Raw genomic sequence first — 144179 nt, 5'->3', positions numbered from 1 at the left:
GTGGGGGGAGGGGGAGAAGAGAGGGGGGAGGGGGAGAAGATTGGGGGGAGGGGGAGGGAAATGGGAGGCTGGGAGGAGGCGGAAACTTTTTTTTCTTATTCTCAATAAAAAAAAAAGAAAAAGGAAAAAGAAAAAAAAAAGTTGCCATGGTCATGGTGTCTCTTCACAGCAATAGAAACCCTAACTAAGACGGAAGTTGGTACCAGGGACTGGGGTATTGTGATAGGCCTGACCATGTTTTTGTTTAAAGAAATAAGGACTTCTGGTTTTTGGATTAGGAAAGTTGAATGCTTTAAGTGGGACTTAATGGGCCATCCCAGTAGAAGCATAGAAGACATTGGTGCTGAGGATGAATTGAACTGTGGGGGCTTAGGTCAAGAGGTTTCAGAGAATTTTTGTATATGACCTCTAGATCATTCTTGTGAAATTTTGATGAAGAATGTGGTTGTTTTCTACCCTTGTCTGAAAAGTCTGCCTGAAACTAAACTGAAAAGATTTGAATTAATTCTGATGGCAGAGAAAATCTCAAAGCAGGCTAGTATAGACTCTGTGGTATGGTTATTATAATGAAAAGGAGCAAGCTGAGAAAGTAAGAATGTAAAATGTATAATTTGAAGAGAAAAACAGCACCAGGAAGTAGAATGGAGCTAAATCCTGTGTTCAAGGAGATAAATAGATTAAGAACCGGAATAAAGGGAGGGGTGACCTCAGGGCAAAATCCCACCCAGCTAAGGTTCCAACTTGTGAAAAACAATGAAAAGCTTAGGGCCATATTTAGTGGCACACACCTTTGATCCCAGCACTGGGACGGCAGAGGCTGGTAGATCTCTGAGTTTGAAGCCAGCCTGGTCTACAGATCCAGTTTCAAGACAGGCAAGCTTAATCAGTGAAGGAAACCGTTGAAAACAGAAAGTTGATGAAGACGTAATTGAACAAGGGGACCTTGTTCCAGCCCCGGTAAGCAGCGGAACTTGGCAGCTTTGGCCATGTGGTTCTGGCTTTAGAGTCAAGGATAGAAGAAGGGGTTATGGAATCTTCCTCTGTGACTCAGGAAAGTCACTGGTCATGCATGTGTCAGGGGTGTCCCTGAATAGAGGCCCAGGGAGGCCTTTGTATGAAGCTATGAAGTTGTATAGAGGCCCAAAAATGCAAGCCTGTTTCCACTTTGACCAAAAGTCAGAGAGTTGGAAATTGTTTCTTGTTCTCTCAAGGTTATTGTGCTTCTACCTCAAACAAAGGCCCCACCTAGGTGTTGAGCAGAGAGTTCTGCTCTCTCAAGGTTATTGTCAACAGGTGTGGCTAATAGCCAGACCTTGTACTCCAGGAATAGAGAAGCAGATCTGTTCCTACCTCAAACAAAAGTCTAAAGATCCGGCTAAGTTCCAGTTCCCCTAAGGAGAAAACTTTGGATTCCACCCAGGGAGTGGTTTGACTACAGAATATTTGGTGTAGGGTGGGGGCGTGACTTGGTGGTTTGTTTTCTGGCAACAGAATGTTTAACTAGGAATGTAGCTTGTAGCATGTTAACGCAGTCTTTTGTCTTACTCCTACCTTTGGGGGTCAGAAATATTTTGACCAGTTGGAAATTGAACGCGGGCAAATTTTCAGTACTCACTGGAATTCCCTCCCGATATTATCCTATATATTTCTCCATTTTATTATTTTCATTCACATCTTCATATTCTTTACTATATTTCTAAATCCCCACGCCTTTACCCTGGCGAGAGGTATTTTTGTCGAGGCTGGCCCAGGACAAAGTTGAAGCCTAGATGGCCTGGAGACCTGAACATGTTAGAGTTGCCAGAGTCACGGGATGCCTGCCAAGGAAATCTACTAACAGAGTGGAACCAGCCCAAGAGAAAGAAGTGTGTTGCAATCAATAACAATAAAAGAAGTTGGACATCTGAAGAGTGTTTTGATATCAGACATGGAGACGCAGAGTGTGGAGTTTGCCCAGCTGGTTTTCAGTCTTGGCTTTGGTCCACTATTTCCTCACTATGCTCCCTTCCCTGCGTTTTCGAATGGTGATGAGTATCTTGTGCCATTATATGTTGGAAGTAAATGTTATGGTTTTGGTCCCTTTAAGAGACAAGCCACGCCCACTCCCTCCCCATCCGCTGAGGCAGGCTGATCTTCAGCTTCCGGCCTGAGCGCTCTAGGGCGCGTTCTGCCTCTCTCCCCACTTCTCTGCTTACCCCCCCTTCTCTGTCTCTTTCTCCTCTTCTTTCTCCTCTTCTGTTCTCTTCTGTTCTGTTCTCTTCTCCTCTCCTCTCCTCTCCTCTCCTCTCCTCTCCTCTCTCTCTCCCCCTCTCTCTCTGCCCCCCCCTCACCCTTCCTCCTCCATAACCCCCTGAATAAACTTCAACCTCACCCTGCATGTCGTGTCTATCCATGTCTCTGTCTTCTGCCCGCCTGCCAGTGTCTCGCTGCCTGGGACCAGCCACTGCTCAGTGACCAGTAGCCATCTCTGCCTGGGGCCCACTGCCTGCCACCACATGGCCCGCTACCACTGCTCTGAGACCAGCAGCCGTCTCTGCCTGGGACTGGCTGCTCCCAGGGCCCGCTGCCTGCCACCACATGGCCGCCACCACCGCTCAGGCCACCGCTCTGGGACTGGCAGCCATTTCTGCTTGGGACTGGCTGCACCTAGAGCCCGCTGCCTGCCACCACATGGCCCGCCACCACCATTTGGGACCTACAGCATTTCTGCTGCCTACTGCCGCGGGGATCTTGCAGCATTTTTTAAAAAAAGAACAACAGTAAGTGATCTGCTTTTTGACTTTGATTTTGTAGGGTATTACAGTTAGGAGACTTTGAATTTTGGATGTTTAAACATTGTGGAGACTGTGACCTATTATTGGGACAATTGAAGTTGAACTAAATGCACTTTGCATTATGTTCTGGGTACAAGCCTATGGGAGCCAGGGAGTGGAATGTGGTGGTTTGAATAGGTATGGCCCCCATAGATACAGGTGTTTCAGTGCTTGGCCTGTAGGGAATGGCACTATTAGGTGTGACCTTGTTGGAGTAGGTGTGACCTTGTCAGAGGAAGTGTGTCACTGGGGAGGTGGGTTTTGAGATTTCATATGCTCAAGCTATGCCCAGTGTGACACACAGTCTCCTTCTGTTGCCTGCAGATCAAGATGTAGAACTTGTAGCTCCGTCTCCAGCACCATGTCTACCTGCACACCGCCATGTATCTCACCAATGGACTAAACTTCTGAAACTGTAAGCCAGCCCTGATTAAATGTTTTCCTTTATAAGAGTGACTGTGATCACGGTGTTTCTTTACAGCAAACAGAAACCTTATCTAACCCAACTCTTCTCCCCCAAGCTCTGAGGTATTTTATATAAAATTACATGTAGTTCCTTTTGGTGTTGGTGTGTGTGTGTGCACGCGCGCGTGTGTGTGTGTGTGTGTGTGTGTGTGTGTGTGCATGCCTGTGACTGTTGGATATTGAGACTGGAGACAGTCTCTCTCACTGAACTGTAACTCAGCACTTTTAGGTGGTCTGGCCTCAGGTGAGCCTGGGATGTCCATGTTGTGTCCACCCACTGCAGGGTTACAGGTGCACACTGCTGCACCTGCCCAGCTGTGCCCCTCAGAGTTGAAAACTGAGCTCCACTACTCCTGTATGGGAAACAGGCACTTTACCCTGAGCTGTCACCCTAGATCCAGAGGTAGACTCTCGCTCACTCGCAGGTCATGTGACCCCCAACCCCAACCTTCATTTAAGTATTTTATCAATCATTATTTTTTTATGTGAGGCAACAGGTATCATTTGATCATTTATCATTTAGTAAGTAGAACTTTCTGGTGTTTACCTGCCCTGCAACCTTCTGATGCTGTTTCTGGCCCTGCCTTAATTTATAGAAAATTCTTACCCACTAGAGCCTAAAGTATTGTGCTCAGTGCCTCAAATATGCTCATTCCCCACCCCACCTCTTTCTGGCATTCTACTACACATATAATGGGTGTTTTCTAGTTTCCTGACTCTTTGCTATTTTATTTTGTTTTTTTTCCTGCTAATTCTAATACCAGAAATTTCATGTAACTTCTTCATTCTCAAAGAGTTTGTCCAGACCCTGTGTTATCTGCTCATTGGCTCATGAAAAGTTCCTTTCATTTCTTATATGATGGTTGGTCTCCAGCCATACCACCCTGAATGTGCCGGAACTCATCTCGTCTTATATGATGGTTGGAAGCTGCCAGTGATTGTTTGTATTGTCGAGTTGACAGGATCTAGAATCCCGAATGATGTGAAGCCTCCCGGGGCATGTAGGAGGCACTGTCTAGATTGGGTTAACCTCTTGCTCATGCTTGTGAGGGAATATTTAGGTTAGTTTAGCCTCTGCGCACACCTGAACATGTTTGGTAAGTGCACTAACAACAAGTTACATCCTGAATTCCAAGAATTGATTTAATATATGTACATTGATGCAGTGTCTCGTGTATTTATTCCTTATTGTGTCTTTTCAGAATTAGCTTGTTTTTATATCTAATATATGTTAGCTTAGAGGGAGGCAAACTATTTACTTTTAATATCCCTTGTTTTTCTCATGTTTTCTTAGATTAGCTAGAAACTTGACATGATTGATCTTTTCACATAACTGGCCTGTGTATAATGTTCTATTTTTTCTAAGATTTCATTGGCTACCACTATATTTTTTCCTCGTGTTTACTTTCAATTTATTTCATTTTTAGTGTCTGAATTTTAATATAAAAGCATAATTCTTTTCCTTTTGCCTATTTTACATGTTAATTTTCTTCTCTTATAAAATTCTTCACACAGATTCACAAAACTTTGTTTTAAAGCCCTTTATTTAAAAATAATTTTAAATTCCTAAGTTATTCATCATTCCTTTATATAAAAATATATAATTTTATCACTGTACCTAGGAAATTTGGATTTATATCTTGGTGATGATTTCTATTTTAACTTCCTATGGCTTGAGAGCTGAAACTTTGATTTCTATTCTTCTCGGGTGTTACAACTTGGCTTGACCTTGACTTGGTCTGTCATGACCTTGAGAAGGCTGTTTGACCTGTTGATGCAGGAAGTCAATTTTCCAGTAGAGCTGCATCCTTGCTGGTTTTCATTCTTTCCTTCAGTCCACTTTTGATAAGGGGAAATTGAAATGCCCAATAAAAATAGTAATTTCTCCTTATTTCCACGTTTATTTTTTCATATTTTCCCTAAAAAAATGACACATTATATTCTTTTAATACAGGTAAAAGCTATCTTTAGTACTGAGCCATTATCAGTATAAAATAACACTTTCTCCCTCTTAACTTGCTTATAAATCTGTAGTTAAAATTGATTCGATACTTAATAATTTATTTGTAAATGAAACATTTATTTCTCTGAACCATGTCCACTTTATTTTGCACATGTAATGGCTACATGGGAAGCATGCAACTTCTGAGGACCATCATGTCCCAGATGTTATATGTTAGCCTTGTAGACAGTCATCTTTGGGTCCTGGAGTTACTTGGGAATCTGAGGTCCTGTCCATTGCAGGTTTCCCTGGAGAGAAGAAAACAGGATCAGATGTAAGCTCATGGGAAGCAGGGACGGTCTGGATTGGAATGATCTGGACCTGGTTTAACCCGTGCCTCCGAATTTGCTTTCCACAGTGGAGCTAGCACACGACGTCAGAAGGAGAATGAGGTTGAAGGAGAATGTGCTTGCCTGTTTGAGTCTCGCTGCCTTCCCCATAGAGAGCTAGCTAGCTTCAAGAGAGAGGATAGTTAGAGAACTCCTGGGGATAAGTTGTTTTGAGGGGTGGCTGGTGCATAAGTCTTGTTAGGATTCTAGTATTGCTGGTGATCAGTGTCCAGGGTTGGATGATTCCGTGTTCTCAACCAGTTATTCAAGAGTTGAAATGAATATGCCTTATACATTGCAAAAGTAACAGAGAGACATCGTAAGCAAAACCACTGAACGGGCCGGAAAACACTGCAAGTGAGCCAATGGCCAAGGAGGAAAGTTACTCGGGGGCCCGGACTGTGGCTTGGCACTACTTGCTTTTAATGTGGTTTGAGGGGAGGTGGGATGTGGTTACTTCTTTTTACAATTGGTAATGGTTGGTGCAGACCCTCATAACTGGTCAAAGCGCCACGTGAGTAACTGAGAGCTCGTCAGGGGTCATCTATGATAGATTTTCCTCTATCCAAGGAACAAGGAACATCCTGGAAGAGGGTACAGAAAGAATGTCAGAGCCATTGGATGGGGACGAGAGCTGTGAAATGCCAGCTTCTGAACATGACTTGGTTATTATACATTACCTAAGCTACTATAATTCCTACACAGACCTTACAGGATCAAGCCAGTCAAAATCTGGCCTGGGTGTGTGAGTGGAGGAGTTACTGGCTGTTGGTGACTGCTGAGGGAGGGAGAGAGAGTCACTTAGATTCCCATGCCACAGTGAAAGGTCTCCCTTCTCTTTGACTACGGATATGATTGACTAGCTTGCTCCAGATTCCCATCTTGACTTCCCCACAATAATGTGACTTGTAAGATGACTTGTGAGTCACACAAACCCTGTTTGGCTCAGCTGCTTTTTCTCGGGGTATTTTTATCACAGCAACAGAATGGAACTAGGGCAGCAATAGGAGTGAACGGCCAGGGCTGGTACAAACCTGCTCACGTGGTTCTTCCCTAGTACCATGGAAGAGACTGAAACTGTCCATTCCTATGCTTGCCTGCCTTACTAGATCCTGGGCAAGTACCCCACTTATGGGAGAGATGCCATCAAAATGGATATTTAATAAAAGGATGAATCTGTTGAGGTCTTACCAAGAAATGAATGAAAGAACAAACCTCATAGATGAGTTTTAGAGAATCTGTATTAGGCAATTAATGTAAAGGACAAATATTCAGAAAATGTTAGAAGACCAAGTTTTCCAGTGGGTGTGGCTTTTCTCTTTCCCTATACTGAGGAATGTAAGACCCTCCAGAGCAACGAATACCACAGGGAGGATGGTCAAGTCTTTTCCGGCCACAGTTCAGAAAGATCTGAGCTCCTGGATCTAATGTTTCTAAGGTACCGTGTTTGCCAATCGTGCTGGCGAGGGCTGCTGTCCTAGTTTCATGAGGATGAACAAGCACGTGCAACTCGTTCACGCCTGAACACGTGCAGCCTCTGATCTGAAATGTGTGGAAGGGGTTGGGCTGTATTCCTGACAAGACAGCCACACCTGGGCTGCTTTGGTTTATTGTTTTGTTTTGTTTTCGAGACAGGGTTTCTCTGTGTAGCCCTGGCTGTCCTGGAACTCTCTCTGCAGTCCAGGCTGACCTCAAACTCACAGAGATTTTACCTGCCCCCGCCTCCCGAGTGCCGGGATTAAAGGCTTGTGTGTGCCACCACTGCCCAGCACCTAGCTGGGCTTCTTTTTTTTTTTTTTTTTTTAAAGATTTATTTATTATGTACACAGTGTTCAGCTTCCATGTATGCCTACAGGCCAGAAGAGGGCACTAGACCTCATTACAGATGGTTGTAAGCCACCATGTGGTTGCTGGGAATTGAACTCAGGACCTTTGGAAGAGCAGGCAATGTTCTTAACCTCTGAGCCATCTCTCCAGCCCCCCCAGCTGGGCTTCTTATCTTGATGAAGGGGCTGTGAAATGTCCTGGCAGATTCAAGTTGCAACCCTTGCACACGCCAGTGTCTACCCCTGCAGATGTCATCTGCGGAAGGGGAAGCAGTGAGAGGGACTGACTTTCCTGACTTGCTAATGGGTGCAGTGATAATTCGTGTTTTAACAAAGCTTATCTGAAGATCAGAGTACAGAGCTAAGTCAAAAGAGCCTGAAAGTGGTGGCATACACCTTTAATGTCAGGACTCAGGGGACAGATGGATCTCTGTTAGTTCACAGCCACACTGGGCTACACGAAACTGATTCAGTCTAAAAGAGAAAAAGAATTCACACAAAGGTGATCCCAGCATTTGGGATCACATGACTTTAATCCCAGCTCTAGGGAGGTGCAGACAGAAATGATATAGCTGAATAGAAAAAGGAATATAAGGAGGGAGGAGACAGGAGCTCAGTACAGTGTGAGAAGCAGTGCAGTCTGAGGCAGTCGGTCTGAGGACAGGATGGTCCCTTTGGTCTGAGCATTGGTAGAGGTAAGAACTCTCTAGTGGCTGGCGCTATGCTTCTCTGATCTTCAGACAAACTTTATTTGTTAAAACACAAACAAAATATCACTATAAATGGGGTAAGCTTTTTATCCTACCCTCTCCTTTCTCATCCCAAAATGGTTATTTGATAAAAATTGTTTTCTTGATCAAAGGCGACTCGGACTATCCTGAGGTATTTTTCAAGCCCAACCTGATTATTTTAGACTTCCAACTTCATCTTCATATAAGCCCAATTCCACAAGTGCACGCTTACATTTCTTGAGGTCTTTCAGTGTGTCAGGCACCACTGAGAGAAATCACCAAGGCTACTTATTTACCCCTCCTAACCAGTTCCAGACTTCAGTCAAGTCTCCAGTGATGAAGTGATTGCTACGTCAACACACTGGCTCCCAGCTACACCAAGGTCACCACGTGGTAACCTGAGTCCAGATTTAAACCCCAGCGGGACTGGATCTCTGCCCTGGCTTTTTAGGTGTTACTTCCAGTGCTGAGGTACTTGCCAGTGCTTACTGAGTGAAGGTGCCAAACTTAACCAGGGCTTGACTCTCTTCCGCTTCCTGGTTTCCAGTCTGTGTCTCTGGGGGCTGCTTCCCTTGTACCTGAGGAAACAGTAAATGGGATTCGTGAGCAGTTCTGGGTCCCTCAATTTATCTGGAAAAGCTAGGCCATTATCCTAACAATTTGCAGCAAAATCTTTAGGGCACTGGTTTCACTCTTTCCTGAAAAATACCTGGGATAGTTTTCAGGTGTGGCCAGGTAAAGAAAAAGGTCAGCGAGGCAATGGATAAAGTGATACTCTGGGCAGCATGCTGGCTATGGCTCTCCTTTGGCATGTACACAGGCTGGAAGGCATAGCCCTGACTGCTAAACTTCAGGTATGGTGGGGAAACCCTCTATGGAGGAAGACTTGCCTCACCCAGTCTGGTGGAGGGTGGCTGGCTTGTGCTGGGGATAAGAGAAGAGGGAGCTACTGAACTGCCGAGCGTCTGTTGTTCCCGTGATGCGTTGTTCTCCTGTCAGCACAAGTCGTTCCCCGGATTTACATGAGTGTCTTTATGTGAAGCATTTGTTTCCCCCGTCAGTTATGCGGCATTTGTAAACTTCTTGCTGGTTGCCCTAGGCTTCCAGTCCAGATACGCTCTCAAAAACACAATACACCCTCCCTACAACACGCTCGTTCTACTTGAAAGTTGTTGCATTATTATCTCATTTGACAGCGGTGCTTCTCTCTGTAACGTGTGCCCGTGTGTGTTTGAAGTCCTCTAATTGAATACCTTTCTCCTGCCTTGCCTGTCCGTTGCGAGCACTCATCACTCCATCACTAACCGCTGTGAAAAGGACTTACTCCACAGGATCTCCATTTCATGGCAAGGAAACCGAGTCATGAAATGGCTTAAGGTTATATTCCCAATAGAGCCTGCCTCAGGCCAGGCTGGCTCCTGCTCCTCTCGGCTGTCCCCTGCAGCACACTGCTGAACTTCCTCGTGCTCACTAAGCCTTGCTTACCACCTGTGTGGGGTCCCATGTTTCCTCCAATTCCAGACTCAGTGTCTGGAGAATGCTTCCTCAACTCCTGAATAATATGCTGAAAGACGTTCAGAAACACTGTGTGGATCTCTCCCAAGAAGGCTTTTCTGATGATTGTGGAAACCCCTTCTTAGGCTGTTTCTTGTTACAGCCAGATTCAGTGAGAGGAGGCGGTCAGAAATGGGGAGAAATGAGATCCAGGCTATCAGCTGACTGCGTCCCCCGCTTTCCCCTTTTCACAATGATGGGTGGCCTGGAAAACAACCATGGCATTTCTGAAGTGAGCCGACCGCAAGGATTCCTTGTTGTAGACTTACCCAGTCTGGCTGAGGGCAGTCAGCTTCCGGTTGGGAAAGAGAGACTAGGCTACTATCCAGCGGTGCTCTCCCAGGAGAGGTAGTCGTGAGGGTAGACAAAGAGGAAGAGGGTTGGAAGACAGCGGGGTGATTGGCGGCAAGTTTTTCTACACAGGAGGAGCTGGGCATGGTGATCATGAGGATGGGGAAGTAGGAAGTGTTCTTTAGGGGAGGGAAAGAGGTCGGGTAGAAAACAGACAGGGGGGTTGCATTAAAGGCAGGCAGACAGGTGGATGGCTGAGACGGGAAGAGGCGAATGCTGGTTGGATGGGCAGAGGACTGAGAAGTCTGAGCCGGAAGAGGATTGCGTAGACTTCCCAAAATTCTTGGATGCTTTCTCCTCATCATCCTAGAAGCCTGCGAAGCCTTTACTTTCTTAATAGCAGTAAATGGCTGAGCTTGGCTAGAGCCGCTGTGGCAGTTATGACACAGGTGAGCCCTCACCTCATTCCGTGACAGAATGCCCATTGTGAAGTGCACACACCCTCCCTCTGCTCCAGGAGGACAGCAGCCTCCCCTCCCAGAGAAATGGGCTCAGAGTCTAGGTGTGAGCAAATAGCACTGAGCAGAGGCTGTCGCATATGTCTTTGCCATTGCTTAATGCTTTCCTTTCATTGGTGAAGACTAGTCACATGTGCCCGGATCCTGGGACAGCAGCCCCGCAACAGGAACTGAGGAAATGTGTGGACATCGATTTAAGGGCCTTTTTAAAGGGTTTTCATGTTACACAATAGGAGAAATAGAAATGATTGCAGATCTTTTTGTGGGGGTGTGTCCCTTTTAAAAATCCTTCTTCTCTCTCTGCCTCCTGCCTTTGGATCAGATGTCAACTCCTAGCTACTGCCGCAGCATCACGTAGGCCTGCCTGCTGCCATGCTACCCAGCATGATGGTCACGGACTTGACCTCTGCAACTGTAAGCCCATTAAAATCTTTCTGCTGTAAGTCGCCTTGGTCATGGTGTCTCTTCCCAGCAACTAGAACAGATGGAGTACCAGAGAGTGCTGGTCTTGTCTGTGACAGACCTGATCATGCAGCTTTGGAGCAATGAGAAGACTTTGGGGCTTTAGACTAGGGAAGAAGTTAAACATGGTCATTAGGACTTAATGGTGCCTTCTAGTAGGATCGTGGAAAACAATATTGCCAAGAGCAGTGTGGACCATGGAGTCCCAGCTCAAGGGGTTTTAGAGGGAAGCAATGTTTGCAACTGGGCTAGAGACCACTTTTGTGATAGTGTGGCAAGGAATGTGGCTGCTCTCTGCCTTCGCCCTAAAAATCTGCCTGAAGCTCAACCGAAAAGGTTTGAACTCATTTCTTTGGTAGAGGAGATCCTAAGACACTCTAGTATTGACCATGATATATATTCGTGCTCACTTTTATGTAGGTCTACAGCGAAAAAGAACAAGTGAGGCAGAAACAAATAAAAAAAATGTATAGTTTGAAGAGAAAAAGGGCACCAGGAAATTTAATGTTAGAGCTAAGGCTTGTGCTAAAAGAGATAAGAAGAAATGAAAAGAGCATTACCCTCAGGGTCGGTCCCTGTCCATTTAATCCTAAGGAATTGTCTGTCCCTAGAAAGTAACAGCAAATCAAAGCTTATGCAATTTAATTAAAGGAAGGGGGGCCAGGTTCCATCCCAGGCGGGCAGCAGAATTGGAAAGCATTGGCAACCTGGTTCTGGCTTTACAGACATGAAGGATAAACAAATAAAGGGCTTGTGGAATCTTCATCCATGTTTAAGGATCGCTGCTGAACCGTAGCATGTGGATGAGGACTCCTCTCTGCATTGAGGTCCTGAGTGGTCATTTCGTGAAACCATGAAAGTGGACCTTGGGTTGTGTTGGAGACTCCAAGGTGTTAGAGATGCCAGAGCTGAGGGAGGGCTGCCAACGGGTGCTGCACACCGGGAGCACCACCTGCACGAGGGGGATGTTGCAGTCATGAGATCTGGGGGCATAGACCATCGAAGCCCTTTCACAGCAGGATCTGGAATTTACCCTGCTGCTTTGGAGCCTTGCTTTAGTCCAGCGTTTCCTCACGGTGCTCCTTTTCCTCCCTTCTAAATGGTAACATATATTCTGTAACATTGTGAGGTAGAAGTATGTAACTGGTCTTTGATTTTATATAGGGGTACAGTTAAGAGACGGCCTTGAGTCCCAGAACACACTTCTAAACTGATGGTCTTAGGAATGAACACCCAACCATAAATTTATTTTTGTTGCTATTTCAAAACTAGTTTTGCTCCCGAGTAGTATCTCAGTTCCTAAGACCACTAGAAATATGTGTTTTCTGATGATTGTGACCCACAGGTTGAGACCTACTTCTTTAGAGGAAACTGAAAGAGGCCTCTTCACCACACTGTATCTTGTCTACTGGAGCTACAGCTCTGACTCCACAAGACATTCCCATGGGCTAAGGCCTACCTACTGCAAGAACAGCCTCACCACTGTCTTCCTTTAAAACAGAGTGCAAATTTCAAGCAAGGAGGAGAAAGAAATCAGGCCAATCGTTCTAGTTTTTAATCACATATTAAATCAGCAACAATATTCTCTGTCATCATGCATACAAAGCTTTCAGCCCTATACCTGCAAAGGGGCCTGGCCCTTAACCATCTGAATACTCCTTGTGCCAGATAGTGTCCTCAGTCACTGGAGACAAATGCCCATGGGAGGGAGGGCTCCACCTTGTAACACAGCTCCTCTGTCCTTCCTGTCACTTTCTGAGAAGTGGATGAGGTGTTCTGACCTATTTAAGTTTCCATTGGCAAGACTCATGGGCACGTAGTGAAATTAAATTATATTCTCTGCCTAAGATAAAATTTAATGATAGGTTCTGCCTCAACCATTGCAGGCCCCTTTTGCTTTACACCTGAACAGGTATAAGACCCTGGGTTCAAATCAAAACAGAGTCTTAGCAGCATTAACTGGCTTTAACACTGCCCTAATACCACCCAACAAGAGCAAATACTATACAAAGGAAGCTTCCAGGTCTGTGAACCATAAATAAGAAACAACTAAGTCTCTTTGAACTAAATTATAATTTTGTCTGTTGACAATGTCAAATTATGGCTATGTATCATTCTGGGTTAGTGAGACCATGGGTCTTAGAGGAGGACCTACTACTACCACATTAGTAGACAAATATAATCCCTAACTACATTCTAAATACTTAGCCTAATGCCCCCAAATAAGGATAAGCATTTATTGTCTCATCCCCACATCAAAGGAGCCCCTCTCAGAAGATAACAGAGAACATTACAGACAGCCACACCTGCTCAAAATGCAGAGGTGCATTTATGGTGCAGTTGATACATGTATAGCACAGCTCCCATACCTAAAACTCAGGGAGCATCTTGGAAGAGAGGGCAGAAAAGTTGTGTAAGAGTCAGAGGACCAGGAAGTCTGCCATGAGAGTCTGTGTCCTAGAAATGCCAGGGAAGTTTATGGCTGCCTAAAGGAGATGTGAACAGCGACATCACTGGACATGCTGACATGGAAGGGGAAAATCTCATGGAGCTCCACCCCTAGAAAAAGAACATTGGTTGACTAATGACTACTGAGAGAGGGAGAATAAGTCTTCCTCAAGGATGAGCCCCCATTGGTCAACTCTGAAATCACATACATACAAGAAAAACCAAACAAACTCAGCACGTTACACTTACGTATTTATCTTATATATTGTCTTAGCTAGGGTTACTATTGCTGTGAAGAGACACCATGACCTTGGCAACTCTTATAAAGAAAAACATTTAATTGGGGCTCACTTACAGTTTCAGAGGTTTAGTCCATTGTCATCATGGCAGGACATGGCAGCATACAGACAGACATGGTGCCAGAGAAGGAGCTGGGAGTTCTACATCTTGACCCTCAGGTAGCAGAAGGAGACTGTGAGTTACACTGGGCATAGCTTGAGCTTGTAAAACCCGCCTCCCCAGTGACTCATTTCCTCCAGTAAAGCCACATCTACTCCAACAAGGCCATGCCTGATAATAGTGCCACTCGCTTTAGGCCAAGCAGTCAAACACATGAACCTATGGGGGCCATTCCTATTCTAGCCACCACATGTATGTAGCAATAAAAGAGGAAAAGAACCCATTAATTTGAGAAGAAAAGGTGTTGGAGGAGATGGAGAGAGAGGAGAGGGAGAAATGACATATTTTAATTTTAAAATAGAAAAAAATATAAAAATAATTTGAAAAATATATAACTCATCACTATATTGGTCCTCCCATGTACAATCATGCTAAGGATGTTATTACTCATTTCAGAGGTAAATTTCTAGACTGATTCTTAAAATTCCATAAGGAACAGTATATAATTCTTGCAAAAAATTTTTACTCAAAAAAATTTATTACAGCCTTTTAAGCAAATCAAAGCAATGTTAAATCAGCTATTTTTAATTATTTTTGGATTTTAATTTAAAAATTATATTTATTTCATACTTATGAAATTTTTATAAGCTAAAAATGCCTTTACTGCTATGGGGACCAAAGAGTGTGATGAGGTGGTTTGAATAAGAAGGCCCTCCATAGGCTCATGTCAATTTGGTTTCCAGTTGGGTGGAACTGTTTGGGAAGGATAAGGATTAGGAGGTGTGTCTTTATTAGAGGACGTGTGTCACTATGTACACACATTGTGATTTCAAATGACTTGAGCAAGTCCCAGTGCTCTGTCTCTCTGCCTTTTTGTGTTTTTTTTTTCAAAGATTTATTATTTATTATGTATACAACATTCCTTCCATGTATGTTTGTATGCTAGAAGAGGGCACCAGATCTCATTACAGATGGTTGTGAGCCACCATATGGTTGCTGGGAATTGAACTCAGGACCTTTGGAGGAGCAGGCAATGCTCTTAACCACTGAGCCATTTCTCCAGCCCCTGCCTTTTTGTCTTTTTATCTCGTGCTTGTGTATCAAAATGTGAGCTCTCAGCTGCCATACCTTTGCTCTGCCATCATGGACTCTTAACTCCAAGTCAAGACAGAAGGATTCCCAGATTGTAGTGGCCAGCCAGTATAGATAAGTTCCAGGTTTAATGAAATATTTTGTCTAAAAAAAAATTAAAAATAAAAAAGAATTGCACAAGATACCAGCTATCACCACTTGGCCTTTACACACATGCACACATGTGTAGGCATGTGTACATGCAAACTCATGCATACCCACAGAAACACATACATACACCAAAGGTGAGCACCCACACATAAAATTGAAAAGATTATCCAAATAAATCAAAACAGTACTCACAGAACCGCTGTATGGCTTCTAGAGAAATAAAAGAATTTACTTACTTTACTTGAAAACATTACAGGAAATGGGGATGGTTATTTGGAAATGAAGTTGACATTTTGAGTTTTCAGTACAACAAGGCCCTGGATTTTAACCCCATGGCTATATAAATGCCTTTGTCAGTTTTTAGTTAAGTGGTGGCTTCATTCTCATGGTAGCATGGGGTTGGAAAAACAACAGTGTCTGACTCCTTAACAATTGTTGTGATTCTTGTCATCAATCCACAACTTTAAAACAGATATTGGTGCATTATAAAATTATCCTGACAATTGCTGGTGTATCAATTAACCTAACAGATTTTAATACACTGCAACATGATGTTAGACGTTTGTATGGTAAAAGGCTTTCTTTTATTCTTTCTGGGAACTGGGTAGTGTAGCGTTTTTCCTTGTCTATTAGAACACTCGGTGGTGCTGTCTGAAAAATTTGGAACTTTCTGGAAGGTGGATCCTGGATAGAAGAAGGGAGTCCAGAGGTGGCCCCTGAAACTCTACAGTCCTAGCCCTCCAGCTCTTTCCTCTCTGCTTCCCTGGGGCCATATAGAGAGGCTGCAAGCCTCAGATCTTCCTAACACTCCATCTCAGCCAGCTGTGAGTCTTCACCTACTATCAGGTCTTCGTACAAAGGTGGATGATTCCCTGGGAGGCACAGAGAATAAATGTTTCCTTCCTTAAATTACTGAAGGTGCCAAGGACTAGGAGGGGGAATCATGGATGAGGGAGTAGGTAGGGTACCCAGATCACAGCAAGGCAGAGCCTCTAGTCAGGTTCCTAGGTTAGGGAAGATGTTGGTTTCCAGGAGTGAGGTGGATGCAGATGTCAGCTGTCAGGGAAGAAATTATGGGGAAGTATTGTCAGGGATTGAGTGGGGGAAAGTGTTAGATGCTAAGAACTCAGTGTGGAAAAATACTGGTGGCCAGACAGTAGGCAGGTTGAAGTGAATAAGATTATTTTATTCATGTTAACATAGTATGCATTTCCCATTTGTTTATTTGAAATGAACTACTGTTCTCCTGGACCATATATCTTTGGGGTATTCCATAGAAGGTCACTGCCCCAATGCTGCTTAAGATGGCCATCTTCCATCTCCATATTTTAACTTCTTAGTCAGGGTTTCATGGAACAGTTTACCTAGAGATGGTGCTAAATGGAGTGGAAGAAAGAGCCCTTGGGGTTGGCCAGCTGGCTGATCGGATTAAGGAAGAATGGTGAAGCCCGTGGCCTGAGTTCAATCCAGGGAACCAACATGATGAGGAGAGAAAATGGAGAATCACAGGTTATCCTCTGACCTCACACACACACGTGCGTGTTTGCCTACATGGAAAGACACATGCATGTACACTTGCACACATACAAAGAAAATTGAAATAATTTGTAAAAAGAAAGAAAGAAAGAAATGATTTATGAAAGAGAGATAGTAGCTTGTGGGAAATATTTCATTGAAGTTGCTTACAATTTCAGAGGTTGAGCCCATTGTCGTCATGACTGGGAGGTGACCTGCAGGCAGATGTGGTGCTGGAGCTGAGAGTGCTGCTTCTTGATCAGAAAGCAACAGGATCCTAGTCACTGGACTGTCACACTGATGAAAGTGCAAGCAAAAGGGACCTCAAAGCCCCCCCCCCCCCAGGGACACACTTCCTCCAACAGGGCCACACCTCCTAATAGTGCCACTCCCTTCAGGGGCCGTTTTCTTTCATACCACCATGCCTGGGTTTGAATAGTTTGGACTTGGGCTTAAATCAGGCCACAGCAGTTGTTTTTTTCCTTGGTATGCCTTGCTGGAGATGTGGACGTGCCAGGATCAAGTGACATCTGAAGTGTGAGGAAGCTGAAGGAGCAAATCACATGCGAGTCTACATCAGTCCATCACTCTAGCAGAAATGTAATTCCAAGAAGGGAACATGGCAGGATCCCACACAATGGGAGGGGAATCCTCAGTCCAATCGGAGCCCTAGACAAAGACTGTCCAGTTCATACTGCATCTCCCCCTAAGCCCATAGCCTTTGAACACTTTCTGGGTAATACAAATAATTTTCAAAATTTTTATTGAAATTTTATATTTTTTATTGAAAAATAAATTTCAAGAAATGGTGCTAACTAAACCAGATGTCTGCATGTAGAAAAATCAAAGTAGATCCATACTTATCACCCTGCATAAAACTCAATTACAAATGGATCAAAGACCTCAATATAAATCCAGATATATACACTAAACTGGATAAAAGAGAAAGTGAAGAATAGACCTGAACTCATTGGCACAGAAAAAAACTTTCTGAACAGAGCATTGTTAGCACAAGCACTAAGATCAACAATTAATAAATGGGACCTCATGAAACTGAGATGCTTCTGCCAGGCAAAGTATGCAATCATTCAGAAAAAAAATGAGAAAAGATTTTTTCCAATAGAGGGCAACTGTACAAAATCTATAAAGAAGCTAGATATCCAAAAAATAAAACAGGTGGGATATAGCAAACAAAAATGGCATACAGATCTAAATAGAAAAAGAAACTCAGATGATTGAGAAATAATTAAAGAAATGTTCCATTAGCCATCAGGGCAAAGCAAATCAAAGCTACTTTGAGATTTCATTTTACACCTGTCAGAATGACTAAGATCAATAACACAAGTGACAGCTCTTGCTGTTAAGAATATGAAGCATGGGGAACATTCCCCCATTGCTGGTGGAAGTGCAAACTTGTACAGCCACTATGGAAATCCTTGTGGTGGCTCCTCAAGAAGATCAGCATCGATCTACCTCAAGATACAGCTCTACCACTTGGGCGTGTACACAAAGGATGCTTCAACCTGCCACACAAACACTGGTTCAACCATGTTCATTATGCTGGTATATTGTTTGTGTTTTAAATAAATAAAGTTTGCCTGAAGATCAGAGGGCCAAGTAGCCATAGTAGTCTACCATACAGGCCAGGGACTGGTGGTACACACTTTTAATCCCAGGACTCGAGAGACAGAGACAAAGGAACTCTATGAGTTCAAGGCCATCTTGGGCTACACCAGATTGATTCTGTCTAAAAGAGAAACAGAGCTCACAGAAAGGTGATGATAAAATGACTCCTAATGACATTCTCTTATACTCATAGATCTCAGTTATCAGATAAGCTTCCCTCCTGCTGTAGATTAAAACAAGTACAGAGACCCATAGCCAGACATTATACAGAGTGAGAGATCTTGGAACATAGACCTAAATGGAATGCCTCCATTAAATCCCTTCCCCCAGCACTGAGGGAACCCCATTGAAGAGCAGGCAGAAAGAATGTAAGAGACAAAGGGGATGAAGGACACCAAGCAAACAAATCCCTCCCAATCAACAAGATCCAAGCTCATATGAACTCACAGAAACTGGGGCAGCATGCACAGGATCTGATTGGGTCTGTACCAGTTGGGGCCCTAGAACTGAGAGGAGATGTGGGAAAATGTCCACATCACTAATCCAGAATCTCCACTGATAATCACTTGCAAATGAAGCTTTCCTTTCCTCCAAGGGATCCTAATGGAAGAAACAAACTATTCATGACCGCAGGGTGCGTGCCCAGCCATAGTCAGCCAACAGAAACTGAGCTCCAGGGCATCTTTGGAGGTTCATTGTCTCATAATATCAGTCAGGCATTTGTTGTCTCTTCCTCATGGGAGGGCATCTGAGTCACAAATGGTTTGCTAACTAAGGTAACCCAACTGGTAGCTTGTATCCAGCTTTAAACCCAGCAAGTTGAAATACCTATCTTGTACTCCGCTTCTAAGCCCGTGTCCCTTACTACTGGGGACTAACCATATTTTCTAAGTGAGTGAGCCACATTTACCAAGGGTCCTGGTTAAATCCACTGGAACCCAAAACAAAACAAAAGCCCATGAATGTTGGAAATGGGCTCTGTAGGAAGGAAAGAGATAACAGAAGTAGAAAGGAGTGAAGATTGCTCACAGAGTAATCCGAGTGCATTATGTTCATGTCTAAATTGTCCCAAAACAAATTGAATCATTTTTTAAGCATGAGAAGACTCAATCATTAAGAAAAAGTGTATGCAATTGGGTTTGTAAAAAACAGTACTTTTTCATAATGATAATGGACAATTAAGAGCCATGAGATTCGTATGTGGTGGGGTAGAACATGATGTTCTCTGCCATGGTGCTTCAAGCAGCAAACAGAAGGCAAATCTTTTGGTCTGGAGCCCCCTGTCACAATGCGCATGCTCTTGAATAGGTGGCACTGCTAGCCTTGGGTCCAGTACCCATGAAGAGAACGTGAGAAAGGCGGGCAAGGGAGAAACTCAGGGTTGGTGCATCATCCAGCTTTGCTACAAGATGAACCCCACCTTTCTGCTTCCCCTGACAGTCAGTCCCTGTAGAAGGGAACCAGCCCGTGGCCAGCCTGGAATGCATCTGCTCCAGATCTCTGGACTTTCTCCACCAAAGCAGGTTCCTTAGACCCTAAGATTGAAGAGTCTGATGGATAATCTGTGTCGTTTCAGATGTTGAAGGCCTAATCCAAAAAAAGAAAAGAAAAGAAAAAAGAAAAAGCCACTGTCAACTTTATTTAAAAAAAAAAAAAAAAAAAAAAAAAAGATTACTGTATGAAAATTCCAGAACCTCACTGGCTACTTTCTTGTGGTCTATCAGCCTGGGGGACTCTCACAGTCTCACAATTTGACAAAGGGTATTTCTACTGCTATTATTTCTAAGCACAAACTAGATGCCACAGTTTTGCTGAAAGTAATGTGGCTTTGGTTGCAGGGTGTGAAGAAATGAAGCTGAGAGTAACATGAAGCCTTCTGTCTGCTGGCCGCCATTCATAACCCCAGAAGGGGCCATGCGGGCCACTAGGGGAGAATTGTTGCCAACGTCCCTGTCCAGCTGTATACCCTTCTGGTACAGTGCCAACATGCCAGACAAGAGTATCCAACATTACGAATGCAAAAACTAGCTTCCAGTTGTGTTTTAAGGCCCATACCACCCACAGGAAGGAATTCATGTCTGGTGCTGTGTCTCAGGACAAAAAACTTGTGACTGGGGAAGACACAGGCCTCTCAGGGAAGCAACTGGTATCGTCTGCTGAATGGATGTGATGCTCTGTATCAAACTGCTTTCTTCAACTCCTGTGCCAAAGCTAGTACATCACCGGTGCTGCCGGCTACAGCGTGTCTTGGAAGGGAGGCTCCTTTTGTAGAGGATGGGGTATCACAGAGGCTTGTAACCTGTCAGTCCCCTAAAAAAGGTGACTCCGGTAGAGTGGCCCAGTGTTTAGTCATAGATGGAGGAAAATAATTGCCTCTATCACCTCCAAGGCTCAGGGGTCATCTGGAAAGAGGGGGAAGAATGTGAAAGCAGAAGAAGGGGGCGGAGTACTGTATGAGAGAGCCTTAGGAGACTAGGGAAGCCAATAACCTCAAGTCCAGGAAAGAGAAACTTGCAAGACTCACAAGGCCCCTCCCCAAAGTTAGAAGTAGTGAGAACACTGGTGAAGAGAGATGATGCCACGGCGCGTGGAGCTTCCTGCAAGTCATGCTGAGAGTACAAACAACACAATGTTCATGTTTCGTCATCTGTGTTGGGGCTTTTCAGTGAAGCAGCATCCTTTGAGTGGTCCATGCCCATTTAAGTAATGCTAAAGAATACATTGGTTAGCTTGCTAAGCTGAGCTCTCTCTGATGGATTTGTTACTTAATTATCCTTGGTTCCCTATCTGATGTAACCTGTGGACTCGGATCCTCGGGGAGGGGCTACGGCATGCAGGCGGGGGGGGGGGGGGGGGACAAGCGGAAGGGAGCTCCATCTGTGCAACCACGCGGAAGCCATCATGCATTCTGTGGGAAGCTGCTTTGGTGTCACACGCAGACCTGTGAGGAACCTCACGGTGCTCTGGAAGCCAGCCCAATAAACTCATTGGTTCTCCACGACTGACTGTGACAGACTCGTGCTTGGACTTATTCTTAGGACCTAGAATGAAAGGGTAGGCATTGTTCGCATCTCCCTGAGGGAAGTAATTTAGCAACACTTGGTAGAGTGGGTAAGATAAGAAAAAGAAGCGAGGATTCATTTGGGAGGAGCCATGTCATGATCCCTGCTATGAGTGGCTGGAAACTCTGCTGTCTGAGGGTTGACGTTCGGCAGAGGAAAATCTGACATAGCTGTCCCTCCCTCCATGGATTAGGGTTTGTTTGACACCCTGGTCACTTGGCAAGATAGGACTGTGTTAACTGGAGTTCAGAGAAAGGGATTGGTTCAGCAAGGCCTGGTGACGGGGCCATGGTTTAGTGGATTTGATGAGCTGAACGGTACCAGCTGCCATGGAGGAAGGCAATGCTGAGGAATGAGAACCCAATAACCACTCCCCCCCTGTACTCAGCGGTGCCAACGGTGAGGACCATGCAGGATGACTGGACATCTGATATTGAGTTGCTAAATGATCGATTCCCGAGTTAGGATATGGTAGAAACTGGGACACGGTGTGTGTTAGTCACCAGTGTCCCCCAAAACATGACAGACGGTAATTGTCAGCTGACAGACATGAAGCTAGAGCAGGGCAGTTGAAAATTTTTGAACTTGATCTAGGGATCGTCACCTCTGAGTAATCTGTATGCCTTTCTCCGCTGGGCACAGAGATTGTGCCCAGCCGGAGGCTTTCAGTAGCAAGGTATGGCCAATGGAGGCATCAGCTTGCTGCCGCTGTGGGGTTATGCTAGCCATGGGTTCACCAGCCCTGTTTGCTGGCAGCAGGCAGCAACCCAGATGGTCAATCCTGATTACCAGGCAGGCATTCGCTCAGACTGACAAGCAGCTGTAGCCAAGGGGGTGGGTGCAGGCATAACCAAAGAGATGGGCAACTCTTCCTCCTTTGTCCCTGACTAACTCAGCAGCTAAAGCCTCCTCCACAGAGTATAGGGATGGGAAGCATGCCTGGAGACCCTGTGAGAGCGTTGCAGGGTGAGGCAGTCGGAGAATTGAGGATTTTATGCTGTGCTTTAGTAACATAAACCAATGGCAGTGGCCTGTCAGAGTGCTTCAAGGGGCATGAGCGGGAGTGGGGGGTGGGGTCAGGACTTTGCATCATTGTCTTGTTTATCCTCTGTGACAAGGTTTTGTTTGTAGATAACATTAAGTTTTGGGTATTTTTGAAGATATGGAAATCCCTTTGCAAATCACAGGAGTGAGTGCACTGGAAAGAGCAGATGTAGGAAATTGGTTCACAAAGGGCTCGAGGCCAGGCACAGCTGTGAGCTTCTTGGAAACTTTATGGCTGGCTAAGGCACAGACGATACAACCAAGGTGACTGAGGAATATTTGCAATAGCCTGGGCCCTGCAAATGCTAAGTAATGACCAGAGTATCCCATGACAGTGGAAACATCTGCCAGAAGCCATAGTCTGTTGACTGGGAATCGTGTGTGTGTGTGTGTGTGTGTGTGTGTGTGTGTGTGTGGTGTGGTTGTCTTAGGAGTTGCTTGTCACAGAGGCCCTAGCACCCCCTAAAACAATAAAGACTTTTTTTTTTTGCCATTGCTCTTGCTTGCATTCCATAACTAGAAGGTATTAATTCAAAGTACATGAATCCCTTAAAGGGAAACTGAAAGTTTGTTCTGGAGCCGTATTCTAGTGGCCATGGCTCAGGAACACAGATTAGTTTACCCCAAACCCCGTGTTCCTATGTAGAAGCAGCTTCATGAAGGTTTGTGGTGTGGGAGGTGATGTGTGCGGTGTATGTTTTATTGCCATTGGTTAATAAAGAAGCTGCTTTCGGCCAATGGTTTAACAGAGTAAAGCCAGACTGGGAAAGATATAGAGAGAGAGTAGAAAGAGTTAGAGAGAAGCCATGTAGCCGCTGCTGGAGCCTGCCAAAATTTTGCTGGGAGGCCACAACCTCCTGGTGATGCACAGATTAATGAAGATGGGTTAGTTTGGGATATGAGAGCTAGCTAGAAATACGCTTAAGCTATTGACCAAACAGTATTGCACATAATATAGTTTCTGTGTGATTATTTCGAGTCAGGGTGGTCAGGAAATAAACAAGCAGCCTTCCTCAACAGGTTTTTTTTTTAAAAGTTTGTTTTATATATATAAAGATTTTGTTTATATTTATTTTTGTGCACCACATGTGTTCCTGGTGCCTGGGAGGGGGGCAACAGAAGAGGCACTGGATCTCCTGAAACTGGAGTTACAGATGGTTGTGAGCCACCATGAGAGTGCTGGAAACTGAACCTGGGTCCTCTGGAAGAGCAGCTAGTGCTCTTAACCACTGAACCATCTCTCCAGCCCTTCGTGAAGTTTTTTTTTTTTTTTTAGAAAGAAAGTCATAAATCAAATTTAAAACACATTGGTGGGTACATGGGAGAGCTGGGGACAGAGAGATGGGGGAGGCTCTTCTGTAGGCCTCAGATGCTTTCTAATGTCGTTAGCACTGGGGTTGGTGGAAGCTAGTGATTTGCCACATAAATAGATTGCACACACTTTTTAATCTGTTAATCCTAAAATGTCATAGACATGGCAAGGAATGGCTATTTAAGGGGCTAAAGTTAGCCCGAGGTAAGCTAATTAGCCTCAGGACATGTAACACTGCAGCCTCTCCTCATCACTGCGGTCCCAGTCGGCCAGTCTTTGCAGACATGGCTTCTTTCTGGACTTCTCATTGGCAAAGGTAAGACTGCATTGCTGAAGACGTGGCGTGATTTGGTTGTAGGATTTGCAGAGAGGAAGTGACCACTCAGCTAAAGGTGTCCTTTCCCTGAGCATAGCCCTTGCCGTGTTAAATGTTGCTCCTAAGGTTGTCAGGGAGAGCTATGGCTCAAAGCCCCACTCAGGTGTGGATCCTGCATGCTTCACAGCGGAAGAGCCATGCAAGAGGTGACAAGGCAATAGTGGCACCAGTGGGTAAGGACAGAACCCTGCTTTCTGATTCGACTTAAGGCCCACCCACTGGGGGAAATTCATTATTAGGAACTTAGACAAAAAAAGTCCATGGCCAGTGAAGCCAAAAGCCCCAGTGAAGACCTTAGGCTTACACTCTGGCCCTGATCCAGTAATGAGCTGTGTCCAGCACAGTCCCAGGCATTGGGGTCCACACCATGGCCAAAGCCATGTCAACAATACACATTCACTCAGGAGTCACCTGCTCCCCATATGAGCTGCTCTACCATGGCTGAACTGGGGATGGAACTCAGGTTGTCAGGCGTGGCAGCAAGGACCGTTACCCACTGAGCCACCTTGCCTGAAAGACTTCAGACTTGTCCATCATCACCTGACTGTATCCTCAGTGTCACAGCATCTGAAAAAGTTAACTTCCAGAGAGGATGTGGGTTCACAGTTCATGGTCCTAGAGATTTTAGTTCAAGATCAGGCTTTGGGGCTCTGGTGAGGGGCCAGAGACAGGCCTGAGGAGCTCATGGCGGAGCCTACTGCTCACACCGTATTCCAGCAAACAGAGCAAGCCATGTCAAATACCAGTAGCAATACATTCTTTCAAAAACATTTTATAAGACTTCTTTTGCTGCCAAGTGGTCGCTTAAGTTTGCCAGTATGTCTTGTTTATGATAAAAATGCCTACAAAAATATGAAGGCAATAGAGACCAAAGCGACCACAAATGTGACCCACGAGATGTAGACATAAGGAGAGGCCATACTCAGGATGAACTGTGAGGAGGACAGTGTCACCGCTATTGGTCACACCTGTAGAAAGGCAGGTGGGGTGTTTCTGAGCTTCACAGGGACATAAGGAAAGCATCAATAATGGAGCCTACAGCAAGGTCCCTTTAGGCAAGCCACTTAGTAAGTAAATCTCAGCACAAGATGACTTGTGTTTCTCGAAATCTAAAATACTTAAAATGTCAAGGTTGTTTTCTGTGACATTTCACATAAAATTTAGGATTTAACTTTTAAGGTTATCCTCACCTTTTATTAGTTTATAATCCAGTTTATTAGGTTGTAATACATTTATTAGATTGTAATACAGTTTACTAGACTGTAACAGTTTCAAGTGGGGAAGTCCATCCATTTCCAGTGCTAGGAAAGTTGGGTTAGTCTTAGTTCCTGCTGGTGGTACCTGAGAGTTATCTCCATGGAGACAAGAACCTACCTACCTCATGAGATGTGAGAGAAAACCATTCGTTTCCAGATGAATGTATACACACAAACACATGTATGTAACATCTAAGCTTATTCATATTTATTATCAGCAGGAACTGCATAGAAGGTTCTGTATAACCCAATGCATTGTAAGTACCTTTTCTCCACACCCGGGTTAGCGCTGCTAACAGGGATGCACTTGTAGCCTTTGCTTCATTTTACTCTTTCCTTCACAATCAGTCTCATCCTGGAGATTTGAAGATCTCACTTGGATTATATATCTTCTCTTGTATCATCCTGTCCATCACTGGTCATCGGTCTCCTGGTAAGACACTGTTAGCTGTCAGAGGACTTCTGTTTTAGCCTGGCAGTGTGGTTTTGTATCTTTTTTTGATTTTAAAGTACAGATTTGGGGGTACAGGATTCTAAGTTGGTGGGGTTTGTTCCTCTGACTGCTAAATATTGTACTCTTATTTTTTTACTTGCTTGGAGGTCTCTTTGGAGCAGTGGTATTCAGTGCCTACAGCTGCTTCCCAGTGCTTGAGTTCTTCTGGATACTTGCAATTCTTTTCTTAGTCTGCTTTGAAGTAGCTCCAAGTCCACTGTTGAACTATAGTTTTTCAAGGGTTTTCCCATTCACTGCTCTGTAACCTGTCTGAAACTATGCTTAGAGGACGTTCTCTTGTTAAATAGTGTTGTGTTTCTCTCTTCTTTGTCCCATGGCAGACGAGTGGCACCCTTTTGTACTTGTCCCATGGTTTTGGGCTCTTCTGTCATTTGGTTTGGTTTGTTTGACCTACTCTTGCTATTTTGTTTTGTTTTCTGGGTTTTGCTGGTGGGAATGCAAACTTGGACAACCACTCTGGAAATCAGTATAGCAGTTTCTCAGAAAATTGGGAATCAACATACCTCAAGACCCAGCAATACCACTTTTGGGTATATACCCAAAGGATGCTCAACTATACTACAAGGATATTTGTTCATCTATGTTCATAGCAGCATTATTTATAATAGCCAGAACCTGGAAACAATCTAGATGCCCCTCAGCCAAAGAATGGATAAAGAAAATGTGGTACATTACACAGTGGAGTACTACTCAGCAGTAAAAAATAATGACATCTTGAAATTCACACACAAATGGATGGAACTAGAAAAACCCATCCTGAGTGAGGTAACCCAGACCCAGAAAGATGAGCATGGTATGTACCCACTCATAAATGGATACTAACTAAAAAGCAAAGGATAGTGAGCCTATAGTCCACAACCCCAGAGAAGCTAAGTAACAAGGAGACCCCTCAGAGAAGCATACATATATCCCCCTGAGAAGGGGGAATAGATAACATCTCCTGACAAAATTAAAATCATGGGAGTGGGAGAAGGGAAAGCAGAATAGGAAGAGGAGAGGAGAAGGGAAAGGGGGTGTTGAAATAGGAGTGGCGGGGCTGCGTCCCCAGCACCCCAGCCGCCTGCTAGCTTATGCCTGAAATAATAACACACAAATTGTATTCTTTTAAACACTGCTTGCCCATTATATCTATCCTCTTCTCGGCTAACTCTCGCACCTGGACTAGCCCATTTCTAATAATTGTTTGTAGCACCCCAAGGTGCGCTTACCGGGAAGATTCTAGCCTACGTCCATCCTGGGTTGGAGCTGAGAGGAGCTATTGCGTCTACCCGGGAGAGCTGAGCATGGCGTCTCTGCTCCAGAGCAGAGCTGTCGAGTCTGTCTGAGGAGTCTTACCTCACTTCCTCTTCCTCCTGTTTACTCCTCCCATCTATGTTTTAACCTATCAGGGCAAGCAGTTTCTTTATTTAATTAACCAATGAAATCAACAGATTGATATATGACACTCCCACATCAAAGGGGAGGAGAACTTGAGGGAACAGGATGGTCAAGATAGGGGAAGGACAAAGATGGAGAACCAGGAAAGAAATATCTTGATTGAAGGAGTCACTATGAGGCTATCAAGAAACTTGACACTAGAGAAATTCCCAGGAGTCCACAAGGATGACCCCAGCTAAAACCCTAAGCAATAGTGGAGAGGGTGCCTGACTTGCCTTGCCCTCTTATCAGATTGATGACTACCTTAAATGTCATCATAGACCCTTCATCCAGCAACTGATGGACGCAAAGGCAGAGACCCACATCAGAGCACTGGACTGAGCTCCCAAAATCCAGGTGAAGAGTTGGAGAATATGAACAAAGAGGTCAAGACCATGAAGGGGACACCCACTGAAACAGCTTACCTGAGCTAATGAGAGCCTACCATCTCTGTCCTGACAGCAAGAAAACCAGCATAGGATCAAACTAGGCCCTCTGAATGTGGGTGATGGTTGTGTGGCTGGAGCAGACTGTGGGGCCACTGGCAATGAGACCAGGATTTATCCGTACTCCTTGTTCTGGCTTTTTAGAAGACATTCTCTCTGGAGGGATACCTTGTACAGCCTAGATATAGAAGGGAGGGCCTTGGTGCTGCCTCAGAACAATATGTTAAACTTTGCTGACTCCCCATGGGAAGCCTTACCCTCTCTGAGGAGTGAAGGGGGTGACTGGAGGTGAGATGGGAAGGTGGAGGGAGCAGGAGGAGGGGAGGGAGTGGGAACTGGATTTGGCATGTAAAATGAGAAAAGATAGTTTTTAAAATAAATTTTAAATAGAAGTTTAAAAAGTTTTTTTAAAAAAAGGCAACCATTCTCTCTGGATTTTCTGTCACTTTTTTTCAGTACACCAAAGACACTGGGGATAACAGGTCATTGTATGTTTATTGTTCGTAACTGTTGCCCCACTGTGCTACCAAATGTTTGTTGAGAGATTCAGCGGGGCTTCATGAAAACACTATTCTTCTCAGACGTGCTGGAAACTGCAAAGTGTATGGGAAATAACATTTAGTAATTGAGAAATCTTAATGCTTTCGTTCACTGTCTGGATGCAAAGTCCACGCCGCTTGTTAGGTCTTGCTGGTTCTGTTTTCATAACTGTGACCGAATATCTGACAAGGGCATCCTAAGGGAGGAAGGGCTCAGCTGGTTCTTGGGGTTCTGGATACGTGCCATTGTGGAGAGAAAGACAGTGGAATGAGGAACTGTGGCTATGGAAGCCGCAGGGTAGGATCTGTATGTGACATGGTGCTGGCCAGGAGACAGAGAGTACAACAAGATACAAGACCCTGTATCTAGTGCTCTATCACTAAAACACACCCTGGGTTTGTAGATGGACCACAAAAGGTTCCGGGGCCCCTACAAACAACGCCAGTAGCTGTAACGCCTGAGCCTGTAGAAAAGTTATTTGTTTAAACTATGCTGATGCCTTTTCAGATTAAAAAGAAGAAAAAAGCGTGGCAGGGGGTTGGGACATAACCTAGACTTTTTTGAATTTAAAATGTTTGCTGGGTGAAAAAAACAGTCCACAGGATAAAAAGACAAACCTCAGACTGAGGTAAAATGTTTGCAAAGGAATCTGGAGAGACTGGATCAGAAGTTAAGGGCACTGGATCTTTTCCAAAGGACTTGAGTTCAGTCCCCAGTACTCACATGGTGGCCATAGGCATACAAGTAAAGTACTAATACACATAATCTTAAAAAGTAATGTTTTAAAAATATTGTTTAAGACAGTTGAAAAAGGAATTACCTTAAACACAAAATGAATTCCCAATCTTCGAATTAAGAAATTGTTAGCTCCGTGTAACATTTGAGAGATGAGGCAAGAGTTCAAGGATAGTCTTAATGATACTGTGAGAAACATATCAAGAATAACCCTGATTAGAAATGAGGAAAAGTCAGCAGTGCGGTGGTGGCACATGTCTATAATCCCAGCACTCAGGAGGCAGAGGCTGGCAGATCTCTGTGAGTTCAAAACCAGCCTGGTCTACAAGAGCTAGTTCCAGGACAGGTTGCAAAAAGTTAGAGAAACCCTGTCTCAAAAAACAAAAACAAAAAATTACCTAGGTTTTTTTTTTTTTCAGGAATTGTCTTATTTTAATTTTAACATCCAGACAAACTTACACAATTTTTGTTTTAAAGATATCTTACATATACATATGTGTATGTGAGTGTACGTATGTGAACTGTTTGATGCCCAGGAGGCCAGAAGAGCACATTAGATCCCTTGGAACTGACTTAGCAGGTAGCTGTGGGTATAGAGAACCAAACCCGTGTCCTCTGCAAGAGCTGAGTCATCTTTTCAGCCTACAGTCCTGGCTCTAAACGTCATTTGTTTACAATTTTGTTAATTAAATTCCTCTTGAGAATTCTTTCTTCTCCCTTGTCCTGCACAGACTAACTCTCCTCGAAGTGCCCGGTAAAATTTATGTCTTAGTGCTGGTTTCTAGTTTAGTGATTTGAGAGGGGAAAGTTTGACTTCTATTCTGGGCAGTTTTTTTTAAGATGTGCTTTGACCTTGACTCTGGCCTGTGGTGAGCTTGCAGTGAATGTACGACCTGCTGTTACTACAGGGAACAAACCATCAAGTAAAGCTGTGTCCTGGCTGATTTTCGCTGTCTCCTTCATTCCACTTCTGAAAAGGGGAGGTTGAAATGTCCACTGAAGATAGACTCACCTGCTTCCACTTTCATTTTTAGGATAATTTCCCATGAAGCAACTTGTCGCTTTTTTTCCATACAGATACACGTACTCGATTCTTTTTCCTCATTGAGTACTAACTCCTTTGTCAGTATAAAATAGCTCCCTCTTTGGAATCAGTTCTGTCTAAAGTCAATAAATCCTTAGTCATTGATTTATTTGCAAATGAAACATTTATTTCTGTGAACGGTGTCCACTCTGTTTATTTCATGCCCAGAGGTATTCTGCTTCACTCATGATCTTGTCCCCTACATAGTGATGTCACTTTGGGTCTTGGAGTCACGTGGGGATCTTGTCATTTTGGAATTTCACGTTTCTCTGGTGAGGGAGGGAAAAAAAAGGTCAGACAGATGAGTATCAGGGACTGTAACAGTCTGGATTTGAATTATTTGGACTAGGATTTAAAGATTGCTCTGGCCTTTTCTTTCCTTGCTAAATGTTGTTTCTGCAGTGACGATAATGTCATTTGACATCAAAAGTGTGATGAAGCAGAAGGAGAATCTGCAATGAGAGTCAGCAGAGAGCTCACTCCAATGGGAGCTCAGCAAAACCCTCAAGGGGAACATGGTGTTTGGAGGCAGCTGCTTCCGGTGCTGCATTTGTCTTACTGGAGTCCTGGTGCTGCTGTTGGCTGGGACTAGGCCAGGCATTTCTAGTATTTGAAGTAGGGCTCCTACAGTTTGCAAAAGTATTTAAAACACATCTATAGGATCAGACAGAATACAATGTAAGACAGCCAAGGGCCACAGAGTGAGTGTACTCAAGAGCCTTGGTATCTGTATGAGAGCTATGGGCCACAAAGTGAATATACACACAAGAGTCTTGGTATCTGTAAGAGGGCTAAGGGCCACAGATTGGATTTATACAAGAGCCTTGGTATCTGTATGAGGCTTCTCTTTATGGGGTTCAAGAGAAACAGGTTTTTGGTTACTCCTGGGTGTGGTGAGTGTGTTATTAACCATATACACACCCAATTATGTATAGGCATGAGACGGTGAATAGGCAATTTGACCTAAAGTTTATAAGGGGACAGTTTTACCTTACCATACATGTACCTAAAACCAGTTCTGGACAAATTGTTTCTCCTATCCTTGGATCAGGAAGTCTTGATAATCCATTTGAATAGAAACTCTCCAAGTCTGATGGTCTTTAAGGCAGGAAGAAGGCTACTTATCAGAGTGCTGTCTGTCTGCATAATGCAGACGGCTCTCAGGCTGCCAGGTGCATTATTAGAAAGTAGTACATGTGTAGCCCGAACCAAGTAGGGTCCCAGAATGCCAAACTACGGCTTATGTTTGTCTGCCTAGATCCTAGAAAATGGTGCTTATGGTGGGGATTCCATTTTAAGACATATTTAATAAAAGAATGTGTCTGTTGAAGTTTCACCGAACTGAATAAAAAGCAGTATTTTCACTTAACACTTAGAGAATCTAAATTGTGCAATTAATGATAGAAAAGATATTGGTCCAGGCTGGGCTTTGCCAACTTGATAAGCTAGAGTCACATGGGAGCAGGGAGCCTCAGATGAGAAAATGCCCCCATATTCTTGTCCTATAGGTCATTTTCTGGATTGATGATTGATATGGGAGGGCCAAACTGGACGTGGAGGGTGCCACCCCGGTCTGGTGGTCCTGGTTGGTATAAGAAAGCAAGCCATGGGGAGCATAGTAAAGAGCAGTCCTCCAAAGCCCAGGCTTCAGTTCCTTCTTGGAGCTCCTACCCCGACTTCCCTTTATAATGCGCTATAAGCTGTAAGGTAAGATAAACCCTGTTCCTCCCCAAGTTATTTTAGTCATGGTGTTCAATACAACAACAGAAAGCAAATGGAAGGACCGACATGCATTCATCACAAGTTACAAGTTGACACAAGGCAAGCTTTCCCATCAAGTGTGACCTCCTGTTTCCCTATATTGAAGACGGTAACAGGCAGTGAAGCCCACATGGGGCCAATCAAGTCTCAGGTAGCCACAACACATATTTCTGAAACTCCATATTAATTCTTGAGTCCGGGACTCTTAGGTCTAATGTTTATGGAACTATTGTGTTTGCTAGAAGCACCAAGTGGCCTTGTCCCCAGTTTTGTAATGATGGACAAGCAGGTGCAATTAGTTGACACTTGGCGGCTTTAACCAGTGCGGCCTCTGATCTGAAATTTCCAGAAGGATGCTGAACCACTACATGGCTTCCCAGCCACACCAAAGTCACCACGTAGTAACCTGAGACCAGATTTAAACCAGGGAGACTGGATGTCTGCCCTGGCTTTTTAGGTGTTACTTCCAGTGCTGCGGTACTTGCCAGTGCTTACTGAGTGAAGGTGCCAAACTTAACCAGGGCTTGACTCTCTTCCGCTTCCTGGTTTCCAGTCTGTGTCTCTGGGGGCTGCTTCCCTTGTACCTAAGGAAACAGTAAATGGGATTCGTGAGCAGTTCTGGGTCGCTCAATTTATCTGGAAAAGCTAGGCTGTTATCCTGACAGTTTGCAGCAAAATCTTTAGGGCACTGGTTTCACTCTTTCCTGAAAAATACCTGGGATATTTTTCAAGTGTGGCCAGGTAAAGAAAAAGGTCAGTGAGGCAAAGGATAAAGTGATACTCTGGGCAGCATGCTGGCTATGGCTCTCCTTTGGCATGTACACCAGGTTGGAAGGCATAGCCCTGACTGTTAAACTTCAGGTATGGTGGGGAAACCCTCCATGGAGGAAGACTGCCTCACCCAGTCTGGTGGAGGGTGGCTGGCTTGTGCTGGGGATAAGAGAAGAGGGAGCTACTGAACTGAAGTGTTAGGGGAGGTCGGGCCCAATAGTGATGGTGACAGTATGAACAGATGCTCGGAGAAAGGTCTGGAAAAGAGGGAGAGCCAGGCATAGAGATAAGGTGGGATAATGGTGGGGAGTGTGGCTCAGAGGGGGAAGGGGGGACAGAAGACAGAAAGGATGGATTGGGCTGGGGAACAAGCTGAAGGCTACAGAGCTGACAGGACAGGACGGGGTAAAGACAACTGGAACAAGAACGGCGGGGGGGGGGGGGGGGGGGGGGGGGTGTGTGTGTGTGTGTGTGTGTGTGTGTGTGTGTGTGTGTGTGTGGGGGAGGGGGGGGGGGGGGGGGGGGGGGGGGGGGGGGGAGTCGGAGTGGAAATTAGGTTTAATATATAAAATGCTAGAGAGTCATTTTGTCATCTTTCCAGAAGACTCTCCAGACCTCTCTCTTCAGTAAAAGCAGAGAGGGACTTTGCATGAGCCAGACCTGCTGTGGAATAATACTTCTGTACACTGTGAATATGTGTTACTCGGATTGATTAATAAAGAAGCTGACTGGCCTATAGTAAGGCAGGATAAAGGTAAATGAGACAATCAAACTGATGATGCTGGGATAAAGAAGGATGGAGTCACAAGAGATGCCAGGCAACCTCTGAGGATGCAGGACGTGTAGAAAATAAGGTAACAAGCCATGAGCCACGTGGCAGAGCATAAATAGGAAATATGGGTTAATTTAAGTGGGCTATTGGCCAAGCATTTGTAATTAAAATTAAGCCTCTGAGTGGTTATTTGGCAACTAGTGGGTGAGAAAGAAACATCCAACTAAAACTAAGTGGAGAAATTCTAGAAGAAAATGATGGATCAAATGAACCTAACAGATATTTATGGATCATTTCACCCCAACAAAAAAGAATATGCCTTCTTAGCCAGGCAGTGGTGGTACACACCTTTAATCTCAGCACTTGGGAGGCAGAGGCAGGTGGATCTCTGTGAGTTCCAGGCCAGCCTGGTCTATAAGAGCTAGTTCCAGGACAGGCTCCAAAGCTACAGAGAAACGCTATCTCAAAAAACAAAAACAAACAAAAAAAGAAAAAGAAAAAAATTCTGAGTAATATATTTGCACACTGAATTTAAGAGCACATCAAAAAGATCACCCATCATGATCAAGTAGGTGTCATCCCAGGCATGCATAGAGTTCAACATACATAGATAAATTTAATCCACCGTATAAGCACACCAAACATAAAAAGAAAAAAACACATGATTGTCTTATTAGATGCGGAAAAGGCCTTTAACAAAAATCCACCCCCTCTTCATGATAAAAGTCCTGGAGAGATTAGCGATTCAAGGAACATACAACAAAGGGGGTTGGGTTGAGTAGTTGGCCAGAGGGGTTCATGGGAACCCTCAAATAGCCCAGGCTATCGTCAAGACTCTAGGATGCTCTGTACTAACTGACAGTAAGGCTCCGTTGCTCATGGCAACACCTACACAACTCACTGAGCATGGAGAAGTCAAGCTGTTCCCCAACCAGAGCCTTCCAGAGGAAGGGAAAAGAGTCTAAGAGCCAGAGGAGTTGGACGACATCAAGAAAACCCATTCTCCTCGATCAAGATGACCATGCTCATATGACCTCAGAGAGACTGAGCGAGTCTGCATGCAATGGGACTTTAGAGAAGAAATAAGTGGACACAGGCCCCCATCCCTAACACAGAAGCCATCTCCAGTTGACAGCCACTTGCAAAGAAAAATTTCTTCCAGGGGTGTCACTGGGGAAACAAACTACTTTTAAAGATAGGGCAGACACCCAGCAGTAGGTCAACAGAAAAAGAATTCAAAGGCTTCTTTGGAGGTTCCTTGCCTCACAATGCCATGTCAGGGCTCTTCCGTTTTAAAATTTTATCTTATTATTTTATGTCTATTTGTTTTTTTTAACTCTACAGTATATATCTTTTGACTTCCAGTTTAGCATTTTTCTGGCATTTCTGAGTGTGTAAACAAGTGGGTCTTTGATTCTTGTGCCTTCTTTTAGACTCTTTTCTTTCTGTTTCTTTTGTCCAATTCCAAATGAACAAAAACTGTTCATTTTTGTTTTCTCTTATTACCACATAGAAGCCTGTTTGTTTTCTATTGAGAAGAAGAAAGGTTGTGGGTCTGCATGGGAGGAGAGGTGAGGAGGAGCCAGGAGTAGAGGGAGGGGAAACTATAATTAGGATATTATGTGGGGAAAAAACCCATTTCCAATAAAAGGAAAATAATTTCCCCACAATTTAACCTATTGCTAAACAGAACCCAGAACCCAGACTCAGGCCAGGCTGGCTCCTCTCAGATGTCACCGGCAGCACTGCTGAACCTCCTTACACTCACCAAGCCCTACTTACCAGGGATGTGGGAGCCAATTCGTTTCCTTCAATTCCAGGCTCCATGTCTGGAGAATTCTTCCTCAACTCCTGAAGAATATGTGGAAAGACATTAAAAAACCACGTGTGGTTCCCTCCCAAGAAGGCTTTCTGATGATTGTAAAAGGCCCTTGTTAGGTTTCTGGTTTCTTTAAAAACTATTTTTTCTTGGGTAGAGCTGGTATCCATCAGAGACAAGATCAATGCACAAATCATGGGAGATGTGAACCATTTGTAAGGATCCCTTGTTTGAGGCTTTAGACTTACCCAGTCTAGTTGAGGGCAGTCAACTTCCGGATGGGAAAGAGAGACTAGGTCTCTCTCCAGTGGCGCTCTTCTAGGAGGGGTGGTCATGAGGGTGGACAAATAGGAAGAGGGCTGGAAGACAGTGGGGCGATTGGCAGAAAGTTTGGCCAGACAGGAGGAGCTGGGCATGGCCACCATTAAGGTGGGGAAGTAGAAAGTGTTTTCCAGAGTAGGGAAAGACGTAGGGTAGAAAACAGACAGGGGATGGACATAGATGGCAGGATGAAGGCTGGATGGCTGAAAAGGGATGAGGTGGATGCCGGCTGGAAAAAAATACAGGGGAGGAGTCTGAAGAGGAAGAGGAAGAGGATTGCGTAGACTTCCCAAAATTCTTGGATGCTGTCTCCTCATCTTCCCAGAACCCTGCAGAGCCATACTTTACTAATGACAGTTAGTGACTGAGCTTGGCTAGAGCCGCTGTGGCAGTTATGACACAGGTCAGCCCTCACCTCATTCCGTGACAGAATGCCCATTGTGAAGTGCGCACACCCTCCCTCTGCTCCAGGAGGACAGCAGCCTCCCCACTCAGAGAAATGGGCTCAGGGTCTAGGCGTGGGTGTGACCATGGCAAATAGCACTGAGCAGAGGCTGTTGCATCTGTCTTTGCCATTGGTTAATGCGTTCTTTTCATTGGTGGAGACTAGTCAGACATATGGGCTAGGTCCATGTGCCTGGGTTTTAGGGCAGCAGCCCTACAAGAAGAACTGGGAAAATGTGTGGATGCCAGTTTAAGTGCCTTTTTAAAAGGTTTTCATGTTGCACAATATGATAAATAGAAATGATTAAAGATCTTTAGTTCAATTGTTTGTCTACATATATGTGTGTGTAGCATGTGCATGTCTAATGCCTGCAGACACTAAAAGAGGTCATCAGATCTCCTGGAACTAGAGTTACAGGTGGTTGTGGGCCACTCAGTGTAGGTGCTGGTAACTGAACACAGGTCCTATGCAAGAGCAGCCAGCATTCTGAACCACTGAGCCATTATCCCAGGTCTACCTTTCCTCAGTTTATATTTTATTTATACTTACATGTTCTATTTGATCTCTATGGTGTTCATATTTTCCTAGGGATTTTTTATTTTGAGACAGGATTTCTCAGGTGTAGACCAGTCTGGCCTGGAACACACAGAGCTCTTCCTGCTTCTCCATCTTAAGTACTAGAATTTAAGGCAAGAGCCACTATGCCTGGTTCCTTGGGAATTTTTAATCACAAAAGATACACGTTGAAAATAATCCCTGTAAGCAGTAAAGAGAGTTTTATGCTTCTTGTGGAGTTACAATTTCTATTCTGCATGGCTACTCTATGTAGAAGTTCACATATAGTCTTTGGGTCTAGTTAACTTAGGTATGTAATTGTGTGTGTGTGTGTGTGTGTGTGTGTGTGTGTGTGTGTGGTCTCAGCCACAATGGAATGATCCCCTAGAAAGATAAGCCAGAATAAATGCTATTTTTCTATAAGTTAGCTATTTTATCACAACAAAGAGAAAAGTAATTTACTTTTCAACTAAGTACTTCCAAATCTATTGAACTTGCTTTAATAAAAAAAAAAATATATTACCTCGACAGGAAACAATTGATAATGTCCTAGAAGAGGAAAATTGGGGGAGCTATTTTCATCTAATCTAGAGTCACACTGGCTAAACTGATTTAAAAAACCTACACTTTACATTCAGTAGACTTGTGGTGTTGGCAGTAGCTGAGCAGAGAGAAGCAAGTGATTACACACGTCTGGTCAGTTACCTACTCTGTGATTTTTTTGCTGAGGTGAGTGATCCATTTGCAAGACACACGCTCTCACTTTTATATCCATTTCCAATTCTTTCTGGGGAAATGTAGTTGATGCTAGCTGTGACAGAAAGCACCTAGAACTTATTTCCATGAAGAGAAAACTTACCTAGGAGGTGTGACATGACGGGACGCTTTAGACTTCCGTGATAGTTTTGTGATGGACCTGTGATCGTTTCCCAAGGTGGCTTCGGAGGTTGAGCTGTGCTTGAACATCCCATTTAAACCACTCAGTTCTCTACAGAAGCATTAAAGGTAGGCAAATTGTATCCAGATCCATCCATCAGTTCATAGTGTGTTTCTTTGACAAACTGTAACAGATGACAGCTCTGTGGTGGTTGCGATGAGTGTCTGATAGTTCAGTGTATTTGATAAAATGAAGAATTTAGAAATTCATTGTCTTGGTTATTTTTCTGTAACTGCAAAAAGACACCATGACCAAGGTAATTTACCAAGGAAAGCATTTGATTGGGGACTTGTTTATAATATCAGAGGGTCAGTCAATGACGATCATGGCCAGAAACATGGCAAGTAGCTAGGCAGGCATAATGCCGGAACTGTAGCCCAGAGGTCACATCTTGGGGCAACATCCATGAGGCAGAGAGAGACAACTGGAATGACATTGACTTCTGAAACCTCAAAGTCCACCCCCTGTCCCCGCCCACTGGTGACATACCTCCAATAGATCATACCTCAAATCCTTCCCAAATATTCTACCAACTGAAGACCAAACTTTCAAATATTTGATCCTACTGGGGTACACTCTCTTTTAGCCACCACACCCGTGACTGTTCCTGAGCTTTGATACAGAAGGAAACAGTGCACTCCCAGGTATCAGATGAACAAAAGGGAAATTACAGGAGAATAAGAAAATACTCCGAAGATGTGTAGAATGGAGACACCTCTAGATGTATCAGCTGCAGATGTAGTGTGGTAAGGAGGAAGGTTATAGTTTAATGGGCACACTTTTTATGAATTAAATTTATTGATCTATTTTAATCTGGCCGCAGCTTCTCCTCCTTCCTCTTCTCCTATTCTCTTCCCCGCTCTCCCCTCAGCCACAATGGGCTACATCTGAAAAGAAGCAAGGCCTCATACATACCAGTAACTTCGCCCTGCACATTCCCATTCTGAAGAAGGAGAATTAAACAGAAAGTGAGCAGAATGAAGAGCTAAATACAGTTCAGATGAAAAACTAATTCACTGGGTAAGAAAACAGAATAAGTAGGGTGAAGAGTGATTCCTTAGCAAAGATCAATAAGATTGCCAAACTTTTAATTAGAAAAATCGAGAAGAAAGCAAACTCAAATTGTTAAAATCACTTATTGTAGACATTAATACAGATTTTATAGGAACATAAGAGATCATTAAGAACTTGATGAATGAATGCAAGCTAATGAGTTAAATGATTTAGATGAATGAGAATAATTTTTTATTTTTGAGACCAAGTCTCACTATGTAGCTCTGGCTGCTCCAGAACTCAGTTTCTGTGTAGAACAGGCTGGCCCTGAACTGTTAGAGATCCACCTACCTCTGTCTCCTAAGTGCTGAGATTCTTGCCCTGTGTGAACAGTTTCTTTAAAAACATAGACTACCTTGACAGATGTCTTACAAAGAGACTTGTCATTTTAAAACTTCCTACAGTAAGGTCTCATCCACAGACAGCTTTGTCATTGAGCTCAACCAACATTTAAAGAATAATTGGTACCAAGTTTTCATAAGAAGTAGCGAGGAGTAAACATTTTCCAATGCAGTATACAAAGCCAGAAATATCCTGATGCTAAAGCCAAACATAGCTCTCATAGGATAATGAAAATACAAAACAATATATTTTCTCTTCTGAATGTACATGAAAAAATGCCTTAAGAAAAGCCTCCAGATGAAGCATCATGTAAAAAGGATTATATTCCACATAGAATTAATTAACAAGATTTAATTAACATCAGGACACAATAGAATACTGAATCGAATCCATAAAGCACAAATCCACATTATAGAATTCAGGGAAAATGACAAATCTTAGTACTTCAATGACAGAAAGAAATTGCAGCAAACTGGGGCTAGAAGGGAATGATCTCACTGTGACAAAATACATCACCAAAACCCCATAGCAGACATCGTGCTGAATGGTGAGACTCTGACGCTTTCTCTTTGTGATGGTCAGGTTGTTTGTTTTCTTCAATTTACACAATCTAGGTCATCTGGAACAAGAGAACCTTAAAAAGGAAAATCCCTTTATCAGGTTGACAGGTAAGCATGTCTATGTGACATTTACTTGATTAAAGATTGGGACAGGAGGATCCAGACCACTGTGGGTGCTGCTGCCCCTGAGCAGTTGAGCCTAAGAGGTATAAGAAGGAGAGTTCAACGTGAGCCTGAGATCAGGGCATTAAGCAGTGTTCCTTTATGGTATCTGATTCAGATCCCGCTTCCAGGTTCCCGCCTCTAGTTCCTGTCCCGATTCCCTTCTATGTGGGGCTGTTATATAGACCTGTAATTGGAAATAAGACTCTCTCTACGTTGCTTTTGGTCATGATGTTCTATCACAGCAACAGAAAGCAAACTAAGACACTCCTTAAGATCAGGAACAAGACAAGAATGCTCACTTTTAGCTCTATACGTATTTCCTGGGATGTTCTAGGCAGGGCACACAGGATACACGTGAAAGAAAATTCAATAGAGGAAGCAAAACTGTTTCTCTAGCTCACACGGGGATCATGTAGACAATTCTAAGGCAACTTCCTAAGCATGTTGTTAGTAAAACCTTCCAGTAAGACCAAAAGGTGCAATAAACTGAACAGTGCTCAAAGACAGCTATGCTTCAGACGGACGTATCATGTCAGGTGACAAAAACTACTACACGTGATTAAAGATCTTACGCTGGACAATTATCTTGGTTTATCAATTAGGTCTACCAAAACCAACATGGACTTCAACCAGGTATGATAACACATAAGGGCCTTTAACCCCAGCACTTGTAAAATGGCAGAGGCAGAAGTAGGTGTGTCTCCATGAGTTTCAGGCCAGCGAGGGATAGATGGTAAGATTTATTTATCTCATTCTGTGGACGTCACAAAAAATTATGAACTTTATGAAAAAGTCGCTGTCAGAAGATACGAAGGCGCGTATGCTACAGTTTGGACCCTGAGCCTCCGTCAAGTGGCCCTGTATTAAATAACATCTCAGTCATCAAGTGCTGGAGATAGGGCTTAATGGTTAAGACCTTTTGCTGCTCTCACAGAGAACTTGGGTTTGACCCATATGGCAGTCACCAACCATTCCAAGTCCCAGGCATGCAATGCCCTTTTCTGACCTCTGAGGGTACCAGCATTATGAAATCTCCTAGAATAAGCATTCTGACACCAATGAGAGGGGAAGAGAGTGGTTGTCACTGGCGGACTAAAGCTCCTAAAAAGGGTCAATGTGAAGTCTAATTTGTATTCTTGTTTTATACTCTAAAACCACAAGGTCAGGCGAGCAAGCTAGATTTTACAGATTTACACATGGCATTCCACAGTTTGTTAAAGTCTATGACCTTTTCAGCTATTTCTCCAAATCATTCTGTTCCAGGTAGCATCATGCTTGGCAAACAGGCAGTATAAGCAGTGCCATAGTAAATCACTAAATAAATTAGTAAATCAATATCCAATAATGGGTCTTTTCTACCTAGTTCTATTTCAGAAGGAGAAAGCAAACTCCTAAAAGTTGTCCTCTGACTTCTACACCCATACTATGACATGTGTGTCTGCACACACACACACACACACACACACATGAACACACTCAAGAAGTCATGCAATCAACACTGGGTAAACAGGAAAGAAACAATATTGGGAGTCAATCAGTGGGCATTCACTGCCCAGAAGAGGCTTTCCTTTGAGTGAGGCAGCTCTCCTCAGCTGAAGCGATCCAAAGATGCCTGTCTGTCAACAGCTGTAACTGAGGCAGGGCAATGCATCATCCAGAATGGTTTACAGGCAGCAGGGCCTCAGAACTCAGCTGAGTTCTGGAGCAGCTCCTTTAGGAAGCTAGAGGCCATCTTTCCCCGGTAACAACAGACAGAGAAGGTTAATGTAACGAGTAGTGTACCCCTACTGCCACAGCCGCCAACAACCCTCTCCGTTCTGTGCTCTGTCTTCCAGACCCTTGATGGGGATGAGCACCTGTGAAAGTTAGAGTGATTTATTGTAGCACGAACAATAAAAGCCCAGAGATAGATACTGGGGCTCAATCTGAAGATCAGAAAAGCAGAACAGTCAGACCACTAGAGAGCTCTTAGCTCTATGAAATCTTCAGACTGCAAAGAGAGTGAGCTCCTGTCTTATCCCACTTTATATTCCTCTCTAGTGCTTAAAGGCATGCACCACCACTGCCTGGTTGGTCTCTATGGTTAACTAGTGTGGTTGCTGGGATTAAAGATGTGTGCCACCACTGCCTGGTCTGCATGGCTGACTAGTGTGACTGTTTTGCATTCTGGTCTTCAGGCAAGCTTTATTTATTAAAATACAAATGAAATATCTCTACAAGAGAGGTTGAATAGCAACTAGGTAGCCTTCTGTCCTTGCTTGTGTCTCCCCAAGAAAGTACCCTTCAGCTCTGCCAAAACAAAATAGAAAAAGTCGGCACCACTCCAAATCCCTCCCCACTATTTCCAGTGTGCCTCTCTATCTCTTCCAGGTGCCCTCTGATATTCTAGGATTACTTTCTGTCAATTAGTTGCTGACTCAGCCTTCTGGTCCAAAGTTAATTTTACTTAATCAATGCAGAAGCAAACTTCGGAATCACAGTGTGATTGAATACCCCCAACACCTGCCTATCCTATTAAAATAAATGGCTGTCCTGCTTTTCTTCAAGGAAGGTGGTGATGATTCTGGACATTGCAGATTGAAGAAAAAGAGTGAACAAATCCAGAGAGGCCTACAGCAAGTTAAGGGAAAATGTAATCCACCGAAAGTTTAAATACTCAAGAGAAACAAGAATTCTCGAAAGGCAGAAGGCAGTGTTGTAGTCAAGGAAGTCCCAGCAGAGAGTAAGGTTTTTGTAAGAACACATCCATTTACTAGGGCTCGTTCTCAACCTAGGGGTCTAAGATTTCCAGAACCAGTCTTAACTAGCAAAATTACAGCTCTGAAGTAGCAATAAATAATTTTATGGTGTGCGTGGGGGGGGGGGCGGTCACCACATAGGGAACTGTATTGAAGTGTCACAGCGCTAGGTGGAGAACCACTGGCTTCCAGGCGCACAGAAAAAGAGGGAGATTTGTATTTACTTCTGGGAGCTCCAAGGGGAAAGGTGAGCCTGAACAAGATTGCTTGGATGCTGTGCCAAGAAGTTTGGACTTTATTCTCTAATGCCAAACGGGCGCTCTGAGAGCAGTAGGGGACTTTACAGCTGATAGCGTTCCTTCACGTTGGCTAGTGTTGCACACGCACCCACGCCCTTTCCGGCCTCCGTTTACCCGCTTAGCACTAGGGCAGCTTTCAGGATCCTGGCCTCTTTGTCCGCTTGGCCTAGGTGTCCGGGCTTTACCTCCCGTGCTTTCAATCCGGGCCAGGGCGGGACGGACAAACACGTGTTCAGATAAACAGCCGCCAGGAATAGGCGGGGCGCGCGGCGGGAAGAAGGCGGCGAGGCGCCGCCACGCTGGGTAGCCTTCGTGTTCCGGTTCTCCCTAGAAAGTAAGTCCTCGTTCCCTCGTAACCCAGCGCCGCCCCTCAGGCCGGGCCTGCCACTAAACCCGAGCCAGGAGGCTTCTGGAGCCGGAGGGCGCGCGCCGCCGGGGCGTCACGTGACGCGGACCGCCCACGTGACCGGCGGCCCCGGCGCTCGCACCGGGGCTGCGGGCGGAGCCGGCGGCGGCGGCGGCGGCGCTGAGGAGCAGGGGGAGCCGGGGCCCGGCGGAGCGGCCTGGCAGGTAGAGCGGTGCGCGGCGGAGGGGCGGGCTGGCGGGGCCCTTGCCAGGCAGCTGCGGAGGCCGCGCACCGGCGCCTTCCGGGGGCCGGGGGTTAGCAGACGCGCTCGCGACTCCGGCGCCGCGCACCCCGCACGCCGGGATAGCCCGTGTGTCGTGCGGGAAGCTGCCCCCAGGAGTGCGGCGAGCCGAGGAGAGGTCGCCCGCGGCCTGCCGGCGACGAGACGCGGCCCCCGCCCCGCCGGAGAGGACCGTCGAGGCGGGCCGGTTAGCGGTGGGAAGCTGTCCGCTGTGGACTCGGGCCGTTTCAGACGATAGTCGACCTCGCTTTTTAAAAAGAACCCGCAGGGTCTCCCTTGCCTCTGCCCTGTTGTTGACGAGGTCCGTGGCTAGTAGGAGACGCACCCTGGGTTTCTGAGGCTGGTGTGTGCTGTAGCGGGCATAGCATCAAAAGCAAGGGATGCTGGTAGGCATGAGAAGCCGCTTGGACCCTGACAGGAGATTAGAGTATGCTGTGAATTCTAACTTCAACTTAAATCACAACTCTGTTTAGCTTCTCTTCGTCTGTGGGCTGGCTTTTAACCTATTGTGTGAACACCAGTGAATTTATTAGTACTTCTGAGCGGGTCTTTTTCTTTCCTCTCTGAACTTGTGCCTATTGAAGAAGTGATGCCTTCATCTTTGAAGTGTTTCTTCCGCAAGCGACTTTTATGGCTTGTGATCCAAAGCGTTGAGTAACATGAATCCCAGAAAATATATAGAAAACCAAAGCTATGGCGCTTGTAGCTTCAAGTTTGTTAAGATTTTCAGTTGAGTGCCCGTGTGTTCCAGGAGCTGCAAAATATGCGATCTTTATCTGCCAGTGATGAAACTGAAGGGCTGCTTTGTATCCGGTACTTTAAAGAAGCATAAGGAAACAGGAGTCTAGAGGCCAGACAAGACCGCGAGACACATTTTTCTTCCCTGCTAGGTCCTATGGGTAAATTTTAAAAATGTTACATTACCTTGTATGTATGTATTGAGGGATGTGATGAGAATTTCTTGACTTTAGCGCAAATGGATTTCCTGAGATATCAGTTAATAATTTTCTGTTATGTATTTGACTCACAATATGAACTCAGTTTTCGGGTACACCTAGGCCACAGTGTACTGTTTGTAAAATGTTTACAAGCAGAGAGAGGAGGAGACTTTAGGAAATGTTAATAGGAAGAAGAGTGTACATCCTCTGCAGTTTTACTACCTAGAGAAAACAGTTCCTAGTTTAGGGTGTGAATTCTGTTGACTTTGGAAATTTGCGGAGCTGGCACTTAGATATCAGTTTGTAAACTAGCTAGTGTTTGGGGATTCAAGCTGCCAAAGTCTACTTGACTCTAGAATTGTGATAGTTTGAATAGCAGTTCGAGTAACTAGGCTTACTTACGGGGGCTTTGAGATAGCGAATACACTCTAAAATATGGTCATACTCATGCCCCCATACTCGCTGATGGCAAGGTGTGAAGTGGCTCCAGGAAGCACTGCAGTTCATTCAGGGAGGCCTTTTCTGGAACCTTCTCTGAAGTCTTAGGGAGTCCGTGGTTTGCAGAGGTGAGCGTTCCAAGTGTCCAGCTGTTCACTGGACTGGCTTTGTGATGCACTGGAGAAAGTTGTGGCTGAGGAGATGAAATGTGCTTTCTCAGATGGTCCTTTGCTTACAGCTGTGGGAATTTCCTGAGACACCTAGAGCAGCCTCACTGCCTGCGTCTCTCCTCAGCAGGTGGAGATGGTGTTCTCTGCTGCATTTGAACCTAGGCTTTTGAAGGGTGTTCACCTGTTCCGTGAATGGCCATTAAGAGGCGTGGCAGCGGGGCTGGAGAGATGACTCAGAGGTTAAGAGCATTGCCTGCTCTTCCAAAGGTCATGAGTTCAATTCCCAGCAACCACATGGTGGTTCACAACCATCTATAATGGGGTCTGGTGCCCTCTTCTTGCCTGCAGGCATACACACAGACAGAATATTGTATACATAATAAATAAATATTTTTTTTAAAAAAAGAGGCGTGGCAGCCTTAGCTTTTGCTCTGGTGAAGGAAGTCAGTGGGCCAGCTCCAGGCTGCTAAATTATGTACCAAGAGATAACCGAATCTCAGCACTTTGGAGGTTGAGAGAAAGAACCTTGAGTTCAAGGCTGCCTTGAGCTGTGAAGAGACATTGTTTAAAAACTAGGTAGTTGGAACAGCATACTCTCCTGTACCTTGAAACCCTTGGTATCAATCTAGGCGACATATAACTGAGTCCCAAGATTGAACCCTGAGGACAAAATTGTTGTCAACAAGTCTGGCACCAGGCTTTGGTGATAAATCTTTATATCTTATTTTGTAACACACAGAAATATACTGAATTAAAGGGAAGACTGTGACTGGCTAAATATAAAAGCCAATTCCCTTCCGTGTCATTGGCTATTACTGATGTGATTATCACCACTGGTTTTACTTGAAGCTTTGTGATGTTATCCGAATGATGAATGTGTGATGTTCCCTCTGTAGTTTGTTATTTCATGAAACTTAGCATGTAGTTTAAATCCTTGTTTTCAAAAGATGTTAGATCTTTCGTGAACACACATGTTCACATATATAACACATACAAGCAAACTGTCATTTCTAATGTGTTTGCCATCAGACCTTGAGCAGACAGATGTTTTCCTAGGAGTACTTTTGTCTCTGCCTTTGAGAAAGATCCTCTGAGCAGCTTCCTGTTCCGTTTTAGGCTAGAGCTTAAAAAAGAACAACAGAAAGAGAAACCTTTTTCTTGGAGAAGAAAATTCTGAGATCATACTGTACCTCTAGACTGTAGAATCCAGAGACTTTGGTGTCCAGTTTTGGGGCTCCGCCTCACCTGGTTTATTGTTTGTTTCTTTGGTTTTAGGACATGGTCTTACTCTGTAGTCTTGAGTGGCCTGGAACTGACTGTGTAGTTAAGACTGGCCTTGAATTCATAGAGATCTTCCTGCCTCTGCCTCCCGAGTGCTGGGATTAAAGAAAAGTATCCTTTATCATAGCCTGCCTTACAAGATCTGGTTTCTCCGGCTAACCCTGTAAGCACTTGGGTCGTTTGTTTTCTAACCAGAGCATATGGGTTCAGTATTATTTCTTCACTTATCAATGAACTGTCAGAATCTCTGTCCTAGAATTGCCAGAAACTTCCGGGCAGTGAAATGAAAGAAGCCCCTTGGGTGACAGGGGCCATTACTGCAGATTATGCTTCAAGTCAGATAATTTCTGCCTCTTAGGGAAGGACAGCTATAGGACCTTCCATTCTCATCTTAAGTCATGAATTATACAAAATGTGGACACTGTCAGTGTTGGGAAATTCTAGGACTGTAGTCATGCTTCTTTTAAACGAAGGTGGGAGGTGATCCTCAGTGACCTCTGTACCGGTGGCCTTAGCTGTGGCTGATGAGGAGCGGATGCTGCGTTCACAGGTGTCAAGTCTTAACCAGACTCAGGGCATGCTTTCCCTTTGATTCTTCTAGTTCGGTCAGCAATCCTTGCAGCTGAGGCAGTGATAGAATTAGTGTCTCAGAAAAATTTTGAAGTTGCATTTTATTTGTATCCCTTACAACTTGAAGGAGAGAAGTTTTAAGGTGCATTTCTGTTTTAAAAGATTTGAGGTTGGTCTATCTTAGAGGCTGGACCTGAACACACTATGAGTGTTTGATCAGGAGGGATAGCGTCTTGGTATCCCAAAGCCCACCAGAATAGGTATGTAAGAAGTTCCTATAGGTAGCATTTGGCTCTAAAGTAAGTCAAAGGATTTCTTGATCTTATGCTGTAACATAGACGGATGATAATTGCAAGGTTGTACTCCAAAAAGTTTGCCCCAAACCCTGGAACCCTTTTATTAGAAAGTTTTCCTAGAATACGGATACATTTAGCTTAGAAATGGAGACAACAACCATATTGTTAAATCTTTATGCACAGGTGGGTACTTAGAGTTGGGCAGGGCGGCACATTCGTGTCATCCCAGTACCTACAAGACTGATCGGAAAGGAAGAAAGTCAAGGAGGCTTGCTCTGGAGAGAATACGTTGTTTTTTTTCCTAAGGAAATGCTTATAATTTATCATTATTTATCCCTGAGAATTTGACCTCTAGGATTTCATATGCCAACATTTCTGTGATAATTTTCGTATAATTGTCACTATTTTGCAGATTTAGCACATGCTTGTGTCACATGGATTGTGTGCTTGCTGTCTCCCATCATTTGCTTAGTCCAGTATGTTTTTTACATTCAGGGTTTCCACATGGAATCAGAATCTCTATCAGGGCTTTTGACCTTCAGAGGGCATGGGCCATGATTATATTGCTCTCTCTTTACAGTGTCCTTAGTTTGGTATCTAGAGTGATTGCAGAGGAATTAGTTAGCTCTACTATTAATTTGGTTCACATTATTACTTTGTGTTGGAGTTTTTTTGTGAGGCCCCTTAGAGTCTATCAGTAGCCCATGAGCTACAAAAACAGCTGAGTTGTGAGGCAGCTTAACTTCTTAAACTGATGGCACAAATCACAACTCATTCAGTCTATAAAATAGAAACACTGTGGTAGGAATCTTCGTCATGTATCTTAAGTGCTTAATTAAACACAGCTGGAATTTAGAGGCCTGGTGTATTTGGCATTGAGGTTCTAATAGCATAAGTCTGGCCTTAGAGGAGATGCTGGGAATATGTAGCCCATGGGGTCCTTTGCTTTCACTGCCCAGTGTTTCCATGCTGGAGAAGGTGGAGACTCCTTCCTGCTCCGCAGATCACACCCAATTGCTTAGAATTCTGGTGCTGGCTGTCTTTGAAGAGTTGCTTTCTTTACTCTCTTTTCCTTAGTAGCTTTCAGGTCAGCAGAAAAGCTGTTCAGAGGGAGAAAGTCCTGTTGGTGACATCATTCCCTTTGTTCCAAATACGTTCTGGTTGGTCTGGGAGAGGAGCCCTGAGGTCTAGGAAAGACTTACACTTATAGGTCAGCCGTACATTCTTAGTATTTTTTTTAATATTGAGACAGTTACATCAAAAAACAAACTTTCTTGTACTATTGATCTCAACTTTCTGTTTTTCAAACTCTAAACAAATTCAATTTTTTTTTGCCAGGTCAGCAAAATAAAAAATTTCCCCGTCTTGGCCTTAATACTTGATTCCTAGGGGAAAGTAAAATAAATGGGCTCTTAAGAGGGCACCGGGGATTGATTCACTGCTTCTTCGGCCAGCTAGCTCTAAATGATGTAGGGTTCTAAATTTGGAAGGTTTGTGTTTGTATTTCCTGAATTTACTTTTGAGAATAGGAAATAAAATAATCTTTCCTCAGTATGCCACAGGCTCTCTGAAAAAGCCATGGTTGGGAGTGGGTTATTGATCAGCAATGCTAATGGACAGAGAGGAGGCAGGCTCTGTTTTCAGTGCCAAAGAACCAACTGGGTGAAAGGTGTTCAAAGTCTTCTTCTGCTTCTGCTTGTCATTTCTCTGTTCTTTCCGTTATTTATTATCACCAGAGTAAAAAAAGAAACAATATGTTAATGCTGTTGATGAGAAAGCATTTCCTAGAAAAAATACAGGTTTGGAAAAATAGCAAAAATGACTATCTTAGTTAAGCATACAGGAATAGCTATTGAGTGTGCTAATTACCCCTCCTGGTTGTGGTTATCGACTCATCGCCTTTGCAATTTTATTGGGTCTGTTATATTGCTGTATGTGCTGGAAAAGCCTTTTTTTCTGAAAAATTCTAAGAAATTATTTCTTTTAGAAATATTCTTTTGAATACATCTCTAACCTGTGTTTAATATTCAAAAGAGAATTAATGAAATATAATTATACTTTAGCAGGTGCATCTTTTTAGGATTGAAACTCTTTTCTGCTTAATTTTAATAATGTATACTTCAATTTACTGAAGAATTAATGTAAACCTGTTATTGCTTGGATTTTTCTTGAGGCAGGGATTCAAATCTCCCAGGCTAGTGTCAGACTCACTTTGTAGCCAGAGGAGAACCTTGAACTTGTGATCTTCCTGCCTCCACTTCCAGAGTAGCTGGTGCTGAGATTACATGTGTGTTTACCACATCCTGTTTTATGTGGCATGTGGTACTGCTATTGAACCCAGGCTTCTGTGCATGCCAGACAAGCATTCTAGCAAGTGGACTGTATCTCAGCCCATTAGCCTATTAAATCACTGGAGTTTTTAAGATTATGCTGAAATATATGTAACATTAAGTTTACTGGTTTTTTTTTTTTTTTTTTTTGGTTTTTCGAGACATGGTTTTTCTCTTTAAAAGCCCTAGCTGTCCTGGAACTAGCTGTTGTAGACAAGGCTGGCCTCAAACTCACAGAGATCCGTCTGCCTCTGCCTTCTCGGTGCTGGGATTAAAGGTGTTTGCCACTACCACCTAACTAAACATTTTTATTATTTTTAAGAATTTATGTATATGAGTATTTTTCTACACTGTGTGTATGTGTGTGCCTGATGCTTGCACTCTAGATCCTCTGGACCTAGAGTTACAAAAGTTCTGAGCCACCGTGTGGGTGCTGGGAACCAAACCCTGTCCTCTGCAAAAGCAGCTAGTGCTCTTAATTGTTGAGCCATCACTCCAGTCCTGTATCGTTTTTAACATTCATAAATGTCTAATGTCATTAACTACATTGATAATTTTGTTCAGTTACCCTACCATTCATCTCTAGAACATTTATCATCTCAAATTAAAACTGTACCCACGGAGCAGTAACCATCCCTCCTATTTCCTCTGATGCTCAGTTCTTGACAACCACTGTTCTTTCATTCTTTGTTTTTTGAAACAGGGTCTCACTGCATAGCCCTGACTGGCCTGGAACTTACTGTGTAGACCAGCCTGGCCTTGAACTCACAGAGTTCCTCCTGCCTCTGCCTCCTGTGTGCTTCTGGTCTGACTGTTCTAGATACCCCACAGTGGAACTGTGTATTTGTCCTGTGTGATTGGCCTGTCTCATAGTAATACAGGAACTTCAAAGTTTATCCTTGCTGCAGCATGTTCAGGATTTCTTCCCAACGTGATGTTTATGGGTAGGTCACATTTTACTTAACTATTCATCTGTCAAATAATATTGCTTGTCCACTGCTGCATAACTGAGTTTGTGCTTTTAATTCTTTTGACTATACTAAAAGTGAATTTGATAGATCATATCTCATTCATTTGAAGAACTGTGTCATCATCTTACATTCCAACTTTTTTTTTGAGACAAGGTCCTGTTTTGTAGCCCAGGTTAGCTTTGAACTTTGAATCCTCATCTCTAGGTTCCTGAGTGCTAAGGTTATAAGCATGTGCTGCCATGCCCAGCTTGATACTCCTACGTTTTAATTTTTTGTTAATAATTTTAGAGATTTAAGCATCAGTGCAATGACTCTGGGTAAAAGCACTTTTGTGCGAGCCTGGTGACCAAGATTCAGTCCTTGAACTCAAGAAAGAATGAGAGACGCAATCCCATAAAGTTCTCTAACTTCCACATGTGCACACACACCATGCAAACTACAGATGATAATATTAGCAATACATGATTTTAACTATAGATTTGTGGTGTGTGTGTGTGTGTGTGTGTGTGTGTGTGTGTGTACAGAGATCAATTTTGGGACCCTTTCCTCTATTCCTCTGGGCTGAAGTCTGTCACTGAGCCGTCATAACAATCACTTTACCACTGAACCTTGCCCCCAACTCCCAACTTTAGAGATTGTTGTCTAAACAGTCTACTGTTCTAAGTTAAAAACCTAAGACAGGAATAAATCTTAAAATTCTTGAAGAATTAGAGACTAAAACATAATTGAAACAGATGTGATGTGAGGACAGTCTGGCTGGGGCCTCTGTCACCCCACTGACCATCATGGATGAGTGGGCTGATTGGCCACCTAGGCAGGTGTTTCCTCCCTCCCTCATGGCTCCATGTGCTTCCTCCTGAAACTACATGCTTGGCCCTGCGTGGTGGGTGACGACCTCCCCATGAATAAAGGAAGATGGGTTCTCCTGTGCTAGAACCTTCAAACAATTCCCAAATAGTTAAACTTATATTTTTATTTATTTAAATATGCATATTTAAAGGCTGTAAATCTTTATTTTTTTATTTCGTGAGTATATGTGATATATTGGGGGGGAGCACATGCCACAGCACCATGGAGATCAGAGGACAACTTCATGGAGTTGATTCTCATCTACCTTTATGTGGATTCCAGGAATTGAACTCAGTTTACCAGGCTTGCATGGCAAACGCCTTTGCCTTCTCAGCCATTTTTGCTGACCCTAAAATACTTACTTGTATTGGTCAGAAAGTATTGGAGAAATCTGAGGATATATTTTTAAAATATAAAGAAATGTCTCATGTAATTTCTAGATATGTGTTAGCCTTTTCTTTGTATTTCAAAACAGTAACTATACAGTATATAGTACTTGGTGACATAGCTGTTAAATCTCATAGGTGTTTTTTGTGTTTTTGTGTTGATTTTATTTTTAACTTGACTAAGCATATGGTTTGGCTATGTAAGATTTTCCTTAGTGTCTTTCTCTGTGATGTTTCCTTAGAAGTAGCTTGGTTTGTAGGTCGCAGATTGCATAAGAAAGGACAGCGTGGGGTTATGTGTCTGAGGACACATGGCTGAATATTTTTCAACACATTACACAGCCCATGCCTGTTGGAGGCTGGGCTAAGTGGGTCGGTTAAAGCTGCTTTCTGTTAGCAGTGACTCTTGAGCATTCAGTAGAATCACTTCATGTCTTACCCTGTGAAGCACCAACATTACTCTACAGCCTTTGAGATGATATAAGCGAAGTTTAATTGAACTGTATTTACATTCTTTTAAAATGAGTCTAGGGCCGGGCGGTGGTGGCGCACGCCTTTAATCCAGCACTCGGGAGGCAGAGGCAGGCGGATCTCTGTGAGTTCTAGACCAGCCTGGTCTACAGAGCTAGTTCCAGGACAGGCTCCAAAACCACAGAGAAACCCTGTCTCGAAAAACCAAAAAAAAAAAAAAAAAAAAAAAAATGAGTCTAGGAAGGGCTGGAGTATTGAGCCAGTGGTTAGGAGCATGTACTACTGATCTTGAGAGGACACAGGCTCATTTCCCAGCAGCCACATCAGGTTCCTACAATTTCCTGTCACTGGAACTCCAGGGGGATCCTACACCTCTTGCCTCTATGGGTACTTGGATTCACATGCACATACATACATACATAATTTTAAAAATAATAAATCTTTAAAGTGGGACTTGGGATGGTTCGGTAGGTAACGTGCTTTGCTGTGCACACATGAGTTCATGTCACATAAAGAGCCGATTGTGGCAGTGTTGGCCTGTGATCCTAGTGCAGGGGTCTGTGGGGGGAACAGGTGGATCCTGGAGACTTGCTCCAGACAGTCTAGCCTGTCAGTGAATTCCAGGTTCAGAGAAGAGAGGGAGACACCTGGCCTCAACCTCTGGCCTCCACATGCACATGCATAGATGTATGCACCTGCATATATGTGCCTACTTACCACATACCCCAATAAGTAAATTAATATGTTTATAATTATATGATTGCATAATTAATCACCCATGCTAGTAGCAAATCTGTCAATAATTGTGTTTCCTATTTGGGTCAGCCTAACTAATATTGTTCTTTATATAATAGACAATGGTCTTGTTAGCCAGGCTCGTCTTAAAGACAGAGTCCTACTTGACCAGTATTAGCACTGACTTTCATGCACTCAAGAAATCCATAGATATTCTTTATATGTTGAATATGAATTATATAGTTTTAGAACAGGAATTACATAGTTTTAGAACAGTTTTGAGAAAGATAAAAGTGTATCACACTGACCAGAGATGTCAATGTGAGCCTAAAGCACAGACCTTGCTTAGGGCTTTGTCCCTGCTCTACATGAAGGTCTCTGGTGATACTCTTCCTTGTGTAGTGGGATGGTGTGCCTGCGGAGATGTCTGAGCAGTTTCTTTTATTGACTCTTAAAAAATACCAGCCTTTGGAGAAATGCCTTGTAAAATAAAGCTTCACCTAATTTAGCCACATGCAAACTCAGCTCATAAAATTAACCCTCATTTAGAAGGTAAATTTGATCTTGAAGGAAATTGCCAGGCCCTGAAGGCAGAGTTGCCAGTCTCAGAGTAATTGTACCATTGGAATTCGTGTGGTTTCAAGTGGTGATGCCCCTGTGTTGTGGTCTCTGAGGAGCAGAGTGAGTCAGTCTCTCACTGACCCCCTGGCATGCCTGATTTGTGTTTGTATGCGTGTGTGTGTGAGAGAGACAAACAGACAGACAGGAAGACATCCCAGGCTGCTCTCAGAATCGTTGTGTAGGTGAGGATGCCTTTAAATTTGTGATTCTGCCTCCATTCTATCATGTTGGGACTAAAAGGACTGAACCTAGGGCTTTGTGCTTTTAGGAAAGGACTATATCAATTTAGCTATAGTCCACAGCCTGTGTATCATGAATGTAACAATTTTTAAATTACATTTTTTAAAAAATTTTTGTGGGAAGATGTGAATGTGCCATGGTGTGCATATGGAGGACATAGGACAGCTTCGGAAGTTGGTCTGTCCTATGGGAATTGTGGATTAAACTCAGGTCCTCAGGCTTGACAAGAGGTGACCAGTTTTCACCAATCATTGAACAGTCATATGACCCTGAATCATATGTTTTCAATAAATTGTATATCATAAAATTCTGAATGGTTAAAAAGAATTCTGTGTGGTTTGCATTATAAAAGGAAAAGATGCTTCTGAATTTTCTTGACAACAACCTGCTTGGAGGCATTTACATCACACATGGCTTCTGCCCCATTTGTTCTGTAAGAGGCAGAAACCTGACATTTTGGGGACATTTCTTCCTGCTCACTCCTCCTCTCTTCTCTTTCCTTCCTTCTTTATCTTCCATGTCCCCCCTCTATGTCTCTGTCTTGACAATAATCTAACCCTGCTTACAGATCAAGGGTAACAGATGCCGATCTACATTTATGGTGAGTCATAAAGGATACTTTGAAATAGTTGTCAAGGGTAAAGAAATTATTAAACCTGAGACCCAGAAGTTTCGTTTTTACGAATTTACTTTAGAAATTTATGTATCAAATGCGATATTTTCTCAGTACTGTATGCGAACAGTACTTTCAGTGTTCTAGAATAAAACTGCCAAGTACTTAACTGTGTATTAGTAAGAGGTAAGCAAATTGCTACATCAGTATAATGGAATACCTTCTAAGGTTGAAGTGATGTAGCTCTCCTATTGCTAAGCAGGAGCAATTTCCATTAGTAAGATGGGGATAAGGAGGATATTTGTGTTTTGTTCTAAAACACATACATGCCATGTACACACGCAGATCGTGTACTCGCACTCACTATACTCACGAGTATTCACTACCCCTGGAAGGAATTACAAACCACTGATAATAGTGATTGCTTTCACACAGAAGGAGAATTCTCTTTCTAATATTCTTTTGTACCATATGGAACAGTTTTCTTGTGCTTATGTGTTTTGCCTTCCCCTAATATCCTTAAAAATGCTTAAGTTTCATGCCTGGCTGCAGTGACAAACACCCCTAGTGATGTTCTGTGGTGTTCGCCCCTCCTTGACTGTGTGATATGTTCAGATCAGTGCTGTTAGAAGTGTGGATGCCAGGGGCTGAGGCATTGGCTGGTGTGCTGAAGCTCCAGAGCACTCTCAGAGAATGTCTTAAGTAGGGAGGTGATAGCTGCGTTTCAGGGTGTAGACAGTTTCATTCAGTTCCTCTTGCAGCTTTACCTCCTCTCGGCTTTCTGAGGAGGGTTACCACATTCTAGTCGTGAAGCAGTGGCTCTGAATGCCAGGCGGTTTCTGCAAGAAATGAGTTTTTTAGGCACCCTGGGTTTGGGCATGTGTGAATGTGGAGGTAGAGATAATACTTCTGACTTTTCTGATTCCCTCCCTCTCCTGGTTAAGAACTGACATAGACAATTTATGATGGTAATTTTTTTTGAGACAGTCTTTGTTATATAGTATAGCTCTGGCTGTATTGGAACTTTGCTCTATATCCCAGGCTGACCTCAAACTCACAAAGATCCACCTGTCCCTACCTCCAGAGTGCTGGGATTAAAGGCGTGCACCACCATGCCTGGTTTAGTATTGTAATATTTATCTGAATCCCTGAGTGAAATATCCCTAGGAGAGTCCAGATCCATGTAGGTAGCCAGCTTTCTCTTTGTTAGATACTAATATGTGCATGTGTGTAACAGTAAGTCTGCTGGAATTTGGCAAGAGAAACTCCTTATAGTATGCTGTGCTCTCATTTCAGGAGCCTGGTTTTGAAGGCTAGAGGATTGGACAGACTGAGGAAGTGATTGTTCCATTTCCATAAAGGTGGGTCTGGGATTATCTTTTGGTAGCTTTTATTAATAATTAGTGAAACTCTTATTAAAGTTTGCTTAGTGGTTATTACTTTTTTTCTTGAAATCCTTCTTTAATTCTTACAGCAGAGATGTCAGCTTATTTATAGGAATCACCCAAAGCCAGAGTCATGGTGGATGTAGGAAAGTGGCCAATCTTCACTCTGCTCTCACCCCAGGAAACTGCATCGATCAGGAAAGCATGTGTCTTTGGTGGTTCTGCCAACGAGGCGATCTATGTCACTGACAAAGATGAGGTAAGACTGGAGTTTAGTTTGGGGCCTGTTTTGGGGTTGGACTTTGGGGTAGGTTTGGGATAAAGAGAACTTGAACTTCAGGGCGGTAACTCTGATTGATGCATTCCAGTTTCCTGTTTAAATGTCTTCTGTTCTATAGTATGGACTAATACTGCAAAGCCTGAGTGTTCTCAGCAGAGGCTGGACATTTCCTGCTATATTAGTCTCTTCTTGCTGCCTGGGCTCAAACTAGACTTGAATGTATCTTATTTTCTGAGCAGGGAAAGGAGCTTTACATGTGATTAGACAAAGGTATTTGTTTTCTAGGTCTTCGTGTTTGGACTAAACTATAGTAACTGTCTAGGAACTGGAGACAACCAGAGCACTCTGGTGCCCAAAAGACTAGAAGCCTTGTGTGGAAAAAAAATCAAAAGCCTTAGTTATGGGAGTGGCCCCCATGTCCTCCTCAGCACTGAAGGTAAAGAGGGAAAACTCTGTGTTGGGTTTTGTGAGTAATTGAACAGTTCATTCTGAGCCAAGGAAAAGTGCTGTATCAAGTAACTAACTTTGAATTGTTCTTTGTTTGCGGGAGAGTATATAATTAAGATAAAATTTAGAACACTCGAGGACAGTTGGGATAGCAGCAGTGTGTCTTGTATACAGACAGTCTCTAAGATTCTTAGACTTTCAGTGTAAATTGCAGAATGCTGAAAGGTCAAAGGATGTGGTTCCTCCAGTCTAATTTTTCAGTGAATGTGTGGTTACAGGGTAACTTTGAGAAGGTTTCTTTTATATATTTTTTAAATTTATTTTTATTATTATTTGAACTATATATATATAAGCAGTGTGGGGGATGTACATGCTAGCACAGGGCCTGCAGAGGCCGGAGGTGTTAGATCCCCATGGAGCTGGAGTTATAGGTGATTATGAGCCATATGATTTGGGTGCTGGGAATTGAACTTAGGAAGAGCAATACATGCTGTTAATTACTGAACCATCACTCCAGCCCTCTTTGGTATATTTCTATAAACACACATAATCTGGGTTTTCTCCATTATGTAGTTACTGAATCTTGAATCAGGATATCTTAGTTTATTCTGAAGAGCATCCGTATGGCTAACATATTGAAGGGCTAGAAGAGATGGACAGATTCTTGTCCTTTAGACTGCCTCTCACCGAGGTCACCAAAGAAGCGTTGCTATTCTCCTTTGGTAATTGTCTGTACTGTGGGCAAGCAGCACTCTGAAAGTTTGTCACGTGTAACTGCTTCCCTTTGAGGTTTAGGCCTTTTATCCCTTACAGAGGCCCTCAGGTTTTGTTAGGTGGTCCTGTAGGGCAGCCTGTGGGAGACAGTGCATCTCTGCTTGTGTCTGCACTAGGGAAGCCTCAGCTCCCACAGATGCTGCCTCAGCCTCTGTGGCCGCCTGACTTCCAGTGGCTCCAATCTGAATCCACTCCGTGTTCTCTCCATCTCTCTCAGGCTGTGAGAGCCAGTGCCCACACAGCAGTCTGACAGGATTTGGGCATAGTATGGCAGCTCTGTCACACCTGCTCTGAGTCATCATGTGGCTGCCAACACTCAGCCCTGTCAGCTGATATTCTACCAGCTGGTTCACTCTCAACCGTCATGGCCTAAGGATTTGAAGTTTTCAAACACAGCAATCATAACCAGTGCTTGATATCTGATTCTAAATACTAAAGAACATTTTTAATATTGCAAACACATTAAAAGACATATTTTCAAATTACTGCCTTTCTTTAAAGTTGTGACCTTTGGATTATGTCATGATTCTTTTGAAATTATGCTATAGTCTAGACAATATGTTTTAAGTATCTTGAGTATTAAATTTAGTATACAAATAATTAGGGCTTGATGAGGAATATTTTCTTATGTTTAATCTTTATGTTTATAGTATATTTTATGCAATATATATTAAACATACTATATATTGTGTGCCATATCTATGATTGATTACAGTATCTATATTATGTGGTTATAGCCAATCAAATCATTTTAAAAACTTTGTGTGTACGTGTATTCATGTTTGAGTTCAGGTAGGTATAGGGTGTGTGTATGTGGGGTTGCTGGAGACTCAACTACTGTTTAGAAGGAACCACTTTAAGTCTTCAGATGTCTCTTCAGGAATTTGATCTCTAATTATTGTTGTGTATGTGTATGAGGGTGGGCATGTGTGCCACAGCGTGCATAGGAATTGAGAGGATAACTTTTGGGGTTTTTTCTCTTGGGCTTGCACTTTTGGGTAACAAGTACCTTTGTACACTGAGCCATCTTGCTGGCCCATCATTCTACCTTATTGAGGCAGTCTCTTGTTTCTGCTGTGCTTCCACTGGCTTCTGGGAGATTCTCCTGTCTCTGCTTCCATCCTCCTGTAGTGCTGATTACCCATTGTGCCATCACATCCAGCTTTTCTTGTCGTTTTTATGTGGGTTTTCAAGGTTGTGTAGCATGAGCTTTTGCCCACTGAGCTATTTTGCAAGCCTGTTTTCTTTCTGATTTTTAAAGTAAGGTGCTTATATGTCTACTTCTGAGTTTCCAATCTTGGGTATTGCTTTCAACTTTATATTGGGGCAGATAGAATGTAGCTCTTTATCCTCTGTCTTTCTTGCCTTTATCCTTTAAACACATGGATACTAGTATTTTGGTTACATTAATGTTGATGTTTTCATTATTGGGGACTGTGTAAGTATTATTTATAGCGAAGCCTTTCCCTTCTTGTATGACCCCCCACCTCCACTTTCTGAGGTTGATAATTGCTTTGAGCATTTTCACTTACTGACACCTATACACATCTATCCTTAACATGTGTCCACCTCTTACAGAGTAGCATGTATCAGATGCTCTCTGGAGCTTCAGTTTCCTCCAGAACTGCTAATCTTGACTGGTGACACTCCAAGACTGCCTGCACAGGTGCCAGCACTATCATCTTCAAAAGTCTCTTCCTTTTTCCTCTCGAGCCCTTTTTGTATATGTGTGCCTCGTGTCATTCTCCTCGAATTCCACCCTTATCTGGGAAACACATTCTCTAGAACTTTTCAAGAAAAGGATCTGAGAGAAATTCGTGAGTCTCTGTCTTAAGGTCTTTCCCTCTCACAGATGTGACTCAGTGGCTTGGCTGACATCAGAATTATAAGGTGGGAGTCTGTTTTCTCATCATTTTCAAATCCTGGTGCTTAAGATTTATCACGGACACTACCTCCTTTCAGACCTCCACTCTCTCCTTGTGTGTGAGTGCACACCTGCGTGAGCACATGTGAGGGCAGGAGGTCAATATTCTTTCCACCTGTATCTTTGAGACAGGGTCTCTCACTGAACCTGGAGTTCATCCATTGACTGGACTGGTTGTCCCATGAACCCCTGGGCTCCTCTTGTTCTGCCTCCCAGCCCTGAGATCACTGTGTATGCTGCTGGACCCTGATTTTTACACATGTGCTGAAATTTGGGCTCAGTTTCTCATGCTTGTGTTGCGAGCACTATCCAGAGAGCCATCTGCTCAGTCCCACTTGTGCTCCTTTGTGTGTGACTGTTTCCTCCTTTTTTTGAACATTAGAGACATCTTTTTCTTTATTCCAAATATTTTTAAGAGTCATGATTGCTCTGTAGTGGGAACATTTAGCTTATTAGTAATCTGTAGGTCCTGCCTTCATCTCTAGAAAACATTTTTATAACTTTTCATAGATAATTTTTTTCCTGTTCCATTCTTTTTGGATTTTTTTTTATATAAAAGAGATTATGATCTAATTTTCTTGATTTTCTTTTCTATGTGTTCTGGAAAATTAACTTACTAAAACCATATATAAATAAATTTTACTTAGACCCATGTTTGTACAATGTCTGTGTGTGTGTACCCCAAGTCCTCACCCAGTTCTTGCAGCACCACACAACCCAGTCCCAACTGGTGATAACAGAACCACGACATATTCTTGCTATGAATTTCTCATAACTGATGGCACATCTTTTTGGAGTTTTCAGCTGGAGTTGGCTCTGCACCCTCTTCCCCTTTTGTAGCTGCTGGTTGATGCCTTTTCTGGTTTGCTTTGTTAGCTACAATATCTGTCTGCTTTCCATCTACAAAGTTTTGTCTCACATAGCCCAGGCTGTTATGTAACAAGAGTGACGTGAACTCAAGATCCTCTTGTCCTACTGCAAGAGGCCAATATAGAGAAGCCTATTTTTATACATAAATTTTGACTTTGACCACCAAACTGATCTTGTATATAGGTGCCAAGTCCTCTGATGAAAGGTTTGCTTCTGTCCTCTATTCTGTAATCCTTCACTCCCTGACTCCCTACTAGTGGTTATCTTACAGAGAGGAGGGCACAAACGCTAGAGCAATGGAAGTTAAGGGGTTGCCAGTTCTGTCGGAGCTAGTGCTTCATGTGCTTGTGTGTTTAGATGGAGTTGTCTACGCCTGGGGCCATAATGGATACAGCCAGCTGGGGAATGGGACCACCAATCAAGGCATTGCTCCTGTCCAAGTCTGTACTAACCTCTTGATCAAGCAGGTGGTTGAGGTAGCCTGTGGTTCACATCATTCGATGGCCTTAGCAGCTGATGGAGAGGTAAGTGTGCACTTTGATTCCTTTTAAAGAATTGTGATAAACTGCACAATGCAAAGCTTCTTATCATAAGCATGTTGAATGCACGGCTTGATAGCATTAAGTACATTCACACTGTTGGCTCTGTCTATTCACAGACCTCTTTCATCTAAAAAAGCTGAAGTTCTAAACCTGTTAAATATCATTTCTCCTTGACACTACAACAGTGACCACTGTAGGTACTGCCTGTGCATAGAACCAGATAATATCTGTCATTTCGTGACTGATTTCACTTAGCATAGTGTCCTCAAGTTCATTCATTTCTCTGGTGTGGGACAATTTTGTACATAGGTGTACAACGTATCTTGATCCTCTCTACCTCACTCTTCCATTCTTCTAGGCCCCTCCAGCATGCTACCCCTACCTTTATGTCTTCTTTTTCGGTTAGTGCTCCTGGACTATTGACTGATCTTGTTGCCTTAGTCCTGTGCAGGCAGCCATAACTGCAATGAGTTCATTAGTGCAGCCTCTGTGTCATGTCCACAAGACATTTCACAGTATTCTTCCAAGTATTTCTTTTTCAAGATTTAATAACATTGCATTATTCCATTGTAAATATGTTACATTTTGTCCATGTGTGTGTGAAAGGGGTATTGGGAATTGAACCCATGGTCTCACATATATATACTTGGCAAGTGCTCTACCCTAAGCCTATTTCATTCACCTTGATGTATATATGGGACATGTCCACTATACAGCCATTGTGAAAACCCCTGGTTTTACTTACTAGACTTTGTAGTTAAAAACAAACAATAAAACACATGTGAATACGTTCTTTCTCCAGTAATACTTGTGTAGTCTCTTCAGAATCACCCTTAGCTTAAAATAAACTAACAAAAACCTTTAAATATGCCATTCTAAACTTTAAATTGTTCCCCAAGATTTTGTACCTCAAAGCCATTAACAAACAACATAACCCTGAGTCATTATGTAAAGCTTTGTTTCAGCTGTGATGCACACTGAAACCCGTGGACACATCTCCCAACATTAATACTGAAAGAACTTGAGGTAGCCCAGCTGGAACGGAGTGGTTTTCCTTGATTATTAACCTAAGGCACGTCTGTACTGCTTATCCAGAGATATCATAAGTCCCAGCTCTGTGAGATTTCCTCGTTCTATTTTCTATCTTCTACAACCCCTGCCTCACCAGGGGTGGCGGCAACATTATATCCTACCTATACCTATATTGATTTTTCCCACTAAACCAGCCTCTATTGTAATCCTTTACTCTATTAAAAAGCCTCAATCATCAAAATTTTATTTAAACTAAGACTATTATTGTATAAAGTCATTGCTTCAGTTAAACAGTACATATTAAGAGGAAATCATCTTCATAATAATCCACAGGTAAAAATGTCAGTAGAGTGGAATATTTCCATGAAATAATCACACTATATTAAAGGCAGTGGGGATACCCCATGCCCATTCACACTGTGTCAGATACCAGAGAAGAACAGTATTGGAAATACATACAAAGGCACAGCAGTAGCAAGAGACATTCTGGAGTTGAAACCCAGGGGTCTTGCCTATCTGAGATTCATCCACCAGTGTCTTTCATTCTGGTGGGCCAAACTCCCAAATTCAAGTGCCACCTGCTGCTCCTCTGACATGGTCACTGACACCTTTTGATGTGAGAACTCAGTATTCACATTCATGCTCTTTGCCATGATCTCAGATAGGTGTGCTATGTAAGCTTCTAAGGACCCCCAGTCTTCAGGTAGATTTTGTTTTTCAGTGTATGTAATAATTTTGGAGAAGAGTAACTTGCTCAGCCCCATGTCTCTGCTTATGTTGAGGTTCCTTGCCCTGTTCGTTCTCCCTCTGACCTCTGTAACTCTGTTGCTCCACCTTATGCTTTTGCTCAAGCCTTGCCTCCTGCCTGCACTATTGACATTGGTCTTTGTTAATAACTTTGAGTTTCACCTTTCCAGTCTTCCTTGGCCCTCTGTGATTTCTTTTTTTTTTCTTTTTTTTTTTTTTTTTTTGGTTTTTCGAGACAGGGTTTCTCTGTAGCTTTGGAGGCCCTCTGTGATTTCTAAAGCACAAATTAGGTCAGTCACTTTGTTCCCTGTTTAAAGTTCTCCAATGGTGTTAATTAGTTATACCAGTTGGGAACAAGGTAAAGAAGAAAATACCACAAAGCTGATGGTGACCCAGGTTCTATTGTTGGGATATACCAGAGGTAGGCATAGCACACAGGCTGTGTCCAAACCTGCTGTCTCCTTGCCCATTGCTTGTTGAGTGGAAACATGGTCCCCCCCCCCCCCCATTTAAAGTGAAAGACAGTGGTGTTTATAAGGAACTTGGAATGCTCCAGAAATACCTGAGGAATGATCGTTGAAGTTAGACAAATCTTGCTCATTTCTGAAGCCTGGATTCTTGCTTTGTTTTAATTGTTAGCATGTGTTAATTTTAATAATGGTGCAGAATCCAGAATCCCTGCCTTATTAAACTAGATGTTTCTGTGACTGTCCCTTGGTGAAGTGTATGTTACTTTTCTTCTACCTGAAATGTGTATTTCATCTGGGTTTTCATAGTCAAGACATCAGCAGTATGTTGGACTGTTGTCAGCATGTGAAATTAGAAAGTATTGACAGGGAAGAAAGATGTAGAAGCCAGACTGAGGGTGTGTGAAGACGGCTTGTCTAGGCCAAGGAATGGGTGGATGTAGGGTCTTAGAAATCCTGTTAGTATTAGAAGAGGTTCTTTCTTCTTCTGCCCTTAAGCCTCTCCAGTCCCTATTTCCCCCTCCAAGTGCCCTGTCTCCTTCCCAGACACATCTCCATCGTATGCAGAAACTCAACAACAGCTGTGCTTACCCACATGAGACCAAGTCAGCCTGGATTCCCACAAGAGATGGGGAGACATCTCCAGACTCCACTTCTTATTGAGAGCTGTTGGTAGTTGGTAGCTGCTGTGGGAGAGGCAGGGGGAATCACTGTTTCTTTTTTAAGGGTGTGGCCATTGGCAAATTTTTTTTTTCATTTCTTATATTTGTTTCTGGTTTTTGACAAGCATAGAAACCTGCCTGTGTGTCTCCAATAAAAATCTAGTGTTCAGATTGTGGTGGATAATAGCAAAAGTAGGTTGTGCAAAGTTGACAGGTAGCAAGAGAGAACTCATGTACTTAGAAGAACGATCTAATAATCAATGCTGTTTCTGTAGGAACAGACACATCCTTAGTACTTTTGACTATTATTACTGTGTTATGGTGAGAAATTACAATGGAAGGTTACAAGCTTGGTGGTTTTTGTACTGTCAGAAATAGGCTAACATGTCTGTGTCTCCATCATGTCAGATTTTATTGAGTAACAATAAATTCACAAGGTACAGCAACTTTTGTAGCAATTTGTCAAGTAGCCCTGCTTTCCTTGGTAGCCCTGACTGAAGGCTGTTACAAATTATTTATTCCAGTCTTTTAACATTCCAGTCTTAATTATTTATATTAGCTCAAAGAGCACACATTATATTGCTCTGTGTGTGTGTGTGTCTGTGTAAAACATAAATATTACAAAGGAATTAAAGAGGCCATAGCATTGCAAAGAGACCCGAGAGGCAAAAGCTGATACAAGTCAGAGAGTCTCTGGCAGTTAAGATGAACTTGGGCTGAGCTCTCTGGGAGAGGTGAGAGCTGCTGCTGCTGCTGCCAGAGTCAAGGCTTGGGGTCAGAATTCAGAAGTGAAGCAAAGTAGAGGCTCTAGAGGCCAGGGGTAGGATTGGTTCCAGAGGGATGAATAGCAGGTGGATGGACAGTAGGTCCATACAGGTGCATAGCAATTTGAATAGAACTTGTAGGGCAGTTGGGAGCTCTCTGCTTCCTGTCCACACTGGTCAGATGACAAACCTGTAGAGTCATTATTACCACTGCCAAGTGAGTGTTGCACTTTTTTCTTAGTCTGGTGTGTCTGATAAGTTCTTGTGCCTGGCTTTTCTGATAGAATTCTAATGGGCGGTTCTGGTCCCAGTTTATGTTTATGAATTTATACAGTAGCACTCTTATTTATCATTCTGTGTCATGTGGATGATGCCAGACAGATGGTGCTGTTTAGGTGTCCACCAAGTGCAGAGTCATCATCCTTAGTAGAGTAAAAAGCTGCTTATAAGATGGACCCTCTCAGGGCAAGGCACAGTCTGAAAACCATTTTACACAATCTGTAGTTACTTAGGGCAGGGCACAGCCTGACCTCAACAGTCATCCTGAGGCATCAGTTGTGGATTAGTGAGACAGGGAAAAGAACAATATGGTTTGGAAAGCTTTCCATGAGAAACAAAAGAATTTCTGCCCAAAGAGCTAGGCATGCTTTTTACATCATCAACGCTTTGCCTTACTAGTTCCAAAATTAACAAATGTACATGTCTATCTTGTTGCCAAACTCAGAGGGTACCATAGTAAGTTGTTGAAAACATAGTACAGTACTTGGGCTCTATATATCCATTGCCCAGCTAATGGGAATACTGACCCCAGAGCCGCTGTATGGGATTACTGTGAAGATCAGTGGGTAAGTGCACGTAAAGCATTCAAAACCATGCTGAAGGTCTAACGACTGGTTTCCTTGTTCCTTCTCTTGTAGGTATTTGCATGGGGCTATAACAACTGTGGTCAGGTGGGGTCAGGATCTACAGCAAACCAGCCAACTCCTCGGAAAGTTACAAATTGTTTACATACTAAGAGAGTGGTCAGCATTGCCTGTGGTCAGACCTCATCCATGGCTGTTCTGGATAGTGGTGAGGTTCGTCCTCTTCATTTCCCTGTCCCCTCCACCTGCATGCAATGGTGCCAGCATGCAGAGGAGGAGGACCAGCTAGTGAGTGCTTGCTCAGTCCTCAGAATGACTCAAATCTGAAGATGTCAAGTAAAAAATCTAATGTGTCTTAATTTTAGTTTTTGCAAGATCCCTGTAGCCTCATAGTAAAGGCAGGGTGGGGTCAACGTTAGAGCATGCAGTCTAATCAGTGTGGGTGTTTGGATTTAATGTTGGCACTGAGAAAGAACAGCCTTCCTTCCAGTGGAAGAGTTGTACAGTTTTAAAGTCAGCTAATGAATTCTTCATAAAACCATCCACGACATCTCACATTGTATTGGAGGAGGCATCTTGTTTTATTGGAAGATTATCGTTAGCTACTTGTTATAAACCTACCCTCTGCCCTGTAACCATGACCCTTTTTGAGCTGATGGTTATGTCTATGAAATTACTGATGCCACTTAAATGGGCCATGTACCACCTATGCTTTCCTTGGTGCGTGGGGACTATACAGTCTTTCGTATGGCATCATGCAGTGATGGGTTTGGGGTGCTGTACATGTTACTGAGACCTCACATAAGTTGACTTTTTCCTTTTTTATTCAATCCTGCTATCATCCATGAATACTTCAGAATCTATGGGCTATCAATCATCTAATATCCTCTGTTCAGTATTCTTCATGCTTTTATTTTTTTCAAGATTTATTTTTATCATTTTTGAATTATATGTGTATATGAGTGTCTATGTGTGCACACAAGTGCAGTGTGCCCCTAGAGTTTAAAAGAGGCCATCAGGTTTTCAACACATGGAATTACAGGCTGTTGGGAGCCCTGTAATGGGAACTAAGCTAGGTTGTCTTTGAGAGCAGTACCCTGGTTTAACTGCTGAATCTCACTGATTTTTTACTTTAAAATGATTATTATGTGGTTACTTTTACAAAGGGGAATGCAATGAAGCCTACAAAGTAAGCATTAAAAAGCTTTTTTCCTAATCTTGTTAGTAGTTTCATATGTGTCCTTGTGGACTTTTCTTTATAAGCAATTGTTGTAGGAGGCTGCTTGTTTGTTCCCCAGCCACCCAGACTCCTGAAATAACCACACAGAAACTCTTTTAATTAAATTACAGCTTGGCCAATCACTATAGCATATTCCTAGCAAGTTCTTACATATTAAAATTAGCCCATTTTTATTTTATATTTTACCATGAGGCTCATGGCCTACCAGTAAGGTTCCAGCTGGCAGCTCGGGTCTTTCCCCTCTGGTGGCTACATGACGTCTCACTGACTCCGCCTTCTTCCAGCATTCAGTTTAGTTTTCCCCATCTAGCTCTGTTCTGCCCTGCTAAGCCACTGGCCAAAACAGATTCTTTATTCATTAACCAATAAAAGCAACACAGAAGGACTTCCCACACCAAGCAGTTATCTACAGATGAGTTTAATTACCTTATTCAATCACCTATACATTGCTGCCTCTCTCTGTCATTCTGTTCCCTGCCGCACTTCACAGCATTGTGTTGTCTGTGCACTGTCTGAGACTATCTCTGTAGCACTTCTCAGAATGCTGCTTAGTTTGCTTCTATGGGTGACGGACACCTGGACCTCTCTGGAGGACTTTCGGTGTTTTTGCTGTTGTGAATTATGATGGACTGATTTCTGTTGCTGTATGTTTATCTTGGTACATCACATAAGCATTTCTATAGAATAAATTCTCAGCATAGAATTTTTAGGTCAAGAAGTATGCCATTAAGAATATGGATAGCTGCTGCCAAATTTCTTTCCAGAAGGCCAGTACTTGTTACACTAAATTGCACATAGCCACCTCTCACCCTCTGACCTTTCTGCTTTACTTTGTCCTGGAAGCCCCGCTGTGCATTTGCCTGAATCTATGTGGGTCTTGGTGCCACCAGAAGTTGTAGGCGTTTAATTTGAACTTGACCTTTTAAAATCTGTTCTTGGTTAGAATTTATTACTATGGCCCACTCTGAATATTACAAACCATTAGCCCTCCTGACTAGCCTGTGCCAGCTGCTGCCTCCTGACTTTTATTTATTTTATGGGTTATTTTTTTTTGTCTCTGTGATCTTTTAAAAATGAAAATTCAATCTGCTTTTGAATAGTATAGTAAAATTCTTAACTATACTTCACTTTCTGTTTTGTTTGTTTGTTTGCCCCTTGGTTTTGTTTTTTGAGGTGGTGTCTTGCTGTATAGCCCTTGCAGGTCTGGTACTTGATATGTAGCCCAGGCTTGCCTTTAATTTGTGGCAGTCTCCTGCTTCAGCATCCTTAAAGCTGGGATTACAGGCATGTACTGCCTCGCTCTAGGGGGTTTGTTTTTATCTGCTCATCTGGCTCGCTCTTCTTCTCTTCCACCACTCTTCTTCCTACTTCTCTCTGTCTGTGCCGCGACACTGTGCCTTCTGCCTGGAGTGCCGTCGTCTGTCCCGCTCAGGTCTCAGAACACTTTCTAACAGATCTTCCTCCTCACACTGCTTCTTGGGAGGAAACCTCACTGTTCCTGCAGTACGTTGATCTCTGTGGTGGCTCTTACTACCTGCTCACCAAGTGTGCACATGTTCCTTGCCTTTGGCAGGCTTGGGCTAAAGATTCCTTCCTTGTGCCTCTCATTGTGTAGGACATGTGGTAGGTGCTTGCTAATCATTAATGACCCTCAGTTTTTCATTTGTGAAGTCATGGAATGGGAACATCATGCATTTGTAGGACCCTGTAGCCCACAATGTAGGTTTGGAGTATCTGATCTGTGTAGGACAGGACTTCTCTTCCCGTTGGCAGTTTCTACAACTTGTCCTCTCTCTTTCTCTTGCAGGTGTATGGCTGGGGCTATAATGGCAATGGACAGCTGGGCTTGGGAAACAATGGCAACCAGTTGACCCCAGTGAGGGTGGCAGCCCTGCACAACGTGTGTGTGAACCAGGTATACATTGCATTTCTTGCCATACATTTTATAGCAGATGTATTGGAGGTTAATTCTTTTGTCATTCATATCTGGCAATTCTTTATGCCTCCACTTTTCACATTTAATATTTTAGCCTTCCTCTTTTTCTGTTAGAAAAGGGGAGCCCATGGTATTGGCCATGGTCTTCTTCACAGGGTAAAAAAATTCATGAAGTCGACCAGTGGGTAAAGAATTAGACTTCCCCCTGATGCTTCCGAGTGCTCCAGCAGATGCCAGTCCACATATGCTGCTGGCCTGGCATTCTGCAGAGGCCAACTGTGGCCTAAGCAGGTGGTTGCTCTGCCTTGACTGCTAGGATGGTAACCATGTGTGTTTACTTTCAGATTGCCTGCGGGTACGCACATACTCTAGCACTAACAGATGAGGGCTTGCTCTATGCCTGGGGAGCTAACACATATGGGCAGCTGGGAAATGGCAATAAAATTAATGTGCTGAGCCCAACACACATCATGGTGGAAAATGAAAGGTAAATTTGCGGTGCCGTGTCTTGGACACTATGTGTGTGTGTGGCCGTGGGACTGTGTGGTAGGGCTGTGGTATTCAGCTTGTGACTCATACTTGTTAACATTCTTGTTTTGATCCAAATGGTTTATAAGTCAGAGTGAACATGTGTGAACTTGCCTGTATTCCGAAGCACCCACCTGTGATTGGTGGGAACTAAGGTGTCTTAGCTCTGAAAGGCTTGGAGCTGTCTGTTCTGTAGGGACGTTATTTAGGGTCTGTGATCACACTGAAATTCAAAGCACTAACTTTGTACCACTTAAATTCACTTTTAAATAAGAAAAATTCTTCTTTAAAGGACATTATTTAAATACTAATTTGGTTTATTGTATGCTACTGGGATAGGTGTGTAGTGTTTGTTCATCAGATTGTGAGGTTTTATGCAGGGTACCCTGCCTTAGTCCTGTGAGAAATGAAGCTGATCTGGCTTGATGACCTTTTGGTTTGCAGTGTTCAGAGCCCAGGACCCTCAGCCCAGGGGTAGTCATCCTAATGAAGATGTTGAGATTTGGGTGAAGATAAGGGAAAAATATATGTATAAGAAAATGTTTATTGAAGATAATGTTTACGGGGGGGATGGTGGAGATGAGAGGGATATTCAAATCAGGAAAGCGCTTGTAAGTACCTGAGTTAGATCACCAGAACCTACATTTAAAAAGCTACATGTGCTGGTGTGCACTTGTAACCGCTGGCTAGCTTAGCCTATTTAGTGAGTGCCAGGCCAGTTAAGAGAGCCTATCTTAATAAAAAGTTTTACAGTGTCTGAGGAATTACACCTGAGGTTGTCTTCTGGCCTTGACACAGATGTGCACACTACTGTTACACACCCCCATGAACACACACACAATAGATTTTTTTATTTAAAAAGATTTATATGTATGAGTGTTTTGCCTGTATGTATGTATGTGCACCATGTATGTGCCTGTTGTCTGTGGAGTCAGAAGACTGTGTTGGACCGTCTAGAACTGGAGTTACAGATAGTTGTGAACTACCATGTGGATGCTGTGACACAAACCCAGGTCCAGTACAAGAACAAGAAGTGTTCTTAACCTTTGAGCCATCTCTCCAGCCCCAGTATCTTTTGTTTATTTATGGCTTATCTTCCCAGAGCAGTGAAGACATTTTGTCATTGTCCACTGTCCTCATTGATTTTAACTTCCAGTCTCTTTCCACATTTGTCTCAACAGTATGTATTATTTATGTATTCCTACCTCAAGATGAACTAAGGTGAGAAGTGGGCCCTCAGAGAGAGAGAGAGAGGAGGGAGGGAGATTAGGGGAGCTCTTTCCTGACCTTTGGTTTTGTAGGCAAGGTTTGTGGCTTACATCACTGACCTTGGGCTGACTTGTGAGGTGTTGAAGCATGAATTTCTAAATTACTCTGTAGGGTGTACTGCAGGCACGTCTGATAAAGAAGTAACGAGTGTTTCTTCAATGTTCCCAGGGTTGTAGAGATTGCAGCCTGTCACACCACCCACACATCTGCCGCTAAGACCCAGGGTGGGCACGTGTACATGTGGGGCCAGTGCCGGGGCCAGTCAGTGACCCTTCCCCACCTCACCCACCTCTCCTGCACCGACCATGTGTTCGCCTGCTTTGCCTCTCCTGCTGTCTCGTGGCACCTCCTGTCTGTGGGTAAGCCACTCAAGCTGTTTCTGCCTGGGGTAACCAAATACTGTTCCTTGCATATTTGATACCTGTGAGCTGCTTAGGTTCTGTAAGCTAGTTTTAATGTTCTTCCTGAATAATAATCAGATTTATTCATTGGTCATGAAACATTCTCAGAGACTCTTTTTTTCTTCCCTAAGTTCTTCTATTTTAGTTGAATTCATATTAAATAACAAAATTAACCAGTACAATCAAGTGGAATGTAGTGCATTCATAATGCTTTGCACTCACTGTTTGTATTAAGCTCCGAATGCTCTTATTACTTTTAAGGCAACCACAACTCACTAAGCAGCCACACTTCATCCACATCCCCTTTTCTTGGGGGAAAGAGGATGTTCAGGAAAAATCCTCTTCCTACTAAATCTGCTACTAAACTTCAGGAGAAACAAAGAATATTTTTTAAAAATACTTTACTATACTCAGTGTAATACAATATATATTTGCAATAAATACAATGACTAAGAAACATTTGGTTCAGTGAATGGGACTATTTGATTGAAATCACATTTATGTTTAGCATACACAGCCAAATAGGCCAATACACCACAGCCTGGGATTTCCATGTCCTGCTCAAGCTGGCCACTAAGTAAGAGGGTTTTCTCCTCTATATGGGAGTTCTCCTGCTAGAGAGAAGTAGTTCTCTAAAAGCAGGGTACACTGGTCCTCACAGACAAAGAGGTGAGATGCTGAGACACCCATCACCCGAATCCTGGACACCTTAGTCGTCTCCTTTTCTCTTCAGCACTTAGGCTATGGGGTCAGGGGAGGCTGGTCTTTTTCTAAAGCCACCACACTCCAGGCTCAGTCTTTGTTCTTAGCCCAGGGGTTTGTTTTTTTAAGACAGGGTTTCTCTGTGTAGCCCTGCCCATTGTGGAACTTGCTTTGTAGACCACACTGGCCTCCGACACACACAGACCCACCAACCTCTGCCTTCTGAGTGCTGTGATTAAAGGTGTACACCACCACTGCCTGGCATGAGATTTATTTTTAGTGCATATTTTCATGTTTAATTATACTTGAAGGCTGTTATTTGGCTTTCCCAGATACTCATCTTGTTTCATTTGTAGTTTATAGATCAATTACCTTAATACTGTGAGTTTGCTTTGTTAAATGACTCATGAGCTTTATTGACCGGAAATAGAGTGGAATTAGGTACCGTAATTATCTTTTGAAAGCCTCTCATGCCTGATTCTGTCTCCTGAGCTTTGTATTAATGGTATGTCTGTTGCCTTCAGAGCATGAAGACTTTTCAACAGTTGCAGATTCACTGAAGAAAGAATTTGATAGTCCAGAAACTGCTGATCTGAAGTTTCGAATTGATGGGAAATATATTCATGTCCATAAAGCTGTTTTAAAAATCAGGTATTTTTTGCATGAGTTTAGAGCCATCAGTAACTTTACCTCCCTTTTGTTATTTCTGTTTGTTATTACACCGCAGAATAGACACTAAAAAAAAATTTGTTATCACAGTACAAAGAAGTTTGACAATTTAGTATTTTGGGCAGATAGTTATCAGTTCTACTTGTTATCAAAGACTGTCTTTTGCTTGTATTCATGCAACTTTTTTGGGACATATATAACTATGCTTTTTTCTGTCATTTAGTTTTCTGTAGTACTAGAAATTTTAGCCAGTACTTGCGCATACTAGGCAAATACCCCTGATTGGTAAGTGGAAACTGCTTGTTCATTTCCTGGCCACCCAGACCCAAATAATCACACAGAAATTATATTAATTACAGCACGGCTTGGCCAATGACTCAGGCGTATTTCTAGCTAGCTCTTACATTGTGAATTAATTAATCTGTGTATTGCCATGAGGCTGTGTCTTACCAGAAAGGTTCCAGGCATCCTTCCACTTTGGCAGCTACATGGCCTCTCTGTGATTTTGCCTACTTTCTCTATTTATCTCTGTTCGGATTTCCTGCCTGGCTTGGCTTTGCTAAGCCATTGGCAGAAACAGCTTTACTTATCAACCAATAAAAGCAACACATATTCAGAAGGACATCCCACATCACTAATTCTTAAGTTGTTTTTCAGGTTACAGATTTGGCTGGGGCTATAGCTCAATAGTAGAGTACTTGTCTAGCATGGGTTTGATTCCCCAACATTCAGAATAAATGAACTAATAAATTAATTGCAGCTCTAGTAGATACTTAGTTTTATTTGCATATTTGTGAGTAAATCTCAGTATATATTCTCTTCTACTATTAAAGATTAAATTTTTCCAAACAGAAAAAAAGGCATGTTTTCACCTATGACTCTGTGGTTAATGTGGCTGTGTATGTCTTTCTCATAGCTTTTCTAACCTGTTACATCCATTCTGCATTGCTTAGAAATATTTTTTAACCCTTCAAAGTAACTGTCACTGAATATGGTTTTTTTTTTTAGAACTCTGAGTAAATATTGTGTATTTCTGTACCATACCTCACTCTGCCACTAAGCTACATCCCCAGTCCTCATTGTATTGTTTAAAATGCATTTCTGTATACATAAAACCTAAAGCAAATGATTCAAACACTTAATTAGGATGGGGCCTGGTGGAGACAGTGCTGTTGTACTCTTGGGCTCTCTGTCTAATCGATACTTTTAAATGGTAATATGAAGATGAGAGTGATTTTAGCAACATTGCACATAAAAGTTCTTGCATAGCAAATACTTTTGGTGCTAATAGTGAATGATCCCACCTTGTTGTGCCAGCCCAGTGGAAAAGGATACCTGTAATACCTTTTACTTGCTTTCAACCCTTTCATTGGTGTGGTTTGCTTTTGTTGTAGGTGTGAGCACTTCCGATCCATGTTCCAGTCCTATTGGAATGAGGACATGAAGGAGGTGATAGAGATAGACCAGTTTTCTTACCCTGTGTACCGTGCCTTTCTCCAGTACCTCTACACAGACACAGTTGATCTGCCACCTGAGGATGCCATAGGTACTGCATAGGGACCAACCAGGCCATGGGCCCGTGACTTTGTCCTAGTCTTAGAGCAGTGATATATAGTTAATTACAGGTATATTGACTTTTGTATACTTAAAAATAATATTTGCCAGGTGGTGGTGAAACATGCCTTTAATCCCAGCACTTGGGAGGCAGAGGCAGGTGAATCTCCGTGAGTTCGAGACCAGCCTGGCCTACAAGAACTGGTTTCAGGACAGGCCCCAAAGCTACAGAGAACCCCCGTCTCGAAAAACAAAAATAATGTCTAAAGTAAACATCTCTAAACTGCTGCTCTTGTTTAAAGTTATAGACATACTTTGTAACTGTAGACTTATTTAAAATATGAAAGTGTTAAGTTTCTACTGCATTTAACTTTTTGTAAACAAAATAAGGAAGAGACTCCCTTTTTTATTCTGTGTACTATGGAAGAAATTGTATACAGTAATTAATTACAGGACAAGTAGATTTTGGGAGATATGAGGAATGAAATAAAAAGATAAAAAGATATTTACCCACCTTCAGAATAGCGTTTGCTAAGAAATCGCTCTCACGGACTGAACATGGCATGTTACCAGCTGCCGTGGGTGCTGTGAGCTGGCGTGACCTAGTGCTTCTGCCTTTTAGGTCTTCTGGACCTGGCAACGTCATACTGTGAAAACAGACTGAAGAGACTCTGTCAGCACATCATCAAGCAAGGCATCACTGTGGAGAACGCATTTTCCTTATTCTCTGCTGCAGTCAGATATGACGCAGAGGTAACATAGAAGTGCCCCAGCTCCCTCCCTACCAGCCCGCCTCCCTTTCTCCTCTGACAAGGAGCGTGGCTAGCTTCACCTCTCTTAGTGACTTGGCGACAAGGCCTCAGATGAACTCGGCCTTGCTTCTTTACATCTCTGTTCACTGTTTCAGCATCAGCTGTGTTTCTGCTTTTAATTGATTGCCTGAAGGCTGCACAGTGGGAGCGTAGAGTGCTGGACTCCCTGGACTGGCAGACAGCATGCTTTAGTTCCATCCTCTGATGTCAGTGCGTCTGTGTTTCTCAAGGCCACTTTGCTAAGTTCACCTGTCAGAAGCCCAGGATACTGTTTGCTTTACATCTGTGTGCCTGCAATTCCGTCACTGTCGTGTAGCTCAATCGTTCTTGTGTAAAGAGCTTACTGTGTATTCCCTGTTTTTGTGTGTGTACATGTCTGGAGACTAAAGGACAACTTTCAGGAGTCACTGCTCCTCTTCCACTCGTGCATACACTCCAAGTCAGTTCTTAGGCTTTCGCAGAAAGTGTCTTTACCCACTGAGCCATTATACTAGTTGAATGTCAAATCTGGGTTTCTCAGATTTCTAGAGTCTGATGAGTGCTGTTCTGTAGTATGTATGACGCTGAACTTTCATAAAGTTGAACAGAGCCACAAATCCTGAGCAGACACTGCACCTGATTCACCATGCTGCAGCTCCTGGCACAAGCAGGGAGGCGTGGCAGATGCTCTGAATTGGGAAGAAAGTGCCACAAAGGGGTGCAGCAGAGATAGTTAATGAACTCATAGCTGACCTGTTTAGTTTTATACAGATCCATAAAAAATAGCAGGTCCAAAATGGCTAGCTTTGCTAAGTACACCATGAGCCTCTCTTTTGGAGGTGTTTTGTCATTTGACAAGACAGTCAGTCTCTGCTAGCTGGAAATTTATTAAAGATACATATTGTGGCTTTTGAGGTATAACAGAAGATAAACTTCCTATCTGTCACACTTAAGGATTGAGTTGACCATTATGCCTTTTATTTTCAAAGCATATCCTATTTTTGCTTGAGGTTCTTTTATGATAATAAATATTTCACAAGGTCAATTGTAGCTGACTCTGGAGCCTGAGGACAAATGGGAAGATGGTCAGAGTTAACTGTATCGAATGGAACATGGAGGTGTGCTTTGTTTTCTTCCCTTCCTGTCATACCTTGAGCCTGTCTGTTACTAGTGCTGTCTCTAATTTAGCCTTCATTGCCACATAACAACGTAACTTTAAATTGGGTGGATGGTGTTTCTGTCCATTGGGGATTGACTCCAGACTGCTTGTGTGTCTCCACACTTCTCCATGCTCCGTGCGCAGTCTGTTGATGACAACGGTCACAACAACCTGACGAGAGGCTCGCAGCTTAGATCCTCTTACTGAAAATGTGTTCCCCACTTTGACCTAAAATCTACCCTTAAAAGTTTACAGGATAGGGCCAGGCACACACCTTTAGTCCCAGAATTTAAAAGATAAACAGGAGGATCTCTGAGAGCTTAAGGCAGCCTGTTCTGTGTAGCGAAATTGCAGTTCAGCCAGGCCACAGAGAGAAACCCTATCTCAAAAAAACAAACAAAACAACAAAAAAAAATGGGACTTGTTTCTACTCATGTACTGGCTTTTTGGGAGCTTTCTAGGCCTGGATGGTGGGGGAGGGGGGGCTTGGACTTCCCACAGGGCAGGATTCCCTGCCCCCTCTTAAGGAAGGAGGGGGAGTGGGGGAGCAGGAGGGGAATGGGAAGAGGGGAGGAAGTGTAAATTTTTTTTTAATTTTTTTTTTTTTTTTTTGGTTTTTCGAGACAGGGTTTCTCTGTGGCTTTGGAACCTGTCCTGGAACTAGCTCTTGTAGACCAGGCTGGGCTCAAACTCACAGAGATCCGCCTGCCTCTGCCTCCCGAGTGCTGGGATTAAAGGCGTGCGCCACCACCGCCCAGCCGGGGGTGTAAATTATTGAATGAAAAAAAAAAAAAACTCTTCCTTTAGAGAGACTACAAATAAATGTGTTTACTTGGAGTTTATCACCAAGTAGGCAGAGTCAGCCCTCAAAGGGATATGTTGAATCAAATTGGACATGTTTGAAATACCAAAAATAAATATTGAGTGAACAAATGTTTAAAGCACTTCAGTACAAAGGGGCACTTTTGTAAACAAGTGTTCATGATAGCAGACACACCTTAAGTTCCACAGACATAACATACTGAGTGTGGAAATAGAGTAGAACATTACGGTACACTAGGACTTCGATACTGAGCTATCTGATGAATGGGTATACTTGTACATTTTATTTCCTTAGTACCATGTAGTGTAGTCAGTGACCATAATGTTGGGTGTTCAGATCAAACCCATTACATACCTTGTAGAATGTGTGGGAGGTCGCTTCCCACCTCCCGGCTAGCTTTACCCAAAATAATTACACGGAAACTGTATTCTTTTAAATACTGCCTGGCCAGCTATCTGTAGCCTCTTATTGGCTGATTCTCACATCTTGATTAACCCATTTCTAATAATCTGTGTAGCACCACGAGGTGGTGGCTTACCGGGAAGGATTCTAGCCTTTTTCAGTCTAGGGTTGGAGAATTATGGTGACTGCCTCACTGCCTTCTTCCCAGCATTCTGTTCTGTTTACTCTGCCTACCTAATTTTCTGTCCTATTAAAGGGCCAAGGCAGTTTCTTTATTAACCAATGAAAGTAACACATAGACAGATGACCCTCCTCCATCATTTCCCCTTTTTCTGTTTAAACAAAAAAGAAAGGCTTTCATTTTAACGTAGTAAAATTACATATAACAAAACAGTTATCAAGCAAGAATTACAGTTACAATATTTATATCTATTTTATCTTTTATTATAACTAAGGAAAACTATAACTGACCATTCTTCAACTCCATCAAAGACTCCAGAAGGATATAATATTACCTAAGGAAACAAGAAATAATCAACTTCCAAACTCTAGAAATGATAGAGACATCTCGCTGCCTGGACAGTCACCCAAAGTTCTTCTGTATCGTTGGGGCATCCATCTTTGGCCTTCAGGCCCATAGTATCCAGCAGACATTTCCATGAAGCAGGAAAATTCAAAGACAGTTCAGTCATTTTCTGCTGTGTCCTGCAGAATGTCTCGCAGACTCTTTCATGAATCAGGAACCCTTAAAGACCATCTCACCTTTAGTCAAGTTCAGCATTCCTCTCTCTGTTGGTTCTTTGTGTCCAGTTTATGCAACAGTCCAGGCAAGAGCAGTTTCTTGCCCAAATGGCTATCAAACTCCATAAGGAGCCTCTTCAATGCCCATCCTCCTCTTGAAGTAGATTGGTGCTGCCAGGAGCAGACGTGTCTCATTGTCATGAAAAGCCCTAATTTATTAAAACATTAAATGTCATATTCTGTAGTCTTTGAAAGATGTGAAGAATGCTTATCTAACTGAAATATATCTCTAGATATCTAGAAAATCTAACATGACTACAAGCTTGACTATTATTGATGATTATCCATTAACAACCTATATTTCCTAATTACATATTACATTTTTAAATGAACTACACAATCACAATACCTTAATCAATATCAGAAATACATACACATATAACAAAATTGACCTTAAAATTTATACCAATGCAAATTATTCATATCTATATCATATTCCCCTTTAAATGTAAAAGATCATTTATAAACAATATTTGGGAATATGGGCACAGTTATTTCTCTCCAAACTGCTTCGAGCTGAATGGGGCGCTGTTAATCAGATCGTTTAGGTTGTAACCTGTGTGCCAGGTTTATCTCAGTTGGCAGTTGAGTGAAGTAATTTTTTGAGGGTGTTCACAGCAACCTTTCAGGAGGGCGTGGTCTATCATACCATATTGGGATAGAAGCAATCCACAGGGTCTCATCCTCTGTGAAAACAAAAGAAACTCTGCCAAAGCATGATATCCTTAGATCCAAATTCTGAAGTCAAGATACCTTTAGAACATATGCAGGTTCATCAGCTTAGCAGCCCATACAATGAAATGTCTCTTTGTATTTAGCTCCTTCAGTCAAAAATTTTAAAGAAAACACAATAATACTCAGAATCCAGGCTCTCTGTGGATTTTCCATTTTTACGTGGCTTATTTTTACTCTATCACTTTATTCTGTCTCTTTAAAGACTATACCCCCCTTTTTTAAGGCATTAACTTTATTCTCTATATTCTTTTACTTCTCTCTCCCAAGCCTACATACACTCATCCAACATTGTGACCCATATATAGGTCTTCTATGTCTGAATCTGTAATTTTTTACTATCCAGGAGCATTTCTTAAAATGTTAAGCACTTCTTAAAAACTTAAGTTGTGCCATGTAGAGGTAATATGATACTGCCTATTTCCTGCCCAGTCTAAACCTTAACTGCGCTGTTATTATGGTAATTATGACAGTTCCTGCCTGAGATCAGCACAGTTCAGTGTGGAGCAGCCGCTCCTGCCTCAGATCCATTTGGTGCCCCTGAGCTGCTCACAGTTTCAGGCACACAGCAAGTCCACACTGGAGCCGCACTGAACAGTTTAATTCTGAGACTGAGTGTGCAGCACAGAACCTCTTTTCATCCAAGTTAACAGCCAAATCTGACACGCAGAGCACTGCGCAGCCTGCAAACATCTCTCTGTATGGCGGCAGAAATCCACCATGCTCTCCTGCCTGACCAAGTCTGATTCCACTGTCTACTCAGGCGGGGAGTGCAGGCATGATCTCAGAGTACTTTCTTTCCAATCCCAGGCAGGAACACAAACATCCAGTCCCGTAAAAGCCATTGAAATACTTTAAGGCCCGAGTTCCCACTGGTGGCACAGCCCCAGGTTTTAAAATGACCTGCTTTTTTTTTTTCTGCCGCTATTGCTGAAACAGGAAATCTCTCTTACGGCATGTCCTAGCATACAGCAAAAAGCTGTGTTAAACTCTCTCTCCCTTTTTTTTAAAGCCCTCTCAGGTTTTTAAGTGGATTTAGTCCATCACTCAACTGCCAACTGAGATAAACCTGGCACACAGGTTACAACCTAAACGATCTGATTAACAGCGCCCCATTCAGCTCGAAGCAGTTTGGAGAGAAATAACTGTGCCCATATTCCCAAATACGTAGAATGTGCGGCGGGTTGCTTCCCGCCATCCAGCTAGCTTTACCCAAAATAATTACACGGAAACTGTATTCTTTTAAACACTGCCTGGCCCATTAGTTTCAGCCTCTTATTGGCTAATTCTCACATCTTGCTTTAACCCATATTTAGTAATCTGTGTAGCACCATGAGGTGGTGGCTTACCAGGAAAGATCCTAACCTGCGTCTGTCTCGGAGAGGAGACTCATGGCGCCTGCCTCAGGCGTCTGCCTCACTGCTTTCTACCCAGCATCCTGTTCTGTCTTCCCCACCTACCTATGTTCTGACCTATCAGACCAAGCAGTTTTCTTCATTAATTAACCAATGAAACAACAGATAGATATAAGACCCAGCTACACCAATACCTTAGGTGATAGGAAGTGACTGAGACTGGTAATCAACGGTGAAGACTGATTTTAGAAGCCTAACTTTGGGGTAGCAGCTGCCTTTGGGTCATGGCTGGTGCTCAGGAGATGAAGGCTACCTGCTGCTCAGTTACAGTGACTGACTCCTCCATGTGCTCTTGAATGAAACGTGAAGTTAATGTACAAAAGAAGTGCAGGCTTAATAATTGTACCTAGAAAAGCAAGGCCATGTGGAAGTCTTAGGGTGTGCACTGTCTGACTTGACGTGTTCTACAGTGCACTGGGAGGAGTCACGGTCCTCCAGCAGGGAGCCATGAGGAGCTGAAGCACTGCCTCCACCTAGCAGTTAAGTGCTGCAGGAGGACACCTGTTTAAACACTGAGGGAAACGCCAGCTGAGGGGCCTTTCAAGGAAGGGGCAGAGTTTGACTTACACTGTGGAAGTCTTGGGCTGCAAGAATTCTGCTAATTGCTGTTTTAGCATCTTAAACAGAATGTTAGGGCTCCAGCCCAATATTTTAAGAAATTGGTAGAAAGGAAAAGCAATTTGGTTTTCAGATTGTGTAATGATTGGAATGATTTCAGCATAAAAGATTTGAACCAAGAGCCTGTAAGATGGCTTAGTGAGTAAAGGTACCTGCCACCATCCCCAGCAGGGATCCAACTCAGCTGGAGCCACACATGTAGAAGGAGAGAGCCAACTCCTAAAGTCCTCTGAGTTCCCTGCCTGTGCCCCTCCCCCAGGTACAAAATATTTTGGAATATTTTTTCAAAGTAGTCATTGTTGTTGCTCCCTGCTAACTACAGTAAGTGTGGTGCTGAACCTGCCTGGAGCCACTTTGTAATTTCTCCACAGATTTATACATCTTAGTTCCTGGTACAAAGACTCTCAGTTTTGTATTCTCTCCTCTTCCCTGTCCATGAAGCTTAAGAGTCCTTAGTTTATGATGTATGATTTTTTTTTCACCTGCTGATTAAATGCCTCTTCATCTACTTTGATTTTTGTTATGAACACCTTCTTTAATCTGCTGGTAAAAAGGGCCCCCTTTTTTAAAAAATATGTTTTATATTTGAAGCATAGCAGTTCCTGATGGTTGGTTTCTAGTTGTGCAAAGGCTGTGGTCTTGTATCTAGTTGTATTTTCAATGTCCAGGTCCTTGAAGAGAAGGTGAGGATGACCTCGTCACATCAGAAGCAAACTGACTTATGTATCCAGGGTTAATGAGATGGCTCAGTGGGTTAGGGTGTCAAGCCTGACAACATAAGTTCAATCCCCAGGACACAAGTGGTAGAAAAGGAAAACCAACTCCTGCAAATTAGTCTCTGACTTCCGCTTGCTCGCCTTGGCTTGCCTGTGCCACTCTCCACCACAAATAGACACTAAATCCAAGGAAGGAGAAACATAAATCTAGGCAGGAGAATTGTGAGTTTTTGTCAGCGTCAGCCTGGTCTACATAGTGAGACCTTGTCTTTAAAATTATTTATAAACCACACAAAAACAAACAAAAAATAAAAACAAAACCTGGATCCAGAGATATGCTAGTGTTGTAAAGGCCCTTTGAGTTGTCTGGAAAGTAAATCTTGGGCAGCAGCTGGCTAAGACAAATTAGTTGTGGTTTCTTTCTTGATGGTTATTCATCTGGGTGAGTTTTCTTGCAGCAGGACGTTTTCAGTCTGGGACAGAGAATCCTGGTAAGGAGGAGCCTGCCTGAGTGCAGAGTGGAGAGCTCTGGGGTCTTCTCTGCACTGTCTAGAATTCTCACCTCAGGGCAACTAGGAGCAGGAAGTCATGACCCTTCAGTTTAAATGGAGAGTTCCTCACAGCTTGCCAGCTGGCCCAATACAAAAAGAAAAATCGAGCCATTTTGATTTAAAAAAAAAAAAACTTTTTAGTGCTGTTTGCTTTAATATATTGAAGTACTCTTTATATCCATACCAATTTCTATAATGAGTGTGTTTGGACTTCCTGCTTACTCGGGGCTTTCAGGGATGAGTGAGTGTGACACCATATCTATATGATGCTTTACTGATTAATGTTGGCTATTGGTGACTTGATTCATCTGTCTGAGAACTCTAGTCTGTGTAAATACACTTGTCTGGGCTTGACTGGGAGCTTATTAATAGCATGCTGGAAGACATATTAGTGGGGGCTATAAAGATAAATTCATTTTTATTAGACCATGAAAATAAAGTTTTGGAGATTTTTTTTCTAAATATAATTTTAGGTAGACCATAAATTTTCATCTGTTTCCTAAAACCTTCTGTTCTTTAAACTAGCCCATATTTTAATTTGTTTTCTTAAATGTAACAAAACATGTATGGACTAAAGTGGCATTGGGCTTTGTACAGTGTCTTGAGATACTTGTGCCAGGTGACAGGCATGGAAGGCCGCCGATGATTTTGCGTGTGTGTCACACTTGGGTTACGGGAACCATGCTTTCCCTCTGGTGAGCAGATGGCAGGCGGTTTTCTGATGAGATGCAGTCCTCCTGCTTGCCTCGTGGGAGCTATCTGGTCTCAAGTATCTCTTCTGGGATGGGTGAGAGAATTGGGATGGGGGGATTTTCAGAGAAACAGTTCACGGTTAATAAACAAAGGCCTCTTCCTGTTCTTATTTTTGTTGTGTATGTCCAGGATTTAGAAGAATTCTGCTTTAAGTTTTGCGTCAATCATTTGACAGACGTTACACAGACTGCGGCATTTTGGCAAATGGATGGCCCCCTGCTAAAGGAGTTCATTGCTAAAGCCAGTAAATGTGGAGCCTTTAAGAACTGAAACCCGAGGCTGCTGGGCTGGGTGTGAGTGAGTGATGTGAGACTGCAGGTAAAACCCGCCAGGTCGCTTTTGTCACATCAGAGACAGTAGGAGTATATGAAGGATGCTTTTCATGAGCCTGTTTTTCACAGCTCTTCTTTATGGATATGTGTACTTGAAATGGGATTTCCTTACATTTGGCTGAATGCTCTGAAAGGATGAAAGCTTAGTTGCTTTTGATTTTTTAATTTTCATGAGAGGATCTTTTGAACTGGGACTAAGGATGCTGGTGAGATGTTCCTGGACCTTTGCGACACGCCTATTCACACTGCATGTGGAGGACAAGCCCTGCCATTGCTCCTGAGTGCTGCTCGCTGTCACCACCTTCCTGTGGGGCACCAGACTGTGGGAGGCTCTCAAGAAATACTGTCGAATATGCATCAGACCCACATAAACAGTCAAGAAGTGTTGAGGTTTGCCGATATTCTCTTAAGATGTGGGCACCTCAGGCTGGAAAGATGGCTCAGCAGGTAAAAACTGCTATGACTAAGCCTGATGACTTAAGTCCCCAGGACCCTCATGCCGGAGAGAGCAAACTTTAAAAGTTGTCCTCTGATCACTATACATGCACCGTGACTACACACATGCACACAATAAAAAAGTGTAATAAAAATTAAAAGATTAGGTACCGAAAGAGTAATGGCTAGAACTACTTGTGAGACGATAAAAGAAGCTTTGTTTGGTAAAGGAGAATGGTTTAGAACTCCTAATTCTGAACTTAGCCTGACACGCTCACTCTCAGCAGTGTTTCATTAGGTTGCATTTGAGAGTGCAGTACACACTACCCCTCAGCCTCACCCTGTAAACACACACACTCTCTGTATCTGATCTTTTGTGACTTGACATGACTGTTAAAACCACCTTTCTTACAGGACTCAGAATGGTCACTTTGTGCCGGGGAGTCTGGGCCACATTCCATCACAAATTTATTTGAAACTTCACCTTCCCGTTTTGTGTTTGTCTTGCTTTACTTGTGTTAGGAATACTTTTTGGCTTATCTTAGCCTTGAAATAGGGTTCCCAAAGTCATAGTTTTCCTAAAAAGACCATTTAAAAAGACTGTTTGTCTTTCAGTCTGGCTATGAATGTTACTGGGGTGTAGAATGTTGTTATCCCAGCTTTGCCCATTGAGCCATTGTCTGTTTGCTCTCTGCTCCATGAACTCCTTTACGTGTGTGTTCCCTTAGTGTGTTCGGTTTCCTGCTTACAGAGGACCTTCTGGCCTTAGGCTGTGTTCAGAGCCAGTTAACAGGGAGGGAATGCTGCAGGCGCTGTGCAGCAGTGCTTTAAGTCGGATGTGTCGGGTGGAGTGCTGAGGGAGGCACCAAAGGCAGGAGTTGTTGACAGGCCAGACATGTGCCAACCCAGAGCCCAACGTCCCCTTTTCTTGATCGTGTCACACGTGACTGTTGCCTGGTGTATTGGTAAGTCAGAATTGCTCTTCAGTGACAGTTTCCGTCCTGGGATGACGAGTGCACATTGATACAATTTGCTGGAATAGGCCATCTGAATAACCACAGTTCTCTAGACTTGGAGTCCCAAGGTGGTAACGTTAATATGTTTACTATTGTTTTTACTTGAAAACCTCTCCACAGAAAAGCACAAACTACAGCTATAAATCCATATCCATATATAATTCACCTGGCAAGAACCTACTGAGTTCTGACAGCTGTAGACACACTTCTCAGCTTACTGGGGGCTTGAGTGTATGGCAGTGAAAGAGCAAGTCCTTTCAGAAGGGTTGGAGGATTTTTTTTAATGCAATCTTTTTATTTTTCTATTTGGTTTTGTTTTTAATCATAGAAAACAAAAATTCTTGAAACTAATGTACTCTTCTGATGCAATAATGGAAGCCAGAGAAGTCACAGTTTCTTAAAATAGTCTAAACTGTATCCTTGAACTTACTGGAACAATGTTTGATACTCAAGTATTTAGGATGCATTTGTGTAATTTCTTGAATGACATAATAAATAATCTCTTAAGGCAGGCCGTGTACAGTTGTGGTTGTTTTCTCCCTTTAAAGTAGAGTAGTATATACATCCTGGAAAAGGGAGGAACTTGTTATTTTGGTACAACATGGATTAATTTGTGGACTTAAGTGAAAAAAAAAGTCAAGTCATAAAAAGACAATTATGTGTTCCTAGAGTTGGAAAGAGTGTTTGTCGGGCTGGGAGAGGGAGCTCTTACATTGACACTTTCCGTTCTACAAGAGGAAGATGTTTTGGATGAATGATAATTTTTGACTATATTTGATGTTACTGAACTATATTTTTTCTCACATACATTATTTGCGTCTCACAGCTGTATGAATTAAGCACAGATTATTTTTACAGTTAGCAAAGCTTCATAGACAAAGAAGTTGATAATCTTAAAAGGGTTGAAGTGGTAAATTTTGTTACATATATCACAATTTTAGAAAACCATGTTAGAATAAAAATAAGATACCACTATGAATGTGTCGACTACTTCTCCTACCCCCAACCCAAAGATTTTATTTTTGTTAAAAGAGTATAGTTGAATTATCAGAGTGGGAAATGCATTTGAATTGGAAGTACTTAAAGATGAAAAGTAGTAGCCACTGTCCCTGTGATACGTGGCAGTTATTAGGGCAAAGTGGAGATTGGGTTAACAATCAATGATATAATAGAATATTTGTAAAGCTTTTTTTTTTTTTTTTTTTTTTTTTTTGGTTTTTCAAGACAGGGTTTCTCTGTGGCGTTGGAGCCTATCCTGGAATTCGCTCTGTAGACCAGGCTGGTCTCGAACTCACAGAGATCCACCTGCCTCTGCCTCCTGAGTGCTGGGATTAAAGGCGTGCGCCACCATCACCCAGCTTGTAAAGTTTTTAAAGTTAATTTTGTACACAGGGAGCATGCATGTCATAGCACTCTTGTGGAGGTCAGAGGGCATCTTGTGGAAGTCAGTTCTGCTGTGTAGGCTCCTGGAATTAAACTCGGGTCATCGAGCTTGGAGGCAAGTGCTGAGCCATCTCACCGTATTTTTTTTTTTTTTTTTTTAATAATGGAACCAAATGGAGTTGACCCAACCAACAGTTGTTCAGAAGTTGGTTTGTGTAGAATGGGGGTTGTTTTTAGCTCATCTATAAAACAGTATGTTTATGTGCCTCCCACTAGGTTTACAAAATTCATCATTGAATAAAAGGGAATGTCTGTGCAGTCCCTAATGTTACTTCCCACAGTGCCATCTTCTGTACCCTGGGCTTCCATACATTTTCTTATATAGAAATAATGGCTGGGATTATTTGGCTCATTTTCCAGTAGTAACAGAGCAGGTTTATTTGATCAGTTTGCCCAATATGTGCAAACAATATGAACCCAAACAAGTGGTGCTTCCTTGTGCCATACAATTTACTGTGACTAACAAATTAAAGTTGAATTGTAAGAAGCCAGCTCATCCTGACGTTTGGTCATATTGCAGTCATTCCAGTTCACCCTTCATGAAGTGACATTGGAAACCACAGTATTGCACCAGGAATGACTCCAGACTCGACACCATGCTGGAGACACGGCTCAGTCCCGTATTGGTTGGTAGCATTAATGTGGACCTGAGAGGATCATGGTAGGAAATGAGAAATGTGAATGAGAAGGAGTCGAGGGTCAAGAGTGATGTGGGCATACAGACCTAAATTGCTTATTGTTAGGGGGGAAAAGTCTTCATTTTTCCCATTCCATATTCCTAATGGTGTTCTTATTCAGAGAGCCAAGTTTCAAATGTTGGTGCTTGTCTTGAAGACAACACATGCCCTTGTAATAATAACTGTGACCAAAAAGACACTTCTAAAAAGACTGATGAAGACCCATAAAATCATTAAAACAGCAGTGCATTCTATACTGTTACCGCTGAGGCTGCTGTGAACTGTATTAAATAAACCATCCACTCTGTACAGTGTATTTTACAAATATTTATTGAGTGCGCTAAGTCTTGGAAATGTAGTGAGCAGGAACCCAGGTTAACAGTAAGCAAACCATGGGAATGAGTTTCTGCCCTGTTGTAATGGAGTTACTAATACTGAGAGGAGACTACTGTGAGACCTGGAGGGCAAGCAGAGGCAAGGAAAAGTTCTAAGATTTCACAGCAGGAAGTGCAAAGGCTCTGGTATTGCTGCAGTTGACTGGGGTGAGTAGGTAAGGCATCAACCAATACATAAGACTTCCTTGTTCCTTGGCGAATACATGGGAAGATCTGTTCTCAGCTGATCCAGTTGACCTGAGGAACAGTTTTTACTAACAAGGAGAAAGGAGGACAAGTGAGATGACGAGAGGTGACAAGTAACACCCAGTCAGGTATAAAATAGCCATGAGCAGTAGCAGGTGACGGGGAGGGAAACTTATGCATCTGTCACAGCCTGTCTTCTGAGCCTACTTGCATTTCAGTCAGGAGTCCTCGGATTCGAACACGGAAGAAGGCGAGACTCTTGAAGTAGAACTTGAGTGGCTCAGGTCTCCATTTTCTTGAAATGAGCAGAAGATTTGTTCTAAGTTCCCAAGTGCCTTCATCTGCTGCTTCAGCTGCCTCTGCATTTCTTCCTGTTCACAAGCTTTACTCTTTATTGCTTTGAAAGGAAATAAAATGGCTTTAGTTTACGCACTAGTTTGATTAGAAATAATGTACTGTCTCTAGTCTGTCTGGGTCAGTTCAAATATACACCCCATGGTAGTTAGTTGTGCCTCAAAGGAGAAGACCGTGATAGGAGCAGAAACAGCTCCTCCCAGGTCTTTGCCTCCTTTTGTGACTCAGGATGGAACCCCAGCGTGTATCACGTGAGTGTGCATTCCTTTACGTAGAACACAGTTACACGCATCATTCATCAGAGACTAGAGGATGTAGCTAAACTGCCAAGGAAACTTATTCGTGAGCACATCTCTGGCTCTAAGGACATTGTTACGTCACAGCTGTGGGTGTGTTTAGGGAGGAAAAGGCTTTCCTATGGAAACCTCCCAGGGTCATTTTAGATAGCTCTAAAAGTTTCACAGCTGAAGCTTCAAATTCATTGTTGCCAGAGGGACCACGCACCCGCAGTTAGCTTGAAATACTGGGTGAGGTCAGCCAGGCCAGAAGGGCCTGTGTCAGGTGTTGGCCTTTCCCACAGGTTCTCGTGCAGTCCTGGTTAGGATCTCGAGGAAACCTCGTCATATGTTGTATGACGTGTCAGACATAGAACTTTCATACCAATTGACAAGGTCAGTACCAGAGGAAACACAGCTCGTTGAAGACTCTTTTGAACTATTCTTATTGACATGCTCAAGCAACTTTTAAAGTAATTTTTCTGCTGACTAAAAATGAATATTTCAGAATTCGAATAGGAATGAGTAACAGACAAAATGAGAGAGGCTGTGCGTATTGAGGTGACTTAGGCAGGAAAACCTGCTGTCTTATCAGTATGTACTGGTAGGCGCACCTGTAGAAAAGACCAGTCTAGGGCAATGTGTTATGCAGTAACAAGACGAGCTATTCCTACCAATCCTGTGGGAATCTGGCCCTCACCCAGTCCATAGGTGCAGCACACAGAGGTATTTAGTACTGAAGGGGGGCATAATAAATGCGTGCTTCTTAACGTTTTTCAGACACGGTTTCACCGTGTAGCCTAGGCTGGCAATCCTCCTGCCTCACCCTTTCAACTGCTGGAATTACAGGTGTGGAACACAACACCAAGCTAACTACATCATATATATATATAACAAAAACAAAACACTTTTCTTGGTTATTCTTGCTTTTTTCCCCTGATGAATTTTAGGATTCCAGTACTTGCTGCTTCAGGAGATGATCTCTGAAGGTAAACCTTAGGAAAAGAAATGACATTTCTTTAAGTGCAGGGGAGGCACACTGCAGGGTGGGTCGCTGTTGCCTCTGTCTTGCTCCTGGGGGCAGAGAGGCTGCAGGAGGTCTCTGTGCCTGTCTATACATGGCTTAAAATACTCTGCCATTTTAGAGTAAAAACATGTTGTGTTCCTGCCTTATAGTCAGTTTTTCTGATTACAGAAGCATGTGCGTATCTCCCTAGGAAGCAGAACTGTATGTAATCCTACAAATCACTGCTGTTTCTAGGGTGTGGTCTTTCTATCATCTGTGTATGTGTGCAACAACGGTTTTTTGCATGTATTTCTTCTCTGTGTGTCATGCTGTTTTTATAATGGGCTCTTTTCATTAGATAAAAACTGTCTTAGAAGTCATGTTTATTGTTTGGTCACCTGTCATTTTGATCTGAATCATAAATGTCTCTCAACCAACACTGTTCATCATTTTATGAATCACCTACCTTCTTGGAATTTTATTAATGTGTCTTCAAACATTCCACAGTCAAATAGTAAAGTTTCAATGTCTTCATAGTCTAGAGGGAGAAACAACTTCCTGTGTTAATTTTAGTGTGACTAAATCCCATGGGGAGAAACCAGAACATAGCCCCATATGGAAGAGTAAGCAGAGGAGGAGTGCAGCACAGTGCAGAGCCGTCAGGGAACCCATGAGAAGCATCAGCTCAGCATCTCTGTGCAGCTGGAACTTCTGGGGAAAAATGCCCATGTTTCAGGGAACCCCCAGCTGATTATGAGGCACCCACAAATTTGAGAGTTCTTGGCCTTCAGAATGTAAGCATTATTGAGCTCTTGGAAATGTTTAGCTGTAGTTTATCTCTTGGTTTTATCATAAATTGTTTTTAAGTAAGTCCAGATTTTACATTGTCACAGTATGAAATATCCAGATTCCCCTAACAAGGAACTCTAAAGCTTTTAGCTCATTCTGTAGGTTATAAGAGGTCACAGTAACTATATACCTGCACACTGTAAGTGGACCTTTTGATTCCCTAGGAACTCATTAAGAAAGAAACTTCTGTTACAGAGTTGATCTAAAGAACTACTCCATGATCTGCCATGGCTCAGCAGGTAGGGGTGCTTGCTTACCACCTGGTGACTTAAGTTCAGTCTCCAGAACCCACATGGTGGAAGTAGAACCAGCTCCGACAGCTTGCCCTCTAACCTCCATGTGTGTACTGTGCCAGGTGCACAATACAATTTTTTAAAGATTTATTTTGTGTGTGTGTGCATGTGCACACGGACACACATACATGGGTGTAGGTATCCTCAGGGTCCATAAGAGTGTCAGATCCCCAGGAGCTTGAGGTATAGGCAGTTTGGGGCTGATAGACATGGTGCTGGGAACTGAACCCAGGTCCTCTGTAAGAATAGTATGTGTTCTTCACGGAGCTGTCTTTCCAGTCCCTGTAATAATTTTTTTTTAACCCTTGATTTATTAAGGAATAGAATTTGAGGCACATCAAAATTGGAGGCTGCTTCCCAGCACCCATGTTGGGTGGCTTACAACTGTCTACAACTCTGGCTTCAGGGTATCAGACAGCTTTCAACTCTGTGGGCACTTGCACCCCCATGTCCATACCCCCCCCCACATAAACATAATTAAAACATATTTTAAAAAGTATACTTTAAAACGTCAACTATAGCAGCGACAACACAACCAGCCAAACGAACACAACACAGCTGCAATGACTGTACCTCTACCCATTCAGCTCTGGGTGCCTCTGAGGAACAGCTTTCCAGGCTTCCATGCAGTTTGCTGCTCACTAAAGAATCTGACTTTTCATGACTTGTTGATTTATTGTGGACAGTAGATCTGGCAATAACTTGATTTTTTAGATGTAGTTTTTATGCATATGAGTGTTTTTGCCTGCATGTACATATGTGTACCATGTGCATGCAGTGACCGTGCAGGATAAAAGAGGGTGTTGGGTTTCCCCCAAACTGGAGTTACTGTTGTGAGCCATCATGTAGACACTAGGAACTGATCTTGGGTCTGCTGCAAGAATTAGTAAGTGCTCTTCACTGAGTAATCTCTCCAGCCCACAATGAGTGTTTTTAAAGAATGGGGTAAAGAAGGGAAGGGAAAAGCTTGGAAAGAAAATGTTTTGTTTTCTAATATTCATTTACATTTAGCCGATTCAGTACCTGATTCTGAAGCGGTCTCATTCAGGAGCTTTTCTTGAATTGAATCAAGTTTTTCTAGTATCCCTTCAAATAATTCATTAAGAAGTCCCGCTTCCTTGCATTTCTTAATAAAAGGAACTTTGGCAGTTGCATCTAAGAACAAAGAACGCATCATTAGCAGGAAATGGTCTTAGGGCAGCTGTTCGTGCTATATGGTGATTCCTCTATACTTTACCAGTTGATGGGTGAGTAAATTGTCTGATTTTTCGTAGTTCAAATAATAAATGGTACAAAAAAATGAAACTTTTCTCTACTTATAGTAATATTTGAATACATGTGATTTTGTAAAATTTAGCTACAAGTGCTTGCAGTAACAGCCCTCATTTTTGTGGCAGATGCTATGTTGTAAGGACGTCCCCTTCTCAAAGATCAGAGGCCACTGTCACCTGAGTGGTAGCACACCACTGAATTCTGACCTCAGGCAAACCTGCCTTCCTTTTTAATTGTGCCTCAGACTGAGAAGAAGTAGGCTATTCCAACTCAAATAATTTCATGTGCAGGGCTCTAATAGAGTGCATAGTAGTGATAAAAACAAAGACTTGCCAGGTACCAGAGTCCAGAAGAATAAAGACCAAAGCCTAACACCAGCATCAGAATAGATGGGCCAACATTTTTATAAGTATTTGGAGGCCACCATGTTGGTACAACTGTCACTGAAAACAAACCTTTGTGGTCGGGGGCCTCTTCTGTCATGCGTTTCTTGAATCTACTAAACTTCATGTTTGTTGGCTAGAAGAGAAAACCAGATTATGCTGACACTTCATGTTGCCCTTGAATATCACATAAAAATGTTTTGCTATATAATTAATCATAATAATTAAATGTAACAAAAGAGCTGTATTAAGCAAACTTTTTGTTTGCTTGTTTTGTTTAGTCTTGGCGAACTCCAGGATCCAAATGGCACTCTCAAATAGATAAAACCTATGGGATATGCTGTCTGGGGCCGGGAAAACAACACCTGAATGAACAATAAGAAGGATAGGTTGCTATCTTGTACTAACTTAGTTTATATGAACTGATAGAAATACTGTTTCAAATCTCTCCAAATTCTTTTACATTTTAGATTTACTAATCTAGAAATTGAAAGTTAGAAATTAGGCCATGTAGCTCCAAGTGTGGACATATAGCTGGAAAACACTTGTTTTTGAACGAATGCTTGTCTGTTATCTCAGCCTGTTTAGAGCTAAGTATCCTGTAAGGTCGGATATTTTCTCTAAAATGGTGCCAAGAGATGGTTGATAGAAGCCAAGGGAATAATGTCATCTCTTGAGCTTTTAGCATCTTACTAATCTCAGTATGCTTCTGACAACGTCCAGATTCTTCCCAAGATGCTACCCAAAGACTAGCTTCAGCTCTGTCAACACACATGAAGAGTGGTGTGCAAATGCCAACTCCTCCAATGATTTGAAAAGTGTGAATCTCTGCTATTCAGAATTTTAAGTGAGAACTTTATGTGAGGAAATTAGATCTATAAGTCAAATTACCTGTTCAGGGATGCTTGATGGGAGATGTTTCTTCCTTCCTCTCTTCTTTTGCAAGCTTGGGCCCTCAGCTAAAATAGAAACCATTTAAAACTTAGAATATAAAGCAAAAGATTGCTGGGTGGTAGTGGTGCACACCTTTAGTCCTGGGAGACAGAGACAGGAGAAATCTCTGAGTCAGAGCCAGCCTGGTCTACAGAACAAGTTCAAGGATATCTGGGGCAACAAAGAGAAGCTATATACCTATTCATATATATATACATATACATATATATATGTGATTCCTGTTTGCATAAAATAAATATATGCCAAAAGTTGCTACAAAATCAGAATACTGGGTGAATTTGGACTTGGGTATGTGAACTTACAACAAAGGGTTAATTTTAGTTCTAAGCTCAGAAGCTAATATAACATTGATAAGTGGTATAGATAGATGGTGTTTCACTGAACAGGAAAATGAGCTCAGGTCATAGGTAGGTGTTGAGAAGATGCAGTAATGTGCATCCACCTCAGAGCTGACAAGTGTTCTTCTAGCTAATGCTCGCAGGGATTTGGGCAGTGTTTCCTCGTCTAGAGTTGGCTTTTCAGAAGATTAGTAGCAGTGGTTGCTTAGCCAGAGTTTTATCATTTGTGTTTAACAAGTGTACTGAACAGTGTGATTAGGAAGTGGGACAAAGTTGTATGGTGAGTAATTTTGTTTGAAATAAGGTCTAATTATGTAGCTCAGGCTGGCCTAGAACGAACTAACTCACTCTCTCTCTCTCTCTCTCTCTCTCTCTCTCTGTGTGTGTGTGTGTGTATATATATATGCCAAAAGTTGCTTATACACACACACGTATTATCATCATTCCCTCATCCCTTGTCAGTGTAGTGATGGCAAACAACCCTTTCATGGTACTTTCCAATGACCTGAACACATAATGACTGTGACTAGAGCTAGCTCAGTGCTTCAGAGCACTTGCTGCTTTTCCAGAGGACCCAGGTTTAGTTCCCAGCACCCACGTGGTGGCTCTTGACAACCGTCTGTCACCTAAGGTATCCATACAAACAGGTACACATGAAATTACAACTGAGAAGAAACTAGCTTATTTCATGTTTTACCTAAGTAACGTTTCCTAAACCCACTTTAGAAACTTACCACTTTGACTGGTCCCTGGTAGTTCTGGAGCATGTTGTTGGCAAAACAATCTGAAAGTGCAGAATTTCAAAGAGTCATTGAATCTTTTAATTTGTAGAGATCCGCCTGCCTCTGCCTCCCCAGTACTGGGATTATAGTTGTATACCACTACACCGGCTAAAGTATTTGTTTTTAAAAAGAATGTGTAAGTCTGTAAAATGACTGACCCACATCAAGTGTGGGTGAGACTGGGCCATATCTTTGTGCCCTTTGAGCATTAGAATGGGGACTGTTCTCAGTATTTTGAACAGCACTAGTTCCTGTGCTGTGCTGAGGGATGTCTAAAGAACTAATGTCTGAGGGTTTCAAGCTTCAGTCTTACTACCCAGAACTTTGCTGATCTTGAAAGGTAACACAGAAGCACATGCATTAATCTGGAGAACTTTTCCAGTCCAGAACACGCCTTCACAGAGCACGCCTTCACAGAGCACGCCTTCACAGAACACACCTTCACAGAGCTTCACTGGACAGCATCATAGCGGGGTAAAGAGCTGACGTTCTAAGGGACTTCCTGGCTCCTGGGATTGCCTTGTCTTAGCCCTATGGGACCTAATGCACCCATTTGCACCAGGTCCCTCCATGTACCCTCCCCAGCAGCACCCAGCTCAGACTCCTCTCCCTTAGACTTGATACTCTGAGTACTTCGCATTTGGTCTCAAGTTGTAACCCCAGACTGACTTGGAACTTGTGTCTTCACCTCTTGTGCTTTGGCTTTAGGCATGTGCTACCATGTTTGGCTATAGGTTTTCTAAACATGTAAAAAACTATAGGAAGTCTTAGACCCTCCCACAATGTCCTCCCATCCCCAGGGTCAGTAATTTTCAAGTCAAGGCAAAGTCCCTTCCTCCTACTTTATCCCCTCCCATGTGCTAGTGTTCACAGTGGCCTCTCTCTGTCCCTCCCCTAACCTGTGACACCCTCTAGGTCCATTCTACCTTCGTGTCCTTTAGTCCCTTGTGAGGTAGTCTCTGCACCTCAATGTTTAAATTCAAATGTGAACTGCTGAGAAGCCTGCCTCTTCCTTATGGAAATGGTCTAAGTTAAACAAAGTGAAACTTTTAAGGTACCTCCTAGAGTTCAAGGCAGCCTGCTCTACTTAGTGAGATGTTGTCTCAAAAACAAAAAGTAGATACAGCAGGGTCTTCGGTCTCTTTCATTTGATTAATTTAAGACTAATAGTAAAGCGAGTTCTTTGTGGAAGTAAATATTGGAAGTGAAGTTCCAAGAATATAACTACGTATGTTTCACAGCAAATCAAATATTAAAAGTGCAGAGCAAAACTGAATGGAATTTTAAAAACTAATGACTGGGGGCGGGGCTGGTGAGATGGCTCAGCAGGTGAAGGTGCTTGCCATCAGGTCGGAACCTGAGTTCTCTATATGGGTCCAACTCTGGAAGAAGAGAACTCATTCCCACCAGGTGGAAGTGTAGACCCCCTAAGCCTGTGCCCGTGGATGTGACCCGAAGGGAGATCTTCCTGCTGCAGAACAGCAGGCATGAACTGGCTCCTGTCTCCTAGTGACCAGTTAGGAGGCCATGCTGCCTACAATGAGCCTCTCCACCAGGAAGAAGAGAGTACAGAAAAAACCTTGAGTGGCCTTCTTCCTGTTCTGTGCAGAAATGTCGTGAAGTGGAGTTCCTGGTGGGTGACTTCAATCCTGTTCTCATGTGAAAAGCACTTGCATAAACTAAACTTTAGAAGTATGTCTTAAGGGGCTGGAGAAATGGCTCAGTGGTTACGAGCTTTGCCTGCTCTTCCAAAGGTCCTGAGTTCAATTCCCAGCAGCCACATGTGTTCACAACCATCTGTAATGAGATTTAGTGCCCTCTTCTGGCCTGCAGTGATACATGCAGGCAGAACACTTAATACATAATAAATACATCTTTAAAAAAAAAAGAAGTATGTCTTAATCTATCCATTCATACCCTCCCACCCCCTCCACCATGTAGTTTTAAAGAACATAATTACCCATAAGTTCCTTTAACTGCGTCAACTTGTAGAACTGAGTTGTCTTTCTTGGCACAGAAAAAGTGGTAATTCTTATTACAGGTTTTTTTTTCACATCCCACAGTGGCTCCTTTTTTATTACAAAGTTTGCAAGTCTATAGAAGGATAGATCAGACTGTGTAAGTACCTGTTTCTTTGATAAAAAGGAAGGATGTTGGGCTGGAGAGATGGCTCAGTGATTAAGAACACTGGCTACTCTTTCAGAGGACTTGGGTTCAATTCTCAGCACCCATATAACAGCTCACAACTGTCTAACTCTAGTTTCAGGGGATCCGACACCTTCTCATAGAGTATATACAGGCAAAACACCAGTGCAAATCAAATAAATAAATAATCTTTTTTTTAAAAAAAAAATAAGAATGTCATTAAATGTCATTTACGCCAGCAGCCCTGCGTTTTTATCCTGGCTGTCACTGGTATATCCCTGCCTCCATACCCACACTAAATGTGACTTAGATTTGGCTACCCATGTGGAAGTTTCAGCAAAACTGCAGCCAACTGGAATATAAGGCCTGGCATAGACAGTTACATCATGGTCCATGTAAATGCAAGAACATGTAGATGGCTTCAAAAAACAATCTTTCCATTTTAATAGTGATTTCTAAAGAGCAAAACTAGAAGACTTCTTTATGCCTAGGTAGGGAGTTGGCTGAGGAACTTGAAGCCAGAGCAGCTCCTGGTTGTGCCACTGAGATGTGTGACCTCAGCTGGCACTTGCTATGACTTCCTCTTAGACATTCATCCCTGGGGTGGTGGTGACTGCTCTTCCAAGTTACTATTGGGGATATTATGGAATAAAGGAAACCTGTTTCAAATTTGTAGAGACCAAACAAAAACACAACAGTACAGTGTTTTTCTTGCTCCCTTGTCCTATTTCCCTTTTGGGTTTTATATGAAGATGACATCGAGATGGCTAGGCCCTGTGTAGCTCCAGGAAACCTATTAAGCCGTGCTAGTTCTTGTGCTGTGATGAGGGGCAACCCAGCCACGACCAAGGCTGCCTGGCACCATCCTCGGCTGAATGAGGTCCAAGGCAATGAGACTATGCCATAAAGCAAGAGACAGCACTCGGCACTCATGGTGTCCCTGTAAGCACAAGCAAGCACATAAGGAAAATCCGAATGTAGCTGAAAAAAAAAAAAGATTAAGATATAGAGCACACGGGAGTGGCTATTTTTAATTGTGAAGCTGCATGCATAACAATGTAGCTGCATGAGACTGCTACGTCACAATACACTTGCTGTCAGTTCTGCAATGGTTTAAGTTAGAAGAATGAAAATATTTTAGGAAACTAAGAAATACAGTAGGAGAAAGCATGGCATTATAGCAAAGGATAGCTATAAAGAAACACGGTCAACAAACAGAAGCCCCAAAAGAAAAGCATAAGGGCTGGTGGTCCTGTTTCCTACAGGGACGAGTAAAACCTGAAGATGTTAAAGGTGAGGAAAGGCAGGAAAGAAAGTATTCACAGAAAATTAAAGGGTTACGATTTAGATTCCCCAGCCTGGTATGGTGGTACACACTTACACTCCCAGCTCTCCAAGAAGCTCGAGCTGGAGGATTGCAGGTTCAAGGTCAAGATGAGCATCTTAACAAGATCCTGGTTGGAAAGGACGAAAGGGGAAAGGGGTAGACAAGCAGCTCAGTGGTGAAGGATTTGCCCTCAGTGGCCGAGTCTGAGTCAAACTATAGTACCATGTGTGGGGACCACAGAAAAACAGCAGTAGTAAATCGTGGAAGGTGAAATGCAAACGACTAGTAAGATTTACCCAGGTAAAGTCTGCACAGGTGATTGAGGGCATGGCGGCTGTGATGTTACAGCCATTGTTTCAGGACAAGGAAAGACAGGAGTAGAGAAGGCAGAGAAGGTACCTGCTCATATGAAAGTTACATTCAATCTAGAGGGGCTGTCTTAGCTTGCTTTCTATTGCTCTGATCAACACCATGACCAAAAGCAATTTGGGGAGGAAAGGGTTTGGTTTATTTCATTTTATTCTTCCAGGTCATATTCCATCACTGAGCACTGTCAAGGCCGGAACTGAACCAGATGCCATGAATAAGTGCTGCTTGCTTACTTGCTTCTCATGACTTGCTCAGTGTACTTTCTTTTTCTTTTTATTCTGTTATGTAGTGTTTTGCTTGCATGTATGTCTGAAGGCCAGAAAATGGCACCAGATCTCATTACAGGTAGTCGTGAGCCACCATGTGGTTGCTGGGAATTGAACTTAGGATCTGTGGAAGAGCAGTCAGTGCTCTTAACTTCTGAGCCATCTCTCCAGCCCTGAGTATACTTTCTTACACAATTCAAGACAACCTGCCTCCCCCCATGGGTTGGACCCTCCTACATCGGTCATTAAGAAAATGCCCTGGGACTGGAGAGATGGCTCAGAAGTTAAGAGCAGCATTGGTTGTTCTTCCAGAGATCCTGAGTTCAAGTCCCAGCAACCACATGGTGACTTTCAGCCATCTATAATGAGACCTTGTGGCCTCTTCTGGCACACATGGAGGCAGAATGTTGTATACATAATAAAGAAATCTTTAAGGAAAAGAAAATACCTTATAGAATTTGCCTATGGGCAATCTAGTTGGAGACATTGTCTCAATTCAGAGTCCTCCTCCCAGACAACATTAGCTTCTGTTAAGTTGACAAATAAATAAATAAAATAAGAATAAATAAAAAATAATAAGTGGGGCAGGGAGGAAAATTTACACGATCTAATAAAGCAAAATTTCAAATGTCACACAGTTGCAGTTCAGCAGAAGTACTCTTGCCTGAAAAGCCCAAGACCTGGGTTTAATTCCCAGACTGCAACAAATCAGCTCAGAACAGTGGGGGTAAAGCAAAGCAGTAGTGCCATGTTCTTAAACTTCAGACCAAGGAGGCGTCAGCTCTGAACAGAGGAGTAGAGAAGCAGAAGCTTAAATACTAAGAGCCTTTGGCACAAAAAAAAAGAAAGAAAAAACAAAAAAACAAAAGAGAAATATTCTAAGCAGAGGTCTTTGAGGCTTGATGAGAAAGATGAGCCTCCCCACTGGCAAATTTACTAGAAGGACAAGAAGGATGGCCTCTTGCCACTGAGGGACAGACAGTGAGCCGCAATGTCAGGAACATGCCGGGTCATATAGGGTTGGCAAGAGTATGAAGATGTTTATTTTTCCACCTAGATGACATAAACTCATCAATATTTTCTTTGATTGCCATGCAGAGAACAAGCTTGGAGGAGCAGAATAAACTGGGTAGGGACAGCAGAAGAGAAAAACCAAGTAGTAGCCCTTGGCAGCTCTGGAGAACCACAGCAGCCCCTTCTCTGTGATGGACTAGTGCTGAGAGTCAAGTTACCGGAGGATGCAGGATGTACCTAAGAGGCATCAAGTTGGCCTTGGTGTTGAGCAGGAGGGGGTAAGGGAAAGATGACCCTTACACCTACAGTTTGGAGGATAGATGAATGGTGGCGCTGGTCTTTTTTTTTTTTTTTGGAGGGGGGGTAAAGGTTTATATGGGGGGTGATGCTCTTAGCTAGTTGAATGAGAGCTGTCTTAGGTATCCATGGAGATGGTGGTAGTCTGGAATTCTAGAGTAAATGAGTCCTTGGCATATTGATGTTCTTTAAGCCAGCTGAGGTGGATGGAGTCACTTAGGCTGTGTTCAGACCCAGGAAGGAGCCCAGCACAGGTTTAGGTCTCCAGATCCCTTCAGCCGAGCAGAGGAGTAGAAAATGGCGGGCCGTATGGGAAGAAGGAGCCTGGCAGGAAACGCCTGTTTTCTCGGAAAGAGAAATAAGGTACTGGCAGATGTGTGGTGTGCGTGAGTGATGAGTCCTGATGAATAAGGACACTTGAGCTTACTGTTGGGTGGGGAGAGGTTTCAGAGGAGCAGCTGCGAAAGGCGAGGTGTAAAACAGGAAGTGGCCAAGGCCCTGCTGCGGTTTGTAGCTGTGACTTGGGCATCAGTGCAGACGGGACTTTCCTCCAGCGGCTGCACTGTGTGAGGGCTGGTGCTACTCCGTCTACACAGACCATAGAGAGGGAGGTTGATCACACTGAGTGAGGAAGGGGTGCCATGCTGGTGGGCTGGGACTGTGATGTGGTCCACAGACTGCAGAGGGCTTCCCGAGGAACTGCTCTAGCTGGGATGGAAAGAGGAGAGGAACCACATTTAACCTCTCCAGGGATCCTGGAGGTGCAAGGTGAGGCTTGCTTCTCTGCAGAAACTGTCCACCACACACAGAAGCTTAAATGGGCATAGCCTTCTCCAGAGACAGTTTCTCCATACAGGCCAGCATTCTAAGATGGAGTTCTGAACTATCAGTATACACTGAGAGGTACGCTAGTAGGTCAAGCAGAAATGTCGCCTGTGATGGCGAAACATAGCTGTACACTTGTCGCTGAGAGGCGATGACCTCGCTGTGTAGGAGTGAGGATTCGGGAAAGAGAACAGTAGCATACCAGGCTGAGTGGTCCAGTGTCCCCAGCTTCTCCTGGCCTTTAACACGTTTGCACATTGGTTCCTGTGCTCACTAGTTTTATGCCAGCTTGATATGAGCTAGAGTCATCTGAGAGGAGGGAACCTCCATAAGTCTGGGCTGTAGGCAAGCTTGTGGGGGATTTTCTTAACTAGTAATTGGTGGGAGAAGGCCCAGCCCATTGCTGGGGTCATCCCTGGGCTGGTCGTCCTGGGTTCTATAAGAAAGAAGGCCGAGCAAGCCATGGGAAACAAGTCAGTAAGCAGCACTCCTCCATGACCTCTGCATCAGCTCCTGCCTCCAGGTTCCTGACCCGTTTGAGTTCCTGTCCGACTTCCTTCATGATGGACTATGATGATGTGGAAGTGTAAGCCAAATAAACCCTTCCCTCCCCAACTCGCTTTGGTCATGGTGTTTCATAACCCGAAATAGTTCTCTTGGGAATTCCTTATCTTTATTTTCCACACTCAGAAAGGGTTCAAAGGCCCTGTTTCAGGGGAAGCCTTCCCATGGAGGGTACTAATGTACACAGCTGTTCTATTACTACCTGGGGACTGGCCTGTCTCCCCCATGAAGTACGCATCGAGCGTCTGTCTAGGTAGCAAGGTTCTGGAAACGCTTGCCAGTGAGTGGGTAGCCACCACCTCACATGACTGCATTCCTTCCCGATACCCTTCCCTTCCCCTGCATCTCCAAGTTCTCCCACTAGGGAAGCCTCTGGAAGCTCAGGTGTAATCACCTCTTTCTCGGCATTCTCCTGTACCCAGCTGCCCTCATTCTGCAGCTGGGCTGTTTGTAGGCACCCTCTAGAACAGCAGTTCTCAACCTGCGGGTGGCAACCATCAAAAACAACGTATTTCCGATGGTCTTAGGAACCGAGACACTGCTCGGCAGCTAAGTCACAGTTATGAAGTAGCAACAAAAACTAATGTATGGTTGGTGGTTCCTAAGACTATCAGAATTCCGTGTTTTCTGACGCTTGTGACCTACAGGTTGAGAACCACTGCTCCTGAATCTACCAGTACTTTTCCCTAACTATCCGTGAACTCCCTCAAATACAATTAGCAAATGATAAAAGCAATGTTTCCGTTGAGGTGGTCCTGCCACTGTGTAATCAGAGAGTTTAATAGAGCCTGCTGGGACAGACCCTGACACTTCACAAAGCACATACCTGTGTGTCCCCAGTCATTAGCACTTCACAGTGGTTGTGGGCCGCCAGTGGCACTCAAGACTTGCTAGCTTGTTTACTAATCTACATTCTTTTAAATCCAATATTTCAAATCCTTACCATCTTACTTTGACAAAGGAAGCCTGGAGGCCCAATGAACCCGGGAGGATACTGTCTGAGCCGTCCTTTCCTGGATAGGCCCCCACGACCACAGCTCCAAGGTAGATGCTGATCGGTGATAAGCAGCCCAGCTGCTGGTGCAGAAAGACTGCAGCCACGTAGACAAAAGGATAAAGGCTTGAGCTCTACCGCCTGCAACTTCAGGGCAGCCAGACGACCTGCTAGCTGCCTTGGGGGTAGGAGAGCAGAAGGAAGTCCCTAGATGGTGCTGGTGAGCTGCTCAAATTGGGGTCTGCTGTGGTGAAATGACCCCCCAAGGGCCTTGTCTGTCTGGTTGGAGTGTTTTCTCTCCTACTTGACTGACGGGTGGGGTAGTCTGTGGTAACTACACAGTGTTTAGCTGAGTCTCTTCCTCAGTCCTGCTGTCAGCTCTCCAGGATGTTTCTCTAACCCCACTTTACCAATAGACTTTTTTTTTAATGAGAACTTTTATTTTATTTCTGTGTATGTGTGTCTGAGTGAATATGTTAGTGCAGGTGCCCGTGAAAGCCAGAAGAAGGTGTCAGATACCCTCGAGCGGGAGTTACAAGCAGTTGTGAGTTGCCATTTGGTTGCTGGGGACCAAACTTGGGCCCTCTGGAAGAGCAGCAAGCATTCTATTTATTTATTTATTTATTTATTTATTTATTTATTTATTTATTTATTATGTATATAATATTCTGTGTGTATGTCTGCAGGCCAGAAGAGGGCACCAGACCCCATTACAGATGGTTGTGAGCCACCATGTGGTTGCTGGGAATTGAACTCAGGACCTTTGGAAGAGCAGGCAATGCTCTTAACCTCTGAGCCATCTTCCCAGCCCAGCAGCAAGCATTCTTAACTGCTGAACCATCTCTCTAGTCCCAGATAGACTTTCCCGTAACTGGAGCCCCCAAGACTCATTCTGTATGAGTAATAAAAACATGTCAACTTACCAATCTTCTTCCTCTCCTGAACTCTTTTTTCACTGATGTCACATCAAAATTTCTGGCTTTACTAGGGCAGCTACTATGAGATTTACATTCCACCAGTGCTGATGAATACAGCTGCAGGTTGGGAGAGGAAAAAGTCCAGAGTTGGCATGAAGTAGTCCTGATGGGTACAAGTCAGAGAGGGTACGGAAAAGGCCGAACTGGGAATGCAGAGTGAACGATGGCTCTGGGTATTGGCCACTTTGCAGGTACATGAACACACATGAGCCTGCCATGAGTAATCTCATTCTCAGACAGGGTGTGTGCTCTGTAACTCACCTCGCTGACTCTGGACCCAGGCAGACAGTGGCCGCTACACCACTCTTCCTAGCCGAGGAAGGTGCAGCAGGCTGTGCAATGGCTGAAGCCCTGCAGTCAGAGTAGTAAAAAGAAGGACAAGAGGCCATTCCTGGTGGCTTTCCAGGGCCCATTTCTTTAACTTCAAGAGCCATACCTACCTCCACAGCTCTTTGCTTTTGTTGTTGTTGAGACAGGGTCTCCCTATAGCCTGGTTGGCCTGGAACTCACTCAGAGGTCAACCTGTCTCTGCTATCTGAGTGCTGGGATTAAAGGCATACACTACTACACCTGTCTTTTATGATGTTTTTTTAAAAAATATGATCTTGTGGTTGAGCTATGGCAGTGAACACCGTAGGCAGATATCTGTGAGTTCAAGGCCAGCCTGGTCTACAAGAACTAGACCGCTAAAACTGTTACACAGAGAAACCCTGTCTCAGAAAAAAATAAAGTGATTTTGCTATACAGCAAGTTTACCTGAAACTTTTTCCTGAGCCTTCTGAGCAGTGGAAATGTGGGCATCGGCTACTACAGCTGGCCACAAACCCCCTTGTATGTTTTAGGAGGCACGAGGTTCTTTCCTCTTCAATATTCTAGGGGCTGGAGAGGTGGCTCATTGGTTATGTGTATCACTCTTCTAGTGTTCAGAGGACCAACATTCAGTTCCCAGCACCCACTTGGGGCAGCTCTCAACTGACTGAAGCTGGAGCTATCTGAAAGGAAGAACCCTCCATTGAGAAAACACCTCCATAAGGTCTGACTGTTGGACATTTTCTTCATTAGTGATTGATGAGGGAGGACTGGGGCCACTGTGGGTGGTGCTATCCCTGGGCTGGTGGTCGTGGGTTCTATAAGAAAGCAAGCCGGTAAGCAGCACTCCTCCATGGCCTCTGCCTCAGCTTCTGCCTCCAGGCTCCTGCTCTGTTTGAGTTTGACTGCCTTCAATGATGAACAGAGATATGGTAATTTAAGCCAAATAAACCCTTTCCTCCCCAATTTGCTTTTTGGCCATGGTGTTTTATCTCAGCAACAGAAACCCTAACTAAGACAGCTTATGCCTGCCCTGCTGTGGCGCATGTCTGGAATAATACACTGTAAACGCTGTGGCAATGTTGTCTGCTATAATTGTTAAGGAAAAGTACATGTATGTTGAATAGCAGGTGCACTTTTTCTGACTATTTTGAATGAGTACGTAGATACAGAACCCAAAGAGGTCCAAATGCACACATGACATCAGAAGAATCTCTGCACACTAAAGAGTCCTGTCACGTGCTCTCTGAGAAACCATCACTCTAGAAGGATTTGGAGGAGGTGGGAGCTGACGGCAAAGAGACATGAGGGAATGTTCTGGAGTCCTGGGAGCTCTCTGGAGAGTTACAGTGATCACCATGGAGACATACATCTCTCAAGACTCAACTGTACACTTCAGGGTGCTTCAGTTGGCTTATGGAAAAGTATGCCAATAAAGCTTACTAAAAATACTGGTGAATTAACAACAGGGAAAAATCTAAGTACACACAGGTTAAAAGGAAAAAACTTTGGGGCTGAAAGCTTCATGGAACCCACATGCTTCAACCTGTCATGTTGTTAGGCTAACAGGCGAAACTCCAATTTGGGGACTAGATGGTACTACAGACCCAATGCTAATGTCTGATCTTGTTGGCTAAATTCTAACTAAATGAGAGAATGTCCTTGCTTGTAGAAACACTAAGTTTGCAGGACAGATGGTACATAATCCCAAACAGACCCGACAGCTGGGTGTGGTGGCACAGAGCTTTAGTTTCAGCTCTCAGGAGGCAGAGGCAGGTGAATCTCTGTGTGTTTGAGGACAGCTTCCTCTATATACCGAGATCCAGGCTAGCCAGGGAGTCCTGTCTCAAAACACACACGGGAGAAAAAAACAAAAACAAACAAACAAACAAACAAAGAAAAAACAACCAAACAAGCAAACCAACCTGAAATAAAATAATGTACCCTGCTGTAGCCAGAGATTAAAAAATAAATTTAGAAGATCGTTTCTTTTTTCTTTCCTTTTTTGGTTCTTTGAGACAAGGTTTCTCTATGTCACAGCCCTGGCTGTCCTGGAACTAGCTCTTGCAGACCAGGCTGGTCTCGAACTCACAGAGATCCGCCTGCCTCTGCTTCCTGAGTACTGGGATTAAAGGTGTGCGCCACCACCGCCCGGCTAGAAGATCATTTCAATAGATGGAGAGAAAACATTTTTAACGTGCTAACTTTCAACACAAGATAAGTAAAAGATGACATCTGTGTAGAAAGAATAGTCAAGACATTTTTTAAAAAATGAAATATTACAGTCTAAAGTATATGCAAATTTAGATGAGACTTTAAAAGCTATACTCCTGATAAAAAGAATACTCTTGATAGAAACAAGGCAAGGCTCCTAATTATCACCACAATAGAATGCTCCAGAGAAACTCAATGAAACAAATAGTTTAAGAGATCCTAAAATTGGGGGTTGGAGGATGATTCAGTGGGTACAGAGTCATCAAGGTGAAAGTGCTCACGTAGGCGTCATGTTATGCTTTTAAATCTTTATTTTGTATCTGTGGGCATTTTGGCTGCATGTAAGATGATTACCACATGTGTAATAAATGCCCTCAGGGGCTGGATACCCTGGGACTGGGGTTATGGGTAGTTATGAGGCACCACCTGGGTCCCAGAAATGGAACCGAGGTCCTCTGGAAGAGCAACCAGTGTTCTTAACCACTGAACCATCTCTCCGGCCCTACACATGTGGTTTTAAAGGTATTTTCAAGTAACTTACCAAACAGTTTTCATGAGCAGCTAGATTCTCTGATCGTGCGCAGTATATCACATTCCAGTCGTGGTCTTCGGGGCAGAAGGCACAGACCCTTTTCTCCATTATTTCTAGAGCCTGACCGTCCTCTACAAATAACATCCAAGTTAAAAACAGAAAAGCATGTTGTGGCCTTGCTAGCTCTTCCAGTCTTAAGGAAGCCCATTGCTATGACAGTCTTAACTCCTGGAACAACGACAAAATCAGCAGTGTAAGGGGCGGTGTTTCTTGTGTGGTACAGCCACTGCTCCGCGTTCCAGACCAGTGTTGTCCACAGAAGCAGAACCAGCCACAAAGGTGGCTGTGGTGTCACTGAAAAGCTTCCAGGGGCCTTACTGAATGCATGTAAAATTAACAAGGAAATTCTCTGATGTCTGAGAGCTGCACTCATCTTTGGGCAGAGATGGGAATTTAGAGTGATGTTTGATACCATATCTATTTAGCAAAAATAGTAGTAGTAGACCCACCTCTGGGGCCTAAGAGCTCTTGGTCAGACTTGCAGTATCAGGTATGTGCTGCCTCCTGTGGGCCTTAAGTCCAGGTAGAAATCAGTTGGCTACCCTTATAACACTTGTGCCATTATTGCACCCATGAACATACATTGCTGTGCTGGTTGTCATGGGAGCATACACTGTTCACAGCTGTGTAAGATTGTTGACTCCTTTTTTTCCCCCAACAGTCTACATGGCAACTTCCACGACTATGAAAACTAGCCAACAAGGAAGAACTTCCTGGTAACTGCTTATTTTTTCTGGGTCCCTTGACTAAAAAGTGTGGCATCTTCAGCAATGGAGTCTTATTTTCAAGTTCACAACTCATCCAAGTGTAGAGAATAAGTGTCTGTGGCATGCTCAGCCATAAATGAGACAACCACAATAACCCCCAAGGCTTGGGACACATTGTGGAAGAGGGGACGGAAAGATTCTAAGGTCCGTAGAGACAGTGTCTTCTAGACATGACGGAAATGCTATAATCATAAATTCAAAGCAGTTGTGTTTGCAGCTGTGGGTTCAGCTGTATTTGCAGCTGTGTTTGCAGCTGTGGCTGCCTGCACAAGACCGGCACAAGATCAAAGCAGTCAAAATTCTAGCTGAAATGGCGGGGGTGGGGTGGGGCAGAACTCAGGAGCATCCGCCCCATTGTCAGTTGATGGTTTGTGGGGGAGGGTGTGTCAGTTTTCTTTTAGGATGTGGCCCCTGGTAGATCCACCACGCTCCAGTGGGTGGCCACATACACGAGTATATGCTCAGCACAAATTGGAGATAGTAAACTAGTCCAGATGGAGAACAGATCAAGGGAAGATTTGAGAAACACAAGGCAAAAAAAGGCGCAAGATAAAGGTCCCAGTAGATGTAGCAGAACACCCCAAGTCTGGATCAGAGGCTAGATATACAAAGAGAGAAATTCTACTCCACTTCCCCCAAGAGGGTTTTAGGCTTAATGTAATTTCAACCCAAATCCCAAGGTTAAAGAATTTGAAAAACGCAATTATTAGGGAACATGGGGATTGATAGTGAGGAAGCTCTGGAGAAAACAAGACAGGGTATCACACCTGCTTGATTTAGAGTCGTGTGTTCGTAGAACCACTTGGATAGATGGTTAGATGAACAGGTCAAAGGACAGACAGCACAGGCAAAAATGGGTCATGCCCCACATTTGTGAATTCAGCGGCACACACAGTGCTGCTATTCACATTTCTTCCCCAGCAGCACTGTCTCAGCCCATTTTTTCTACTATTAGATTCTTACAGATTTATAAGAGCTTGTCACATGTTCAGAATATTATCACTTAGAGCAAGACACCCGGCAGCCTCCCCTGGCCTCTGCACGTACATCAGTGGACACCCCCCAACATGCACATATATCATACACATAAAATAATTTTAAAAGTATTTTAAAAGTCTACGTGACACTTGGGAAGCAGAAATAGGTGGAGCTCTGTGAGTTTGAGGCTAGCCTGGTCTACAGAGTGAGTTCCAGGATGGACAAGGCTACACAGAGAAACCCTATCTTGGTGTAGGGGAGGGAGAGAGGAGAGCAATAATCTATAGGCCTTATGTAATAAATTTAAAACTATTTTATGGGGCTGGAGAGATGGCTCAGAGGTTAAGAGCACTGGCTGTTCTTCCAGAGGTCCTGAGTTCAATTCCCAGCAACCACATGGTGGCTCACAACCATCTGTAATTCTATCTGGTCTCTTCTGGCATTCAGATAGAACACTGTATAAAAAAATAAATAAAAAAAATCAAAAAAATAAAATAATAAAACTATTTTATGATTTCTAATCTTAGGTAAGGGGGATATATTTAGAAGATAGTTAACTCTCATTTTCATAATATTAATATGGAGTTTATTTTAAAGTACAAGATGAACATATAACTCATATTCATAATGGTTAGCCATGGTTGTTTCTGGTCCTATGGCTTCTGTTTTGTTCCCTGACCTCCCACTAATATTGTGCTTAATTTTTTATTAAAAATTGCGTGTGTGAGTGTTTCGCCTGCATGTATGCACCGCATGAATGCCTGATGTCTATTGAGGCTAGAAGAGGGCATAGGAGCCCCTGGAATTGGAGTTGTTGTGATGGTTGTGAGCCAATGTGTGGGTGCTGAGAATCAAACCAGGGTCCTCTGCAAGATCAGCCAGTGCTCTTACCTCCATCACCATCTCTCCAGCCCACTTTCAAACTTAAAAATTCAGAACCCTAGTTTTCTCGGGGACAAACCCATTCTGGGTGTGCAGACACAGAGTATGGGAAGTGGCCTGGAGCCTCCTCTCTCCCTCACCCTACAGACCACACACAGATTAGCTAAAGGAAATGTGTGCCACGTGGGTATTTGGCAAGTGGTTGCCGTGTATTTTGGAGATTGGTACCCTTATTTGTGCCATCCTCTCTGCCTGGATCAACTTTTCAAGTTTTCTACCTATGACTGACTCTTGAGCTGAAAAAGTAGGATGGGGGCTGGAGAGAGCGAGAGTGCTTGCTGTTCTCAAGGATCCAAGTTTAGTTCCCAGCACTCATGTTGTAATTCCAGCTCCAGGGTCTCCACACACAAATACATAAATATGTACATCCACATATCAGCCACTAGAGTGCTGGCTCAGCACACAAGAGCTCTTGTTGCTCCTGTAGAGTACCCAGGCTCGGTTCCCTGCCCCTGCTCATAACCATCTCTAACTCCAGTTCCAGGGGAATCCCGATGCCTTCTTCTTCTAAACAACAGAGGCATCAAATCCACATGTGGTACACAGACATATATTCAGGGAAGGCATTCATAGATATAAAATAAATCTTTAAAAAATGCTAGTGGGGGATGGTCACCAGCTGGAATGACTCAGTCCCCTAAAAGCTTAGCTGTAGACAACTACCAAGTGAGTCAGGATGATGGTGGCCTGGGTTAAGTTTCAGGGATGGAAGGCTGCTTTTGCTGAAAATACTGACTTCACTTGGGCCAGGGATCACTGCAGGCACTGGCGAGTGAGGGAAGGGACTGAGAAGGCTTAACATCATTGCCTCCCTACTGGATCGGGTTTTTTTTTTTTTTTTTTTTTTTTTTTTTTTTTTTTAGCCTTGGTGTCAGATTTCTACTGGAGACACAAGGGGGGCTGTAATAGCCTGTCAACACCGGCTTTTGTTTCTGTTTCCTGTCCCGGAAGAGCCCTTCCTTTACATTCCTCAGTTCATGTCTTTCTAAGAGGATTCTGGGAATCTTTGGATCACAAAACTGACAATACCACGCCCTCAAGAGAAGATCATACCATCACAAGGAGATTGTCACTATGGGTAGACCTGAAATATCAGCCTGCACACCTCAGGGTTCTCAGAAACTGATGGCTACTTGCAACCCCCACAAGCTGTCCCTCGGTATTCCCCACTTTTCTAGCATGCCCCATAAAGTTTACCCTCCCTTCCCAACAGCACGTCTTGCGTACTAACTTTAAAGTGCAGAGCTTCCGAACCTGTGAAGCAAGGACCTGAGAGGATGGAACCAGCCAGCCTACAGGTTTCAGCCTCCTGAGGTCCCCAGTGCCTACAGCTCTCCGACTGGCTATACGCCCAGCTCTGCCCTTGGCCACACCTGGCAGTCTCCGTGGTAATTAAGGTTCCCAGGGCCGGGGAAAGGGGGGAGTGGAGAGCGGCCCCTTCCCGCTGACCACCACCTGGTACTCACCAGCAGGGACTGGGCCACCAGCCGGTGGTGCCTCTTGGGCCATGGCTATGCAGCTGTGCTCCAGGAAGTGCCACTGACAAATTAATTTCTAGTTTCGTTTCTCTAAGTCTGAGTGGTGAGAGCAAGCAGGATGCTGGGAGGAGGTGCAAACGCGGGCAATTTGCTCGCAGATCTTCAGCTCTGAATAGTTTTTTTTTTTTTTTCTCCTTTTTATATGGTGTTCTCCTTTGGTAGGGGGAGCCTTAAAGTTCTAGCCTTTAAAGCTTCCCTTCAGGGTTCAATTAAAGAGGCTGCCATGAATAGCTAAAGGGGGAGGAGTAAAGATCTGAGGGGTAAGAAATCTACTCAAAACAGGAATCATCTGTCCACGTTTCTTTATTCTTCTTTCTCGTTTCTATCAATTCTCCCTTGTTCTACGAACGTTCCTGGTCATATATATTCTTAAAACCAACAACTCCCCAGCCCTAGCAGGTTCCAGGGACCCATAGAAAATCAGATAAGTGTTCTACCCCCCCCACACACACACACAGAGAGAGAGAGAGAGAGAGAGAGAGAGAGAGAGAGAGAGAGAGAGAGAGAGAGAGACCCCCATGGGAGTGGCTAGTAGACATCCAGCGAACTTAATGGAGAAAGTTAGTTAAGAAAGGAATTAAATCATCAGGGGATTCTCAGAGGTAAGGTTAGTGCACTGCGCTGCATTATTAGGTTACGGTAGATAAAGAGCTAAAATGTTTATTTTCAGTAAGATTATGAACAGGGCGCAGATTGTATTTTAAATCAGCGCACTGCTTTTTTCTTCTCCAAGCATCCATAGAATCCACAGAATTGTAGGTAACCAAGCAACCTACATAAAAGGCTCTTGATCGGATTAGCACATACACCAGATGCTGTAGAGTCTATGGGTCTAGGTCTGGAGTTAGACTTACTGCTCTAGGGGAAGAAGAGACCCAGGCCTCTAAATTGGCAGTTCTGGGGTATGCTGTTATCAGCTGCTCTGATCGTGGGAGTTGTGGGTCTTTCTCTGGGTTGCAGTTAATCATCCCTTCTGCTGTCCTTGAGAGTCCTGAACTGAAGTCATCAGTAAACTGAGGCGAAAGTGAGCATAAGGAGTTAGGAATCTTTTGAGTCAGGTAAACCAGAGCAGCAGCTTGGGCAGGTAGTAATTCTATGTCCTTGGACATCTGTGGCTATCTTAGATGGGATGCTCTATGCCTGCTGATAAAGATAATTGCAGGAAGGTGGATCTCTACACTTACCTAGGAGAGAGGAAATGAGGCCTGGCGGTAGGAAACTGTTCTGAACTAGGGAATTAATTCCCAAATATGTAACAGAAGGGAAGTCGGCTACAGCAAAAATCTACAGCAAAGGACAGCCACTTTATTCACAAAGCAATGATGCTAAAAGCCTTGCTTTTTGGTTTAGCTTTTTTCTGGTAAGTCGCTCACGAAAAGATGACTGAGCAATTCCAGCTTATGCTGCAGCTGTAGCAGCTTGGTTTCTCTGTCGATGTGATGAACATCGTGGCCCAAGATAACTGAGGGGAAGAGAGGGCGTTTTTGACCAACAGTTTAGTCGTCATCCAGGGAAGACAAGGAAGAAGGCAGGAGCAGCCACGCTTTCTGGCTTGCCTCCCTTGGCTCTCTAACCTGCTTTGCAGTACAACCCACAACCACCTGCCCAGTGGTGGTGCTGCCACAGTGGCCCGTGCCCTCCTGCATCAACTAGCAGTCAGGAAAAAGGCCCTCCAATCCGATGGAGGCAAATCCTTGAAGTTCCCTCTTCCCAGGTGTGTCAAGTTGACAACCCCAAATAGTCCTCAAAAAGTTGTTTTTTTTTTTTAAATAATAATAATGAGCAAAAACCACACCAGGAACCCCCACTCTTCCTGTTTTTAGCTTAAGAAATAACTGATCTGTATTTTTGAAGATTCTACCACACCCTTTGGCCTATGCAGTAGTATCTTTAAACAAAACAAAATCAAGAATCCTAGACAGAGTTGCCAGTAAGGAATCTTTTCTTAACATCAACGTGGCACAAAGCACCGTGCAAATCCAGACTTTTCAGTCATGTGACAAACAGAAATATCCACGTAGGTACTAACATAGAGAAAATATCATTTGAAAAGCTCAGGGCTTTGCTGGCGACTTAAAGATAAACTTCGGGAGGTTGCACCGAGAGGACAAATTACAGACAGCCTGGCAGAAGAAAGGGCAACTAGACAAGGGAACTTGGACAGCTTGGGCAAAATGAAAGGTCCTAGCACAGGATGGGTACAAGAAAAGTCCTTTCTCACACTCTTCAGAAAGAATAAATGAGCACGCTGGGCAGTGGTGGTGCACGCCTCTAATCCCAGCGCTTGGGAGACAGAGGCAGGCGGATCTCTGAGGCTTCAAGGCTAGCCTGGTATATAGAGCGAGTACCAGGACAGCCAGAGTTACACAGAGAAATCCTGTCTCAGAAAACCTAAAGAGCAAGATCTGTAATTCTGAGGAAAGCCTCTAACTTCACAGATAAGGACCACAGTAAGATTGGGGCGTGTTCAGATTGAAGACCTCAGCCTTTGGCATACATATATCCAAAGAGTCTAGAATGTCTGGGTGAAAATCCCAACCCAGTCCTTGGCAGCCATATATCCAAAGAGTCTGGAATGTGCAGACGAAAGTTCCACCCCAAACCCCCTCTCCCCTGGGAGTTGCCTCAGTCCAGACTCTGCCCCAGAGAAAGCCTTCCAAACAATGACCTCTCCCCAGAATATGCAAGACCACTCCCAGAGGGTATTTAAACCGTCCCCCAGAGAATAAACACGTGGTTTTCCGGTCTTCCCTTCCAGTCTCCCTTCTGCAGGGGATCCATTAAACCCGGGCTTTTTCTAATTTGGTTTGATTTGGTCTGACTCAGATTATTGAATCGGCGGAGAGGCTTGTTAAGGTGCAGAAACTTTACAGAAAAAAACAGAGGCCTTAAAGGAACATATCCACATGAATGCTTGTATATTCAGGTACATGCACAGTTAAACAGTATATTTTTATTAGATGTGTGCTACGGCATACACATGGCAGTCAGTCACTTCGGGTTACAGTAATTCTCTCCTGTCATGTGGGTCCCAGGTGAGAGACTTCCAGCACCAGTGACCCTGGAACCAGGTCCCCCTGCTGTTGCAGGGGACCACGTGACAGTTGGCAGGTAAGGGACAGACAGATACACTATGTTTGGAAAAGAGTTTGGGTAAGGAGATATTGAGAGGTGTAGGGTAGGGAAGGATTACGCAGGGAGAGAGAAAGAGAGAGACAGAGGGACAGAGAGAGGAAAGAGGAAGGGGGAGGCAGAGGCTGTCTCTTAAGAAGGGACAGAGAAAGAGGAAGACAGAATGAGACCAGCTTGCCTGAGGTGGGAAGGGGGTATTGGGAGTGGGCAGAACTTGTCTCTTAAAGGGACAGGGTACCCAGGTGACAGGGCAGACCAACATAATTATAGCACCAGGGACTGAAGTCAGGTTGTTGGGCATGGCAGCTTGTGCCTTTACCGGCTGCGTCATCTCTTTGGCCCATAAATAATATCTTAAAAGACATAACTATTACAGCTATGGACCAAAATGGGATTCTTTAAAGGATTCTCCCTGGGCATTGGGACACACACCTTTAACCGCAGTACTTGGGAAACAGAGACAGGACAATTTTTATGGCTCTAAGGCCAGCCAGGGCTACACAGTGAGCCCCTGTCTCAAACAAAGAATTCTCAAAGAAGACAAGAAAGCTCTTAGAAACAAAACTCACGCCAGGCAGTGGTGGCGCACACTTTTAATCCCAGCACTCGGGAGGCAGAGGCAGGAGGATCTCTGTGAGTTCGAGGCCAGCTTTGTCTACAAAAGCTAGTTCCAGGACAGGCACCAAAAGCTACAAAGAAACCCTGTCTCAAAAATCCAAGAAAAGAAAAGAAAAGAAAAGAAAGAAGGAAGGAAGGAAGGAAGGAAGGAAGGAAGAAAGAAAGAAAGAAAGAAAGAAAGAAAGAAAGAAAGAAAGAAAGAAAGAAAGAAAACTCACAGAGGCTGGAAATGGATCGGCTTAGAGTGCTGGCTGTACAAACATATAAACACAAGGACCCGAATTCCCCACTCCTCAGTACTCCATAATAAAAGTCAGGGGTGGAATGTGCAACAGAGAAGGCTGGGCTTGCTGCCCACCCAGTCTGGATAAAATGGCAAGCCAGGTTCAGTGCAGACTGTCTCAAGGGGACGGGATGGAGATTGATCCCATTGTGAGTGGAACACACAATGACCATATTTACATAAACCAATAGAAATAAAAATTAGCAGACTAGAAAAACACAATGCAACAGATAGTTTGAATACTGGGTACTCGTAAAGCAGAGGAGGAAGACAAAGCTACAAATAAAAAGGTAAGAAATCAGAAAGGGTGTGGGGGCAGGAGGCATAAATACAGGAGAGAGGAGAAGACCTTAAAATAACAGTAAGGAAATCTGAACAAGTCCTAAGAATCATAACGTATCTAGTGAAAATAACTATAATACACTTCAGTCTGTGCACACACGTAAGTTTAAATGGAATCTCCCCATTTGGGCTGGCAGTGTTTCCCTCAAGTGTCATAGACTATCTAATCTAGCAAGACCCCCAACACCAGGCATGGGAAGCCCTTTTAATTTGTTGGCCAGGGTTGTCCAAGAGACTCCCAAAACACACAGGCTATTGCTATTGCCCTCAGTTGCTCTGAGACGAGATGAGAGGTTAAATCCCTATTGCTAAAGACACTATGCACTTCAGACATAGGTCCCAGAGGACCCAACTTAGGTCTGACTTGAGAACCTCCTCCCTAAAGACTAACTTCCATGGTACCAGAAGTTTCTATGCAAGCTTTTGGAAGAGGGCAGCAACCAGCTATCTTAAAGGCCGAAGGCATGCACTTATGGAGACTGGCTGATAAGCAGTATTTATTTATAGTGCTGCTTCTTGTAGGGATCAATGGAGGCCAATAACTCAATCCTTTGTAAAACTCTTTTATAGGTTTCTGAAAAGTATTTTTCCCTTTGCTCATATGTTCCTTTCTGCGCTATTCAGTAAATACAGAATAAAGCCCTTTATGGGGAACACCATACAACACACACATATACAGGTACATGGCAGACACACACAGAACAGTTACACACAGTCTCACATGGCTGCCTAAACACAAGTTGAACAAGGACGACACCAAGACACGCCAGCACGGAAAGGGAAAAGCCCAGGTCCCAGCCCTAGACCAAGAACTGCAGGTTACTGAGGACCGCTGAAAGCAGAAATAGTTTTCCCTAGGGAAAACCACATCAATTGGTCATCCAATACCATCCTTGAAAACAGGTACATACAAGTAACATTACACAGGCTGAGCAGGATGCATTTATTTATTTAGGAACATGTATAATATATATGAATATATACAAATTCCTAAATAAACATACACACACACAAATGTAATAAAGGAAAAAGACCATGAATTTGACAGCAAGGGGTGGGGTGGTACATGGGAAGTACTGGAGAGAGAAGAGGGAAGTGGGGGGAATGATATTTTATTATAATCGCAAAAATCAAAAAATTATAATTAAAAAGGTCAGAAAGCTGGCTCAGGTTGTTACACTTGGGGCAGAATGATAGGACTGCACTGAACGACTCTTCTGGACATGACACACTCTCTGCTGCCTGCAAAAGAGCAAACCCACCACCACCAGCCTTCTCGGTCTTTATTTTCAAAAGTGACTGTTTCACCCATTTTGGAGGAAAAAAAAAAAACAAGGAAAAGGATAAGTCTAGGCTGTCAAGTGGAGCGTGCTGGCAGTGACCAACACCAGGCAACGTACTCGGGCTTTCTGAAAAGCTTTCTCCAAGAGGATGACACTGATAAAACACCTTTTTCTAAAAGTCAAATGGACTCCTAAGGAAGAGCTCAAGGAGGCAAGCTGTCTCCCAACAGTCTCCTTTGGACAAGCAATTCCCCATAACTCTCCGGTCTCCTCACTTCATTTTAGTAACTTACTGTGAATACTCACCTGCCTACAGCGCCAACTGCTGTTTCTCTTTGTAATGTGATTCCTTTCATTCTACATAACACAATTTTCACTAGCTTCAAGAGTCCTTTACTGGTAGCTCTGTCTGTGTAGAAAAAAATAGGAATGTTCTTCCAGGTTTCTCTGCTCCTGTGGTCTTGTGCAGCCCCCACAGAGGAACTGGAAAGGAAGTTTCAGAACGACTTCCTGCTGGAGTGGCTAAGGGGGCAATGAAGTAAGTAATAAGTAACTTTGGAGGGCTGAAGATGTAGCTTTTGGTAGAGTGACTGCCTAGCATGCAGAAGGCCATGCGTTCAATTCTCAACAAGGAACAATACTTTCAATTTTAACGTGCATATATTTAGTGCCTACGCGTTCTTCAGACTCTTGCTCCTCATGTGTAGTTCATAATGGTCAGTGAACTGTCAGGAATTTAACATCAACTTTGTAGGTTTAAAGATGTAAAATTTTGTCCTTTGGGGCAACACACACACATACACAACACACACACACACACAGACACACACACACACGGCATGGTAGTGGCACATGCCTTTAATCCTAGCATTCGGGAGGTAGAAACAGGCGGATCTCTGTGAGTTTGAGACCAGCCTGTTCTACAAGAGCTAGTTCCAACACAGCCAAAGTTACAGAGAAACCTTGCCTCAAAAAAACAAAACAAATCACAAAAACAATTTAGAAACATACAAATTCTATTGTAATTTTTGTCTAAATATATAAACTAGAAAGTTATAAATTATATAATGAATGTACATAAAATATTATTTACATTCTAATCAAGTAAAGTAACAATAACAAGTGCTACTTGATGCATATCAAAGTGTCCTTATTTTGTTTTGACCTACGTTGTAGAAAATTAGATATAAAACATGAATACCCTGAGCAAGTGAAACCAAAGAATCAACCATGATTTCATTGACAACTGATGTAGTTCCAGCTTGACGAGAGACAGTCAAGACAAGGTTATATTATTTTTTTCCGACACTTATTAACCCCACACTGGCAGAGGATTTCCTTTTCAGGCACGGTCCCAGCTTCATAACCATAATCCCATGTCAGTTCTGTTCTTGCTTTCACATACCTAGAAAGTAGAAATAATAATAAAAAAATCCTAAATCACCCTAAATAATTCTTCCACATGAATCAACCTTGAATATGCCAACTTTCATATTCACAAGATGAACCATCCTCAAGTTGCTCTATTCTCTTTCCACATCATCTAATCATTTGACTTTTATTTCAAGCCTCCCAAAATACCATGTAACAAAGTATATCTATGAGGAATGGTGTTGTGCGAACATAAAGGCTGTGGCACACAAGCAGATGGGATAATTCAGACTTTAAAGAAGATATAGGAAACAGGCATATTTCTTATGTGGGACAGCTTTCTTTTTCAACTGCTATTTTTGCTTCGGGATACTAATGTTTTCCTTTGGGTGTTTTGAGAATGATTTTGTGAATTAAAGCCATTTGCTATTTTTTTCCTCAATATTTCTTCTTGTATTTTTCTCCTACATTTTTTTAAAATTTTTTTTATGGTTTATTTAGCTTTATTTTATGTGCATTGGTGTGAAGGTGTCAGATCCCCTGGAACTGGATTTTCAGACAGTTGTGAGCTGCCATGTGGGCGCTGGGATTTGAACTCCGGTCCTCAAGAAGAGCAGTCAGTGCTCTTAACTGCTGAGCCATCTCTCCAGCCCCTCTCCTACATTTTTAAGAACTGTGGAGGACTGTACTTCTCATTTAGTGTGGCTTTGGGACTCACTGCTGCGTTGGGCTGGGAGACCTGGCAGTCAGAACCAGGAGGAACCTGCAGTAAGTTGTTAAATAAACCTTGCTGTTTGAATGGAGGGATCTGCATTCTGGGGTCCTTCAGGACCCGTCTACCTCCTGCAAAATGACTGAAGGTTTTCCCTAACATACACAATTTTATTAACTGTTGTAAAAGAAAATGTTTATATTTAGTAGTAAGTCAAATTATAAAACTACATAAGGAAGTTTGTTCTAATACTATATTCTTAGTATGCACAGTAAAAATGGGAACTCTGTTGATCAAAACAAAAAGGATAAACCAGTTTTCCTCATGTTCTCCTGAACTATGCAATCTGATGTCCTCAGCCCCTTAAGAATTAACTCTAAACTGGGCAGTGGTGGCGCAAGCCTTTAATCCCAGCACTCGGGAGGCAGAAGCAGGCAGAACTGTGAGTTTGAGGTCAGCCTGGTCTACAGGAGCTAGTTCCAGGGCAGCCAGGGCTACACAGAGAAACTCTGTCTTGAAAAACAAACAAAAACCAAAAAAACAAAATTTGAAATGAGAATAAGAATAGAAATTCCAACTTTTTAAATTTTTACTGAATAGTTAACAGTTTAGGATAACTGAGTATTTTATGATATCAGATATTTGGGGCTATATTTCATATTTTCATTCTTTTTTTTCATATCTACTATTTTAAAAGTCATAGCTGCAGCAATAATTATATAAACAAAACAATTGCAAACCTGTTGGTAAAGAAGGCGACCAGTGGAAAATTCCTGTCGTGTGTTTCTACAAAAACATTCTGTACACAGAGATTCGGGGAACAACTATGCTGTTAAAAAAAAAAAAAAAGAATTAAAGGTTAGACAGAGCATAAAATTTAGAACCTAGTTATTTAAAATATGTAAATACCCTACATATCTCACTGGTTTCGTCTTTCTCATTTTAAATAATATACAATCTACCACAGCTCTTAAGAGTGTAGTTATAGCAGGAACCCATTCAGTAAAGCCAGATATCTTGCTGAAATATAAGACAGAACCCCCTAAATGGAGACTGTTTCTCAGTACTTAATACTATAAATATATTTATATTTCAACTCAACAACACTATATGAAAAAATGTACAGAGCCTTCTGCATAGATATCTACATGTAAGACTGTTAATGAACAGTTTTTAAACAGGACACATTTGGAAATAAAAGCTGCCTGTAAGGACCTAGTTAAAACTGTCACAATGGCATTCTACGCAGCGTAAGGGAGAAACCTGCTAACAAGAAGAATGGGGGCCAATGAGATGGTTCAGTGGGTAAACGCATTTGCCAATAATTAGCCTGATAACCTGAGTTTGATTCCTGTAACTTATATGACAGAAAGGGGAGAAGCAACACTCTAGTTTATTCCCTAACTTCTACATATGCATGTGGCGTGTATATATCCCCACCCTATATATAAAATAAATAACTAAATGTAAAAACGAAAGTACCAGGAGCTCCTGTGTACTGATACATATTGATCTTCAGGACAGTATTATTCACTCAAAAAGCAAATATAAGAGGTAGGTCAAGCCAGGCAGTGGTGGTGCACATTTTTAATCTCAGCATGAGGGAGGCAGAGGAAAGCAGAGGCAGGCAGATCTCTCTGAGTTCGAGGCCAGTCTGGTATACAAAGTGAGTTCCAGAACAGCCAGGACTATACAGAGAAACTCTGTCTCAGAAAAAGAGAAAGAGCTCAATTAATAATGGACTAAGTAGACTCAAGCTCAATCCCTAGACCCCATGTGAAAAAGCCAGGTGTGGCGGTACATGCTTGTGATATCGGGGCTCGGGAGGTAGAGAAAGGAGGATCCCTGGGGCTTGCTGCCAGACAGCGTGGCCTGACTGGTAAGCTGAAGGCCATTATTATAAGTACTCTTGTTTTCAAAAACCAAGGTGAACGGCACTGCAGGAATAATACAATTGACCTGTGTCTCCCAAACACACAGGCACACAGTGCATGGAAGCCACCATCCGTGCACTCATACACACTCACAAAGTGAATAATAAGCTATATAAAAAAGGACACCACATAGGCATTTACTTGCATTTGCAAAGTGGGGGTGGAAGAAACAAGAGCCATAAAAACGGGATCAGGGAAATTGGGCAGCATACTACTTTTCAAGAAAAGGCCTTGGCTGGGCAGTGGTGGCACATCGTTCTTTAATTCCAGCACTGGGAAGCAGAGGCAGGGGGATATCTGAGTTTGAAACCAGCCTGGTCTATAAGTAAGTCCCAGGACAGCCAAGGCTACATAGAAGAGAAACCTTGTCATGAAAAACCTAAAACATACATACATACATACATACATACATACATACATGGAAAGGACTTGAAAATGAGCAAGACAGAGTTTTAACACAGAGAGTACACACAATATAGTTCCTATATCCTAATCCAAACCAGCATTTCTGAAGAATAGACATGTATAAAAAGTCGGTTTCTCAACACAGCCTTGTAACCCCTTTCCAAGGTTTGTAACATGGCAGTACTCTCAATACCATCATCCCAGTTCTTAGCTGCCCACTGTCTTCTCAATATTGACATCACAAGACTCCTAGACACCAAGTCTCTCCAACACCCTTGAATATGTCCATCACTTAGTTTCAGTGATTATTTCCTATTCAATTTTTTGTGTGACTTGGACAACTGAATTGAAAACTGTGTGTTTTATGCACCCGTGTGTGAAGACATGCATATGTGTATACCTGTCTATGGAAGCTGGAAGTCAATGCCAGATGTCTTGATTGTTCTTCACCTTACTTTTTCATCATATAGTAATTTTTTGTAACCTATTTTTTGAGACAAGGTCTTACTGAACTTGGAGCTTGATGTTTGGCTAGACCAGCCAGCAAGCCCCAGCATCTTCCTGTCTTCTCCCTAGTGCTAGGATTACAAGTGCATGCCATGAGGCCTGTTTTGTGTGTCTCTGTATATGATGTACTGTGTGTGGTATTGTGTGTGTGTATATAAGCACACACATGTCTGTGTATGTACGTGAGAACGCCAGAGAATGCAGCTCTATCATGCTCCAGAATAGCCCCTTGAGAGAGCATCTCTCACTGCAACTGGACCTGGCAAGCCTCTATCTCCAGCCCTAAAGAGTGCTGGGGTTACAGGCATGAGTACTGCCACATAAGGTTTTTATGTGGATGCTGGGATCCAAACTCATGTCCTCCTGCTTGGCAAGCATTTACTGACTGAGCCATCTTCCCAGCCCTGAAAACTGACTGTTTTGTGTTTTAAAGACAGGTTCTCACACTGTAGCCCACGCTAGTCTAAAACACGGGAAATCCTCCTGCCTCAGCCTGAAAAGTGCTGGGATTATAGGCATGAGCCACCATGCCCACACATTTATTAAGTTTTCTAATGCCAATGTTTACTGTATGGTAAGTGTAGTAGGAGCTGCAGGTTGCATTCCTGCCGCCCTGCTCCCAGCCGCCTGGCTAGCTTATGCCCTGAAATAACAACATACAAACTGTATTCATATTAACACTGCTCGGCCCATTTCTATTAATGTGTGTAACACCCCAAGGCGCGCTTACCGGAAATATTCTAGCCTATGTCCATTCTGGGTCGGAGCTTCATTGCTTCTGCCTCAGAGAGCAGAGCTAAGGCATATGAACTCACTTCCTCTTCCTCCCAGGATTCTGTTGTTTACTCCACCCACCTAAAGGCTGGCCTATCAAATGAGCCGAGGCAGTTTCTTTATTAGCCAATGACCTTCCTCCATCAGGTAGCACTTTCAAGCAATTTATATTAATTAGTATGATCCTCAAAAAACCCTAAATAGTCATTCCCATATTAATTCCATATTAGGAATTAAGTATCAAGAAGTAGCATGCAGAGGTACATAAACAGAAGACTGGCTCGGTCTGTCTTTAGAATCTATTAATTCTACCTTTCTGATAAATTTTAAGGAAAGGGGTGCTTAGAAATAGGAATCTTAACCCTGATACTCACATTAAGGAAGCGGCCCACATTTCCTTCTTTTGAAGCATCCAAGAGGAACACATTCTCTTTACCGAGGCTCATTACAGAAGGTGACAGAGTCTCCGTCCTTTCATTTGGCAACTCTTCATCACAGAAGCCCGGCTGACTGTGAGAGGCTGCAGGTTCTTCTTCTCGGGACTTGACTGGAACCTCAAGCACCTTTTCCGTTTTCTCATTATTCACCGTGGCTACGTGCTTCCACCTGCCCTCCGGTGAAGTGTCTTCTCGACTTCTAGTTGTATCTATCACGTCTGATTCAACCAGCTGTCCGTCTTCGGAGTAACCAACTTGGTTTGAACTTAAGTCCTCTAGTAGACATTGTTAGGAAGAATTGTCAGGGCATATTCTTGGCTGAGTCACAGTGCTAAGATTAGGTTAGAAGACAGCTGCTTTAAACAGCATAACCCTTATCAGGCGTTAAGGTAGGCAGTGTTACCTGACTTTTATGAATGAGAACACTGAGTCTCAAGGACTAAAAAGATTCCCCTGACTCACATAGAGAACTAGAGAAATGTACAAGTATGCCCAAATTCTAAAGCCTGTTTTCTTTCCCTGGCTCACAGCTTTTCATGCATCTACATGTTGTTTCCTCATTAGTGTATTTAATATCAAATTTGGTAAAAGTGGCTTTAATTTCACTGACTCTGGACTCTGTATTTAAGTATATTCTAGACTCAGGCAACAAGAGAGTGGAGAGGCCATTAACATGTCTTAGTTCTAAGAACATTGTCAGGAGTTCTTTTCCTCAAACTCCAGCAAAAACAACCGTGTTTCCAAGGGCTTGCACACACTGATGTGTGGTGCCTTTAAGACCAGTCAAAAACTGGACTATTATAAACCAACAAAGGAGATGAACTTAGTCAGTTTTTGTATCAATAATGGAGCTAACCCTTAGTGAACATCCAAAGTATGAAGACATGTCAGGCAGAATAACTAAATTCATGTACTTAAAAGAAAAAAAGCAACCCACTCAGGCCTATATAATTCGGTGCCCTCCCCCAAATTATACTTTAGTTAAAAAGTTGATCTTAGTCTGCCAATATGGTACAGAGGGTAAAAGTACTTGCTGCCAAGTCTGAAGTCCTGAGTTCAACCCTTGCTACCCCATGTGGTTGAAGAAAAGAACAGATTCTCAAAAGCTGTCCTTTGATCTTGGCATGCCATGGCATGTGTACGTGAACATTCCTTTCCCTCAAATAAATGGGCAAATATTGTTTTTAAAGGAGGGAAGGCAAAAATCTTTGAAGGTATTTTCCTAGCTGGGTGGCAGTGGCAGGCGGATCTCTGAGTTTGAGGCCAGCCTGATCTACAGAATAAGTTCTAGGTCAGCCAGAGTTATTACACAGAGAGACCCTGGCTCAAGAACAACAAAAAGTTAATGTCAAAGAAGCTGGGAGCAGAACAGTGGTTGCTAGAGCCTGGGAAGGAGCTGAGGAAGAGGGGGCAGAATGAGGTGGCTAGTAAGTGCATGGGTGCAGTGCGATAGGAGGTGTAATTCTCATGTCCCAGACAGCACAGTAAGACAGCAATGGTTGGCAATAACTAATGGTATATTTCCAAATAGCCAGTAAGGACAATTTCATATGTTCCTAGCATCAAGAATAACAAATCTCTGAGGGAAATATCATTACACACTGTATAATGACTGTCTTATCATACTCATAAATACATGCAACTAGTAAAAATATTTTTAGAAAGAAATTCTACTTACTAAAAAATAAAAGCTCATGGTTTACTCATTATCATGTGGATGCTGCTCCTATAGTACTTGTGTTTTAGTCAAAGGTTTCTGATAGTCTCTACTAGCTATGTGGTGTTGTTATTTGATCTACCTGCTATATATACTTAGCAACTGGTGAAAATGGGGAAAGAGCCAAAGCAACTGTACTCACTGTGGCTCATGTGTATTAAAGGGTAAAATACCTATTATGTAAAATGCTCCTTCTTAATAGAATTTCCCAGTAAGGAGCAACCATACTTCCACCAATCTACCCTGTAACACTACCTGGGGAGTTGGGGTTGCAGATTAAGGGTATGAGGTGGGAGAAGAGGCAGCAGTGGCCGGCCTGCTCTCCAAAACAGGGCATTTGTCATCCATCTCCCTATTGAGGGATTCATCAAAATACAAAAGTTGCAAACCCCGGTCTGCCCAAGCTGTAACATTTGTCATGTAGAGGCTGAACTCCAAAAGACAGTACTCTGTAGAGGGAGTCTGTACCCTCGCTAGCATTATACTGAGGACCCTATACAGTGGTATGGGCAGAGCTGCTAGAGAAATGCATCTTTAGGAGTCCATAGGGAAAGACTGAAGTGGGCTGCTTTAGCTAGAGCTTCCAGAGCCACAGACAACACCTGCAGACCACATGGTGAGAGCCATCCACTCTACCCTTTCTCCCATGCAGTAAGTCACTGCTGAAACCAGACCAGATGTCTACAAACTCCTGTGAACGGAGGACTGGGCACCAAGGATCTGCTGGTCATAGAATCTGTGTTGTGACTATTCAGTTATGCTGATGTAGAGGGAAAGTAGAAACATGTAAATCAATGCCTGTAGCTACATTCCACCAAAACTTTATTTACAGACACTGGTGTTACAAGTTCATATAATTCCCAAGTGTTATGAAATATTATGCACCATCTGATTTTTCAACTATTTAAAAATGTAAAAAGTGTCTTTTACCAACCATAATTAATATCTGGCAGGTCAGATTCGGATACAGTTTACCAGTTTCCACATGACAAACCCACCAATTTGTTATGAGGTCTATGGAAAGAGGTGGTGGACACTGAACAAAAGGGACAAAGAGGCAAGAGAGGGACAGCCATGAGGAAATAAAGCCTACCGTGAGCTCTAGCTTTAGAGTTTAGGTGTTCCGGAGCTGACTTAAATCCATTCTTATCTTCAGGGGCGGTAGACTCTGAAGAAACAAAACCCTTCAAATAAAATAAGAAAGAGAGCTCTACTCTGGAAGTCAGGAGAAAGTACTAAGCAGCTGAACCTCTTTCACCAAGAATCATCTTTACAGGCCGTACATACTAGGTTAGTTCTGAAAAGCCCCAGAGCTGATATTGTAAGGAGTCTTGACATAAGTGGAGCCAACACATGTACCCCTTTTCCACTGTCTATTTCTAGGCACCTTAGTGACAACTGCAACAACTGTCAAGATACTATTTGAACTAAAAATACAAAAATAAATCTGTGTGTATGTATACAGACTCGAATCGCCTGTATGCTCACAACAATGTCCATCCTACATTGTATTAGTAGCATAAATACTTCAGTGAAGGCTAGAAAGGTAAGCTCATAGTTAATGGCCTTGGAAAGGCATAGCTCCTTTCGTTTTGAAAATAATGTCTTGCTGTGTAGCCTGAGTTGACTTCAAACTCATGATCCTCCTGAACTGGCCTCGCAAGCACTAGCACAGCAGGCAGGCAACCATGCAGTCTGTTCTTGCAGTTCTTACCATGTCTTTCTCATTGCAGTGAAAAGTAGCTTTCTTCGACTTAGGACTTTTGATGGCTGAGTGACGCTGAGTTTTTGAAATATTTCTACAGTTCATTTCTCTGAAAAGAAAATTTATTCTGTATATCACTAAAATATAGGTAACATCTCTACTTCATAAACTTCGTAACAAATTTATTGTTAGATAGAGATATCTCATTGGTTAAAAGCACTAGCTGCTTTTCCAGAGGACCTGGGTTCAATTCCCAGCACCCACCCTGGTCCCTGAGTGCACCACCATATACATAAAATAAAATTAAAAATTTAAAAAAAAGAAATTAATCTATATTATTTATTCGAGGAAGGAAAAGGTAATCATTAGCTACCAATAATTTTAAAATGTGTTTTAAAAAATGATCCCAATAAAGATTTTCAAATAGAATGGTGATATAAAAGTAAAATTAAAATTTCTAACATTCATAGAGTCAGATGAAAGTTATCCACAGTGAACTCAGAAATGGGACACCAAAGGAAATGTGTTGGCCAGATTTTTAAGGTTAGAATGCTGGATTTCTAGGAGTGTTAAATTTAATTTATGAGGTGAGAAGATGTTTAGGGGAGGGGAGGTGGGAAGAGAGAGACACACACACACAAACAGGGAAAACCCAAACATTCTTTTTGTTTGTTTGTTTGTTTGTTTGTTTGTTTGTTTGTTTTTTCAAGACAGTGTTTCTCTGTGTTTTTTTGGAGCCTGTCCTGGAACTGGCTCTGTAGACCAGGCTGGTCTCGAACTCAGAGATCCGCCTGCCTCTGCCTCCCGAGTGCTGGGATTAAAGGCGTGCGCCACCATTGCCCGGCAAACCCAAACATTCTTAATCCTTAACAAGGGAGGACACCATGATCTGAAGTTTTCACTTACATTACAGGCTCTCTGAGATCACTGCTAAACTTAAGAGAACATTGCTCCATTTTAGGACTGCTAGGTTGTGTCTCACAATCTGAACATGCAACTTCTATTTTCCTCTTTTTGGAAAGCTCATTTTCCATATGGTTTTGTTGTTCTCTTCTGTTTTTATCAGTATTGGTTTTCTCAGGAGTGGCTCTGCTTAGTAATCTTCCTGAAATACAACAGACAGTGATCAAAACAGAAAACAACCTCTTCCAACAAGCAGGCACCAGCTTCTCTGTAAATAAAAACTCTGTGCTAAGTGCACTGTGTTTCTAGAAAAGATAAACTCACCCTACAAAGTCTAGACTTGAGGTAACTCATCCAAGAAAACCATTCCAAGACACTAAAAAAAAGGCCAATGGGAGACTCATTGTCTTACATTCATAATAATTATGAGCTACTTAAAAAGAAGCAATAGTCTTTTATTTTGGCAATTTAAAAAGAAAGAAATCCACAGTAATGTAAAATAAAAACGAAAAAAGTCCTCTAGACAATGAAAAGCAAACTTGTTTAAATTCTTTTTAAGCTTGAAACCTTAGACTCTTGAAAAATGATCTATTTAAAATGTGTGAGATCTACCTATTATGCTCACACTCAGTTTAATATTAAAATCTTTGTCTCATTGAATGCATTTTTTTTTCAGGATTCAAAATTATACTTCTTAGGTTAGAATTAGTAACTAGATATTCCACTCGTCTTTCTAGGTCAGTCTTAGGTGTATGTTCTAGTCTGCAGAGACTGCCAACCATGCTTCCTGGACACCACTTAGGGTGCAGAGACAGCTTCCACTCGAGAGCTACTCTGAGAAACAGGATGAATGTCTAGGCAGGCTGGGTGGAGTAGTGTAGTTAGTAGTAGTGTAGGTGTGGAGTCCCTGAACCAAGTGAGATAGATGCTTAGACCAACTGTCTGAATCATCATGTGCAAATACTCATTACAATACTAACGTTGAGGAGCTTTGGCTTGATTGTTTCTACCTTAGTGAGCCATGCAGATCTCTTATTTAGAATGTTCCCTACCTTACTCCAGAGTGTCTGTGGCTGTGAAGACAGTGTAAGTCCCAAGTCCTAGTGCAACACAGCCTTTCCTTTCTGAAGCACCTATGGCCTTCGGACACAAGACCCAGTGACTTGTCCCCTTCGGTGCTCTCCCCTACACCTTGCTGTTCAGCACCCGGCTAAGAGGTGCCAATGCTGACTAGGACAATGTAGATTCAGCTGTATACAGATGCAATTGGGAAATAACCAGAAAACAAATCTTTGCTTTACCTGAATAAATGCACACAAATGTCCCTCTGTCGATGTCATCCAGGCAGCGCACTCCCCAGCCCTTCTTCTCACTTTTAAACACCTGCAGCCTCACCTGGGGACCATGCTGGACGACTCGGTTTTGACACAACTGACGGCTACACTTGCACAACAGGTTGCATTCATAAATGCTGGCAATAACACAGAACACAGTGTAAATTAGATGGTCTAAAAAGCAAAATGAAACGTGTATTGCTACTTCACTTAACTTAGGGCTGGATTGCCTGGGTTATTAGCTTTAGTTTTGTGGAGGCCCAAAATGTGAGCCTATTCCACCTTGTCTGAGGTCAGAGTCTTTGAGGTTGCTCAAAGTTGTTGACAACAACCGTGGCTACACACCCTGACCAAGGGTGTGACTTCTTGGTGTTTTGAACTTTAAGATGGTGGTAGAGGTATATCCTCTCCACCCTGAACAAAGGTCAGAGAATTGAAGCATACTTCTGCTTTTTCTTCTAAATTAGGAGGTGTGGCTCCCTTCAAGATACTTGATGCCTAAAGGATCCACTGCCTATACAACAGAATGTTTCTCTCACGAATTCATGACTTGATGTCTCAAAGTATTGAAGCAAGTAACTGTTCCGGTCATCCTTTGTATCATGTTAAAGCAGTCTTTTACCTTCTTCCTCCCTTTCATATTGGCATTTAAAAGTATATGGAAAAATAAACATGGGCAAACTCAGGACTTAGAACTCTCTGTGACTAGGATAACAGTAGTCACCCCAAAAGGTGGCGTATGGCATAAGGCAGCCCAACATGGCTTACAACATAGTTTATGTTTTTAAAATGGAGTTTATCTACTATCTAACTTTATATATATGACTGTTTTACCTATATGCATAACTGTACCACCTGCATGCCTAGTGCCTACAGAAATCAAAAGAGGTCACTGGATCTCTGAGACCAGAAGTATAGTCCAATGTGAACCCTCATGTGAGTGCTGGGATTTGAACCGGAGCAGCCAGTGCTCTTGACCACTGAGGCATCTTTCCAGCCTCAAATGTGAAGTTTATATAATAGAGCTTAACCTACAGCACTGTTTCAACATCACAATATTTACCAGATATGTAACATGGTGCTCAGCACACAGGAAATGTTAGCTTTTTAAATGTGTAAAGGAAATCTATAGGATGAAACTCTTCTAATTCTAGTTCTGTTTTATTACTTAGCATCAATTTTGATAGACTGAAAATTATCAACTGACAAATTAGTTTCCTTCATTCTTCTTTTTAATAAATGTATATTAGTGTATGTGTGTGCATGTGTGTATGTATGTGTGTGTGGTCATGCTCATGAGTGTGTTGCACACAGCCATGCAAGCACAGAAGCCAGAGAAGGATGTCAGGTGTCCTGCTCTACCACTGTCTGCATTGGTCCCTATAGACAGGATCTCTTCACTGAACCTGAAGCCACGCTAGGGCCAGCAAGTCCCAGAGGACCTATATCTTGAGCCTTGAATAGCTCTGTGGTTATAGGCGTGTATAGCTTTTTATCTAAGTTCTGGGTATTTGAACCCATGTCCTCATGCTATTTCCCACTGAGTTAGCTCCTCAGCCCCTTCATTTGTTTTTGAAACAGCTTCTCTATGTAGCTCAGGCTAGTTTTGAACTCAGTATCATCCAGCCTCTGCCTCCCATGTGCTGGAGGTGTAAGTTTTAATGGGAAAATTGACAACTCAGAGTCACTCATTTCCTGAGGACCTAGGCTTGAAGCAGATGAGTGTTAAATATTTTGATATATGTGTAGCGTCTGAGTTCCAGTTCTAAGAATATACAATGCTTTTATGCTATTATCAGTAATTTAGATTTTTAGTATGAGAAACAAATATAAACAAATCCTGTAAGCCTGTAGACCATATTGAAAGCCAATACTCTCTGGGCCTGGGAGATGTGCCAGCAGTTAAAATGCTTGCTATGGAAGCATGAGGCCCTGAGTTCAGCTGCTCAGAACTCTTATACAAGCTGGACACAGTAGAGACCATATGCAACCCCAGGTGTGGGGAGGGCAGCAGAGGCAGGTAGGACCTTGGGGCCTGCTGGACAGCCAGTCTAGCCAAAGTGGGAAGCTCCTGTCTCAGAAAGAGAACGTATAAGAAAAAATAAATAAGGTGGACAGTGACTGAGGAAGATGCTGGACTTTGACCTCTGGCTCCCAGTGTGTGTGCACACACAGGCACAAGGACGACCGCACCATGCACACAACTTACAAAAGTACCATCCTCCACAGACATGCACCCTGCAACAAATCTCTAAGGTTCCTCACCCAGTAGGTATAAGTCTCTGCAGTCTTTTATAATTATATCCAGTACATACTCCATCAGGCGACAAGGAACATGCTTTGGCATTCTTTGCTGTCAACTGAAGACATGCACATTTTTGTCTAAAAGAAAGGCAGTAGAGAAGTCAGAATAAAAAAAAAATCACCAAGTTATGAGACTCGGTAAAAGTGTAAATGACATAAAAAAAATGGTGTACTTTTATTTATAAGAGGGCTTTTGCTCAAGGATTATATGGAAACTCCTCTAGACACAATATGAAAAATAATAGCAACAAAAAGCTTATTACAACTAATATCAACTGCACTGAGCTATCTGACCATGCAACAGATATTTAGTTATATGGGTTTTAATTTTTCAAAATGGACATTTTATCCAGCAAATACTCATTTGTTGAAAGCCGTAGTTCTGCTTGTCCATCATAGGTTATTTTAATAGCTGTTCCCTCATTAGCTGAGAGGTATATTCGAGGACCTCTGAATGTTTAAAGTCTTATATTAGTACCAAAGTCTATTTATTTGTGCTTTTCTCAAGACTCTGAAACACTGCCAGAATTAACCTGCCCTTGCATGCTTTATTTTCCTGAATATTAATTATTACTTGTGTCTTTTGGAGCCACTATTAAGTAAAATAAGTCTTACTTGGATGTATTGCAAGTATGACACTTGATCTGATGATCAATGTGGCTATTAAGTGACTACCTGGCAGGTCATGAACAGTGTGGATAAAGAGACGATTCACATTGCAGGGGGGATGAAGTGGGGCATTCCATCACATGACTCTACACAGCATGTAGTTTAAAACTTATGAAATGAGTGTATGTAGAATTCTCCACCTAATGATTATTGATTATTATTATTATCTGTGCACCATTTGTGTGCCTGATGCTTGCTGCTCAGGGAGGATAAGTGGATCCCTTGGTACTGGATGTGAATTGATATGTGGGTGTTGGGCATTGAACCTGGGTCCTCTGGAAGAGCAGTCAGTGCTCTTAATCTCTGAAACAACTCTCCAGCACAGCAATTCTAGACTATAGTTGACCATAGGAACTAAAGCTAAAGTAAAGGAACTGCTGTAGTGTAGATAATTTTCATCATCTTTTCAATATGAAATGAAAAATGACAGGCAGACCCCATGGCTTACCAGTCAGTCAGTCACTAAACGACCATAGACCATAGGGATTATCAGATCAAGATACTTGTAGTGCTTCAGGGTACGTACGGGAAATACAAACAAACAGACTTTGTTACTAAGACAAAAATTTAAACATTCAGGGGTCCTTGAATGTACCTCTCAGCTAATAACGGAATAATGACATTAAAATAACTTCCCTTTCTCTTTTATTTAGTATAGGTAGATAATTTGAATAGAGATAACTATACATATAACACATATCTACCCTATTACCTGCAAACCTACAGATGCATATGAAATTACACATCTTTAAAAGAATGTTTCTCAAGGTCTTGACGTATCAGAACACGTTTTCATTTTCTTGATGGAATGCCAATACAATGGCTAAAGAGTAGGAGCTGGGAACACACTGGCATTCTAAAAAATTAGCCAGCAATGATACTTAATGTGCAAAAGTAAAATATAACAAATGACATAGAAATTAGGAATAAATGTTCAAACACCGCCTCTCCTACTTGTCTGCTGTGACCTCTTTGAATCTGTTTCTGAGACTAATTCCTTATCTGTGTGATAGAAATACATCACCTAACACACAGGTTTGTGTGGTGACAAAGAGAAAAAAATGTATTTCAAGAGTCTGGGCATGTGTGATACTCAAAAAAACAGCACTGCAATTGCTATTATAACTAAATTACTACATAAAAGGAAATACTCATCCTTAGAGAAAATAAATTTCAAATTACCATTTTTGGCAGAGTTATAATTAATGAAATGTTATCTTTTCATCTATTTTAGACAATTTGTGCACAGGTTTTTTTTTTTTTTTCGAGACAGGGTTTCTCTGTGGTTTTGGAGCCTGTCCTGGAACTAGCTCTTGTAGACCAGGCTGGTCTCGAACTCACAGAGATCCGCCTGCCTCTGCCTCCCAAGTGCTGGGATTAAAGGCGTGCACCACCACCGCTCGGCTGTGCACAGGTTTTAGACAGACAAAATGACAACCAGGAACACAGTAAGACTAGACAAATGTGTCTAGGTGCGGATTGTCTGTAACATCACGTTTTTCTACTTACATGTCTATGCAGCCCTCAGAACAGTCACATGAAACAGAAAACATGCTGGAAGAGTTTAGATAACATGCTCGGGGCCACACTGTCCTTCTGTACTTAAACTGTGGGAGTTTCCTACTGTCTACTTCATTACAGAAGGAAATCGGCACTGGTTCCATTCCGTTACTAATATCCACATCAGAAACAACTTCATCTTGCTTTGGGTGATTCCGAGTCAACTGAACGTAAGTATTGAAGGAAAAGTTGTCTGTGAATAAAAAGGTACACTCTGTCTCAATGAGGTAATGGAAAACTTCCTCCATGTTCCGCAGGCTCCGTCCACAGGGCGTTTTATAATTCACGTGGAGGGCAGAAGAATGAGAATTTGTCTTTGCATGTCGTCTTTGGAAGTGACATCTGATTGGTCGCTGCAGAGGGTTTTGTCCCTTCAAGGACGGCGGTGTTTCCAGCAGACAAGCACGGGAGCAGACGTGGCTCTGGAAAGACACGCTCAAAGGGCATTCCTTCTCCCCCGGGTCTGCAGCCTTACTGTTCGCAGGCAGGAGTGCTTTCTGTCCTGGAGACCTATTAGAGTAAGGTAATCATCAGTATCTCAAATTCATAGTCCTGCTTCATTTTTTAAAATGCAGACTAAGGTGGCAATTGCTTTACTGTATCTTCTTGGACAGCGGGAAGATAACCTAGACTCTGAAACATTTCATATATCCTTGAGGCATTCAAAGATGAGGTGTAACTTAAGACTACTCCAGGGAGCTTGAGCTAGCTGTGTCTTTCTCCTAGGCTCTGACATGCACACTGAGAGCCTGCCCTTGTTCGCGGGCTGGGAGCAGCATTTCTTCATGTAGGATTTGTCACACCTTTGCCTCGTCCAACTAAGGTAGCTAAGAAAATTTGTGAAGATTCCTTTACAGTGCCTTCATCCAGCAACTATTTAGCTGATTTTTTCCCCATAATATGTAATCCAGCTGCCAATCATATTGATACTCTGAGAATAATAGCAAACTGGCAAAAAAAAAAAAAAAAAAAAAAGAGATAGTATTCAATTTAAGGGGAAGAAGTATAAAAAGAAAGTTCTTGTATTTTGAACCCAATTTTTAAATTTCTTCAAAGAACTTGAATTTTATTTCACCAAGGGTCATTATACATTAAAATAGGTATTTTATTTTGTCCCAAACACCTGCATCTTAGTATGTCCTAGACACTGAAACACAATGAACTTTCTGAGGTTACGTATCAGTCGATGACCAGTGGCATGTGAAGCAACTTCATGGTGTACAGCTGTCCCTGTCATTCCTGTTAGTCAACCACATTATACTACTGTATAACAATTTTGTTAATATTGCCAATTTTTTCCCTCAGGGGACAAGTTCCTTCAACTGCTTATATACACAGTTTCATCAATGAAGGGGGGTCTCTGTTTCTGGATTACAGTCTAATGGGTAAAACAATACACTACCACTTGTTTGTAAATCTTTGAATGTTGGAACTATTTTCAATTTGTCTCTGTTGTAAGTGCTTTGATGAGCATCTTCAGACATAAATCCTTGACCAAGTTCCTGATTATTCTTGCATCCCTTTAGAGGAATTACTAGTCAATAGGAATACACATAAACAACAACAAAATCTTGATTAATAAAAATAATCAAACACATACAAGAATATATTTTCTTATAGAGACCCAAATGTCTCTTTGAGAACTACAGATATCTTAGCAAATAAGGACATTATCAAAACTTCTGCATAGAATAACTAAACTCTGGCATAATTCCTAGTAAGCATAAGGATACATACCCATGATGATCCATGCCTTCCTTTAAAAAGCCCGAGGGACTGGGATTGCAGCTCAGAGATACACTATACCTTAGCATGCATGCATAGGTTTTGGGTTGGTTATACAGAATGGTAAAAACAAAACAACACTAACAAAACCCAAATTCTTCCTGAGGAAGGTCCATACTACCAGGAGAATGTAAAGTTGTTCCAGGATCTAACGATGGGAAGATATACCGCCAGTCTTCTCCACACCTTCTCAGAGGACTATGAGGAGCTAATAGTCATGAATTTCCTATTCCTTCCAGTTTACTATGTATGTGTCTCTAACACAAAATTTTCTTTCTCAAAGACGTGAAAACAATGCTTTGGGAAAACAAAAGTAGTTCTGAGGTCATCAGTCTTCCAGTTTCTGTAGGAGAATGGAATTCTAACTTCAATGTCAATGGTATTTTGTTCTGAGCCTAAAGATAGCAGACCTTGTGCGTGGTCGTCATGGGCTCGAGCAGTTCACTACATCCTCACTTTGATAATAATGTTAGGGGGCTGGAGAGACGGCTCAGTGGTTAAGAGCACCGCCTGCTCATCTAAAGGTTCTGAGTTCAATTTCCAGCAACCACATGGTGGCTCACAACCATCTGTAATGAGATCTGGTGCCCTCTTCTGGCCTGCAGGTATGCATGTAGGCAGAATACTGTAATACAATAAATAAATCTTTAGAAAAAAGATAATAACGTTAAATGTCAACTAACAGACACAGCTGTTCTAATCACTCACACCAAACATTCTTAAGTGCTATGTGAACCCAAATTACTCTCTAATTCATAACCCTGTTAGATGCCCAGTCCTACAAAATAAAGATTCTTTTTTTTTTTCTTTTTTCTTTTTTTTTTTTGTTGTTGTTTTTTCGAGACAGGGTTTCTCTGTGGCTTTGGAGCCTGTCCTGGAACTAGCTCTGTAGACCAGGCTGGTCTCGAACTCACAGAGATACGCCTACCTCTGCCTCCCGAGTGCTGAGATTAAAGGCATGCGCCACCATCGCCCGGCTACAATAAAGATTCTTTACTGTCAGTAACTATTAATTGAAGTCTCACTAACATGTCTGTACCAACCTTTAACTTTGATCTTTGGCAATGGACTTTACTAATTATAGACCTTTTAACTTAATTTATTCTATTCTTTTTTTCTCCTGCCCACCCACATTCTTCTGAAAAGTTTAAGGTAAGCTTCTGTCATCACATCTTTTTGCCCAAAACAATTCAGCAGGTGTTTCTAACAAAGTTGGATTTTTTTTTACTGACCCACATCACCTATTTGTCCAAACCCAAATTTCATGCTTCTAGTACTTTTTTTTTCCTTTAGCCTAGTATCAGTGCATCTTCCCCTTCGTTTTATAATATCTGTTAAAATTGAATTTTGTCACTTGTTCCATGTCATTTGTCACATTTTGGAAATTAGCTAATGCCACCTAGTGGTGACGATATTTAATTCAATTCTCTACCTACAATAATGTAAGTTAGTTGGTGGTCCTAGAAACTAAGATTCAAGTTCAGAATATTGTGGGGGAGGAGGGCAGGAAGGAATGAATCCCCGGCACTGGTGTCACTCTTCCGGATGCAAAGACTGTTAAGTGGAGTTTGGGTCTCAGCCAAACTGTCAGGATTGCTTCACGTAGGCCCTGTCATTTAAAGTGCGTGAAAACTTTTACAGCTACATTTTATAAGACTATTGCTTCTTCACGCCCTACAACTTTCAAACCAGAACACTGTTCTCACCACTAGATGGGAGGCACCTTACTGGTCCCGCTTGTGTTATGGAGGACACAGACTTGCAACTGAACCAATACATCTTTATCATGGGCTTCTCTGGGCTGTGGTGGTTAAGCACTTGTCTTTTTACATGTATTTGTTTATTGTGTGTACATGTGGAGTCAGAGGACTACTTTTGGGAGTCTGTCCTCTCTTTCCATCCTGTGAATTCCGAGGATTAAATTCAGATTGTCAGGTTTGAGACAAGTGCACTTCCCTGCTGAGTCATCTCACTGGCTGAAATTATTTTACAAAGAAGAAATTTCCTAACTCTTTTGAGTTATCCTGGAACTGAACTAGTACAGGGAAAGTGTAGTGTTTGATGCCTCCTCTCCTATGTACTAATATCCAAAATAATGGGGCTATATCGCAGCAAGTGTCAGGCTGACTTTTCATGTGATTAAGAACGAATGGAATTTATAATTTAATCAACTGTACTGCCTAGTTTTATGTCAGCTGAGGAAGGAGCCTCAATTGAGAAAATGCCTTCATAAGATTGGGCTGCACTCGAGCCTGTAAGGCCTTTTTTAAATTAGTGATTGATGGGGAAGGGCCCAACCCATTGTGGGTTGGGCCACCTCTGGGCTGGTAGCCCTGGGTTCTATAAGAAAGTAGGCTGAGCAACCACTAGGAACATACAATCATTAAATATCTAAAATAATCTCTCAAGATGTAAATTAAAAATACATCATGAAGTAACACGTGAAATTAGGAATTCGTAAAAGTTTAGTTGGGCAGCTATGTAAAATACCGTGGCAACAAGAACCTGGAACAAGAAAGCAGCATTTCAACACCCATTTCCTGGTTCCAATTTAGTGCCTACACTGCTTGCTGTGCCATACTCTGGGCGTTTGTGAATGTATACAGGTATGCACGTGTATATACATATATAAAAGTTAATCTGCCAGATTCATGTGCTCATCTAATAGAAACCAAGTGATTTATATTTATACCCATGTGTTTTAGCACCTGCAAGTTCACTGTCACTACGTGATGGCCAGAACTGCACTTAATAAATTCTACCAAAATGCTCTTGATAAATCAAAGCACTTGACTAAGAAAAATAAATTTAGCTAGTTTTCATAAAAGGAGAGAGCCTTTTTTTAAAAAAAAATTAAATGTTTTACTACATTTGCCAATTTGAAATATCGCCTATATGGAATGGAAATCCGATTAAACTCAAAACCGAAACGCTGAAAGTCTACTGCCTACCCCTAAGACTTTCATACTTGATTTTGCCACTATGACATGGACATATTGTTTATTTTGAGCAATTCAGGGGCTGAGAATCAACCATGTAGCTTATTAGTCTGCCTATGTGATTACTATCCATTAAGGAGTTTAACTACTGAAAGAAAAACAAAAACAAAACACACTAACCAAACAAAATACACATATATACACACCCCATAACAAAATACCATCATAACCTCCAGGGGAAATCCAAATGGAATTATTTTAAAATTACTCTAGTTTCTAGAGTGATGGCACATCCCTTTAAAAATTCCAGGACTCAGGAGACAGAGGCAGGCAGATTGCTGAGTTCAAGGTCACTTGGTCTACAGAGCACAGAACGGTCCAGAACAGTCAAGCTACACAGAGAAAGCCTGTCTTGAAAAAAATAAAAAAGAAAGAAACAAGCAGAATTCTAATCAAGAGTGAGCTGTAGCTTTGGAATTCTTAACACAAAGAAAAAAATTATGAGTCTAATTAGACATGTACTTTCATCTGGAAAAATCTCTCCAGATTGCGAACTCAGGTCTTATTTCTGAGTGACAGCCCAGTTCGAGAGCTCTCAGAAGTACAGAAATGAAGTTTTGAATGTGAAATCACGAGCATGCCTAATCGGATGTCTCTGGGAAGGTTACCTATCTACCTACCTATCAATCAGTCAATCAATCAACAAGGTCTCCCAGTGGAGACCTCACTGGACTGGAACTCACAGTGATTCTCCTACTTCTGCCTCCTCAATGCTCAGATTACAGTTACGCACTCTATGACTCACTGAAATTTTAAAAGAATATGACAAAGGAAGGATGATCGGTTATGAGCAAAAATGCTGGTCTAAATCTATAAGGAAGGTACTATTAAGACCAAGTCTGATAATAATTGAGGCTTTCAAAAATGCAAATGAAAAATTTTTTAAATTAATCCTAGGCTTAGGATAAGAAACTAATATTAGGAGAAAGATAGCACATAACAGAGAATGAAGAGTCTCTATCCATTTGTTGCTACCATTTTCACCTGTTAAATATGGCTCTCAGGTTATGAAGATCAGACACAAATGGAAAGGAACTGAGGGTCTAACAATTACAAGAATTAATAGAATTTGACTGTATTACAAGTATCAAGGTCTCTATATTCAACTCCAGAGGTTTTTTGGGGAGGGGCAGGGGGGCACTTCAAATACTAAAGAACAAAATAGAGAAAATGCTACCCTGATTTGCTAGAAGAGGGCACCAAGCACATGACTTCTAAGTATTTAGAATTTAAAAAGAAGCCAACACTAGCTGTTGTCAACCAACAGTTAAGTCAGAAAACTCTAGGTCAATCAGAATACTCTATGTGTGTATGTATGCAAGTTTTAAGAGAGTGTGATGCTATTACAGAATTCTAGAGCAGTAAACTTTAGTTTCTCATGCAAGAGACATGTATGTAAGACAGTAACAGAGTGAAGCAAATTTAAAGTTGTTTGAACAGATCTTTCTGAAAAGTGATAAAAAAAAGAGTCTCTGATATAGTAAGTAAGCAAGAGGGTTTTGGCTTTGGCCACACTTCAATATATTTTCAGTGATCATAATAAAAGGTTCAAAAAGTATACAAGAAAAGTTAGAAAGACAAAGAGCATTACAAACAAGTCTAAAATTACCCCTCTTCTGGCTTATGTGAGAATTCTGAGGCCTCAGTTTTCACACTTTTTATAACTCCCTCACTAGCTTTAATAGCTTGCAAGACCAGGGGTACACTCCTGACCCAGGATGTGGTTACTTGGTTCTTTTGACATTAAGATGGCGCATACAGGTAGATCCACTCTATCCTGACAGGTGGTCAGGATAAGCAAGCATACTTCTGCTCCTTCTTTTGTAGGAGAGAATGGCTGCCTTCAGGGTATTTGGTCTAGGGTGGCTTCACTACCCAAACAGAATGCTAATGACTTAATGTCTCAAAGTACTGAAGCAATTAATTGTCCAAGTTGTCCTTTGTAACATGTTAAAGAAGTCTTTTGTTGCCTTCCCCCTTTTGGAATGGGGTATAAAAATGCATTTAAAAAACATTACAGTATTCACTGGAACTCCCTCCAGATACTATCCTTTCTTTCTGTTTTATTGTTTTATTCATGTCTTCTTCCTCTTTACTATTATTTCTGATCCCCACCCTCCTACCCTGGCAAGAGGTATTTCTGACAAGACTGGTGTTCCGAACATACCTGCCCTCACATGTGTACATATCCACACATGTATAAACATAATTAAAAAAACAAAATGTATCCTTAAAAATATGTTATTGCCTAATAGAAACTGGACGGCAGCCTGTTGGGCAGAAATTTTTGTGAAAAAAAGAAATCTTATATTAGAATGGTTGGGTCTGTGTTTAAAAACTAACAAGGTTTTGTGCTGTATATTGGGTTATCACTTCTAATAATAATAAGTTTTGTGAGCTACTAAAAGTCAGTGAGGGGAGTTACAAGAAGTGTGAACTTAGATTTCTGTAAGAGCATATTAAATTATTTTGAGACTTAAACTACACTGACTTCTCAACTGGTAGGTTAAGGTCCCAATTCAAGGACAGTCTTAGCTCTTAGTGAGACCTTGTCTGGAAAAACAAAACAAAACCCCCAAGACAGCTCTACTGTCCATAGAATTATACAAACCGCATGTAACAGTGTTTATCTACAATCATCACAGACTGGAGTTCTTGAGAATTATTTACAAGGGCCAGCGTAACTCTATAGCTGAAAGGGTCAGATCAGAGCAACACACCAGGAGCTTCACCACAATGACAGGAGGCTGTGCTGCAGGCCTTACCTAGTCTGTCAGGTGTTAGATCTGCTCTGCCTAAGTCTCCTGAGAGCTAAGGAACGCTCACTGAACTCAGGGGTAGAAGAGATGGTAAAGCAGCCAGGTTTCCCCTCACACCTGTCACTCTTACAGGCGCTGTCAACGCTGGGCTGACACTGGAAGCAGTTTTAATACTCCAAATGTAAGGGTTTTCTCAAAGGTGATTTGGCAGATTTCGGTAGATTCACAAAACACAGACATCTTAAGCTAAATTTTAGAGAAGGAGGTCATTCCCTAGCGATATTTAGGAAATAGCATACTAAGGGGGCAGTAACACGGATAATATACATACAGAGTGGTACAGTCCTCAGGAAAGTTCTCACATGATGCGGAGGGAAATGCATTTGATCTGTGTTCCTGCTCAGTCTGAGTCACAGGTATATGATCTACATGGAAAAAGTAATGAGCAAAACAAACACAGAGTTAAAAATCATTCACTAAAACAGCCAAACAGTGTCTTCACTGATTAGAAATCATGATCATACGGAACACTAAAATTTCCAAAGATACTAAGATTTTTGAGACTCGGCAATAAGATTGTAGATATTTTCAAAAGTACCAATAAAATAAATTCAATATAAATTTAAAACCTTTGAAGAAAGTACTTCTGGAGAATGAGTTTGATATCAACTTAATCAAAGTTATTCCAGGCAAATATCAAGTGCTGGTAGTTCTGCTTACATTTTATAGACAAATAGGTCATAAAGCGTTAAGTTTGGGTAACTTTTGTTTCCTTTTCTAAATGCACGTGACTAACTCTTTTGATCTATTTGTAATTTCTTATTTTTTTTTAACCCAAGTATTTTTTGCTTGTTCTTTTTTTTTTTTTTTTAAACCGGGAAACAAGTGATTAAAGTTGTAACTAAGCAAGGGAAGAAAGGGCAACTAGTGGCTTAATCAGTATCTAGGGAGTACAGACTAGATCTCTAAGGGCTTGTTTTGACCTCTTTTGTTTTTCTATACTGGCAAATAGATATATTTTTGTTCTGATAAAACTGTTCCAATTCAGGTGAACAGACTATATAAAACCTAGAATCATGATATAGTATTTCTATTGACAATGACTCCAAACTGAGTTGAAAATAAAATGCTTTAGAGAGGAAAACAAATATCTCTTAGGATTAATTCCTTGTCGCCATTTCCTCTCCTGTAAAACTACTGCAGTCCCTTACGGGTGTGTTCATTATGAAAGGCACAGAGGTGCTCCAGGAAGTAACAAAAGGACTGCTCTGAGCTGAAATATCTGAGAATCAACACATGCAGGAAAAGGTTTTCTCTCCCCTTAATATTCTAAAATAGGGATCCTCAAAGGAAAAGAAGGAAAGCTATAAACCTCCTCTTCCCGAAGATCCAACCAGAAGACTATCACATGAAAACACAGGACGCTCACACCACAACCATGCAGACCCTATCACAGTCTACAGCACTTCCCATCTATTTTCCTCAGTGCTCATTCACCTTTCAAGTCACACCTTCTTCGCTGTTCTCCACCCTCTTCTAAGAAGTCACCTGCCCTAGAGTGCCCTTCTGTCCACCTTCCCTACTAACATGACCCAGCTTTCAAAGCTTGCAGCTACATTGAGTACCCACTACTATGTACAATGAATTAATACATCTGCATACCTTTTAGACTGCAAACATTCTTTTACAAGTTTAATTTACAGGCTCCAATACACATACACACGCACACACGCAAGCACACTCTTCCCCTATAACTCCAAATGCTACTGAAGAATACTGAAAAGAAAGAATTTCTAAAAGAACCTATTCTAAAAATACACATTAGCACTGAATGGAGAATACTGAGGGGAAAAAAAAATCCCAAAATACACCTGCATCATGCTAGACAACTTTTTCATAGTTAAAAACTTTAAGGCTCCAAATTTTGATAGGAAAATAAAGCCCAGCAAAATCTGCTAAGAATACTTAACAGTATAAATGAAGATTTGGTAAGTGCTCTTTCAACACTTACAGCAAAGTTATGATAGATTAAAATTTTGGAATGGTGATAGCTGATAAAATAACTTCAAACTGTGCTTTCTACTCTTGATATATGTGGCATAATAAGAATTATATATCTTGTCTGTCCTAGTTCCTGATAGAATTACTGCAGTCCTTGTGATTTCCCCCGTGGCAGTGAGAGCAGCATCTTCTATTACAACTTCACATACTTCCAAACACTGCCAAAGGCTTTGGCCCTCCAGGGTGATGTTTGTCTAGTTTGCTAGTGAAGTGACTGCTACCTAGAATCTCTGGAGAGCTTCAGATGGTGGCTGTTCCATTAGAAAGACAGAAAAAAAGCACAATTACAGGGTTGTAATTTTCAGACTGAACCAAGTGCAGGAAGTAAGAAAGGCAGGAGACAGAGTCAATCACGAATGGCCAGTGATTCACGCATTCATGCCTATGTAATGAGATCTCCACAAATGCTCTTAATAATGTGGGTCAGAGGCTTTTAGGTTGGTGAAAGCATTCATATACTAACATGGTGGGATACTCCCAAAACTTGAGGGTGGAGCCTGCATTCAGGCTCTGCCAGATGTCTCCCACATTCCTCATCTGGCTGTTAATCTTTGTAACACTTTCATAATAAACTGTTAAGAGGACAGAATGCATTTACTTGAGGTTTTTTTTTAAGCAATTACAGCAAAAATTTCAAGAGATTTGTATTTATTTTCATATGATGTGCATGCATGTCTGTCTGTGTGTGGACGTGTGGAGGAGGACATGTACAGAGGCCAGAGTAGAGTTCTCAGAGCCCCAGGAGCTGGAGTTACAGCTGCATGTGAGGTGGAATTACAGGTCCAGTGTGCGTGTTGGAAACTGAATTTAGGTCCTCTGAAAAAGCAGAAAGCACTCTTAACAACTAAACCACCTCTCCAGCAAATTATTAAACCTATGGTGGGTATTATGGGGAGCCTTCCCCACAACAATCTTCAGGCAAGTCAGAAATAACAAAGGCCTAGGGCATGTGATTGACATTTCAAGGGCCAGTTTTGGGGTACTGACTGCTTAACATGTGACATCTCACAGGTAGCAACATAAAACTTGGGGTATTGACAACTTAACATGTGACATCTCACAGGTAGCTACATAAAACTTGGGGTATTGACAACTTGTGATATCTCACAGGCAGCTACATAAAACTTGGGGCATTGACAACATGTGGGGTATTGACAACGTGTGACATCTCACATCTCACAGGCAGCGACATAAAACTGGAAACTTGCTTGCTGCAGAAAATGCATACATCTGATGGCAGAAGTCTTATGAATAGTTTTCATTTGTTATCTTTGATCTTTTAAAACCAAACATGCTTGGCTCTTCAAAGACTGGTAGTTTGAAACCAAGATGAATAAAAAATTAGCCATCAACTTACCTATAATGGGATGTACCTTCCTAACAGTGCTATTTATAAAAATCTGTCTGCCCTCTTTACATGGCATTTAGGAAGAAAAGAAATAAAGTTCTATTTTCCTTGGGCCCTTGGCATGACTGTGTTCCCTATCTCTGGAGGGGTAGGATTTTTCATAAAGGAAAACTGTGGTTCATAAAACTTAGCAATGCAAATCTTATATGTTAATTCAAGTTACCTTTAATTAACTTGACAGATTAAGATTGGCAAGGAAGGGCTGGAGAGATGGCTCAGTGGTTAAGAGCACGGTCTGCTCTTCCAGAGGTTCTGAGTTCAATTCCCAGCAACCACATGGTGGCTCCAAACCATCTGTAAAGAGATCTGGCGCCCTCCTCTGGTGTGTGGGTATAAATGGAGGCAGAAAGTTGTATACATAATAAATAAATCTTTAAAAAAAAAAAAGATTGGCAAGGAAAAAACAGAGATATTAGGATTGGAGTAAGCAATGAACATACCCTTTGCTGTACTGTTCCTTATAGTTGCTTCATTTACCAGAATCATTGCTTGGACATAGTCTGTTAAAATAAAAAAGAAAGGAATAAGCACCATCACCATCACCTCTATTCAGTTACCAGCTATAATACTAAACAATTTACATTTAATCTTTACAGCTCCCCCGAGAGACCCTTATGATTATCTGTATTTAAAAAAAAATGAGGCTAGGAGGTTAGCTATTTAGGTGAATAAAGTAAAAGTGATAGAACTGTTTCAAACTTACATATATCTGACCCATGAAGGATTGAAAGTTTCTTTTATAAAAAAACAAAACAAGAAAACGAACAAACAGTGGAACTGTCATAGTCTGGAACACCATTAGCATAGTACAGCAGAGACCCCATGCTGAGAGAAAAGGCTTCTGGCAGTGACAAGAGACACCTTACCTGCTCCTTCCCAAAGAAACTTTTAACCTGTATCTCTGCTAAATCTACATGTTTTATATGCTGGTTGCACTTCATTTTTCACATACAATTTAATACTGTTCCAGGATAGGTAGAGAAACATGAGTTCTTCTCTTACCACTTATAAACAAAACTGTAAAAAAGAAAAAATCCTCCCATTACCAGTCCATCTTCTGATTTTCTTTAAGATCAAGGGCTACAGCTGGTGAGAGTATCAACAGCTGGGGACATCTTTGCTTTACAACTATATCCTCATGAGCTAGAGGAGGAGCTTACGTTTAGAGCCTAATGTTCTGCAACCAACTAGAGTTGAAAACACATAGGAAAATCAAGAACTAAAAGTTTGTTTTCATAAAACTAGTCCAGAAAGTTCTGTTTGGAACAGGCAATATCTATGCTGTTGTATGCTGGCATAGGACCTAGGGCCTTACACATGTTGACCACGCCTTCTACCATGAATAGACCACATGGACCAGCTGTCTAAATGATGGAAGACTATTTTTGTTGGATTGTCCTATTTATGCTAAACTTATACAAGAAGCAGGTATTATCTATGTAACATCCTTCCCCTCCACTTCAAAGATACGAAGTATAAATAAAGGAGAAAAATGTGGCCTGATTTCAGCTACTAGGGAAGAGGTTAAAGGGGGGGAAGTGCTTAAGAGGAGTTCTGCCCCCCCCCACGTGTGTGTGTGTGTGTGTGTGTGTGTGTGTGTGTTCAATAGCTATCATCTACAAAAATCAAGTTTACCCACTTTTACGGGATGTATGTGAAAAGCAAGTCTGTAGAAGGAAAGCATATACAAAGTAGGTAAAACTCAAATTAGGGCTTTAGATAAGTAGAGTTATACTTTATGAGTATATAACACTAGTAGGAAGTGTCAGAAGGTTTCACTTTTCATACCTTTATTTGTGGCAGACCCATCTTTTATCTTCTTTTTCAGAGACAGTAGCACATCTTGTGTTTTTTCAAACATAAAGTCCACTTTACCATCATCTTGTAGCTCCAGCCAGAAAGTCCTTGCATCACCTAAAATAAAAGTGGTAAGTTTAATAGAAATGCATCACTTTCTCTAAGGCATAAGTTACAGAAAAATCTACTTCATTTCTAAACAAAGATTAAGATTCATTTGGTCTATCACTTTTCTTGAGGAAAAAAAGTTTGGTCAAAGATGGAGCGGGGAGGACTTTGGACTTTCCACAGGGCAGGGAACCCTGACTGCCCCTCAGACTGGAGAGGGAGGGGGAGAGGAGTGGGGGGGAGGGGG

At 42.6% G+C, this 144179-nt stretch overlaps 3 protein-coding genes across 16 annotated transcripts in view; 1 reads left to right on the top strand and 2 right to left on the bottom strand.

Moving 5' to 3' along the window:
- The first annotated feature begins 42761 nt into the window (after nt 1–42761).
- Nucleotides 42762–84211, top strand: Rcbtb1 (RCC1 and BTB domain containing protein 1). 11 transcript variants are annotated; one of them, XM_050152252.1, is made up of 13 exons: nt 42762–42878; nt 55397–55461; nt 55578–55744; nt 56051–56201; nt 60138–60304; nt 64912–65070; nt 67905–68012; nt 68378–68520; nt 69999–70189; nt 71458–71584; nt 72997–73148; nt 73779–73909; nt 82047–84211. In XM_050152252.1, exons 3-13 carry the CDS (start codon nt 55619–55621, stop codon nt 82185–82187), a joined length of 1596 nt encoding a protein of 531 aa, XP_050008209.1. In that variant the 5' UTR covers nt 42762–42878; nt 55397–55461; nt 55578–55618; the 3' UTR covers nt 82188–84211. The 11 variants fall into 11 exon arrangements, with proteins under 11 accessions (XP_050008209.1, XP_050008203.1, XP_050008204.1 ...); XM_050152246.1 differs by having other exon boundaries at nt 55575–55744; XM_050152247.1 differs by lacking the exon at nt 42762–42878 and adding an exon at nt 42975–43114.
- A 1916-nt stretch (nt 84212–86127) lies between these two features.
- On the bottom strand, nt 86128–109221 carry Phf11 (PHD finger protein 11). 2 transcript variants are annotated; one of them, XM_050152262.1, is made up of 10 exons: nt 108954–109205; nt 104750–104871; nt 101632–101742; nt 94868–95001; nt 92860–92909; nt 91725–91792; nt 90906–90969; nt 90202–90333; nt 88503–88574; nt 86128–86798 (listed from the first exon to the last, which is right to left on the bottom strand). In XM_050152262.1, the coding sequence occupies exons 1-10, from the start codon at nt 108994–108996 to the stop codon at nt 86620–86622; spliced, it is 975 nt and encodes a 324-aa protein (XP_050008219.1). In that variant the 5' UTR covers nt 108997–109205; the 3' UTR covers nt 86128–86619. The 2 variants fall into 2 exon arrangements, with proteins under 2 accessions (XP_050008219.1, XP_050008222.1); XM_050152265.1 differs by lacking the exon at nt 88503–88574 and having other exon boundaries at nt 108954–109221.
- A 5108-nt stretch (nt 109222–114329) lies between these two features.
- Setdb2 (SET domain bifurcated histone lysine methyltransferase 2) overlaps nt 114330–144179 on the bottom strand; it is a 36754-nt gene continuing 6904 nt past the window's right edge. For 2 of the 3 annotated variants that reach the window (XM_050152241.1, XM_050152242.1), the window contains exons 3-14: nt 143816–143941; nt 142468–142527; nt 138890–138983; nt 130965–131525; nt 128748–128864; nt 126450–126619; nt 125152–125350; nt 124255–124354; nt 123634–123724; nt 120761–121098; nt 117507–117595; nt 114330–116088 (exon numbers count right to left, since the gene is read on the bottom strand). In XM_050152241.1, coding sequence (XP_050008198.1) covers nt 115971–116088; nt 117507–117595; nt 120761–121098; nt 123634–123724; nt 124255–124354; nt 125152–125350; nt 126450–126619; nt 128748–128864; nt 130965–131525; nt 138890–138983; nt 142468–142527; nt 143816–143941 — 2063 coding nt within the window. In that variant the 3' untranslated portion in view covers nt 114330–115970. Of the gene's footprint in view, nt 116089–117506; nt 117596–120760; nt 121099–123633; nt 123725–124254; nt 124355–125151; nt 125351–126449; nt 126620–128747; nt 128865–130964; nt 131526–138889; nt 138984–142467; nt 142528–142893; nt 143045–143815; nt 143943–144179 lie in introns of those variants that run through there. The other variant, XM_050152244.1, reaches the window with a different exon arrangement.

The sequence above is a fragment of the Alexandromys fortis genome, unplaced genomic scaffold (genome assembly GCF_014885135.2).
Source record: "Alexandromys fortis isolate MF-2015 unplaced genomic scaffold, M_Fortis_MF-2015_v1.1 scaffold_75, whole genome shotgun sequence".
In the NCBI taxonomy this organism is placed as follows: Eukaryota; Metazoa; Chordata; class Mammalia; order Rodentia; family Cricetidae; genus Alexandromys; species Alexandromys fortis.
This window is presented reverse-complemented; position numbering and strand designations above follow the sequence as displayed.

Coding starts and splice junctions, on each gene's coding strand:
- Rcbtb1 (XM_050152252.1), top strand. CDS start 55,619: ATGGTGGATGTAGGAAAGTGGCCAATCTTCACTCTGCTCTCACCCCAG. Junction 65,071..67,904: donor CTGTTCTGGATAGTGGTGAG/GTTCGTCCTCTT, acceptor TTTCTCTTGCAG/GTGTATGGCTGGGGCTATAA. Junction 71,585..72,996: donor AAAGCTGTTTTAAAAATCAG/GTATTTTTTGCA, acceptor CTTTTGTTGTAG/GTGTGAGCACTTCCGATCCA.
- Phf11 (XM_050152262.1), bottom strand. CDS start 108,996: ATGGCCCAAGAGGCACCACCGGCTGGTGGCCCAGTCCCTGCTG. Junction 104,872..108,953: donor TGGTGGCCCAGTCCCTGCTG/GTGAGTACCAGG, acceptor TGTTATTTGTAG/AGGACGGTCAGGCTCTAGAA. Junction 86,799..88,502: donor ATTAATAAAATTCCAAGAAG/GTAGGTGATTCA, acceptor TTCCTTTCAAAG/CAATAAAGAGTAAAGCTTGT.